The 117,068-nt window shown below is 43.1% G+C and overlaps 1 protein-coding gene across 3 annotated transcripts; it reads right to left on the minus strand.

Moving 5' to 3' along the window:
* Window positions 1-47,571: 47,571 nt before the first annotated feature.
* LARP4B (La ribonucleoprotein 4B) lies at window positions 47,572-104,686 on the minus strand. Of its 3 annotated transcripts, none has more exons than XM_084282178.1 (17): window positions 104,603-104,686; window positions 86,363-86,497; window positions 72,508-72,655; window positions 72,121-72,282; window positions 69,397-69,478; window positions 68,329-68,465; window positions 67,649-67,752; window positions 65,896-66,006; window positions 65,258-65,311; window positions 64,698-64,907; window positions 61,366-61,472; window positions 60,619-60,873; window positions 59,589-59,634; window positions 56,187-56,351; window positions 53,067-53,191; window positions 51,954-52,065; window positions 47,572-51,453 (listed from the first exon to the last, which is right to left on the minus strand). In XM_084282178.1, the coding sequence occupies exons 2-17, from the start codon at window positions 86,441-86,443 to the stop codon at window positions 51,169-51,171; spliced, it is 2,184 nt and encodes a 727-aa protein (XP_084138304.1). In that variant the 5' UTR covers window positions 86,444-86,497; window positions 104,603-104,686; the 3' UTR covers window positions 47,572-51,168. The 3 variants fall into 3 exon arrangements, with proteins under 3 accessions (XP_084138304.1, XP_084138303.1, XP_084138302.1); XM_084282177.1 differs by lacking the exon at window positions 104,603-104,686 and adding an exon at window positions 104,135-104,540; XM_084282176.1 differs by lacking the exons at window positions 86,363-86,497; window positions 104,603-104,686 and adding an exon at window positions 74,512-77,902 and having other exon boundaries at window positions 60,619-60,756.
* Window positions 104,687-117,068: the final 12,382 nt, after the last annotated feature.

A 117,068-nucleotide genomic window follows, 5' to 3' on the forward strand; every position in this document is an offset into this window, starting at 1 on the left:
ACAAGATGTCTCCAAGTCCTCCTGGAGTAAACAGCAGATTGCTCCTAAGCGGCTTGAGTCAAAACCTATCTAAACCACTTTTATTTCAAATTAAACTGCAGTTATATCAGTTAGGAACAGATCTAAAATAAGATGGAGTAAAAATACCCTTAATCCAAAATAAGAACAGTTGCAGCAGTTTAATTACATCAGTGGCTGTCTGTAATAGAGAAGACTTATCATCAAGCGCTCTTGAAATTATATTATTCAGATGAAATTCTGCCCAGGGGCAAGGATTGGAATCATTTCTTCATTTCCCCCAACCTTCTTTGCACAGGCAGTTTGTTAAATGACCTGAAGCTTTGTTACTTGTTGTGTTATTGGTAAGGAAATTCTCCTCCTACTGGAGTTAAAATTCTGTCCTCAGGTTTCTCAAAAAATGAAGTTTGTCTTGCAGGAAAGAATTTGATTCACAGATTTTACAAGGTTTCACCTCTCACAGCTGTGATGTGGATTCAGGTCAGATAAGGTATCTCAAGACTAACATTTTCTGGGATTCCATCTGAAAAATTTCACGATGTGATAATTTTACACCTATAAGGGAAAAAGATTGTATAGCTCTTTAGCCAGAATAGTCAGTCAACATCTTGCCCGAGTGTATTTGCAGGATGAAAATGCACAGGATATATTTGGCATATTCTTCATGAAATGCTTCTGTTTAGCAAAAAGCTGCATAAAGTCTCTCACTTTCTGAACACACTGGAGACAACTCGCAGGCATTTGGGGTCTCCCAGACCCCCACCTTCATTTTCCAATCACTTCTCGAGCCTGATGCCTTCCTCTTCACTGCCACTGGAAATCGCTGCTTCCCACACCCGCCTCATGCCCTGGGACCCCTGCCACCACGTTAGGGACTTGCTGCCTGCTGTGACTTTGCCTCTGATCAGACCTTGGGGCTTGACACCATGCCTTTGCCAGGGCACACCTTCGGACTTGGATTTTTTGTCCTGTTCCCTTAGCCTGAGTGAGGGATCAGCTCTAGTCTGGGCCATGGTGACTGCATGATCGGGAAATTTAGGCGGAGGGTTTTCAGATATAACGAGCTTCAACCTTATTGTTATTTTGTTATTAGAGACGTTATTAAAGACCAACCCATTGCAACCTGATTTTTCTTCATCTATTCCCCTTTGCAGGGTTTGCTGGCTCTTGTGTCACACAGCTGAAGGATCCAGCACCACATGAGGCCCAGAGCACAGCATCCAGGGCCCACAGCTGGCAGCCACCCTGGCCCACGCCAGCCCCTCCTGCTCCTTGCCGGCAGCCAACTTGGACAGGAAATTCTAGGCAAGGAGCAGAAGAGGGATGCAGGATTTTCTTGGATCCTCCTACAATATCTGGGAGGTCTGCCCTTCTTCTGGAGGTGGAGAAGACCCTAGGCCATAGCTGGCTTGGTGGGGCAGGGCTGGCAGCGAGCTGCTGGTCATTGGGAGCCCTGCCTGGAGCTGGGGCTCTCAGGCTGGGACGAGGCAGAGGCTGGAAAATGCTTCTGCTCCTCGGCACTGCCATTACCCACCTTCACGGATGATGCTGATGACAAGATCTTGTGGCATCTGCTGACACTTTCCTTATGACAGCTGAATGGCTTGCTACCTGCCTGGTTATCTGAGCTGTCACTTTCCAGCCCCGTGAAAGCACGGACTAAACTTTCATCCCTTCAGGCTAATTTCTGCATTTCTGTTATGCGGGAGTAAAAAGACTTGTCTGTGTTGTCTTGTTTTTAATTACCGCAGGACAAGAGAGCTTTTTATGTAGCTTGAAAGCATAAAATAGATGTTGCAAAACAAATCATTGTTATTGCATGTAATGGATACTCTCCAGTGAAATAGCTTTTTTTTTTTTTTTTTTTTTTTTTTTGGTACTTCACAGTTTATTCACTCAGGGACAGCTTTTATTTTTTTATTTTTATTGGAAACTACTTCAAAAATGGTATAATTCAGGGAAAGACATAGTATCTGGGACACAAATACCATGGACAAATTCATGGAAAGGCATACATTAGAGAAAATGGTCTGTGCATTGCAGATATGATTAATTATTACAAGGATATCCCATGAAGGGTAAATTACCAAGGTGAACAAAGTGACATTTAAAAACTCCTGAATTATTCTACTCTCAGTTCTATGATCAACTCAGAATTTCATATGCTTTCAGGATCACGTCTTGTTACATGGCTGTATCATGGAAATGATGTGGAGTTTCACCTTTCCTTCAAAAATCTAGATTATTATTGTTAATAGGAGTGAGATTCTACAATGGTTTTGTTAATACAGACTTAAATGATGCTAGTAAACAAAATGCTTAGTTCGCTGGCATGTCAATAAACCTTTCAAATAATCCATACAAAAAGCTAACTGTAACTAGCAGTGTATTAAGGGCCTGAGTTTTTCTCAGGGAGACAGAACAAATACTTCCTGTTTTCAATTGGACTTATATGTACTGTGGGAAGATGAACTAGATGACTACAGGGATTTTTGGTTTGCTTGGATTTATGTCCTTTCTTTCAATATAAGACAAAAATGCACAGTTTTTTTCCCCTGGTTGTTGTTCATATGGTAAATATATATCAGAATTGTTATATTTGGCTTTCCCTGCTGGAGGGCTTGAGAGGTGATGCAGAGACAATTTTTCATGTCTTTCCTACGTTTGTAAAGCAGTGGGAGCTTCAAGTCTTTAACAAACCCTCAGGTTTCCTCCTGAGTGTCCGGTCTCCACTGCAGGGGGATGCTGGGGGAGCCAGGACTCTCCGTAACCTTAGCATGCCCCCTAGCTGCTCTCGGTGTAATCTGGGCAGTCACTCGGGTCCCTTCCCTCTACCAGCTACCTATTTCCACGAAGTCTGTTGGACTCTAGTGTCTTCTGTTCTGTTCAGTCAACATTATGCAGGGGAAAAAAAAAAAAAAAAAAAAAAAAAAAAAAAAAAACAGTTTAAGTTTTTTTTTTTTTTTTTTTTCCATTTTTTTGTGAGTCACAGTTAAAAAGCTAAAAGGCAATATCCAATGCCAAAAAGGTTGACACATGAACAAGTGCTATTGGTTTGTGGAAAAATCATCACCTCATCAGTTTAAAATGTTCCCAAACTGCAGCCATCAAACAGGCTTTCTAAATACACTGAATATTCAAGCACATTTTAGTTAAATCACACTTTAAAAAGGCCACAGTGAAGAATATTTGATACAGCCCTTGTATCAGGTAGATGTGTGCATTAATCAAGACTTACATTGAGTTGAAATGCCTTCAGAAAGATAAAGCAAATGCAGGTCTTACAGCAGAACTATCCTTGAGATGTGCAACGAGATGGTTCCTGTCCTTAATGACTGGGAATGAAATCAGCCCCAGTGCAGCTCATACTGGGAGGCAGCACGGGAGGTGCAGGGTTGGGAAATGGAGGTGAGATACCTGCAGCATTGAGAGTGTGAGATGGAGCTCATCACAAAGCTAAGACAGAGATTAATATGTAGATTACCTTGGTACTTGTCCATGTCTCTTACAGAGGAGGTAGAATACTTAATTACTTAATATGGCTTTTGTCATACAAATTCAAGCCATGCCCAGGAGCGTGCACAAAGCCAGGGAAGAAGTCCTGCAACCTGAGCATGCTTTGGCAGCTGGGGATGCCAGCACTGCAGGGCATTTCCAAACCCCCTGGGGCATCCAGCTAGGAAGTTACACATCCCTCTTTGGAGAAAAACAATCATTAGATCATCCAGTGAAAAGGTGAAGACAGCTCATGAGGCACCCAGTACTGCATTTGTGAGCTAACAGCCCTGGTATCAGTGTACCCTGGCTGTGATTATCCTGTCAGATAAGGCTTATGTGGCATCAGCTAGCTCTTGTCTCTATTGTTCATGTGCCCTAATCACATAAGATGTGACTCATTCGGTGCAGACAGGGTAGGATTGCTTTTGGAAGATTGTCTACTCTCACTGATATGAAGATGCTGACTCAACATCTTAAGTAATTAGTACAAGAAAACAACCTTGAGCAGATTTAAAGTCAATAGATTCAAGCAGGCTATTTTCCAGAAGTGCTGAGCTTTTCTGGATCCCATTAAATCCCGAGAAAGATGCTGTATTCAGCACCACTAGAGACCAAAGCAACCCTTAGAGACCTTTGGGGATCGGTGTCTCAAGCACACAACTGAGCTACCAAGCAGCAGAGCCAGGCTCTCTGTTCTTTCACGGGGGTGTCTGTCCTAACCTTCCCGTGCTCTGATTCTGGTAGATATGTCTATGCTGTCTGTATGAAATCTGGATTCCAATTTATGTTCTCGATGCACAGAAATGACAACTTCTAAATGCATTCTGCTATGTGCCTAGCAGGGTACATAGCTTTGTGAACATCTGAAACACTTCTCCAGCTTGCTTTCAGCAAGCAAGCTATATTTGTGTCGGTACCATCTTGCATTAATCCTACCCACACAGCAGGAAGTTTCTGAGTATTATCAGTAAAACTGCACATAATTAACATGCAACGCCCACTGAAATCAGCACCGTGTCTCCTGGGCAGCGGGAAAACATCTCAACAACTATTATACTCCATCAGATTTCTTTCAAGCACTTCAAGCAATTAACTCTGAGGACACTGGAACTACACTCAGATGACAGGCATCTTTCCTTCTTACTCCTGGCTACATGGATTATTTTTATATGGGATTCTCAAAGATTAAAGCAATTCTTTCCAGAGTGCTGTGTCTCTCTGACATTCTGGGAGGTATACGAGAACCGTAAATCCTTGTTTTCCCCTGTTATCCTCAGTAGGGTCAATAATTAAGGAAAACAGGCATTCGAAGACAGTGACCTTTGTAATTGTAGTTTCAACCTAACACAGGTGGAAAAAATAAGGATCTGGCCAGAAAAAGGATGAAAAAAAAAAAAGAACTCAGGAAAAACTCTGGAAGCAGGCTTGTGAATTTGTTTCCATATAAGGCTGGGGAAGATATTGTAACGGAGCCATTTATTTACTTAATTTGGCTTCCAGCACTCACTTCCCTGAGGTCAAGGCTTGGTATATCCGTCTGCCCCTAGAACAATATGAGATGCTGAGCAAGTGGTGTGAGTGCTAACTGTTAGAGATCAAACCACACAACTTGTGCTTTAAACCCAGTCTAGAATTTATACGTAATGATGGAAGATTTATTAAAGTGTGTTAGAATTAAGGCTGAGGTGTCTTTATGGACTTAACCATAGTGTTGTTTGAGCTGCATCTCCAGCAGCATGCTCCAGTGGATGGCATGCCTTACCCATCAGTTACATTGACAATGTTTACCCATGAAGCAGGTCTGTCTGGACCAGCAGTGTAAGCACTTCCCTCAGCACCTGAATCCCAGTTTTGCTGTCTGACCACCAGATCTGGAAGTGCTCTCTCTGGTGGTGACTTTGTGCTCATGAGGGAGCCCTCAGTACTGATGTTCTCGCAGGCTGATAAGATCTGTCTGGTAGGGGTCAGTTCTGCATGCCATGAGGTCCCAGGCATGCTTAGCTCTTTCTCTTCTACTGGAATCTCACCCCTGTGAGAGGGTCAGCTCTATTCTCCTGGGCCAAGGTGACAGCAGAAGTGACCTCTGTATGCATACCTGAGAGATCCCCAGCAAGAGATAAATGACTGCTATATATAAATATTGCCAGTCTATAGTAAGACCCACTTTAGCTCCCTTTTCTCCTGTCTGATTATGAACACTCTTCCACAGTCTCTCTGTCTCCATCTCTATTGCTTTTCGCTTCTCCATCTCTGCCCACTTTTCAATTACCTCTTCTGGAAAGGGACTCACCGCTGCTTTCTATCAGCAGTGGAAAATTTCAAGGTGATATTTCAGAAGGGAGTAACTAAACTGAGTATACAACCCATTAATATCAATTATGGGTGTCAGATCAATACCAACAGCAGAGATGTTTTTTTAGGAGCTTGAATTAATGCTATTATGCTGCCCGGTCAACTATGGGCATTTTCAGAGACAATTCCCTATTCTCATTTGATTATAATACATCTTTTCTGAAAATTCCCATCATGGTGAGGACACGAGGGGAACTGATATTGATGTCATAAGGCCGTCGTTCTGATAGGTGATAGCACTGCTCTGACAGGAGCACCTTTGGGATGTGGAGTGTCCTCAGGACAGATCCACCTCTTCGTCTCCCTTCTGCCAGGGTCACCACATCCCTTCATGCCCAGCCTCCTCCTTGCCCAGCTCCAGGTTCTCCTCAGCAGTTTCTGTCGTGAAGCAGAGAGTGTCAAGCACCAGGGTGGAGGAAAGGAATATGAGAAGAGCATTTGGGCTTGAAAATATATACATTACAAAAATGGTTATATGAGAAATAATAACTAACGCTCCTTGCTTCCCTTTTTCTTTCCAGACTGTGTGTGGGCTGAGATGTCTGGGGACTTTGGCCTCACCAGTTCCCTTTCAGGGGTCAAAAGGCTTGGTGCTCCATCAGCCAGGTGCCCATAGGCAAATGTTAAACAGCCACATCGCTCCGGGTAGTTCTCTTGGGCTTCCTATTCTCAGACCTGCCAGAATTAAGAAAAGAAGGATTCTCGGGAGTCTTTTCCCAACAAAACAAGGAAAATATTATTGCTGCTTACACTGTACAGCGGTGAGTCTTCTTTGGGAATACTGCGAAGTGAGGCCAGTGCTGAGGAGACTCGCAGAGCTTGGTTTGTTTAGTCTGGCAAGAAGGCTGAGGGGGATATGATTACCATTAAATATGATGTGGGGTTAACATCAAGAAAGGAGGAGAGCTATTTTACACTAAAGAGTGATACTGGCACACAGTCAAATGGGTATAAACTGATCGTGAATACATTTGGCATTGGTTTTAGGAGAAGTAGCCTGCTCCCTTGGAGCAGTGAAGCCTTTAATCTGAATAGTGGGGGGGCAAAAAATATGTCTAGATTTTAGAAAGAGTACTACATATTTATGGGGGTATTTTATGCTGCAGTGCCGCCATGGCAGGGGAGTGAATTCAGTGACCTAGAAGGACCACTCAGTCCCATTTCCATGTCCCTCACAGTCTTTTTCAGAAAAGTGAATTGATAAAAACATTGACACTAAAATCACCCTTCAGAGACAATATTCTGAGTCTGCAGCCTACTGAGCTGAAAGGTGGGAGACGGGAAGGGAGTTCATCTTTCATACTGCCATTGATTTAGTATCTCGGCTCATAGCAGAGAATAGCACCAGTTTGCACTCAGCTCACACTTGAAATTTATTTTTTTTTCCTCTTCAAACACAGAGTCTAGAAATGATTTTGTTCAAAAATCAAAGCCCAGATTCTGCAGATGTTCAAGAATATTTGATGGGAATAGGGGAGGGACTCCTGATTCATCAGTGATTGAACCAAAGTGTATTTGAGTAGGATATTATTCGTTCATTATAAAAGATAATAGAAGCAGGAACACCAACAGTAGCTTTTCTCCTTCATTTCATAGTACTCAGAAAGCAATGATGTGTCCCATTCAGATCTTGGATTTGTCAAGTGGCAGTATCAGCTTTGCATAAAGTCTTTTTTTCTGAACCACTTTTGACGAGAATTGGATATATAATTTTAGAGAGCCAGTCTAAGAGATTATCGTGTATCACTCTTCATGCAATTTCTGGTTGGGAAATTGAGAAGATTGTTTTCCTGGCAGCCCAATTTTTCCTTTCCTCCTCCTATTTTTTTTTTTTTTTCCTAAACTGTTTCATGCTTTAAGAATCAATTTAGGATAATAGAGTCTTTTCCTTTTTATTTTCTCCTTTCATGCTACTTTAAGGGAATCTGTCATTCAGTATTAAAAGGAAAATATTCTAGCAAAACTTGAGATTTCAGCTCCTTGATAATTATATTCAATGTGCAGAAATGTCGAAGTCTTTCATGGGATCTTCCCTATCAATTTGCTCCTTTTAATGCAACATCCCATGAGTCAGGCCTTTACGTAGCCCTATTTACCAATAGCTGCAGAATCATTTATACAAAGAGGAATGCAGTAAGTGCTTTCATTTGTCATCAAAGTATTGAATTCCACATGTGGCTAGTGTGGGAGCCTACACAGATGAACTAAAGACACCTTTTGCAGTTGCACCATCACATACTAATTATTTCTTTTCCTATTTCCACATAGAAGGCTAGAAAAAATAATTTGTGTTGTGTTGTAATTCAAGGCAGATGATTATGAATTAGCTCACATGAGAAAGGCTGATTTTTCATTGAAGGAAAAGGGTATTGTTTGCCTCATCAGCTCATTTTTTGGAGACATTAATTATTAAACTTTGCCGGTCCTATTCATAAGAGGACATCTGAATCCTCCCTCATACAGTTGCAAATGATGAGTTAGAAAAAAACAGCTTTACTCCAGTTCAGCTCATATGGCTGAGCATTGGTAAGTGTGCTGGCTAATTAGATATAAATGGCAATCAATTGATTGAAGTTACAGCAAAACCACAAATTCTTGTTTAGACAAATCCTGGTCAGCCTTGTTTGCTTTGCACATCATGCAAATCCCCTCATCCCTGCAAAGGGATGTAAGACTCCTTGCATAGGTGAAATGCTTATAAAAGAGGTGAATATGAGGAAGAGGGCCTGTGGCTAACCTGCTTTGGTCACAGCACCAGCTCATGGGAACATGTATGTCTGCATCACAGCTGATAAAATATCATCCACAGGCCGTGTTTTTCCTCTCTGCGGGCAGCTGTCATGGGAATTTCTCCCTCCTCTCTCTGCCAATGCTCAGTGGAGGCTTGTTCTTGCCCGTGGCAGGGAAAGGCGCAAGGGTACAACCTCAGGGACCTGCACGCTGCTGGGGTGTTATGCACAGACCCACGCAAATGATGTTTCTTGCAGAGTAACAGCCATTTGTGAAAGATTATTTAAATTAGGAAATGAAGAACGATGCCATTGATGAATGTTGGCGAGATTTATGTTTAGATCCACTTCTGGGTGCCAACATCAGGGTAGTGGCAAAGACAGCACTGATACTTTCAGAGGAGGCAAGGCACAATACATGGGAAAAAGGAGGTAAAGCCAGAGACCATGGGCAGTTTGCAAGGAGCACGCAGAATTCACTCAGAGCACATTCACTGGATCGAAGAAAACTGACAAATTATGAAATTAGTGGGACGTTTCCACAGTTACAGAAAGGAATTTAATATCACCTATATCCTGGGCAAATGCTCCATTCAGTGCATTACTGGCTATAATGAGAACTGCCTCCTCTTTGAGGAAAAGAAAAACATATTTGCAATCTTTTTCTTTTTTCTTTTTTTTTTTCTGCTTTTTTTTTTTTTTTTCCAGTGCCTAGTCCTCACTTTTTCCTGGAGGGGACTTGGAACTAGAAAGCACAACAAGCTGAAGAACGTACAAAAAAACCTTAAATTACACCTTTATCTCACCTTAGTTCTCGTACCTCCTGCTGTAGGTACCTGGGTGTTACCCAGCTCCCACCTGCAGGTAACTAACAGTCTCTGGTCTGTTAGTTGGTACCAGCCAGGCACAGCTGCAATCAGCATGCTCACACCTCCTTTTTTTAGATATAGACCTCAGATACTATTGTGGTGAACGTAAGAAGACTAATGAGGAAATTTCCTATCTAATAATCCTTTTTTTTAGAGCAGAATATAAACTCCTTGCAGTACATAACACATAGGACCATTCTTGCAATGCAGATAATGAATCATGAAATTGCTGCACACCGTGTGAAGGAGCTCCTCAGCAAGTCATCAGGACAAGTCTATCAGCTACTCGATCTGATAGGAATATCTCATGATATCTAATGGCCCTTGGAACAAATATGTGCTCGTACTGTGCTCTATGCAGACAAAGTCCTCGCCATACAGATCATAGGTCCAGGTTTGGCTCCCTCTTAGAGGCAATAAGTTCTTTAATGGACTTTGCAGTGCCCCTGACAAGCAATTATGTCCAGGTCCATGACATTAAATGCACAGACATGGCAGCACACATCTTGGAGGCTGTCACAAACTGACACTAAATAAATTGTCCAGGACCCCGGGTTGGTACAGCAGTTGATTTCTTTGGAAATATCATGAAGTTTTTTTCGCTGCAGACTTGATTGGAACAGCAATGCAATTACTTCCTGTTAGGAGGATTAATTGACCCACGCTGTTACTCTGAGACAGTAAAACTTAAATGGGGACATAAAATCTGAGCATTAGTCAGTTATTTAGAGCCTAACCAAAGACTCTTTGTTTTTACCACATCCCATTCACTGTGTGACCCTGCTGCCAAAACGTAGCCGTACTTAAAATGACAACATGCGATTATGTGCTATGTATACAAACTGCATGGAAATAAAGTTGTTCAAGATTCCCAAAGATAGAAAAGATAGAAAGCAGCAGACGTAAGAGTTTAAATGCATTAAGGCTGAAGTCTGATCACTTTCTAGCTTAGTTGCTGGACCAAATTTATTTTGCATATAATAATAAATTGGTAGGGGACATACATGCTGGCACAATACTTAAATCTCATGGCTAGCAAAATGTGCCATGGAAAGAAGTACCATCTTTTCAATGACTGAAACAAACCTTTAAAGAGGTTTTAATTTAGTTTCTTGTGACCTTAAAGTCAAAACAAGAAGCTCAGAGCTACAAGCTGTACTCCTCTTGGAAATTTCTTGAGGTTGTAAACTAAGATCAATATTAAGCAGAGTGTTACCAACTTGTTTCTCAACACTATGGATCTGTACCCATCTCCTCTACTCCAAAAAAGTAGATTTCTGTAGTCATTGCATCACTGTGCACAATGTCAGCCTTTCTTAGTCACAGCTGTTTTCTTGCCTGGCTATGAAGAAGAGATATTTATACAAGGTGCTGGAGGAGGATAGACAGCTCTCCTTGGGTCACTGAACTCACTTCAGTTTCCTGCTCATATGGGTGGCATATCACATCTCTGAAACTTACCAAACACCACTTTAAATCCAGAGATACATATTTTTTATAATCTACAATGATGCTTCTTAGCTTCTTAAATCTCCAAAAACATCTTGAATAAGTTAGAACAATAAAGTTCTTTATAAGCAATGGCCAAAACCTTCCATACTCCTAAAAAAATGCCAACCAAGCTAGTGACTGTTTCCCAAAGATTCAGTTACCTCTGTGTAAGCAGGAGCAGCTTCTACAAGATGAAGGGGAAATGAGATTGATGCAGCTGGAATTAAAGACAGGTAGATAGATGGATAGATAGATGGTTATCTGAGAGATGGAAAAGCACATGAGAACAGCATGCTGGAAAAATAATTCCCATAGAAAAATCTCATTTAAATCAAGGACAGACTAATGTTTGCAGAAATGATAAGAAACACTACACTGGGAATTAGTCTTTCCTGAAATAAATAGGTTGCTTTCATGAGGCTGCAAGTTAGCCATAATTACTTTGCCCGTTTTTAACCTTATAGTTATTCTAAGCTTCCCCACTTTCAGAATGCCCTAAGAAAATATCATGTCCTTTCTTCAGACTAGAGTCAAGCAGCATAAATTGCACTCTGCATGGCACTTGAAAATGATAAGTGGCTATGGTTAGATCTATCTGGAAGCACAAATTTGGCCCAACAGCTCACCACATTCCTTTTTCCCAATGTCTGCAGCAGCAAGAGAGGATTATACCTTGGAGCTGAGCTCCTTGCCTGTGTTTCTACATGCCTCCAGCCTGTCTCAGGCAGAATCACCTGTAAACGTGACTTTCTGGAAGTCCTGGGAGAAAACAAGGAAAGGGTAAAACCAAAATTAGAGCTAAATCTGCCTACTAATAACACGATTTAGAGGTCAAGCTCTTTTATTCATTCAGTGGACATAGAAGGACTCTCACAGCATGAGGAAGTTTATTTGTATGAGTAAATGCTCATCTCTATGAGTAAAGCTCTCAAAACATCATGGGGCATTTTAATACGTAATGACTTAGTGACTTAGCAATGACACAGTGGGAAGAGCGAAGCCTCCTGAATCTCACAGTTGAAGCAGAGGTACCATGGCACACCCAGCAAGCATTCCTGTCAGTCAGGCAGAAATACAAACTTTAAAACTAGGAGATATTAAAACCAGGGAGAAAATAAAGCAGTAAACTCACCTGGGATAATGTGCAGTGAGAGCAGAGGTATAAGCTGTGGTGAAAAGAAACTCCTCTGGCATCGTGTACATGGGAAGTCCAGGGGAGCAGAGGGGACTCCACAACTTCTTGGAAGCCATTGGGTACTGATAAGGTTGGGTCTAATTTAGATAACACTGAAATGTCACCACATCCAGCCTCAAGGCAGGCCCAGGAGATGTACAAAGCAGCCAAGCTGTGCTTCAGAGGCTATTTGACGTAAGCAAACCCCAGAGGGCCCTGGGGTTATAAAATTAAAACAAGCACCTTCCGCTGGTGCTGGCCACCTTGGCCAGAAGAATGAGGTGGTCTTCCCCATACCTCAGGCAACCCCATAACCAGCAACCCAGGTGCTCCATTATAAATTCCCATATGCCTTAGCCCCACAGGTTGGATTTGGCCCCTGGATGAGGGCAGAATTGCCACTCAGTTGGTTTTGAAGGTGGAGCATGACCAGCCACAGGACCTGGGTGAGCACGAACACATGCTCTGGGTTTCCAGCCCGGGTCTGCACATTGCCCTGCAGTGGTCAGTGCAGGGCACTGTTGCAAAAGACATAAACACCACCTGGGTTAGTTGTGTTGGGTAGGGTTGTTTTTTTTTTTAACCTGTTGTAAGCAGCCCTGCAGCCCTGGAGAGGCTGTAGCATAACCCACACACCCTAATGCTGAGGAAAGAAAGCTGGTGAAGAAACAGTCCAGAAAGATGTATCACAAGCCTTTTTTTTTTTTTTTTTTTTTTTAACATATATGATTTCTTTTCAGCTTGTGACTTTGCTAAGTGTGTCAGGGTACCTGTAATATTTTAGCATCTGCTTCACTGAAAACTAACATTTTTTTTAATAGCACAGTTGTATCTTTTTTCTATTATTACAATGCACAGTGTCTCTCTATGCTGCAATCCTGTAGTTAGGCTTTCCCATTGAAGATAATTAACTGTGCATTAATTACACTACGAACTGGCTGGAATTTGTCATCAGTTTCCACACATTCCCAGCAATTTGCAGAATACTGGAATCATAGGATGGTCTGGGTTGGAAACCTTCTAATTCCAACCCCGTGCCATGGGCACGGACCCCTCCTACCAGCCCAGGCTGCCCCCAGCCCCATCCAGCCTGGCCTTGGGCACTGCCAGGGATGGGGCAGCCACAGCTCCTTCTCCTCAGGGCTGCTCTGTATCTGTGCTTGGGATTACCTCTGCCCAGCTGCAGGACCTTGCACTTGGCCTTGTTGAACCTCCTGAGGTTCACACAGGCCCACCTCTGAAGCCTGTCCAGATCCCTCTGGATGGCATCCCTGGACTGCATCACATTTTGTGACCAAACTGCCTAACTTTCACTTGGTTGTGAACAGGCAGTAACATAACACATACGGGGGACTTCAGCAGTGCCTCTGCTGTAGCTCTAGCGTGGAGACATATGCACATGTGTCCACAGAATCAAACAGATAGCTGAAAGCTACTTCTTCCTGAGGCCTGAGTCAGCCGACATGTCACTCAGGGCCTTACAGCTGTCCTGGCAGGAGCCATGTTGGCACGGGTCAGTCCTCCATCTTGTTCTGGTATGAGCACACGTTCGATCCTTACCTAAGGGTTGAGTCCCTGGCCCCTTTGGGATGAGTGGCAATGCAAAACCTGAATCAGATTGTCACCAGAAATGGCAGCTGTAAAGCTCTGTGCCTGGTCCCAGCACATTTACACCAGCCCTGTCACAGGGGAGAAGCCACAGCCAGCACCTCGCCCAGGGGAGGCACAGCAGCTCCAGGAGTGTTCAATAAATTAAAGGGCTGAGCCTCTTTTGCTGGCAAGCATCCCAGCTGCTTCAGCAACCTTGTGGTGAGCTCCATGAGACACCCCTACCACTGCAGAGATCATCATGGCACAAAACAAGATGGATTTTTGTTTTTTGTTTTTGAAAAGGAGGTCACCGAGCAGCTCCGTTTGCAAGGTGGTTGCGTGGGGGCTGTGAGTGATCTCAAGGCATCATGCCACATTTCACTTCCTTTCCTGGCTGCCTCACAAATCCCTCGCAGTAAATACAGGATTTTGTGGTGCACCAGGTGTCCCGAGGCATGCAGAAAACAAAAACACTGGTTGAACAGGGCTTTCCAAGCATCAGGAAGGCTTCATTCAGAGTTCAGGCTAAGGGGAAGATGATCTTGTACCTAAAGTATTCTGAAAGATTCAGGCAAGCCCTGGCTGCTTCGCAGGGAGCGGCAGGGATGCATTTGTAATCTTGTGGGAGGCAGTGCTGAAGGCCATATATGTAGATAAAGAGAGGCTCAAGAGAGAAGATTTTTTTTTTTGATTTATCCCTGCTGGCTCAGGCATACATCTTAACCCTTCTGGTGTAACCCTCGCCAGCACAGCGCTGTCTCTTTGCCCGAGCACCTCAGCCCTCCGATTCTTTCATCGGTTGTGCTTCCCTGCTGTTTACACAAATCGCAAAGCCAACGGCAGCACAGATCTGTGCAAACAAACAGAGGCTGCATAAACGCATCCTGGGATGAAACAAAATCCCCAAGGCTCACTGCTGTTTCCTGGAGAAAGCTGGAACAAAATGCAGGGCTGTGGTTCCTGGAGGACGTTCGCTTTGATGGCAGGGATGTTCCTGCTGCTCCGGGGGGTCGTTTTGGTGCTGCCCTGCCCTGGCTGCCAGCTGGGTGCAGGAGGGCTCTAGTTGCTGATGTGGTGCCTATTTGGGCACGGTTCACCAGATCCTGCCATGAAAGGAGAGGTCGGGGCTGGGCACACATCAGGAGGGAGCTCCTCAACCCAGTTGAGGAAAGCCTTTCTGCTGCCTCTGTGAGCTGGGAGCACAGGATGGGTACAAGTGACAGAAACAATAAGCTTCTTCTGTCCCCTCCAAATATTGCAGGTGGGGGAACAACACCTGTATCTGCAGAGGGGAAAGTTGGGCTTTGTTGGCCCTACTCTCTTTGTCCTTCCCTGGAGGCTGCAGGCACCACGCCTGTGACAGGGCTCCTGGGTTTGGAAACAAGCAAGAAAAGGGCCAAAGAGGACTTCATTTCTGCTGAAGCTTCTGGGTCTCTTCCACCATTAGGTCTCTTCCCAAGCAGCTCACAGCAGCTTCACAGCAGCTCCTGTCCCCAGAGAGGGCACCCAGCACACCACAAAAGCCAGTGTCTACAGGATTTTTGGCCCACCCAGACCTCACAACAGCTTTCCAGAACCCTTGTTTCATTGGTTGTGTCCATTCACGGACAGTGGGCTCCTGGTATGGACTGCAAGAAGCTGAAGCACCTTGTTTTTCACCAAGGTCAGCTTACACCTCTGCTTCTCTGTGTGAGCATGTGCAGAGGTGTAAAATTAATGCACTGTTACTTTTCCTGGAAAACGGTGCTAAGCATCACTTTCCAGAAATGCAGAAAGCCTTCTGCATCAGGAAGGGTCCCCAAAATCACAGGGGTGGAGTGGAGGAAGGGTTGGCCGGCAGAAAGAGCTTGTCCCAGTGCCATTATTTTTTAACTCATCTTTCAGTGAAGAAAATTAATGCAAATAAAATCCTGGACTGGCAATTAATCAGAGAATAGAAAATAAAGAAGGATGTTCCTATATTGCTCTAGTCATCCTTACACATGAATTCGGTCATTAGCTTTTTTTTCCTTCTAAATACAGGAAAAAGTAAAAGTGGCAGCCTGATGCTCCATAAAATATAGGTGTTATAAGCAAAAGCTGTGTATAAAAATAATCTTAATTTAAATAATATTTGCACAGAATCATTCCAACATGGGTCAGTTTCCTGTGCTCTATAGCTCTGTTCTGGGAAAATGGATTCAACTCCATCTCCACTACCACTTTTTTTCTGTGATATTGAACAGGTTCCCTAATTGTTCCATGCCTCAGTTTCCCATTCACAAACAATTGTACTTCCCTTCCAGCATTCTTTTTCTTTGTCTTATAAATTATGTTAAAAAAAAGCAACTCAGGGTGCAAAAATTTGTACTACAAAGTTAGGATATTAATGCTGCATTAAAATTGTCTTGATTCTGCCTCTTGAACTCTCTTTTTGGACTCTCCTTTAGGCATGAGTGGTTCAACAATTAAATTCTGTAACTTAATGCAGATAGGGAACAGAATTAAGGTTGCACACTAATCATGCCTTTCCTTCATCTCAAATGCTTGACTTTGAAGCCTAAATAGAATTCTCCCAATGTATCGCTAAATGTCGCTTTCTGTGTAATTTTAAATAAAGAAGTAAAAACTCAATTATTTTACATCTAACTATAATGTCCTTTTTTTTTTTTTTTTTTTTTCCCATGCATTCATTATGCCATATTACTTGAAAGAACATGCTGGCTACTGAGCACCACTACCACCTGTACTAACACCTAGCCACACCACCTAGTGCTTGTGCGTAGCTGTTGGGTATGGTATGGCTGGCAGGATGAGGGACACCAGGGGCCACGAGAAGTGGAGAGGACTGAAGAACCCCAGTCTTTCCATTTCCACAACACCCTATCTATCCAGAGCTGGTTGTCAGACCAGTAAGGGCCTCACGTAGCAGCTAAGGTCACTCCATCTGCCTTTAGTCTGCTCACTTGGAGGTGTCCTAGATGGAGAAGCATGTCCATCATGGTAGGTATGGAGCCAACCCCCCGTGACCCCAGCCCTGCTGCACAGATGAAGGCATGCAAAGGAGCAGTCATGATCAATCAGTTTGAAAGTCCACTAGTAAATTCTTCCAGGAGAAGCGTAAGAGGATAGAAGAGAAATTGTTGTTTTCAAAGTTCATGAGAAAATCTGGATTACTTTTTATGGAAAAAGAAAATACCCAGAAAAGTGGTGGAGTCACCATTCCTGGAGGTCTTTAAAATATGTTTAGATGTTGAACTAAGTTATATGGTATAGTGGAGGACTTGTTAGTGTTAGGTCAGAGGTTGGACTCGATGATCTTGAGGTCTCTTCCAACCTAGACAATTCTGTGATTCTGTGATTTCCATAGCTCCAGGGGTTCCTTCTGCAACATCTCAAAGGCCTGCTGCAAACACCAGCAATACCGAGCTTCTCAACAGCAGAAAGTATTAGATAATCAAAATGAATGGCACAACTGTGGACCTACACCAACCCATTTGGATGTCTCTCTAATCAATGCCCTGGATAGCACCAGACTGCTGTGGTTCATTGTGCTCTTGTGCCTTTATGTGTGTGTGTCACTGGCTGCCTGCATGCTGGCATGTGTCCCCTGTGCAGGTCTAATGCCTCTCTCCAGGGAGTGCTGGCAGCTCTTGATACAGGGGGGAGAAAATACTGATGAATCTGCATGATACAGGTCAGTGTAGGATTACATGGGTTGTTTTTGTGTGTGTGTGTGATTTGTTTTGTTTCTATTTGGTATTATACAATGGGGTAAGGAAACCCTTGTGCAGCAAATGTATACCCTGCCTGCGATGTTTGGATTGCCTGGCAACAGGCAGAGAGGACACAGAGGTATCAGGAAGTGAGATGAGCAAGAGGACTGAAAAACCTGCTGGTGACACCGCTGGTGGAAAGCACCACAGCCTGCCTGGCCTGCCCGTGAGATGGCAGGAGTCATGCAGTGACCAAACTCCTGGCAGTGAGGGCAACCGTGTTCCCTCTGCTGCATTTTGTAGAATCACAGAATCATTTAGGTTGCAAAAGGCCTTTGAGATCATTAAGCCCAACCATCAACCTGACCTACCGAGTCCCATCACTAAACCACGTGCCTTAGTGCCACATCCACACATCTTTTAAATACCTGCAGGGATGGGGACTCCACGACTCCACCACTTCCCTGGGCAGCCTGCTCCAGTGCTTGACCACCCTCTCCATGAAGAAATTCTTCCCAATGTCCAATCTCAACCTTTCCAGTGCACCTGAGACCATTTCCTCACATCCTATCCCTTGTCACCTGAGGAAAGAGACCAACATATAAGAAAGAGACCAACCTCACTGCAACCTCCTTTATAGGGCCAGTCCAGGAAAGGCAATGGTCTGAACAGGAACCCATAAGGAGGGTGCAGTGAGGATGGCTTCTGTTTATTCAGAATTAAAACGGAAGTGAAACTGTTTCTAAAGAGCTGATTACAGAGAGGAAAGCAAGTAAAGAAATAAACAGAATGAGCAGAATGGGCCATTTAGCCTCCTTCAGATCCCAGGTTCAGGAAATGCAAAACAACTGTTTTCCGTATTACACTAGTCAGATTCAACAAACCCAAGCAATGCAGGCAGTTTTTGAGGCACCAACGCTCCTAATTATTTTATTTTTTTTCAGAAGTTTTCTGAAGATGTCTGAAATTAAGGCATTTCAAGATAATTTTATTCCCTGAGGTAACTTCTAGGATGACACTTTCATGTAAGAATGTGGCCTTCCATGTTTCACTGAGCTAGTAAAATCCAAATTCCTGAGTCTATCAGCCCTCTAATGACAAATACCTCATGACTGTCCCTCAGATGTGTGTGTGGTCAGAGATGGAGAAACAGTGGCCAAGGCTTGGTGGTGGCCAGAGCTGGCTGCAGGTTGCCAGCAGGGCAGTAGCCAAAGCAGCCCCAAGGTTGGTGTGACTGATGCCTACAAGGGGTATAAGATGTTCTCCTTGTTGCTGTGTTCAGGCTAATGATAGAGGTTTAGTTGTGACTGTAAAAACAATACGTGTCAAACCCAAATCCCAAAAGGAGCATTTTTACACCAATATGCACCTGAGAGAGAAATAATAGAGTGCTTATTGGATTTCAGCTGGGGTAAGCATTGATCAGAATGACAAGTTAAGAAGACAACCCTCTTATCAGGGGTCTTCAGTCAAAATAATGGATGCCATACAAGAAGGGGAGAAGTGAGGATCTTGGCTCATTGTCTGCTTGCCCCTTCCCCTGGGGTTGCTCAGACAGGGCAGTGAGCAAGCAGGATCAGTCATTTGGGCAATCCCATTTCCCAGTTCTTCCAGTAGAGGCTCAGTATCACATCTTCCCTGCCTATCTAGGTGGGCTTCCTGTTTGGATCACTCATCATGCCGTGGGGACATTGGCCTTGTGGCTGTGTCACGGCGAGCTGCCAGCCACATGGCAGGGCAGAGCACGAAGCCTGCCATGCTTGAAACCACTACTAAGGAGTCCACGAATTAGACAGAAGTCTGTTGCAGCCGTAAACACAGCAAATTCTGTATCAGCAATGGACACGTCAGGTTGAGTGCAACCACCACCAGTGCAAAGCCTCTGGCCACATGGGCACATAGGGCTTGCACAGGAGGTGCCCTGGTCCCTGGCCATGGCAGAGCTGTACATTGTGGCAGCACTGCAAAAAACAGCCTGGGATTAACTGGGATTAACCACATGCCTACCAATGAGTTCCAGGTGAGTCATGCTTCCCTTGACTCATGTGCCACACCACAGATCCTGAACCCCACCAAGAAAAGCTCTGAAAGCTGGAGGAAAAGCCACAAGGTCAGAGCAAGCTTTGCTCCATGCCCCCTGAGTGAGGACACTACAAATTGTTGAAAAAAAGAAATGTTGGTGAAACTTTCTCTGTATTTCACCAGTGAGTTCACTAGGACCCAGATCGACTCCAGTTATTCCTTCCTCATGAAATCTAAGCACCCGTGGGTAAAAGCACTGCACCCAGGAATTTGTCCACCGTGGCCATAGCAAAGGATGTAGTGAACTCAGATATTGGATTATTTGCAAATTGCAGCGGTGAAGCTCATCTAACCTTTCAGCAGCTCTTTTAAGTGATATTATTATTAGCCCTTGTTCAGAGGATGGCAGGCAGGCAGCCAGTAAAGCACTTAGAGTTTACCATCATCCATCTGCTGCTCTATAGATTTGAAGACTGTAGAAATTTTCCTTTTTAGGACTTACTTTGAATATGATTAGTGGGCCACTTGCCATGCTGCTGTACAAGCGTGTCTGTGTGCTTTAGTCGAGGTATGTGACAGGTATTTTATCAATGAGGAGCCGATTGAACAGTTTCCATTCATCCCTCCACTTGTTTATTTGTGTAGTAAATCTGCCCCTGCTGTTCTCAAACACAAATCCGAATAACAAACATTTTGTGCTGCAGTGAGGGCAGTATGCACATACACAGAGCCTTCCAGCTGTAATGAAATTGAAGTTAAAATTAAAAGGACTTATTGTTAAATACCTGAATGGTGTTACTTTATTTTTATTTTTATTTTTATTTTTATTTTTATTTTTATTTTTATTTCTATTTCTATTTTTATTTCTATTTCTATATTTCTATATTTCTATATTTCTATTTTTTATTTATTTCCTGTAATTCTAATTACCAAAACTCTCAGTGGAGCAGTGCCTGGGGTCATGGGTAGGCACTAGTCAGGGATTACCATCATGGCACGGGGGGGTGCCAACGCAGAACAAGGAGCTAGCCCCCAGCTCCAAACCTACTCTATCTCAGGAGCCACTTGATGCCATTTTATCCTGATTCCTCAGAACATAGCAGGGCCAGCACCAAACAGGCAGGGCCCATCGCAGGGCTGGAGCACTAAATCCTGGCAGTGACAGGGAGCACTGAAGGAAGGCTCGGTCCTTCTGCTCAGGTGCTGGTGACTCAGAAAGGTGATTTATGACAGACCTCAGCCTCTGGAGAGGGTTCAGTAGGAAGTCAATTCTTCCTTGAATTCTCCCAGAGCTCCCCATTCAGTATTGAAAAAATCTGGACAAGATCAAAGGTGTAATCACCTTAAATGATGCTAACGTGCCCGTGCCAGGCAGGGCTGCAGCAGCTAGGCCCAGAGAGTGTGACAGATGAAGGCACCAGAGGAAGACCTGGCTGTGTGGTGAAGGAGCCAGGACACAGGCCCTCCAAGGCAGGGGATGCTGCCTGCTGTCGGCACATTTGAGACCTCATCTGTGCCTGCTGCACACCTCACCGGCAGCTGAATCTCTTCAGAAAGCCCAGCACCAGGGATGGAGGTGCCCAGGGAGGGCTGGTGGTGCAGGCCCAGTGCCCAGGAGTCCCGAACTGATTTGCTTTCACCTACAAGCCCCTGAAATCCTCCTGCACCTTATCTATGCAGCTCCCCAAAGACGTGTTTCCAGAAGCTGTTGTTTTTCATTTGCATTTTGATAAACTCAGGAAGGGCTCGGAGCACAATGTTCCCCTGTAGGCCCCTGGTGCTCCTAGCGATGGTTCTGAAATGCTCTCTGTGCCCGAAAGCCAGAGCTTCACCTTCCCAGGGACAACTGAACCCTGAGGAGGTGAGCATGGTAAATACGTCTCTTTCAAAGCAGCCCAGTTCTCCCATATCGGGCTCTGGTTGCTGCAGCACCTTTTGTGCTTCTTGCTTTCTAAACACACCTGCTCCTGTAAGGGCAGTGATCTAAACTACGAGGCAATTCCTGCTCCACACAGATACAGGTTTCTAACCTGGACTAGGATTTATCCCCCATGTCCTCTGTCAAAGAAACTAAGCAGATGATTTCCAGGAAACCCAAATCACCAGGCTGTAGCTAAGCCGTTTCTACCATGAAATGGATAAATGGGATGGGGGGAGAGGACAGTGCTGCTGCTTATTTCTGCCATGGACATGGGAACCATCTCACCATGTGCCCTGGTGGGAAGAGAAGGCAGGGACAGCAAGGTCGGTGTTTGCACATGGGACTCGGTCCCGGCACCCTTCTGCCTGCTTCTCCCAGGCTGGGACCTTGCCCAAACACATCGTGAGTGGGTGCCTGGTGACAAAACGCCCCACCGGCCTTTGAAGATCTGTTCTGTGTGCCTTTCACAGGCCAAGCGCCTTGCGCGGTGTTTCCTTGCGACCTCTTGTGAGGTTTGAGTTGGCACAGGGCACAGACAAGCAGGGAACGACGAGCTGACTTGTTGGTGCTGCTTTGGTACACACAGCCTGCGAGGAACACAGGAACTGAAAAAAAATAAAAATACTATGGCTTTGAAAGCATTGAAGCATGTGTTTAGCTCCTATGGACTTCAATGGCTGTAAGAACCTACTGAATAGGGCTTCTGATGAGAGTAAACACTTGGATTAAACTTGGACAGAGAAATAACAAGCTCTTTCAGGTTCAAAAACACATCTCGTGGCTCATTAAAAGCGCTTTTCCACGAGGCTCCTCTGAGCATCTGCAGTCTGCACCGTCCCTTTCTCCCACACAAACTCAACGAAGTCTGGCAGAAGAGTTTCCTTGACCATAAACATGTGCTCATCTGAGAAGGCTGCTCAGCCACTGAGGGCTGCTCCTGGCACCCAACCTCCCTCCCCCGTGGTCCCAGCGAACAGACCCTACCCCAGCTGCCAGTCTGAACGGCCTCCCACCTCCCAGTAGGACCCCAAAATCAGGCATCCTGTCACTGATCCACACAGGCCAGGCACTATTAGCACAGGTACATTGGGAATTTGTGAGTATTCAAAGCAGCACTCATATATGTTTTTTAAATTTGCATCCTTTGTGTTTAGAGAAGACATAAAGAAAAAGGATAAAAGCTTTCAGAAACACCAATGGTGGTAGGTTACTCACCTGAAATGCTCTAACAGAGGCAAGTCTTTTGTTTTCTGGCTTTTACTTTTTTATTTTAATTTTTATTTTTTAGAAAGTACTGAGCAATCCAGTTTTAACTCAGGTTTCTCTGAAGACTTCTCAAATCATCTGTCCATGCATACCACTCGGTTTTTAAGCATGAAGGAAGTGAAGCTCAGCAGCCTGTTCCTTCTCTATATAGAACTGGAAGAACATGAAGAATAGGGGGAAAAAATCTATTTTGCATAGAAAAATGGCAACTAGCAACTACGCTTAAGGAAATTGCAGAATATAACAAGAAATACACACCCTATTTACAAAGAAAAGCACTTCCACTGTACCTGCTAAGACAGCCAAATTGCTGCAGAGGCAATTAACAAAGACAAGGTTATTACAACGGCTGTAATTCTGCCTTTAATATTGTATAGATTTGGCATTATTAATGAGTAGTGACTGAAGGTCAACAGATGTGAACTCTGAAAACATGTGGGACTCAGACTACTTTAAGAAATCATTATTTCCAGACATTTTTATTTTCAAGAGGGCTTTGGGTGAGCCACGTCAGATACAGAAAGGGAGCACTGAACATATAAAGACTTTCTTTACTAAATAATTTAGTGCTCGTGAAAGGTGCCAGATGGAGAGCCTTGGGGACTCAAGTCTTCTTTTTATCTGCAAAACTGCAATGGAATGAAAACCAGCAAATTTACCAACCTCCTTCTCTGGGGCTGCCCGAGCGGTGACATGGAGCTGTTGCCCCAGGGGGACAGGATGGCTTCGCCACCTCGCCCCCGTGCAGCCCTGGCTGTTCCTGGTGCCACGCGTGATGAGGGCGATAGTGGTGTGGGTGGCAGGGGACACCCAGCTCTCCTCTGGCAGCAGGGCTGATGTTTGCTCGTCCTTCGTGTGCTCCGCCACCAGCTGGCTTATGAAATCGATGGTGGGTCACCATGGGGTTTGGGCCTGTTCAATAAGGTGGAGTGGCCTGCGATGAGCACAAAAAGAGATTGCCCACTGCCAGGGGCTGGGCTGAGTGATTTAGGAGGCTATTTTATTGTCTATCTCCTGGTTTTAACGATCCCGTAAGTAATGAACCATCCGAAGTCTTCTGAAACGCTTTAGATTTATAAGGCCCAGTCAGTGTGCATGGTGCTTTGCAAACAAATAAGCTGATAAAACTCTCTCCATATGGTCGAAGCCAAACCTATAATAAAAAGTGATACAATAAACAAGAGAAGGGCTAAGGAGAGCCATGGCTACCATATGCCAAGACACAAAGAGGTAAAAATACATGTTTTCCTTACACATTTCATTTTACACAGGACCAAGACAGAAGGCAAACTTCTTCAATTTGAGATGAATTCCTCAACATAAGGCTTTTGTGGCACAAATTTGAGCTGTGACTGTGTTATCTTTAGCAGTGGGACACTCAAAGGATACTACTGGTACAGTGACTAACTCAAGGGAGTTGATTCTCTGCCAGTTTACTCAGTTTGGCCTGTAAAGGCAAAAAATAAGGGCTTTTGTGTTGGTGGCACTCACACTTCAATACCGCCGCTTAATTCAGTGATTCAAGTCACCTCCTGAAATCTCAAAGGTGATCTGGGCCCACCTAAAAAGCCTTTGCTTTGTTCAGCCTGGAGTAGGATCACACCTCCCATGATACAACTGTCTGTACAATGAGGAGAAGCAAGGACATAAAGTAGAAGTGCTGACAAAGCTCTCATCGTAGCCTCTTAGTGCATGAAAGGATTAAGAGATAAGGAACCTCCATCCCACAGGAGGTGTGCCCATGACTGATATATGGAGTTATGCCCCAAGGACTTGAGATGACTCTTTCCTTCTCCAGCAGAAGAAACCTAACTGCAGAAACAAACTTCAGGTTCCCGAGAAGAGCCTGGTAGGAAACCAGGTCAGCTGTCCAACAAGGTCTGACTGCAGACCTGTCAGATGGAGATAAAAGAATTGCCAGTTGCTCCAAGCCCACAAAAGAGGAGGAGAGCTGTGTGTGCCAGCAGGCTCCGTGCCAGGCTACAAGCAATAAAAGGAGTTTCTGCAGTCCCAGGAGAGGGAATGTGTACAGGATCTGGCTCTGATGCTGTCCAGACCTTGTCTGTGCTCTTCCAGGAGGAGTGTCAGGACACCTGCAAAGGCGTTTTGCTCGACTGCAAATCCAGATCCCTCCTCTGGAGGCTAGTGTGTGTCGGGCTGGCTTTTAACACTGAATCAGTGCCAGAGCATGGGATGGATGTGACCAGCTCCGTCCTCAGAGAAAAGGCAGGGGAGAGGCAAGAGAACCAGATGTAAAGAAGTAGGAGGCAAGAGAGGCAGTTGGAGAGACGGAGCCATTTCCTAGGTGCCTGCATGCCTGATCTCATGGAAACACCAGCCAGCTCTGAGGAGGCAAACCCCAGAGGGGTCTTTTCTCACATCAGCTCTGAAACAATGATCCCAAAGAGAGCTAGGCAGCTGAATACATTGTTTTGTGGATCTGAGCCATTGTATCCTACAGAACCAAATTACAGTCTAAGGCCTGGGAATTAGAAAAACTCTCCCTGTCTTGGTAGCTCTCCACTTGTGTGCCGGTGTCTTGTGCTGGGAAGCTCCCCACTGGACACTGGTGCAGTCTCATAATTCCCCCATGCAGGGCTTGTCAGAGCCACTTCCCTCGACCTGCTGGCTGCATGCTCGGTAACAACCCTACATGCAGTTCCAGCTGGGCTCTGGGTTCCCTAACCCTGTCCCTACAGGCTGCAGCGGTGTTCCTGTATTCCTGCGGGGCAGCCTGTCCCTGTTCCTGCCTTCTTTGCATTCCCTTTCTACTTTAGAGCTCACTCTGGTTCAGTCTGACCCAGAAGCCCTTCCTTCCATACAACTGATGTAGTGTGGGGAGCACCAGGAGTAGCTCTCATTCATGACAGGGCAGGTGAGAAATAAAGCCCGATTTCATTTACAGGAGAATTATATTTATAGCTACAGTAATACCGAGTTTTCTGAGGAGTGCCTGGAGTCAGAAAGCCCCGGCATCCCTGAGAGATGAAGCTGTGCCAATCTGCACTGTGGCCTCAGAGATTCCCACCTCTGCCATATGATGGCTTGTCTTGACCAATCTTGCCAGCAGAACATCTCTACAAAGAACAAAAGAGAAAGTCCAAGCGAACCAGGATCACAAAGAGGTTTGGTGGTGTTGCATTTTTTATAAGAATGCTGCAGAAACGCCGGCTCTATTTGAGGAGTCTGGGAAGGTTTTCTCCTAGGGAGCTGGAAGGCATAAGAGCAAAAGCACCTCCAGTGCAGAAACAACCCAGTTCCAGCTCTCGCAGCCCAGCAGCACGGGCAGGCAATCTCCTGTCACAGCGAGAGGCACGCTGCAAGAGCATAGCTTTGATGGAATATCAGAATTTTCAGCACAAAGATTCCTAGCAAAATACAATGGGATGGGGTAAGTAATCTCCTATCATAGCAACATCTAAGATTTGAATTAACCTCCCTAGGCCTTAAATTGCATTGCTTCACATGGGGCTAGTGTGTCTCAGGTTAATTGCGTGGACCTCTGGTAATTGGCCCAAATATAGCACAAGGGGATTTTCATGCTAAGCCAACATCAATACTGTGCATCAAAGGCTGCCCTGAATTCTCCCCCCTCTGTTGCTCAGTCATCTTTGATCTAAAAAATGAAAGGAGTAAGGGATTTTGTTGTTATTTTTATTCCTTCTTCCCCACCTCAAGATTGAGGTTACTGAAAATACAGAGGAAAAGGTGGCAAAGCAGGAAAAAAAAAAAGAAAAAAAAAAGCTGTAAAGAGAAGCAGGGATGATGGGGCGAGGTAAACAGAAAGGGGTAGGCTTGGAAAAGAAAAAAGACTTGCTGATGGGAGATAGAGAAATGCTGTAGGCGTGGGATATGCCAGTGAACAGGGCGGTGAAGGAAAGCCCAGGCTTGGTGTTGTGAATGAGGAAGGGGGATCAGTCCATGAGTTTTGCAGGGTATAAGAATCAGGTCTGCCTCAGAAGTCACTAAGGCCTCAGCACACATGCAAAAAGGCTTTATACATTTGAGCCTCATCGGCAATCAGTTATTTGGGAAACAGATGTTACTGTGTGACCCCCATACCGCTCATATGAAAACCAAAGGGGGTCCATGCCCCTGTTGCTGGCTGCGGAGGAGGGAAGGAGCTGCCCCATCCACTTAGAGCTTGAGAAAGAAAAAATAAAGCTCTCATGGGCAAAAGAAGGGAACCCACTGAAGGACACCTGGTTAAATGGAGCTCTGAGTGTGCTGAGCCAAGGAGAGGGACATGTAGAGGGAAATGGGAAGCAGAAAGGAGAAAACACGTGGAATTCAGGGAATTTGGAGATCTGGGAATTGAGGGTTCAACATCTTTGTTCTGACATTGCATCAAGTCTCCCAGCAGACCTGAGTGCTTCCTTTTGGCAGCGCCACAGAATGAGCAACTTGCTCTTAGCGACACCAAGACCGAGGAGAGCTGAGCCCCAGGGTTATAAAAGTTTGGCTCCAGAGGAGGATGTTCACAAGCTTCCCATTCACACATGAGCGCCAGGCCCATTAATTACGGCAGGACAGATCCCCGGTGTGGAAACCTGGATGAACTCACAAAATGCACGAGGACGCTCAGACCTTAATCCTCCAGCCTGGCCTCGCTCCTAATTTACAGCCCCAGGCAATCTGCTCCCAAGCCGTCCTGCCTTATCCTGCGCTGTTATCAGCTCTCCTCCCTGCACTCGCTCATTCGCCTCCACCGAGGGCAGTTTGGGGGAACGAAGCCCAGCAAAGTGTTTTAGAGAACTGAAGGAGTCAGGAGTCAGATTCATGACCTTGCCAAGGGAAATGTTTCCCCAGGTTTGTTGTCAAGCTGATTTCTTAAAGGGGTTAAATATTAGCTCCCGATGAAATATTTGGGTTCATATCAGCTCCGAATGCATCTGGTTCTCAGTCTCTTCGTTTTCCAGCTTGACCATTAAAGTGGAAAACATGCTGTTTGCACAGCTCTGATTGAGAAACATTTGGATGCACAGCTAAAAACTGATATACATATATATATACACACATAAAAGAACAAAGAAAAGGAAGAAAAAAAAAGAAAAAAAAGAAAAAAAGAAAAAAAAATAAAAACAAACACAGAAACAAGCAATAACCAACCAGAGAGAGAAAGAGAGGGAAAGAGAGAGAATTAATTTCTGGAGCTGTTTGAGCTAGTTTGATAAAAATGTCTCCAGATTCTTTTTTCTGTATTCAAATAAGACCTTTTTTTTTTTTCTTTTTTTTCTTGTTTTTTCCTGTTCGGTAACCAAATCAAATACTGATCAAAAATACAACATTTCAAAAACCTGCCTATGTGAATCATGAGCAAAAAAAGACCGTGTGGTTTTGTTAAAAATTAAAGTTATAGAACAAAAGGACAAGATGGTGCTAGGAATGAAAATATATTTGTTCAGGCATCTGATGTGAGAGCGCATCAGGCAGCCTCACCAAGGTAAACAGATGAAATTTTGAAGCCCTCTTCTACACCCCTGCCAGAAAAGCCATGGATATGTTTGACATGCTAAAGATGTGCCTACCTTCCAATTGGAATCATTAGTAAAAAAAAAAATGGAATCATTAGAAAAAATGGGCTTAGCAAACATGGCTTTACCTCTGCACCTTTTGCTGATACGTTCCCATCAGCGTGCTCCTGCCTGACCCTCAAGCCCTGTCCTGCTGCATGCTCGGGCTCTCAGCAGTGTGCTGTCTGGAGCAGCACGCTCACGCAGAAACCACCAGCAATTCCCCTGCAAAGCCAGCTAATGGCCTTCCCTTCCCCTTCTTCCCATCACAGCCTCCTAAGGGCCAAATCCTCCCTCGGCTTACAATCCAGAAAGCCCCTTCCACAAGCTGATGTTACACTAATGCAACCAAAGGCTAAATTTGGCCCGCAGTTATTTGTATAGTTGGATATTAACTTAATGTAGGCCACTTTCTGAGCTCGGTTCCTCTGTGCTCCAACGTACATCAATTTACTGGAAATGAGAGTATCCTTCCCAGCCTCCTGTACCACAGACACACATTCTTGGATGGGGCAGAGCTGTCGTTTTGCCACTTACGGCTGTGGGGGCAGTAGGATGAGGTTGACCTGCACTCACATCCATTACTGCGCTGCAAATTTTGTTGGGGGTGCGGGGATGTTTTATGTGATGGGTTTCTTTTGTGTCATTTGGAAATCAGGCCTCTGTAATTTAAGGTTCCTTGTCCTCGTTGAACTGTTCCCTTCCTGGTGGAGCTGCTTTGCAAGCCTGTTGGGAACAGAGTGAAAACTCGGTGAGGTTCACGAGTCTGCTGCAGAGCTTTCTGGTAATGTATGACCAAAGTCCCCTTTATTCCCAGCTCATTGTTTCCCTCAGCATCTGCTCAGCTGATTAGTTTTAATGAGCGGTAGCTCCACCGGTGCATGAGGGAATTCACAGCTCAGTAGGTAAGGGAAAAGGAGGCTAGCAGTGGAAAGGGGCTGTGTGCAGGTGGCTGTCTCCAGGATATGTACCTCTACAGGCACATCAGGAACAGCCTAGGAGAAAACATCCTGCTTGTATGGGGCAGCTGGTGAGAAACTGCCCTGCGCTGAGTAGCATGTCTCACTGAGCAGCTCCTTGGGATCCAAAAACACAGACAGCAACTAAGGATACCCAGGGAAAAGTGAATTACGACTTGGCACTGCTGTGGCTCTAAGTACCTGCAAGCTGTGGCTGATGATTTCGCAAAAAATGCCATGATCGCCTCATACATGATCGCAGGAGGAAGTCGCCATCCTTGGGTTTTGACTTCTGCAATTTCCTGCTGCCTTGCACGTTCATCCTGTGTTTTCCACTGGGACCAGGCTCCCCCGTCCTGCTCAGCACACGAGCACACAGCAGAGCTGTTTGAGCCAGAGCTGCAGAAAGGCACAATGCTGCCATCCCATAACAGCACCCCATGGCCAGAGCGCTTCCCCTGCCTGAGAAGCCACCCAACGCACTCATGGTCAAGGCTGGTGGAGGAGTAAGCCCAGTTGTCACCACTTGCCATAGGCCCACTGCTGCCTGAAAAAAGGCCAAGAGAAAAGATCCAGGGTATGTATGGTCAGACCGCACTGCGTACAGCCCATATGGAGTCTATCTTTAGCCTTCAAAAAAATAAAAAAAAAAGAAACAGTGATGGTTGCTCAGAGATACAGATTTTCCTCCCCTTGCAGTCTTGCACAGAAGGAGCCCCCAGCAATGAGTTATTTCACGTGGGCCAACCAACTCCCAGCTGCCCCACCAGCACGGGTCTCTGAAACACGAAGGTGATGAAGACAGATTTCTTAGCATTTCTTAGCATTTTCTAGTGCCCTTTTTTGTCTGCCCAGTGCCCAGATGACTGTCCAGCATCTCCTCATTGGGGAGCACCACCACCAGGACTGCTGGCACGGCAGGTCCCCAGCTCCCCTTTTTCCCCAGCAAACACACACTGTCCATCCAGGTTGCATTTCTGTAGCTGCCTGGAGCACTCTGGTGTACAACAAGCCACGGTGATGCCTTTCCTGTGCTAGAGATGCTGCAGTGAGTTAGACCTAACCCTACAGCAGCGTGTTGGGCTGGACAAAACCCAGGTTAGTTGGGGCTAAGTTCATCCTGTGGTGTGGTCCCATGGAAACATTTACACTATACCACAAAGGGATTTGGGGAGCTACAGTTCCGTAGGAAATACAAATCAAAGCAGCCCATGCCATGCTCCTTCATGTTTCCACCTTATCAGAAGTCCCCTGAGCTGAAGATAAAGGAGTAGAGAGAATAAAGTCCTGTCCTAAAGAGCTTCCAGCGGAAGCAAAAAGATATGATGGAAATGTGCAGGTATTTTATTAACCAAACTATTCCATAGAGGAGTTTATGGCCAGCCACATGTTGGTTAATTCTGATAAGCAGTAAGAAGACCTGGTGGCTCCTGGGCTCCAGAAATGTTGGGAAGGATGTGTGTTTGCTCCCTCGAGTGAGCTCAGGACAGGGTTGCACTGCTAGTTGTTTCCCTGCAGTGTTGGCAAGTACTAAAAAAAAATCCTAATTTCCCTAAAGGCGTGTGTTATTTACTGAATAACCCCTTTTATTTACTGAACAAGTAGATTTCAGCCTAGGGGTTATTTGACCACCTGAAGATTCCCATATGAGCGTGTAGCAATGGTTAATCACTTCCTGAGGTTTTCTTGCAGAAAGACAGCCATCTTTGCTACGTCACTGCAGAAGTGTTGTGTGTCGATGCACAAAGAAGGCTCCAGGTGCAACAAACACCTCTCCCTTGCTGCTGTCCTTACATTTATCTCCCCTAGGGCCAGGCACTGCTGCTGAATTAACCCCAGGATGCAAATACCAGCACACTGACATGGAATCACGGAATTCCTAGGAATCCAGGAATCACAATGAGACATGTATGGGGTGGCTGGTTCAGCCCCAGTCTGCTCAGTATTTGGTGCTCCTGTGGGTTTGACAGGCTTTTTCTCCAGTCAGGAAAGACGGAAACAAATTTTTTGTTGGAAAATAGAGTGCTCTTATTAAAAAGCTACATATAACAGCTGTAGACAACAAACCCAGTCTCAGTTACTCCACAAAACATGTCCTGTCCAGTATGACATTTTACTTGCACTTTTGGTGTCCTTTTTACTGTCAGTGTATGAAAGATCTATTTTCCTCGATGGAAAATGGAGTAACATTTGTAATCTCAAAGTGTGCCAGACTGTGAAAACCATTTTCAGCACAGTTTTATCTGAATTTAAGTCATTCCATTTCTCTCCACTACACCCAGCTCAGCCGAGTGAGGGGGACTCCGCATAGATGAACCGAATGGTGAACACAAAGGAAGAATACTTTTAGGCTTTTTTTGCCAATTAGATAACTACTTATATTAAGTATGTTAATTACAGACATTGCAAAGATCAGAAGAAAAATGGAACAATCTCATTCAGTAGAGGTAAACCAGCAAGCTGCTGTTCTGCAGCCACCCGTCCCTGGCCCAGCTCCATGGGCTTCTTCCTCTCCTCGGCCCAGCACACAGCCGGCGCTGAAGCCTCTGCAGCTCTCCCCTGGTGGCACCTCCTTATCTGCAGAAGGCAACAAAGGTCCCCGCAGTGTCAGGGCTCCTGACCGAGCACGCGGTGCCGGCTCACATGCTCTTTTCTCCTTCCAACAAAGGCAGGTGGGGAGCTGGGAGATGGTGGCACGAGGCTTAATCCTCCGCGCCGCAGCCTGGGAGCTTCTTGGACAGTGTTTGCTTTGGCACAGACGAGCAGCATGTGATGAGGTGTCCGGCTGAGTGCACCACAAAATGCCCATATCAGCACTGATTTTAATGAGAGATCCCTCGAGCCTGTTACGAGCTGGTATTTCCTGACTCTTGACCTGGCTCTGCCACTGATGTGCCCCCTGCTTACCTCCCCCATGCCATGGGGCTGCAAACCACCCATCTCACCTGGCAGACAGTCTCACTGCGAGAGAGAAACCCCATTTTCCATCACACAGGGCTGTTTTCTGCTCTGCGAAGCCACAGATGCCCTCTTTACGCTCAGAGCAAACAGGGGTGCTGCATCGGCACTGAAGATGAGCACGCAGAGTTGCTTTGTATTGTTCTACATCTGAAATGCAACATTTACCTATTAAACTTTAATAGTGCTAAAGAGGCTGGGACATGAAGCCCTTGAAACACGTTCGTAATGGGTGGAGGGAGAAGCCTTTCAAGCCAGATTTATTTCTGCACCCTCAGATAGCGGCTGAGAAGAGCCAGGTCTCGGCTGGGAGCCTCTGAGCTCCTTTCTTCTGCCCTCTAGTGCCAGATAGAAACATTGAATGAAAGAGAAGGAGACCGCAATTACCTCCTCACAAGGCACTAAATGAAAAGAAGGGGAGGCAAAAAACATTATTTGTGCCTGCATTCTTCTATACCAGTTAAAGGGAAAAATGCCAGGAAAAAAATATATATGTGTAACTGCAGCAAGGCCACTATCAGGCAGGGGCTGTGGTGCAATTTGGGTATCAGCTGGGCCAGCCCTTTGGGAGAAAAGGGCCGAGGGCACCCAGGAAGGTTGGATTCAGGCGTGCCTGGGAGGTGAGATGGCAGTGGTGGGGCTGGCATTGGCAGGGGCACAGGAGGTGAGGGCTGAGCACCAGCTGAGCCAGAGCACGGCTGCAAACTGTGCTGGGGACAGGACAGGATCTGCAGAGATCCCGTGGTTGAACTGGACCCAAACTTGATGAAAACGATTGAGATTCCCAAGCAAAGCAGGTACTTATACCTCTTTATACCATGGGATGGGACAGGTGTGTGCCTGTGCCACATCCTGAAGATGTGCCTGGTCCAGTCTCACTGCTTTGTGCAGATTAAAACCATCACAAACTTTGGTGCCAAAATATTTACGCTTGGGAAGTGCCTGCTGTTTAACACATCGAACCTCATTTAATTCACACTTTTTCCTTAATCTCTGCTTCTGAACACCACCTCGTCAGTCTGAGTCAGATCTGTTACTCTGGCTGCTGTCTTCCAAAAATGTGGTGGAAAAGGTCACTGCTCTGGGGAGGGCTGCTCTCGTCACCAGGTTTTGCTTTTTGTGTTCAGACAAGATATTATTTTTTGCTCATAAAAGGTGTAAGGAAAAAGCCACACAGTTATAATTACAGCAGCTACTGTAAAAAAAAAGAAAAAAAAAAAAAAAAAAAAAGGAGAGAGAGAGAGAGAGAGAGACCTCTCATACAAGTTCTGCTGCCAAAAGTGGAGGAGAGCTCCAGGATGTCCCAGGTGCAAATGTCAACAGGAAAAGCTGCAGAAGGGAGACTGGCTTAGTCTGAACAACACAGTTCAACCGACACAGCCCAAGGACCAGGCTGAAAACTTGTTAAATGTGTGCATGAGACTGGAAACCCATTGCCCTGAAGTGACCAATACTAAAAACGCCTGATGAGAATGGAGGTGGCTGAGCAGGGCTGTCCATCAAATGGGCAAGTGGCTCTCAAGGGGCAGGAGCATGCCCTGAGCTGTGAAGCAGGGCCTTGCTGGCCTTGGCTCCCTGCAGCCTGCTGTTTGGGAGATCTAACATCCCTGCTATGCATAAAGCTTGTACTGGGTTTACATGGTGAGGTTTTGGTAGCAAGGAGCTGCAGGGGTGTCCTCTGTGAGAAGAATCCAGCAGCTGCCTCATGTTAGATAAGGGACAGCTTCAGGCTCCAAAGGGACCTGCTGCTGGCCAGAGCTGAGCCACTGAGTGATACTTGTTGGGCCTCTGGGAGAGCAGAGTTAAGGGGAAAAAAAAAAATGCTGCACAATGGCAGCTGGGAGAGAGGATTGAGAAGCAGCCCTGCAGCCCCCAAGGTGAGTGCAACAGGAGGGCAGGAGGTGCTCCAGGTACACAGCACAAGTTCCCCTGTGGCCTGTGGAGAGGCCCCTGGTGGAGCAGGCTGTCCCCCTGCAGCCCATGGGTCCCACATGGAGCACATCTCCACGTTGCAGCAACCCCATGGGTGTAGGAGCCCCTGGTGGAGCAGGTGGATGTGGCCTGGAGGAGGCTGCAGCCCATGGAGAGCTCCCGCAGGAGCAGGCCCCAGGCCGGAGCTGCAGCCCGTGGAGAGGAGCCCACACAGGAGCAGGGGGTCTGGGGGGAGCTGCCACCTGTGGGGGACCCGTGCTGGAGCAGTTTGCTCCTGGGGGATGGACTCCGTGGGATGGAGCCGTGTGGGAGCAGTTCTTGAAGAGCTGCTGCCTGTGGGCAGCCCCCGCAGGCTCAGTTCAGGAAGGACGGCATCCATGGGAGGGACCCCTGCTTTCTTCTCCTGCTGCTTTGCCTTTCAGCTCTCTGGTGAGGTGAACCCATGCCCCATCCCAGAAGGAGATAGATGTGAGACCCCAGTGCTGTGGGATGCGGTGGTTGTCCCACCAGCCCAGGCTCTGCCCACCACCACTGGCTTCCCTAGAGGGAACAACATCCCAAAAGTGCTGTGCCCTCAGCCACTTCCCATCCTCGCCCTTTTCCTCTGCACACCTCTAATAGTCACAGAGGAAGCAATTAGGAGTGACCAGAACAAAGCTTTCCCTCCTCTCTTCTTCACTTGACAAAACAAAAGCTTGAAGCTACATCCTCCCTTTGAAAAGCCAAGTGAATTGTGATTACATTTTGCATAACTGCTCAATTTCAATTTCAAAATGCTTATTCCTGGTTTTGATCTATTTCTCCTGTGTATCCTCATCAGGATGTTTTGAAGCCTTGGTGTGAATTCGCTGGTGTGTTACTGTGGGACTATCCAGGACAAAGTCTCTCAACTCCCAGACCCGCAAGGCAATGAGCTGCTCAGCCTCACATGGTGCCAAGTTCAGATTTAAATTCCTGCTTCTCTCAGATCATTTGTTCCTTCAATTAATGCATCACACCCACCAACAAGCAGGACACATGCTGTACCAGGCAGCAGGGGAACTCTCCAGTGGTCACTGCCCATGGCCCTGCTAAAACAGGGTCCCCAGTCCTGTCCCACGCTACTGACCTTGCTGTGGGTGTGTGATGTGCACACCGTAGCAAGTGTTCAGTAACTTCAGATGGGTCATGAAGCCAGCAGAGAGCACAACTTGTCAGACGTGTAGGCTTGCTGTGGATTTAAATTGAAAGATGGCAGGTTTAGATTAGGTATCAGGAATAAAATCCTTATGTTGAGGGTGGTGAGGCACTGGCACAGGCTGCCCAGAGAAGCTGTGGATGCCCCATCCCTGGAGGTGTTCGAGGCCAGGCTGGATGGGGCTTTGAGCAACCTGGTCTGAGGGAGGTGTCTCTGCCCATGGCAAGGGCGTTAGACCAGATGGTCTTCAAAGGTGCCCTCCAACCCAACCATCCTCTGGTGCTGTGGTTTGGCACTGTGATATCCCCCTGGGATCAGCAGTGGTATGCAGCTGAGGGGTGCAGCAGAGGACACAGCAGCACAGCTCCAGGGAAGATGCCAGGAGCTGACTATGATGTTGCTCCCGGAGAAAAGACAACAGGACTAAAGTCCCATCTGCTTTAGTCAGAGGTCTGCAGATGCTTTTCCTCCAACTCTAAGACTGAGGTTTTGGAAGGATGCTCTGTTTCTGTCCTTTTTCTTCTACTCCCTACTGCTCTCAGTATATCATACAATCTGATGTACGCTCTGTGGGAGGAAACTATGAAATAAGGAAACTTCCTATGGCAGCTGCTTCTGCAGACTGGTACAGAAGGACATTTCAGTCAAGTGATGCCTTCAAATACTGGCCCCACAACCATGCTGTAAGCCTAGGAAGTGATCATTGCTTCCTTTTCCAGCTGGTTGTGAGAAGCCACAACCTTCTCTCAATTTCACTGCAAGATGCCAAGGGCTGAACTCACCTAAAGACATGGCACAGGAACCTTCCAGATGCAGTTTGGGTGACTCACAGATGCTTTCATCAGAAACAGTGACAGTCACAGGAGCCTAATGGGGGATGCTGAGAGGTAAGGCAGCGTCTACACAGATAATTAAAGAGAGGTTCCTTTATCCTGCATCTACCACTCATATAGCCAAAGGTAACGTGCTCCTTTATTGCACGTTAGCTGAGTTGAGGCATCCATCTCACCTGGCACTGGTCACTAAGGGGAGCGCCCAGGGTCTTCAAAGGGAAAGAAACACCACCAGAAACAGCCTGCCAAAAATACAGATTTTTTTTTTTTTGAGTGCCAGCAGGTCAGGATGCCAGCAGGAACTGGGGAGGGATGACGGAGCAGGACCATACAACCACACATTGTCTATGTGAGAGGGACCTCTGGAGACCATCCTGTCCAACCCTTGGCTTAAGCAGAGGCACCTATAGCAGTTTGCTCAGGGCTATGTCCTGTTGGGTTTTGGGTATCTTCAAGGATGGAGACTCCACAGCCTCTCTGGGCAACCTGCTCCAGTGCTTGACCATCATCCCCATAAATAAAGGTTTTAATTAAAAAAAAAAAAAAAGATACGTTTAAGTGGAATTTCCTGTGTTTCAGTTTGTGCCTATTGCCCCTTGTCTGCTTTCTGGACCACCTGAGAAGAGCCTGGCTCCGTCTTCTTTCTAACTCCAGCAGGTACTCAGACACACAACTAAGATCTCCCTTGACTTTCTCATATTCAGGCCCAGCTCAGGATAGGGGGAAAGCTGGAAAACTGCAGAAACACAAGGAAAGCAAGGGAGATGATGGCATGTGTGTTTTTCTTACAGTGACATTATCCTCCTGGGTTTTGTTTTCTGTTTTGTCCTCTTTAACTTCTCGTGTTTGTGTTTGCAGAAGCCAGAGTGCCTCTATTGATTTCAGCAAGTTATTTGGCTCCCCGCTCCCTGAGCGTGCAATTTCTCGGGGAAGAATAAAGGCGTTGGAACTTCAAAGCGAAATTACAAATGAATAAATGTGTAGAATGACAATTCCTTAAAATAAATTACTTTTCAGCTAATTGGTACAGCCGAAGCGGCTGACCCTGACCTCCCTGTCCCCAGCCAGGGGTGCGCATCCAGCTTGGCAGTCCTGGGCAGACAAACCAGCAGAGCCGTGCATCCAGCCCTGGCACCCGCACCCGGCATGGATTTGCTGCCCTGTGCCAGATGTGTTGCAAAACACCTTGTGGCTCACTGCCACCGCTGCCTGTTTGGGGTCTGGCCAAATCCCTGCCAGCTTGGCACCCCGAGGAGCCGCTCGGTGTGGGTGCCCTAATCCCTGAAACTCCCAGTGACAGCCCCACGACTCCCCCGTGCTCCCCGCCGTGCAGAAACATCCGATTCCCCGCAGCTCGGTCCCTGGTGACTCAGATGCTTCAGAGGCAGCATCAGCTGCTGCAGAGCAGCTCTGACAGACACGCCACGGAGAGAAACAGCCGAGAAGAGCTGAGCCACAGCCAGCGGCTCCCAACGTGAGACAGCATTTATTTTTAGAGCAACGTAGCACGGAGGAGATGGCATGAGCCACGTCCCCCTCGTCACTCTGACGGCATCACCCACCGCCCCCGCGCCCCACTAAGTGGGTTATCGCAGCCCATCAGGCTTCCAGGGAGAGGGGGAGAAAGGAGAAAGGTCATTTCTCCCCTCACGCCAATAAACAGCAGAATACTTTTAGTGCTGTGGTATTTATTAATGGACTCTGGTTTAAAGTGCTGATGGGGCCTTATGCAAGACATCACCTCCCCTGCTGCTGGGAGCCCTGGATCTGGCTGTAAGTCATCGTCCTCCCAAGTCTATGACAAACCCCAGTGCTGCAGCACTTATGGTTTTCCTCTGTCTCAGCTGATAAAAAGCCTTTCTGCATCCTTGTTTTAACCCTGACCTGTTGGTATTCTTTTCTCTCTGCTAGACATCGCTAAAATCCCCGTGATCCCAGCCACCGTCCCTCTTCTCAGCTGCTTTCTCTGTCATTTCAATTTTCCCACCTGACGTAACAAAATTCACACTTGTCTGCGATGTTTACGTGTCCTTTGTGCCACGGTGTTTAAAAGGACTCCTGAGTGATGGTTTTATCCTCAGCTAACATACGGACACGGTACCAGCTCCCCGCCGCCCACGTCAGCAAGGGATCAGCAACGTGCCCAGCGTGGCAGGGACCGGCCCAGTCCTTCACACCTCAGGTCACACTTTTCCTTTCCTCTTTTATTTTTTTCTTCAATTAGAGCCAATTTTACCCCTCTGCAGCCCTCACTCCCACCTCGGTCACCATCCTGCACGTCCTTCCAGCACAGAGCTCCTTGCTGGGGTGTTGCAGCCTGTTCTGCTGCACTTTTCCTGCACATTTTCCTTCCTCCAACTCGAGTTTTGAAATTTCTGGCACCAGCAAGGCGCTCGCTGAAGTAGCACATCTCGGCTCTTCATCTGCCTAGCCATCTGCTTGAGAGAGCGCGGGGCAGGGGGTGTTTCTGCAGAGATTTGTAGACTGAAGGCCAGAAGGAACCAGCAGGATCTAGATCAGCTGCATAATAAATACCACAGCCGACCAGGCAGCAGTTCCCACAGCGAGTCCTTCATCACTCATTGCATTAGCCCTAACCAGTGAAGTTTCTGGCTTTTATTTATTATTTTTTTTTTCCAGTGGCACTTATTAAAAGTGTACTGTGAAAATACATACAGAGAGAGAACAGCGAAGGTTTGGAAATCTTAATGACCAGCTTTGGGAAGCCTGTAAAACCTTGGGATTCATTACTGAGGTACAAGTGCACACAGACACAGAATTCCAAGCTTGCAGAGTTTAATTATAAGATTATTTTATCTAATATGACATTGAAAGTCCTAAACATTTCATTCCCACTGGTAATGGTGACCACCTTCTCAGGGAGGTGGCCAGGAGCTGGAGCTCTGCTGAAGCCCAGCCCTTGCACAAACCCAAGCTGGTGTACCGGGAACTCCTTCGTACGCCTGCCCAAATGCTGTTGTGGGAAGCCCAAACAATTCCTGTTCCTAGAAGAATGCCACCTTGTGATCCAATTCCCGTGCCTAGATGAATTGGAATCCACTGGATTGGATCACTGTGTGATCCAGCCCCAGGTTAACAAGCCCAGAGTGTCCATGGCTAAGGCGGCCCCAAACTGCTCTTAGCTATATGTGCTTAAGCACAGAGCCAGGCCTACCCCAGCCACCAAAATGCCATCATTTCACCTCACCTAACCTGGAAACACGATCACCATCCCTCAGCCTTAGGAGACTGATGAACCCCCCAGACCTTAACCCAGATGGAAACCTGCTGTGCTTTCTTCCCAGGCAGGTGGCACGCTACAACACAGGGACGTTTGCCCAGTCCTAGCTCTCCTGGGTGTCCTGTGTTTAAGTCCTGCCCTCCAGTATCACCACCTTGACACAGGGAAGACCAGCATCCCCTCACCCTGCAGACACAGTCATAGATTTACTTTGTGCCAGCAATAGCTCAGCCTGGGAGCTCCTACGAGGAGCTCAGATCTTGCTGAGGAGGGGGAGTGAGAGGGCAGCTTGGTGGGCACGTGGCAGCCAGACAAGGCCAACCCACCACATCTCCCTTGGAGTAAAGGGCGCGAGACCTGACATTAAAAACACAGCATCACAGAGTGGTTGAGGTTGGAAGGGACCTCTGGAGATCATCTGGTCCAACCGCCCCTGCCGAGCAGGGTCACCCAGCACACGTTACACAGGATCACATCCGTCAGGGTTTGAACATCTCCAGAGAAGGAGACTCCACAACCTCTCTGGGCAACCTGTGCCAGTGCTTTGTCACCCTTATAGTAAAGAAATATTTTCTCAACACAGTTCATGCAAGCACTAATTTTCTTTGTATTTGTGCAGTCTTTTGTAAAAAATGATTCTTTCTTCTTAAAATATGGTTAAAGCCTTCACAACAGACTTGGTCTCCTCCCCAATAGGCGGTGTGGAACATGGTGTTCATTAAGATATCTGCGCATGAGAACATACTGCAGGTTTCTCTCTAAAGTGCCTTTAAATGACTTTTTGCATTGTGAACTACAAATGGCTTTGGCATCTCTCTGAGTGGAAGCTGACATCTTGTGGATAGTTCACTTCAGGCCTCCTGTGGAGAAGTACATTGAGAAGCAACGCTGGGAGCGGGTGGGAGCTGGCGGGGTTGCCAGGCTGCCACAAGATTTATGTCCAAGAAAATTTGTGTAATTGGAAATCTCTTAAATATTGCAACATATAAAAGAAGAATCCTAGGAATATTTTTCTACTGATTTCTCGCTCAGGAAAGAACAGAGTGCTCATGGTCAGAATCGACAGTGACAGTTTAATTTTTAATCAGTATGCTCCAAAGAGCAGGAAAATTTGCTAGCTCTGGCCAGTCCAATTTATTTTATTTATTTATTTTTTTTTAAATGGATGGTCTTCAAAGTGGAGTGGTTGAGAGACGGTTAATTTAGCAACACTGGTGGCTATTTCTTTTGAGAGACACTCCTAAAAGAGTAATGCTTTCTCTTCAGATCTCCGGGCTTAGAGTTGCCACCAGGGAAGAGGCAAGGTGCAGTAATTGACCCCATGCGCGCTCTTTGTCTCTGTCAGCGAGGAGCTCACCCCAGTTAGCTCAGCCCTCCTTCGAGCAGTCCCAGACCACTGCTGAGAGCAAGAAGCAGCCGAGGCGTCCAGATGATTTCTTTTTGAACAGCACCTGAGCCACATCCAAATGACTAAGTTCAGATAAATTGAGTCATCAGATGCCCACTTAAGACAAATTAGTTTAGAATGGCTACGCTGCATTTGTCAATGGCTTAATGCACTGGAAGTGTATTTATAAGACAGGGCTAATTTTCTAGTCCTTGAAGAACACTTCAAGAAAGCAACTTCATCTAGCAAAGTATTCTCAGATGCAGTCAAAAAGGCATTAGTAGCATTAGTTTACTATGATACATCCTTGGCTAAAAGTCACTCCTAAGGCTGAAGAGATACGGTCTTTGGTTTCTACAACACATCCTGCTGCAATAAGTGCCAAAACACTGAAGACATCATAAATCATGTTGCACAAGCTCTGTTTCTTCTCTTCTACTGGATTAAATAGCAGTTGAAATGCAAACCATCAGTATTTCCATGTTATTTTTTATAAACCAGATTTTAAAGTTCCAGCAGGGAATGACACTCTTTCCTCCATGTCAGAGAAGCATCTCCCTGCAGCCAGCTCTGGCTGGGATGGACATTCACCAAAATGCACCCCCTTCTGCCAAGGGCAGGGCCAGCAGGTCAGCACGAGCAGCCAGCCCATCCGACCACCCTCTGCTGCTGGCCACGCTCGCTGCCAGCACACAGGGGTGTACAGTGCCTCAAAGCCCTTGTAGGGAAAAAAGAAAAAAAAAGAAAAGAAAAAAAAAAAGCTAATTCTTCAGGACTTTCTTCAGCTTTTCACTGTTTGTCCTTCACTAGATTGCTTGGGAAGGTAGATTCCATCACAAAATCAACATCCTAAATATCCTGTTTGGTGTGGATGGAGCAAGAACAAGGCAATAGACCAGTCATTTCCTGAAGTTTCTTCTAAACTTGTTTTTTTCCTATGACACTGAGATGGCAATCCTTGCTTTCAGACGTTTAAGCCACCGGGCACAAGAAAATCAATAAGCCCTCATCAGCTGTGCAGAGAGGTGATCAGGGCTGTAAGCAGTCACCATGCCTCACTCGTGACACTGTCAACCATTACGTGATCTCTCGAAAGGAGTGGGCCTAAAGCCTTTAAATCTGAAGTTATGCAAAGACAAAGGACATCTGGAATTACTGTCCGCATGGAAAAGGGCTTTGCAAGGCAAGTAGACTGCAACAACAGTACTGGCTCCAGGTTTGGGCCCAAAGTGAGAGAAAAACCTCTACAAATGAGCCAGTTCAGAAGAGGTCAACGAGGAGGTTGGGGCTGGAGCCCTTGCTTTGTGTGGAGATTGGTGGGCCTGATACAGCAGTGCTGAGGGAGGATGAGAGGGAACAGGCACAAGGAATTTTTTCCTAAACTCTTTCCCCACAAGGGCAATCAAATACTGGAGCAGGTTGCCCAAAAGAGTTTGTGCAGTCTCTGTCCTTAGATAGTTTTCAAGAGCCAACTGCTTAAAACCATGAGAAACCTCATCCAATCCTGCCTTGAACAAGATGTTGGACCAAAGACCTCACAAGATCCCTTGAGACCTGAGTTATTCTATGATTCTACAGCTTTTACTTAATCTGAATCTGGGAAAAGCTTTCATAGCAAATCCAAAAGCACATTATGATTTGCAGCCACTTCCAAACAAAGGCTGTCAATTAACCATCATTCAGGCCAACAAAAGGTTTGCCACGCATTTTAATATTAATAAAGCATATCAGCTGCTTTTGTGGATGCAATTGAATTCATGGATGAAGGTGTCCAGGCACAGGTGTCTATACAAGCTGTGTATCAGAGTCTTTGTGTTTTGGTGGAGCCTGAAGAGCTTCTCAGGCTGTTTAGGATGCAGGATCAAACTTCAGCCGATCAAGACGCAGATGAACGGCTCTCCAGACGCATTGCCTATTGATCCAACCTCCACGGCCTAAGTAGACAATTAAATTTATGTACATCTGCAAGCTGAGTCGCGACCATTGCCTAGTAGTTTATAACTTAATTTCTGCATATTATATGCATATTCCTTGCTCTTTTATGCTGTATTAGCAGACAGCAGCCTCACACAATCTCCCATTTAACTGCTTACAAGGCAAATCTAGTGTCATTTGCTTGGGAGTTTTTCCCATGCTGAGCTGAGGCCAACTTGGCAGCTGTGCGTAAGGGATGGAAGGCCACTAATGAGCAGAGGAAACCAACAGAACTATTCATACTGCTCTGAGCAATGTTGAAGCCACACGTGTCCACAGAGCACGCGACTTGCCTTGCTAAGCCTGCCCTTCCTTTCCTGGTGCAAAACTCATGATTTTCCCTGCACTCTGCTTTGTTTCTCTTTACTAGTTGATACCTCGAATTTATTTTTGAACCATCGTTTTGGCTATAGTAGTTGTCACTGGACATAGCTCCATGAAATAAAGTTTGCAGGCACCAGCCAGGTTCGGGTCTGACCTTCCCATCCTCACATCGAACCTTTGGCCACTCCAGCCCTCAGCGCCTGGCTTTCCTGTGTACAACACTGCTACCCAGGAGCATGAGGGCAGCAAAAAGGATCACAGTGCACATCACTGCCATGGAGCAAGGTCCTGACACACTATGAGAAAGGCAGAAGCCCAGGTGCTGTGGCAATGGTGATGGGCAAGCAGCAGAAGGGACCTGCAAGCTGCCTGCATCTTCTCCCAGTGCAAAGGGACACTATTACTGTTAGTTATTTTTAATATAAACTACTTTTACAGTTTCTCACACTATCAATCTATCCAATCTCCTTCGAGTGGAGTTCTTACAGATATAGAATAAAGTCAGAAAAAATTGAGATATCCCTGGCAATGCTGCCAAGCAGCGGAAGGTGGCTTCACACCAGTAGGTCGCTCAGCACAGCACAGCCATGATCTTGCTCCTCCTCCTCAGAAGGGCAGGGGGAGAAAACATGATGAAAAGAGCTCACGGGTTAGGTAAGGACAGGGAGATTGCACACCTGTTATTGTCACAGGCAAAACAGACTCAGAATAAGGGAGAGTAACATAATTTATTGCCTATCACTAGCAGGCCAGAGTAGTGAGAATTAAAAGCAAAATACATCTATCCCCAACCCCTCACCCCCACCCTCTTCACCCTGCTCCCCCTGAGCAGTGCAGGCGACTGGGGGCTGCAGTCAGTCCCTGACACTTCGTCCCTGCTGCTCCCTCACGGCCCCTCTCTGCCCCTGCTCCATGTGGGGTCCCTCCCATGGGATGCCGTCCTGCCTGAACTGAGCCTGCGGGGGCTGCCCACAGGCAGCAGCTTTTCAAGAACTGCTCCCACACGGCTCCGTCCCACGGGGTCCATCCCCCAGGAGCAAACTGCTCCAGCACAGGTCCCCCATGGGCAGCAGCTCCCCCCAGATCCCCTGCTCCTGTGTGGGCTCCTCTCCATGGGCCGCAGCCTCCTCCAGGCCACATCCACCTGCTCCACCAGGGGCTCCTCCACGGGCTGCAGCGTGGAGATCTGCTCCATGTGGGACCCATGGGCTGCAGAGGGACAGCCTGCTCCACCGGGGGGCCTCTCCACAGGCCTCAGGGGAACTTGTGCTGCGTGCCTGGAGCACCTCCTGCCCTCCTGCTGCACTCACCAGGGGGCTGCAGGGCTGCTTCTCACTCTTCCAGCTGCAGTTTTTTTTTTTTCCCCTTTCGTAAATCTGCTCTCACAGAGCTGCAAACAGCATCACCTGTGGCTCAACCCTGGCCAGTGGCAGGTCCCTTTGGAGCCTGCTGGAGCTGCCTCTGATCTGACATGGGGCAGCTGCTGGGCTCTGCTCAGAGAGGCCATCCCTGCAGTCCCCCTACTACCTTCCCAGGCTGGAGCCAATTTTGGTAGCAGTATCTCTTTTTCCATGTCAGAACTAAAAACCAGTCTCAGAGAGCACCTTGCTTGTTTGATTTTTCAGTGTACATCCAACCTGGCACCCAGCTGCCACACATCCCGTCCAGTGCTGCTACCTTCAGATTTTCTAGGTGGGGATGGAGGCGTGCATGCAGGATGGCAGCAGAGCTTCCTCGGCACTGTTGTGCTTAGGTCTACACAACAAGAGCTAATTCAAACAAAAAGTAAAATACAAGAGCTTATTTAAAACAAGATTTGCTACCAAGGAGGAAGTTGAATGCCAGTCCAAGCAGTCAGATCCCTTGAGCAAATTGGTCACTTCAGTGCTTGCTCGACAGGTCTCTTCAGTACTTCTCCCTTGCCATAGCTTCAAGGAAGGAAGCTGCTCTCAGCACCACCACGAGCCACGTGAGACAAGTTGTAGCTGGCGTTTGCCAATATGTAGGCAGTAAGGGTTCTGGCAGAAATGAAAAACTTAAATACCAGACAGGTACCATAAAACCAGTAACAGGTATAAATATTCAAGGACAGAGCATACTTTTTTGTATTTATTATATACATTAGCCTGGGAATTCAGAGCCTAAGAACGGAAATATATCAAGATAATCCTCCTCTGAGTGGATTTGCTTTAACATGTGAGGGGGGGAAAATCCAGCTAATTTATATGTTTCAAGATGCTGAGCCTACCACATTTTTGAATATAGGTGGATTTAGGAGCTTTGATCAACAGTTGTCACCTTCCAGAAGCGAGGCAGCTCTGAAGAATGACAACACTGAACCTCTAGAAAGGAAGAGAATATGCTAAGAGGGTGGGAAGTGGCTGGTGGGGGCTGCGGGCCCCTGCAGGGCACTGAGCCTGCTCTGCACACGAGCTGCATGCCCACATTTTAAGGAAGTCAGAGGCAAAAAGCAAGAGCAGTTTCCCATGCGTGTTGCAAACTACACACCTGCAGTTACTGGAAATGCTCCCAGCCTTGGGAATGAGACGAGAAGGTAGGCCAGGCCTGGGGAACCCAATGCACCATTGTGCCCGGGCTGACATCTCACTACGTGTAGCTCCGGTGTAGGAAGAGATTTGGGAGACGTTTTATTAGGTACCAGTAATTCCACCTTGGCAGGTGGATTTCAGAGGTCTTTCCAGCTTCAGGGTATTTTACAGTGTTATATTCAGCCATTCATCCCTCCTTCCTCAGAGCACCCTTAGCCGGGGTAGATTTACTGCTCTGCCTGCCAGCAGCTAGCGGGACGTAAAGCCATCAAACCGCAGAATGGTTTCCACGCTGTACGTGCCTAACGCAAGCACACAAAACAATTTGCTCTTCAAACTGATGCGAATTTAGGAGAGATTAGGGGGGTGATTTTGTCTGAGCCCCTCTTGCCCCAGCACACACCCCCCGCTGTTCTGTGAAAAATTAATTACTCCAGGCTGTTGTGGCAAGACAACAGGGATTTGTGGTAAGACTGCCATCATGAAACAGACTTCATATTTGGCATAGTTACGGTGTATATATAAGAATAGCCATTAAGGCTAAGGCAAGAACTGGACCTTTTTGTCTGTCTTCTCCCCATTATGACAACAAGGCTCAAGAATGACTGAGCTGCTTCACCAAATTGAGCCACATCCACCTAAGGTAAGGTGACACAACACCCACAAGCAAGGCTGTGTTTATGCCAGAGCCTTTTGCCCTGTGCTTGTCATAAGCTAATTGTACAAATTTCCAGTTTGGACTGCCATAACACCTCACCTTTCTCATCAGGGTGCCGACCGCCAACCCCTGCCCCTTCCTCCATTCTGCTGACTGTACGGCAACCTGACACATTCTGGGAAAGTTTTCTCTGGTAGTTTTCAGACAGGCAGTGTGCTGATGACATGAAGGCAATCAACAAGAGGAGGATGCTGCTAAGCACGGGTAAGCCAGCCTTTCGACAGCAGTGGCGTTTCTTGTGCTTATTTAGCATAATAGTTTGCTATTAGCATTCCACCCAGAATCGGTTTGACCAACTTATGTCGATCACTGAATTATGTGGAAGATGTGTAGCCATGTTTTAAGTTTCATGAGGCAACAACTCAGCTACCATGACCGGCTGGCATCAGGGCTCTACCCCACTGTACAGCTCCCTCCAAACACAGAGATCAGCAGGTAACATTACTTCCACCAGCTAACTTTTAGTTGAAATCACTTCCCTGACTCAAAGCATTACACCCATAAAGCCAGGCCATAAAAGCAGGTAGACCAAGAGGTTTCCAGGATTTTGAGAAGTAAAAGCACATTAGAAAGTGTAGAGAAAACATTTTATGACATTTTAAAGAAGCCCCAGGATCAAAATACAAGAGGTTTCTGTGACAGTAAATACCGTCTGGATACTCAATTGCATTTAATCTTCCCCAGTTGCTATTTCTCCTCATGCCCTGTAGGAAAATAAACTGTTTCTTCAGCATGAACATGGGGGCAGCTGTCATGTGTCACTTCATACTGGGGGAAACTCGCATGAATGCGACACTGCCCAGTTCTGTTGTGAGTAAATCAATCCCTGATTTCCCCCAAGCAGGGAGGGCCCTGAGGAACTACATCAATACTGTGGCCACAACGCTGATGAGTTTGTGCATTTCTACACGTTAGGTAATAGGGGACTAAGTTCCCCTATTGTGGCATTAAAATTGGTCATCTTCAACGTGGTCCACACGAGGACCAAACCTAGCGTTTAGCTGACACACCAAGGTTTGCTGTCATTCATAAGCCCACAGTGCCCAATGTGCCAGGGATCATGTACGTTGACAGACTCTGAGGAAAGCATTAATAAAGACAAGAACCCCTTGTAATCAAAGCTTCATGTTAGCTCCCACCCCTTTATTCCCACCCTCAAGTAATCACAGTTAACTAAGAGAGATATTGCTGCCTCCACCAGTGATATTATTTGCTCCTGCTGCTACATAGCCCTAGGTGATGGTTACAGCAGCTGTGCTGAACAGGAAAGAAAGAAATTTTTTTTCCCAAAATTAGAAATAAAGAATTTCCAAAAATGGGAGCAAAAGACAAAAGGTAATAAAATACTGCTGAAGAAAGGTTTAATTAAAAAAATCAGGAATTCAACAGTGCCTAAATCTTTATTTTTCATAACCTACATATTTTTTTTTTTTCAAATTAGACAGTTTTACATTTTATGACACAAAAGGAAACTTAAATTACTGATAGTTTACATGTAAGCTTGATTCCAGTCTTAATGGAAGAAGAACAAAAACAAAAACCCTCAAGAAGGCTTCCGTATTACACTTCTATTTCATGAATTGGCAGCTGTTAGGTCTCCTTAGAAATCTTCGATTGTCTGCTGCTATTAGTGTAATAGGTTACAAAGCACATAAAAATCCCTAACTGTAGCTAGCTGAAGGAGATACAGAGATAGGTATGCACCATTACAGTCAGCTGTTGCTTGAGATACACTGCACCACGCTCAAACAAGGGCCTTTCTGTGCCAACTGCTGAAGTCTTTAAGAGGATAAAGCAGCAACCGAAGAAAATTGCCACCGTTCATATGTTTCCACGTGGCAAGTGACAAATGTCGTGGTGGGGGACTGATCTGAAACAAGATTACACAAAGTTTAAAAAGCAACTTTTTTTTTTTTTTTAAATTCCTGGAAGAAGAGTCTCAGATCCCGTTTTAGCTTGTTTGCAAAATGAAGAGCATCACCACACAATCCCACAAGGTAGAATGCCAATTTTAATTACTGTATCCCTGAACCTTTAACTCAGCTACTGCTTTGGGGAGGTTTTTCATTTTAAAAGCCACATTTTATTATCTCCATGTATCGTAGCAACAGTCTGCATGCAACTTCACAACTCTACTCCGAAAGCTCCATTTTGTCATCGAGTGGAAAAAAAATCTCCAAGTAAAATGCAGTAAGGATAAGTTGTACATTACACAGCTATTTGGCGTGTCACCTTTTTTTTTTTTTTCTTTTAAAAAAAGCTATAAAAACCACATCAGAGGAAGATTTAAACTTTCGATGCAACAGACTGTTGCTGGGTAAGCAGTAATTACAGTGTATTGACCTAGCACAAATGGCAGCAGAATACATCAGAACAGCACAACACATCCTGCTGGTCTCAATATATTACCTTATGTACCAGTTGAGCATTATGACTAGCTGTACACAGTCGCCGTAAGTAACCACTTGTGATTGTTTGCAGCTGGTAAGCCTTTCACTTTCAGCAGACAAACAAAATGAACCATACAGCCGGCCTAAACCATACACAAATCTAGCTACCACTTTCACTGCCACCGGGGAAAGGATAAGCATGTTAAAATCCAATGACAGAACTGGCTGAGCAGTTTTGGTGATGTTGTCAGAGTCCTATCTCCTCCCACAGCATTCACAAAGTGCGCTTTTTAAACGAGAAAAATCAGCGGATTCCAGCATGCCCTATTTTAACCAATTCTGCAGCATACAACAGGCTGGATTTAGGTCAACTAGTTACCGATTGATGCTTTTAATAGGAAATTTATCAGGAGTTAACTTCTACAGTTACTTTACAGTTCTATGAATCATACTTAGGAAAGCACTGATACTCTCGAAAGCAGACAAATAAGCTTCAGTGTATATTTTCTTAGCAGTCTAAAGATTTTTCCAATTAAATTTGATTTTATTAACGACTTAAAATTACAGTTTGACTGCTAAAATTCAATATTTACATTGCAGAAAACTTTGGAATTGGTTAAATCACTTGTTTTTAGAGGGATTTAGGAAAACATTTGAGGGCTTTCAAATAAGACTTTTCGTTCCGTTTCCCTTTTGCAGTGAAGAGGCAGAGTCAGTTCAGCACACCAGAATAAAATAAGAAAAAGAAAAAACAACAAATTAAAGTAATATTCAAACCACAACATTTAGTTTATCTACATCCAGCTCAACAGCAACATTTATAATATCAATAATTTTTATCAGATTTTTTTCTTTAGGGTACCTTTTTATATGTTCTGATTATTTACAACTGTACAAGCAAAGCACACACTTCCAAGTGCACATATTTAATACAGTATTGACTATTTGCATTTACAGATTTTTCAACAATCTGAAAAAGATCAACTGTTTAAGATCTTTAAGGTATATTACAAAAACTGCTGCTAGTTCCTGTACTACAGTATGTTTACCCAGTAAGACCAGTGACAATAGATACATACTGTAACTGAGTAATTCTGTATTCCACTCTTGCTAACCCTCAATGGGGTCAGACCTCATTAACTCTAAGCTGTCTTGTACAAAAGTTAAGGCAAAGTCATTTTCAAGTTTAAATAAAATTCAAGTCTTTAAATATTGGATGGAAATAATTCTTTAAAAAAATCAGTTGTTTAAATAAACATTTTTGTGGAATAAACTGTACTGTCATAGTCAGCAGGAATGAGTTTAGTCTGAACTTCCTGCAGTTTAAACACTTAAAGAAAAGCTTTAGGCATTTTAAAACAAAAATAATTTATATTCAACTTTATTAGAAACTTGCTAATTTAGTGCATCCTTGTCCTTCAGAAAGCGCATCACTTCTAAAGTAAGTGTGAGAAACCTCATCCCAGAGGTAAATATCAGGGATCTCTTCCTCCACCACACAAAACAAACACCATTATCTCACGGCTCGAAAAATTTAAATCCATATGCCAATGCTTGTAGTTACAGGAAGACGTCAACACAAGGCTGACTAAGATATGAACTCTTTCAAAGAGCACTTGGGGTAGAGTTTAAAAAAAAAAAAGTCTACACAGAGCACAGGGGTAACCAGAACATACAGCGCTGACTCAGTTAACTCCCTTACAAGCACAGGGAAGCTAAGGTTATCACAAGAAGGCTACAGTGCTTTCTCCTGATAACATCCACTAATAAGCTTCACCACCATAGAAGCTCACAGACTTAATTCTTTCTATTCACAATGTGCTTTGTATTTGCAAATTATAATATCAGTTTTATTCTGGAGTGAGAAGATGGTTACTTGCTTGCAGTAAGTCAAAAAAGGAAACATTTTAGAAAGACTGCTATGGTGCTCCGTAGGATTCATTCTCTGTGTGCAAAACATCAAAAAAAAAGATTCGATTTTTAAAAACGCTAGAAACAACTACTCATTTAACCTAAAAGTGCAAGTTCATTTGCTGACATTTAGTACAGCAGCCCAATAAAAAAAATCTTCAAGGTCACATACTAACTCGTAAAATATATCTACTTCCTTGCACTCTACACACTAGCTGCCGTTATCAGTCTTTTGGACACTTTAGATATGTACTTGCAGACCAGTTTATTAAAAATATTGCAGCAGCACATTTCTGCTTAACAGTTTAGAAAAAAACTCACTATACAGAGCTTGCACTCACACAGCCACAGAGAGGCTTAATAAAAAGTTGATTCTTTTTCTAAGACAAATATTTTACATCTTGAAAAAAATAATCACACTAAGCTTCACCTCCAATTAAGCACCAACCTAAAGGTAAGGTTTAGAACAACTATCCAGAAATATCCAGAAAAAATAGAATGTTTGTTCAAGAGGGGAAAAAGTATTTCACAGAAAAATAACTTGCAGGCATTGTTATATGCCTAGTATCACTGCAAGCTCCTAACCAGCAACTCATTCTCAGGTATCTTAGTGGGAACATGGGTTTAATTTGTGGGAAGCAGACCTCTTTTTGAATCCCTCCCAGTTGTTAGTTTCATCACTGAGGAGATTTAGGAGGGGTGTTCTGTTCTTTATTTAAGCGTTTGCCAACAACAGCTGGAGGGGACGATCTGCGTCCTGACTGTCTCCTCTGGTCTTTGGGTTGTCCAGGATGTGACTTCGCAGGAGGAGGTTCTCTGTTTTTCTCTATTGTTTCTGTGGGCTTTTTTTCTTCTTTCCCACATGCTACAGTGTTTGGCTTCTGTTCTTTCTGGGGTTGCAATGTAGGAGGATCCTTAGTTGTTCTCTGGCAAATTTCTGCATAACTAGGTTTTCGCAGTTCCTGGGAAATCAACAGCAAACAGGACAGAAGAGTTAAAGCATCCTGAGCAAAAATCATTTACTTTAATGAACAAAAAAGGTAAAACCTTTTGTGACAAGCAACTGCCGTGCTTAAACATGCGTGTAAGAGTTTCAATATGAAGGTTACAGAAGTGGTACAGAAAACAAGGTGCAAGACAAGGGAAAATGCTATTCCAGAACAATGGGATACTGTGACAGAGAAAATACTTCGAATTCAGGTAAACACTAAAACAGCTGAAACAGCACGAACACTCCAGTTTAGGTATTAACATACAGATTAATACTTCTACCTCAAGGCAACTACCAAGTAAGACGACAATTCAGGTAGCGCTATCATTCAGTGGAAGTTATCTTGAGTATTTTTGAACTGTTAATTGCACATCACATGATCAAGCAGCATTGGAGAGCAACAGAAGCAATATTCTGTTAAATACACCAAAATGAATCATTAGGAAAAAGTGAAGTAGTGAGGGTACTTACCGTGGCAGCCCCGTTGACTTGTACCGATTTACATGCAGTACTGAGTGTGGAAGAAGAAAGCCTTTCTGCACTCTGTGTCTCTCTCTGCTGTTTATCCACAACCTTGGAGTCCCTGTAAAGTATCCAGCAGGAAAAAAGTCTCACAAGAACTGAAACATCAGGATAAGTGATTGATCTAGTAATGGCTCTGAAACTGTCTGAGTATGACTGTGAAGTTATAGCGTGCCAGGCAAATTGTAGCTATGACTAGCATTGCATTTAAAAAACACTATCAAACAAATGTTAGTGTGGAATTTGACATGACCTAGTATTTGTGACATTCTGATAGCTTTTGGTAGTCAGTTATGTTACTCCTTTTTCTCCTATGAAGACAAACTGAGGGAGTTGAGGTTGTTCAGGGAGACTTTACAGCAGCCTTCCAGTACCTAAAGGGGCATTCAGGAAAGCTGGGGAGGGACTCATTATTGGGGGGTGTAGTGACAAGGACAGGGGATAATGGCTTTAAACTAAAAGGAGGGGAGATTAAAATTAGATATTGGGAAGAAATTCTTCACTCCAAGGGTGGTGAGGCGCTGGCACAGGCTGCCCAGAGGAGCTATGGATGCCCCATCCCTGGAGGTGCTCAAGCCAGCCCAGGCTGGATGGAGTTCTGGGTAACCTGGTCTAGCAGGAGGAGTCCCTGCCCTTGACAGGGTTGGAATTAGGCGATCTTTAAGGTTGCTTCCAACCCAAACTGTTCTATGATTCTTTATTGTATGGACAATGATACTGCCCGCAGGATCATGGATTTACTCCCTATGCTTCAAAGCTATCTAAATACAAGACAGTGAAGTAAGTACTCAGTAATTTTTTAATACTTGCTAAGACTAAAATACAACACTAAACATAAATACAACACTAAATGTTTGTCTGTTGAATGACTGTCTGGATCACTATTATAATACTATTATATGATGTTCAGAAATTAAGTTTCATTGCCTTTGCTACAAGTACAAAAAATTACTTTAATCAATATTTTAAAAGCTATTTACAGTGTTCCATCTTGCATTCTGATCACAGCAAATGCAAACATGACAGAGTAGAATAATTACAGATGCGTAATTAAGTTCTTACTCAGAAGACTGGGTTGGCGAAGGAGACCTTTCAAACGTCCTGGGCAATGTAGAAGAGACTGGCAACAATGGCTCCCGAGGAATTCCAGATGGAATAGTGTTTGTACTTGCATCCACATTAACGTTCTGAAGGAGAAAAAAGGCACAGAAGGGCAATCATAGTATCCAATTAACGTGGTTTGCCTGAAAATTAATGCAATCAGGAAACAGTTTATATGTCGATTTCAAATTGTGAATTAGCTACAGGAAGCTACAGAATTAGCTACCTATATTGGAAGGGTTCAATACATGGATTGGAACTAAAGTTTTTTCCCTTTACAATTACTTAGGAACACTGACAAATCACACCAAGGCTCTTTTGCAAGGGAGTCTGAAGCTTTTTTCCCTGGGGGATACATCTGGATGACAAAATCACTTCTTTTGACCTTGGAATTTTGCATCCGGTGGTGACAAAGGCAGCTTGGAGTCTCCTTCCATACCCATAGTTAGCTTATTAAGACAAAAGTCTCCCAGAGTTACACACTAAAAATCAGCTTCTGCAAAGCTCTAGCTTCTAACTCAGCACCATCCTGATAGCTGCTGCTAAAAGCAAAACAACTCTAAAAAAAAAAATAAAAAAAAAGAAGTTTTTGCGAACTAGGATATGACCATCAATTCAAAGTCCCTTTTCTATGCTTAGTGTGATTTGCTACGAGAAGAGGCTTTTTCTGCAGCCCTGACAAGATTATTCTGTTATCAAGTGAGATTGTGTTTCTAGATACAGGCCAGATAGATTCAAGATGCATACATGAATTTAAGTTGTCACAAAGTAAGAAGTAAAACAAGACTTTAATTTAAAAAATGTATTTCTAATAACTTAACCATTTCACGTGCTTTAAAAAGTGTTTTTTCATACTGCTTCTGACCTGACTGATTCTAGAACCAGAACTGGAAAGAAGGGAGAGCAATGGCGGAACCCCAGCACAGAAGGAACAAAATAGCCATCCTTCTACCCCTAAGGCCAGCAGTCAAAGGTCATAAAACACAAGACTCCTGTGGTCACTACTAAAAAAGAAAATGGTATTTGATGACACGTAAATCAGGCAGCATAGGTTACTACACTGGATTTAAGCCTGGTTTTATTTGAAATAAAAGTAGAACCATATGAGGCGGATGTTTAAAAATGAAGGAACAGCTTCTACAATCATACTCACTGTAACAGTACGTGCCTAGTCTTGAATTTGGAAGTTGCTGAGCATTCTGGCCCAAGTCCATTGAAATTTGTAGGTACATGGTTTATTGACAATAACTTCAAGTGAAGCAGACATACAAGTGCTGTTGCTAGGCCAAAACTCTCAGCCTCTCATCTGACAGAGGTGCAGCTTCCCAGTTAGAAAATATGGGATGATTAGCTCCTGCCATTCCCCAGAGCTACATCTAAAGAGCAGCTAGATATGATGGCTCCGTAACAATTGCTGGAAATCATAAAACCTAAGTCCACTTAGCTTCTTTACACAGGTCTTGCCAATCTGTCAAACAGGAGTAGCACTGCCTAAATCTAATTCAGCGCTACGTAGCTATGTCATGCAACAAAAAATTGCTGAGATTAAGATGAAAAATAGCCTGTATGAACTGGCAAGATTCCAGTGTTAACCTTGCTAGTAGAACACAATTGCTCTTTGAAGCCAGTTACTGCTATCTTATTATTCACGCCAACATAGAAATAGTGCAATTCCTCTTTTGCACACAATGGTACAGACATTAACTCATGGAACCCAGAAAAATAAAAATAGGAAATCAAAGGAAACTTAAATGTGTCAGTGCATTGTACCTGCACAGTATCACTTCAGTGACTCTACAGGGGAGAAGTGCAGATTCATTAGGTTAAGTACAGTGCAAAGCAAGTACTGGATTTGTAACAGGAGGAGCAACACGTTTTAAATTGTAGCAGTGCTGGTGACTGCTGAAATTATATTTAGAACATGAAATATAATAGCTAAAACCACTCTAGAAATAATATAGGTAAAATACAAGTACACAGATTGCCAAGAACAGATCACAATCTAGATTACTGGCACACATTAAATTGAAGACTACTCTTATCATGGCACTATTCTGCATGTTCCTTCTAAACACAGCCGTGGAATGCAGCTGTCTCTTGTCTCATGTGCAGGAGACAAAATAAATACCATGTCTGTATAATTTCTCTTGGATGGAGACCGCCCTGCTACTTCTTTCCTTAACCAGCCTATGTCCTAACAACCTCTGATACCTGGACAACAAGAAAACACACATGCAACAGTTCAGGTTTTAAAGGAAAAATCAGAAGATCTCGGTGTTCATTTGGTTGCTTTACACTGCTATGTCCAGCAGTTAGCTTCTTCATTTAGAAGTCAGCCCCTGGATATAGAGGTGCAAAGCTACCAAAACACAGATTAACATTACAGCTAAGAAAAATTTTAAATTATAAACTTCCATAGCCTGGACTGTTCAGTAGTGTACAGGGCATATCACTCTTAATAGAGAACATACTGTCACTCACAGTTCTAAGACAGTTCTAAGGATGAAATCTACGAACAGCTACTGAACATCAATTCTCACCTGCATCTCCACTGTATCTAGAGAGCAAACTTTGGTTGACAAATCATAGTTACAATCTTTGTGCAATATGACACGACAACTCTTGGAACCAGCTGGTTTTGATAGCAGTTCTTGCTCCAGCTGTGATGCTTTGTGTATTAAGATTACATAGGCAGCTTCTTTATATCTCAGCACTTAAAAGTTTGTCACTTGAAAGTGTTTTATACACAGTTCAGAAGTCTTGACTTTCAAATAGGAGGAAAATTAATCATTTTTCACATGGGTCCATCAAAAACGCTGAGGCAATCAAGAACGGTAAAGAGCACATTTTCTAATCTCTGATAATCTACTTGTGCAGGTGCACGTATTCCACACTGTTTCAAAGAGAATACCCAACAAATTCCAAAATATAAATGCAGAAGGCAGTCACAGAACATTTGACAGCTGTTTTTTTAAAAGCATTTCTCACGACCCATGTCTTTTCTACATAAGACACCAAATCTGAAAGCAAGAGATATGCAATTCTTTGTTTTCCCAATGAAAACAAACACTGACTACTCACTCTTTCTTTTGACGTTCCTATTACCACACTGGACAGTCTGTTTTCAAAAAGGTCTTCGGTCTTTAAATTGCCAGCAGCCCCGGGTAATGGAGGAAAGCTAGATAAACCCAATTCAAAGCTAGGAGACGGAGGTTTTGGGGGTGGTGGAGACTGTGTTTGGCCTCTCTGGAACAGAAATAACATGCTGAGGTTACCACACTGGATGACAGAAAGGAAAATCATTAATCTAAATGTTTTACATTTGATTTACATGTGCAAAGCCCTGCAGACCTCCCTCCACCTCACTTCCCAAGAAAATCACAGTACCCAGGAATTCATTTTCCATTGGTGCCTTTAAAATATTTAATTTAATTTAAATGGGATGGCATAAATATCTTTAAAAACATCACATGCATAAACTGTAATGCTACTGGTATAGTTAAGTCTTCTCCCTGACCCTTCTTTCAGGATGTACAATACACTGACATGAAAAAGACCATTTCAGATATCATGATACAGTGAGAATTCAGAAATAAAGCCCCTTTATGTGTTGATGTTAACATTCTATGTGAAAGGCAAGAGATAACAAGAATCTTATATCATTCAAGTTTGGATATATTAAAAATTGGCAAGACAGCATGCCTTGCATTTAATGTAGATGATGGCAATTTTCATCAAATTTACTAAGTGACCATATGAGTACACATTTAAAATGCAAATAATCAAAGCGATTTTTGAAACATGAATTTTTCTAATTAAACCTAAGAAAAACAAAGTTCCAGGCAAAAACATTATTGGGTTTAAATCCATATAACCTACAGCAGTTCAAGAATTAAATGAGTCTTTCAGGCAAAGATCACTCATGGAAACTGCTTGTAAGAATTTGTAAAACTGAATTTGTAAAACTTCTATTTCTGTCAAAAAACTAAAATTCATTTTGTTATATACTGGAACTTAAGTTACCCATTAACTTTGTCTACATCATGTAAACAAAGATGTAGCAGATGTTACTGTTTCATGACTGTGCTAACGTGATCTCTGCTTCAAAATAGTAAGTACAAAATTGTCTTTGAGACGATCCCTATTTTTGACAAGGGAAACAGTTCCTAGTATATCGCTGAATGTGAGAATAATGCTTATAGACAGAACAGGGAAAATGTTGCATTACTTACTGTTTTATTCCCTTTTTCACGAAGAACAATAGACATACAAAACTACCCTTGAGATCCTTTCACAAACTACTTTTTATGCCAAAAGAAGGGTCTATCAGTTGGTAAATAGGGAAAGAACAGACACAGAAGCAAGAACAACTGCAACCCTCAGGTTTGCTACTAAATCAGCATTATGCCCCTCCAAAGACAGAATTCAAGAGTGTTACAGCAATGAATGCTGTAAGCCTCCCAAATATATAAAAATAGAAGCTAGGTGACCCAACAAAGGGTCACAGAAAGAAACTACACTTTATCCAGCTCAAACTGTAAGAGGGACAACCTTTTCCTTTTTAAGCCAGTATTTCAAATCAGAGAACTTTGTTTTCTTAAACAGGACTAACATCCTGTAATAGATACTGCTTTAGATATTCCTAAAAAGTAGATCCCCCCTAAAATATGTAAGAGAGAGTTAACGTGGATATATTAACATTTTGAATCAGAGGGACTGGGAAAGACTTAAACATAACTTAAGCTGCCAACTGCATAAAATTTCTTAAGTCAACTTCATACAAGTTCAGTAATTGGCTTATGTCCCTGGGTAGCCTCAGATACAAACTGATCAATTTCAGGTTTCGTGTGCTTTCTTGAGCAAGGATGCATTCTTCCTGTAAGTGCTCCTTCTAAAAATTAAAAGAAGTCATCTCTTCTTTCAAATACAGCTGGCTGTGCTGATGTCCTACATACAATATACAACCACTGCACATGAAATAGGATCCTGGATTCTGAAGGTGTCAAACGTCAATCTTTCACTTCAGGATATGTTACCTAACAGTGTACTGAGGGCATGCAGCTGCTCCCACCTTTGTTGAAGGTGCAGTATGGGACAGCAGAGACTAAAGATTCATGGGCCAAGAGACTGGAAGGAACCTGACTACACAGGCTGCAGTTAAAGCCTGCTGCTGAGAAAAGGGAACTGGTAGACCTGACTTCCAAAGAAGTCAGTTTTACATTTAAAGTTAAAACAACCTTTAAAGTCAGCCGAATCTGAAGAGCCTCTTTGTTCAGTAAGAGTGCCCCAGGTAATCCTCGCTCTTGCCACTCATTTATACATCATGCCTAACCTGTACCACTTCCTTGTTCTTTCAAAGAAAAGAAAAAAAATCATTGATGGAAAAAACATCAAGCAGCTCTTAAAGAGCAGAAGAAACAAGTACTGAGAACCCTACATGTAATCTGATCTCACTGAGTTTTGAGAAGTTTGACAAGAACCAAAAGGAACCACTTGCCCTGTTATACTTCCTAAAGCCTTGACATTCTTTTTTATCCGTGTCCCATTAAACTACTCAACAGCAGGAGGCACCAATATGCAAATGCAATTATTTCAGACTTCTGAGAAAGCGTTATGGCTCAAGCAGTGCCATTTCTCTGCAACTCTAACATGAATCATGAAATAATCCAGTGAGATTTCATGAACTTGCAATGTGAAGCAGAAATAAATTGCAGAGAAGTGCCTGGTTTTAGCTAACCAAACCCTAGTACTATTAAAACATAGCTAGTGGGTAGAAGAAAGAAGTTAAGTCCAGTCTTTTCAAGTATTTATTTAGGTCTCCACCTTGAATTTAAGTTCACAAAAATCACAGTATTTCAAGTGTTAGCATATCCACCCTTATCAAGTGGTCCTGAACACCTTAGTGCCTCTTGCATAAGCAGAATCTCTCATACCCTCCCTATAAATGAAGAATGACGATATGGTTCCTGAAAAAACAGCTTTGTCCTTCTTCCAAGGAGAACTAGAACTGTTGTGTTTGTTTTGTTTCTGAACTCTCCTCAGAGTTGGAAGTAGAAAGGGAGAAACAGGGAGATGTATTAAAGAAATAACTGATCACTTCATAGCTAACATTCTAGCTATACATTATGTGACACATGGATCTGTAAACTACTCAATGTCTACATGAATGATAATCAAATCTCAAGCTAGGCTAAAGTTGGCCCTCCGTGAATGCAAACAGTCAATCACACTGACAAAATAAAAGTAAGGTAGAAGTCATTTGCCATGATAAAAGAGTAATTTTAACTTTTTGCTGACTTTTGAATTAATGGACAATGTTCTCTGATACCCAAACGCAGTAAACTCAAGTGAATTTAATCAGCTATCTTCAGTCAAACAAGTTCTTCTGCAATAGCTCATCTCACCTGCTATTACACATAATATCCATACTATTGCCTAGCTACCCCACTTTAATTATAATTGAATGCGATCAGGAAAACTCACCGTAAACTTGTCCTCCCTTTTCTTTCGGTAGCCATACGAGTTTTTCCTAAGGGAAAGAAAACAGTTATCAGAACCTCACCTTTACATGAACAGAGAAATTAAATTGAATCACTGTTTCATTCATCTTTAGTTCTTAATAACCTGTCTAGAATGTTTTAGGGAAAGGTTAGCAAACTCATTAAAATAAAGGCACAGACTTTATACAAGTCAGCATAACACACTATTTGCAAGTAATTCCTGAGTTAAAAGTGCATCTCGGTGCCAAATATGTATAATGCTTAGACAAAACCTTTGAATAGCCAGGGGAATATTTTTTTTTAAACACACAAGTTTAATGTAGGATCATCTACAAAAGATGCAAGTTATCTTCTGATTCAGTAAGTGACTCAAAATGGTTTACTTGAAAACAAAAGCACAACCATCATTAAAGAAAGGACTTTTATAAAGCACTTATTAGAACTGCCCCGTGTTTCAAAAATTCTAAGATTAACCTGCTAAATTCTCAAATTAAAATTGGTTCCATCAGTTTTCAGTTCCTCAGCTCCCCCTCAAACTGCACAACAATAGGTTTTCTTAGTTGCATGTAATCCTTCTTCCTCCCTCCATATCCCTCCATACAAAGCCATCATCTTGAACGTTGTAAACATCTAATACGGGTAAAATTCTGGTCTTTCAGGTGCACGATCTACACTGTGACAATGGAATGGCACAACTGCTTCATTAAAGCCAAACATGCAAAAACCTTTCCTACAACACCTAAAGAAAGCATAGAGGATTAGATCTATGTAAGTTGTTCATCAGGTGCCTTTAATGGCTTTCATTTGGTAGGAAAGTATGCAATTCCACTTCACTTTTTTTTTTTCCCCTCTATTTAGAGCTTCAGAGGAAGTACTTTGCAAGATTTTAGGTTTGAAGAGAGAGTCTCAGATTAAAATAGTAATGAGAACAGCACTGATAGCATTCCTCTTTTACTAAAAGCAGCAGCACCAATAGTGTGTACTTCAGCAGATATCTACAGAAGCACACTCACCTTCCTCTACCTAATCCAGGAGACGAGTCCACACTGGTCTGTTCCATTCGTCCAGTTCCTACTTCCCTCTTGGTGTAACTCGTAGTAGCATTCTGCATCCGTGTCCTGTTTTGTCCCGGCTGCCGCGTCTGTGGACTCCTGACGCCATTGATTAAACGATCAGCAGAAAAGTTGAATATTGTAGGACTGTCTAGAAGCCCAGGTCCCCTTTCTGCACTGGGTATTGTATGTCGTATATGGGACTTGCTAGGATTCCTACAAATTCAAAAGTCATTTCAACATACATACTATGAGGCCTAAGCCTATACACAGAATTCAGAAGAAGCAAAGTCTTTGGTCCTCTGTTGAGTGTTTCATTTACAGGAATTTTAAATATTCATTTCAACAGGCCATGTGAACCCTTCCATTTTATTTTCAACTCTGGCTTAACTAAAAACTACTTGAAACTGAAACTGCTAGATCAATAATCCTGCTGGTCACTTGCCATCATTCAGAATATTTTATCTGAACGTATTAAATCATGGAACAGACAAGTTCTCAGCTTTCAGACACTCCATTTGCAATTAGAAGCAGCATGTTCACTAACAATAGCAACGCCATCTGGCCTTTGGTGTCACTTAACCTTGTACCAAGTTCAGTTTCACAAATATTTTCAAGTTAGGTGGTGTTTCTAGGATGAGTAGATTAAAACCCCACATACTGGGTAATAAAGCAGTGTGTATATTGCTAAAAGAAAGTTGAACTTGCCTGTTCCTGGGAGGATACTGTCTGAGTGTAGTCAGTGGAGAAGCAGCAGGCTTGAAGGTTGGAGATGTGAACCCATTGATAAATCCAGTATTTGGAAATGGTGTTACCTAAAAAACAAACAAACAAACAAACATACATATATATCATGCTCATGAGTATAAACAAACTTTGTACGATTTTCTCTAAGCCTTTTATTTTATATCCTTCTACACAGGTCAGTGTTTAAGAGAATGTCTCAAACAGCAATAGAGTGTTTGCCCAGTGCCTTGTAACCACCTTACAAAATGCTGTGGTGTTTGTGTTTTTTTGAGAACACAGCCACTATATACATATACTCAAGCTATGACTTGTTAGAAGTATTGAGAAATATTGAGCCAAAATTCTCAACTGTAAGCAACACTCCTCTTATTTCAGACCACACTGTGAAGCATCTCTAACCCTGAAGCCATATATTGTTAGTCTCTAATGTACACAACATGTAAATATTTCTTATTTATATGCAAATCACTCAAAATAAACCTTCTCCATTAGTTCCTCATTCTAGTTAGTTATCTTCCACATGACACCTATATAAAGCCAAGAGAGCTAGTAGATGTTAAATAGACCTGATTCTTTTTGCATCTTACTAACTTAAACTACATGTAACTTACTGTATCATTCCCAAAAGAAAATGCATTAGCAAACGATTTTATGGGGGTGGGCGCATATCAACATCTGATATTAACAAGATACCTCAATTTGAAGCACATTCATATTAGCTTCCCCAACCTCCATAATGTACTTTTATAAAAAAAAAAAAAAAAAAAGTATGAATGAGTTTTATTTAGGAAGTATCATTAGTGATAGCAAAAGCTTGCTTATCGCCTTCTCTCCCTGGAAATAACTAAAATGCAGAAGAGTAAGACTATTTTCAATTAATGTTTACGTCATACTCAGGAATAAACTTCAATATAGCACTCTTTCTGTACATAATTAAATGATGAAAAAGACTGCATCTTCCAAAACAGCTGGGATTAACAGTTTCCTATACATGCTTGTCTAAAAAACCCTGTCTTTGTTCTTGTGAAACTTAGAGCAAATCACTAATCAATGAAAACACCAAAGCTGTTGTCCCAAACTACTGTTTGCCTAACCTAGTGCACATTAGCAAATGCTACCTCTGACTCCCAAACCAGACTCTTAAGTTTAATGAAAGAACAAAGTTTCATCAAAACACTGCTTTGAAGTGCTTTGTGCTTTGATATTTATATCTTGAACACTGTAAATTCAACCAAAGCTAGTAAACAGCTACTGAACCTGAATAATGAAAAAGCACTGAATGCAGAAAAGGAAAATCCATTTAATTCATTGCTTAAATGGACACTAACAATTTTCACCTCTTCTTCCTTTAGACGGATGATCCTTTTAGAGAAAAAAAACATATTTCCATTTTCCAATGGCAAAAGCATTAATTTGCTTTCTCCACAGAATTAATTTGATTCCTCAGAAGTACACCTATTTTTACAAATTGTACAGGATAAATCTTTTTTAAATACTATTATTTACTTGAAGAAGTAGTAGGTAATTTTAAAATTTGGAGGCCATGCTGCGAAACTCTAGTTTCAGAATTGAAGCTTTAAGCCTACACTATTATGTGTATTTCATCACAAGCTAGAGATGAGAAAGTACAGTTAGCATTTATGCTGAAGCAGAAGAGGAGAGAAACTTCTGGCATATGTGCACGCCATCTCTACACGCAAACTGCCATCTTGTCTCATGAAAATTATTGCAGTATCATTGTTCCTCTTGGTCCCTATTCTCCTCACTAATAATTTCTATTCAAATATAGCTTTTTCTATTGTGTGAAACCACCACGAAGGTTCAATAAACATCATATTACATTCATGTACACAAAGTGGAGCCAAATGCTGTAAAGATGTGCAGCCAGCCAATGGCAAGATGCCTCAACACAGTGGGAGGCAATGCTCTGCCAGTTAATTCTCTTATTTTTTACTAAGAAAGGTAGAAGAACTTCAATGCTGACAAACTTTTAAAGTCTTCCCCCAAAAGCCAGGACTAGTAAGCTTTCAGGAGTACGAAGTTCCACAATAACTTCAGGCAGATACAGACTATGTTGTGCTTGAACCTGCAGCCAATTAATCTCCATGTACATCGGTGCTACCAAATGACTCCACTATTCCACAGCAAGACTTGTGCAATAGCTGGCTTTCATTTTTCTAGAGTAAGAACCACATTCGTTTTAGCTGCCGCTTAATAACATGTCTGCCTCTTAGAATAACATCGTTCACTATGCTCGTTACCTTGTCTCCTCCACGTTCTTCATCCCCCTTAAAAAGCCTTCCCCTGCAAGGGCTCTGGCTGCCTTCCCTATGTGTGAAGTGTTTAGCACACCAACTTTTTAATTAGCTTGCTGTTTGGTACACAGGAAGTTTGCTCAAGTTTGTTCAAGGACACTTTCATCCTCTGCCAAAAAATCTAAAAAGCTTCTGATTTTGAAGCATTACTACCCTAGTTTTTTAGCTGCAAGCAAAGAGGCATTTATAGAGGGGACAAAGCAGCTCCAGAGGACAACATTAGTCCCTGACTCATTAACAGAAAACTATATTCATATTAATTTCCATAAGATGACAATGGAAGACTAAAATGAGCCAAGAATGTTATAATGGAGGAAAAGATGGAACACTCACTGCAGGATGGATGTCCCAAGGGAGTATAAAAGGACTTACAGCTACCACTCTAGCTCTAAGGCTTACCCTTTTTTAAAGGATTTGAAAAATACGCATTTTAAGTTTTTTTTTTTTAATTAACACAATTTATTTTTTATTGCCAAAAAGATGCACAGAAAATATTTTACCCTGTTTGGCATATTCTTAAGGGAATTTAGCAGGTTAAGCTAGAACTTCCCTGCTGGAAGACCAAGACGCAAAACCATCCTCATTTATGTGATGTGATAACATTCAAGTTATTCCGTACAAATTTTTTTCTGCTATTCACGTACATATTCTGAAGCTCTAGTTTCTACAGAGGGTTTTTGACCATTGCTGAAGGAAGTCTTTACTTGGCCATTTCCAAGAGAAAACTTTGCTAATCTCTGGAAAAAACTACTGCCTCAAAACCTGAAAGGTTAAGAAGAGGATCTTGCTCCAGTTTAAGAACAGATGCTATTCTCAATCTCGTACACCATGGAGAATTTTCAAGAACTGTTTTTCAAGAAGAATCAGCATCTTAAAACCACCCTTTTTAGGATACGTATGCTTCCCGTACCTCAAAGACTCCATACCAAAAATACCAACTTTGAGCAGAATTAACCGCTTTTTAAGTGAGAGACTTACCAAAGCAGGGTCAAGGTAGCTGTGTGTGGTTGACCAGGTCTGTGGGGCAATTAAGCTGTACAACGGAAACTGCTGTTGGGGGCTGTATACTGGAGGTAAGTAAAAGGATGTTGTGTAACGCTGCTGCGTGTAGAGGTTCATATCCAGAGGTCTATATCCATTCTTTGGCAAAAATGTGTTTATAGCTATTGCCTTTGCTTTTATCCTTGCCTGCAAAGGAGATTAGATTATTTAATACAGCAGCCTTTCAAATGTAATCAGGATGGTTCAAACTAGCAGATCTCAAACTGTACACTTGTCAGTCATTGCTCTCTCCTTCAAGGCAGGCAGGAACTGCTGAATGCTTCCCTGCTGGCCTGATGCTGGGTTGGACATACTGCTGCCAGAAAGGAGGAAAAGGAGAAGTATAACAGCATCTGCTACATTTCAAAACCAATCTCCAGGTCAAATGGCTGCTGAGATTGGACCACCTTTATATATATCAAAAAACACAAGTGGGCCCCCACAATAAAAGAACATATGCGCGCACACATGAAAATAAAACTTAAAGCTCTACTTACCTTAATGGGTTTTCCTTGGAAAGTTTTCACTTCTTCTCTAAGGTATCTGTAAGCCTTTAAAAAGTCATTGTAAAATTTGTCAAATATAGTTTAAACAAAGGCAAGTTAAGTTTTGACAGGCTAAGCCTAACAATAATTCTTGAAGTGTCCGTTAATGTTGGACTAAAGAAAGCCCTCATATTTAATCTGCATCTGGCGAGATTTAAGTTATCACTGCAGAAGTGCTTCAGTAGCATTAAAACAAGATGTTAAGTCTTACAAATGAAGTGTTTCAATGCGTCATTTAAAATATCAATGCTCTTAGTACATAGTATTATAGCTTTGGCCAGGAAGCCAGGATATGCAAACAAGATAAAACTTAAAGGATTATGTTTAATAGTACTGATAACTGAGTGTTAGCTAATGGGAAGCATTACTGATTTTTAAAGGATTTTTTCTTCATAAGTTCTTATACATTTGTAATACAGCTTATAACACCTCCTCCAGGAGGGCCCATGGCAGGGGGGTTGGAGTTTGATGATCTTTAAGGTCCTTTCCAAACTCAACCATTCTATGATTCTGTAACCCAGGCAATATTCCCCAATTTCATCCTTGTTTCCTGTTATAATTTCAAATGCTTCTAAAAAAATAAGTGTTACCTGCTGTGCATCGGCTTCTGATTCAAACGTGATGAACCAGTTGTCATTATAGGCAAACTCACAGTTGATAAATTTAGGCAAATTATCTCCTTTGAAAAGTGCTTCAACCTCCTAAGGAAAGCAGTAGGAAAAGGAAGAGAAAAGTGTGGGAGAGAAGTGTACAAACAAGAAAACATCATTTTGAAACAGGATTCTAGAACTCCTGATAAGAAAAATCAAAAGCACTTTTCAGCTTACAGAACAGGAACTAAGAACTTCAGAACACCTACTCTAAGTGTTACCTCTCCAGGCTCCCTGGTAGTTTGAAGAAATATGGGGAAGCACTGTCTAGGCCATATCAAAAGCAGCTCCTGCTTGCTCCCTTGAGCTAGGGGAGATAAGCTATTTAGGCCATAGAGAGACAAGTAAATTTGGCATCAAGTGCAGAATTCTCCTGCAAAGCTGTTGCATCTTATCACTCCTGAATAAAACCACTTCTTCCGTCCTTTTGTGAGGCACCAGTGTCCACAAGAGATGAGGAAGCTGATCCAGAACAATGTCTGCATTTCCCTTGCCCCCAGATCCATGGAGCCACACAGACTTGTCCATACTGCATGGGATAGGAGATCCCTGACCTTTTGGCAGAAATTTGGAGATACACTTTAACTCAAGTGGCTACTGATTAATATATTTGAGAGCAGGGTTTATGTTACCTGAAAAACAATGAACTGATTTTTATAGAAAAGACACACCATAGGCTTTTATTATTTTGCATACTATTCAATTTTGTCACTGAATGGAGTCAACCAGCATCAAAAAGCAATGCAACTTGGGAGGCCTTACAGTGTGTCAGAACACTGCTGCTTAAAAAAGCCTGACCACGCTCAGCCAGAAAATGTATCCCGTTAAGCCTGGCTGGTTAAGTCTAGATTTTCCAGTCTCACAAGTTTAAACACAATGTATAAAACACTTCACTTCAGACTTCTCTGAACTTTGTTTTTGTTCTTAAGCATTTAAGAGAGACCACCCAGTGCTAATATATCCAACCTGACAAACTGATGACAGTAAGACAATATATTATATTAAAAGCCAGGCAGTCTTTGAAAGGCTACATTTCATTTAGAAAGTTAAAAGCAGCTGATATTTTTAAGCAGTGTACATAACACATCTAACTTCTTCCCTCTGATTCCTTTGAGCATTTTTTGTGCTCCAGTCTCTCTAGGTCAATTATTTCTTCAGTGTAAGTTTTTAATCTAGCAGTCCTACTTATACATTCAAAGAATTAAGCTCACCACTCTTATACCCAATTCCACAAGCTAGCAAGATCCTTAGTGACTTGCTGACACCTCTACCTTCAGCATTGTGGGAATGTTTGCAAAGCTTTACGAACTTTATCCTGAAAAGGTGCAGCAATGTCATTTTCCATTCCAAGATTTATCTTCTCTGATCTGTGTTTGCTATTTATCCAAATAGCTAAGAGCCAAGTGTGTATGGATATGCCAGAGTCCACGAAAATTATGGGATCTCTACTAAACACATTATCATCAGTTATTCAGCCCTCTTTAGAGCTACAGATTTTACTGCAGTCTGAGTGATATGCTTCTATCAAACATTCATTATCCATACAAAAACTATGAACTGAGGCTTACAAATGCAGACAGTAATAAGAAACATAGTAAGAAATATGATGCTCTTATTAAAACCTGGAAAAAAAAAAAAATCTAACTTCCAAATATGAAGTAAGAAACATTCTTCTTACTGAACAGTTACTTACTTCAATGGGGGTAGATTCAGGTACTTCACGTAAAATCACAATACAGCGATTCTGATTTGGCCTAACCTTTTCTCCCTTCTCATCCACTTGGACTAAAGGCAACGCTAAGAGAGGAAAGAAAAATGTATTTTAGCTGTCAGCAATCATAATAGCTTTGCACACCAGAAGATGCTTTGGACACATTTTTACAACAAAATTGCGTATGTAAAACTTTAAATATTTCAAAATATTAAGAAATAGTAAAGACTGCTGATAACTTTCAACGTGTGAAACTGAACAGACACGTTCCTTGAACTCTCCACTCTTTTCCTACACTTCCAGACTAGGAAATCACATTTCATTAGTTATCCCTTTTAAGTTGCACATTGAGTATTGCTCTTTCTTAATTCTTACTTCAGGGGTAGTGTCCAGTGGCCTTTTCCGAGAACCTAAATTCACATTACTCTCATTTACATAGATCATTTATCAATACCTCAAATGCAAAGTAGCTTTTACAGGGCTACTGTTCCAAAAGCATCATGATCTAAACCGGAAGATGCCTGCTCTTCAAGCTTTACAGTAAAAAGGATGACATTTTATTGTAATACTTGACAAGCAAAATGAAAAGTTATTCAAAATCCCACTTAATAGTCCTACAGCAGTAATCGAAATGCATTCAAGCATTCATCTATTTTACTTACATCTCAGCACTTCAACAATCAAATCCATATCAGTACTGAGTTTCTTGACATGATCAAGGTTTGCTACTGTCATTATTGGCACATACTGATCACTGTCCATCTGTGATATAAGGTACATGTCACTGGCAAGATTTTCTCTGTTGGGAGAGGAAAAAATGAGGATACATCATTGACATAGCTTTTTATGATCTTTAATAAACTTGAGACAAAAATTCATTATCACTGAGTAGAAGACACATTCCTGCAGTAAGCTGTATTTTCAGTGTTTTCAGTTTCGAAGCCCATTCACTTACCATGTTCAGCTGTTTCACCTCCCAGAAACCATGAAAATGACTTTTTTTTCCCTTCATGCAACAATATTGGCATCTTCCTGTTAAGGCAGCATATTACCCCCACAAATATGTGATACTGGTAAGCATTTATTACTTCAAATGACCACTGATTGCAACAGGCAATGCAGGAACATATGGATTAGGAATTTTTCTAGGTTACTAAAACAGGTGTTTAGTGTTTTTTTGTTTGTTTGTTTGTTTTAAATCTGTACGCACTGAGAACAAACGGCTTTGATAAGCTTGCATCAGTCTATACTGGAATGTGTACATTTCAAAGCCCTTAATTGTTTTAAAACTGATCATTAAAAGATAAAGGAATCTACAGATGTACGTACAAAAATCCAGGTCAGTTTCAAACCAAATTTTAAAAGATTAGTTTACTCAAAGCTTATCAGATAGGTTAAACTATCCAGTTTTAATTTGCAAAAGAAACCCAGTAACAACAAGAGCCATTACACATCAGGTATATTTTACCAACTCTTACTTCAAAGCAATATATATGCTAGCTTAAGTTTTACCCTCAGAAGTTTCATGTGAACTTTAGGAGGTACATCAGTATGATACTCTATCATACTGAAAGGACCATCAATATGTTTTTTGTGCTATCTTCCCCAAATTCTCATCCTTCCCTATCAGTTTTAAGTGGTACTTGTGAAACATGGTAACATACATGCCAAACTTGGTATGAGATCTTGTAGCAAATTGGTGAATTACCAACATTTAGGTATATACATACCTAGATAAGCAGAACTCCAGTGTTTTTTTCAGTAATTCTCGTAGATCTTCCTGCCCCTCTGGCTGCAACTGTTCGTTTCCACCTAGAATTTAAAAAAAGATTAAATTTAGTTCTGCTATACTAAATAATAGATATTTTAATCAAGTCATCATATCTGTCACTGGCTATCTGGTAAACAATTTTCAAGTTCAGTTAACATTTGAGTATTATAGCTCGCTACCCAATAAAACTGCAAAGGGAACACTTAATTTAAGACAAAAGAAACACATGTTCATAGAGATTTGAAACAGCTTTAGAAGAGCAGCTACAAACACATCACAGCAAGTACTGCATCTCATATATGTGTCTTCCAGCCTTAGGAAACTAGCCAATTTCTAGCTGACTAAACCCAAGAACACAGCAAGAAAGCAATGCAAGAGGCATATCCATTGTTTCTTCTGTTCTTGCTCTAAATTCTTGATATACTAATTCAGAACAGGTTTTAAAAGTGTAGTTATGAAATATCAACAGATGTGATCAATTAACAACAGAAATGTAATCATTAACTACCTTTCTGCAATGGAAAAGTTTTTTTCTTATATCCAGAGGCTTCCAAATTATTGCATGGAAAACAATTTTTTGTTCATTTTAGTTTGGATCCAGTATGCTACAGTCAGTCAAGTGAAAGCTACAAGTGTCAGTGGGAGAACTGTTTAAAGATCAGAACTTTTATAGATTTCTAAAAGCCACACTGAAGTGTTCAGTAACATGTCACACTATCAGGAATAGTGCGGCCAGCAGGACCAGGGAGGTGATGTAGCCTGTACTCAGCTCTGGTGAGGCCACACCTCGAGTGCTGTGTTCAGCTCTGGGCCCCTCACTACAGGAAGGACATCGAGGCCCTGGAGCCTGTCCAGAGAAGGGCTACAAAGCTGATGAAGGGCCTGGAGCACAAGTCCTGTGAGGAGCGGCTGAGGGAGCTGGGGGTGTTTGAGCTGGGGAAGAAGCAGCTCAGGGGAGACCTTATTGCTCTCTACAGCTACCTGAAAGGAAGGTGTGGGGAGCTGGGGGTTGGCCTCTTCTCACAGATAACCAGTGATAGGACCAGAGGGAATGGCCTAAAGTTCCACCAGGGGGATTCAGGTTGGAAACAAGGAGACATTTCTTCTCAGAAAGAGCAGTCAGGCATTGGGACAGGTTGCCCAGGGACGATAAGTTGGACGTGGTGCTGAGGGACATGGTTTAGTGCATGACATTGGCAGTAAGGTGATGGTTGGACTGGATAATCTTGGAGGTCTTTTCCAACCTTAATGATTCTGTGATTCTAAATGTAAGTTAGCTAAAGCTATTGCACACAAACTATTACCCTCTCTGCCCTTCCCTTCTTCAGTAACTTCCATCCTTTTCTTCATCTCTCCTTAACCTTTCTTCTTCCTAATACAACTTTTTATTTCCTGCCAGTATTGTCCTTCACATGTTCTATTTCAAGGTAGATAATGCCAACATCTGAAAAATATGTATGTTGCCAGCATTCCCTTGCCCCCATCTCCTTTTTCTTGCTTGGACAAAACCTAGCAAACATTCAATAAGACCAAAACTATATGAATTTTTAAATACAGTAATGAAGAACAGACAATAGTTGGAACCACCTATATGACTATTTATCAAATAGAATAGATGCAACCTGCTGCTCAGCTGCTTTATAACACTATTCAACTCTTGTAAGAAATTAACTACTGGACAAGTAACGCATATGCAGATTAAATTCTAACATAAGCTGAGGAAAACCATTCCCTTCTAGACTGCTAGGCACCATCAGTGTAATTTCTACTTGCCAGTTATTATTTAATATTCCACAATAGCACCTTTAAGTAGAAGTGTCAAAAGAACTTTGTTTTCAGCACAAGTAAGAATGATGCCAACAACTGTGTCTAATTTCAGGTGTCTTTATTCCAAGTATTATGGATGCTATTCTGGTCATTTAAAATACATGTTATCATCAGCTAGCCACAACAAATAAGGGGCAGACCTCTCAGGAATCTCAAAACAGAAGCACCCACAGCACATTCTCCTTCTTCATCCCTTATCTCAGTTGAACTAGTAATCCTACACAAATCTAGCAGACCTTCTGTCCATTTCAGTGAAATATAAACATGGCTTAATCTCTACACTAGTTTCCAGAAGTTTCTTAAAACATGCCATCTGGTATAGACTACAATTGCTAACGGCTGTACTGAAAAAAACATGAAAGTCAAAGAAATTACATTAAGTTGTTGCTTATTTTAGCATTTTAAGTACAAGGCTCATCTTTAAACACACTGAATTTATCACATTAATACTCGTGAAAGACAAACAGTATGTGAATTTCATCTCAGTGCCTGACCCAACTAGAAGCACACAGCATAGACAGGTGGATATCTAAATACAAGCGTCAGCACTACAGACTTGCATTCAAAATAAAAATTCAGAAGACAATATTCAGTTACATACAGAACCAGTTTTAACTTTTGGATGCATCTCATGAGGCCTATTCTCTTAACAGGAAGACTGTTTTCCAAACACGCCTGAGACCAAAAAAAGCAGAGTTTTTCTTTTCCACTAGGATGCGTTTACAGAATGCATATACTGAACAAATATATATATATATATATGTGTGTGTGTGTGTGTGTATCTTTTAATGGATGTTCATTGTTCAACTCTTTTTTCTTTTAAATCAAGCCCAAACAAATATCAGCTTTCTGTTACCTGTCTGAGCGGTTTCATGCATAGACTCATACTCAGAATGATCGAGAGCCAAAGGGTTCATATCTGTCTGGTCTGACACCGAAACAGCTGGCGACGGCTCCTGCAGTTCTGTCAGCACTGCATTCTGATGCTTTTTGTCGCTGTCTCCATTGGCATCCAGTCCTGCAGTGGAGATCACAGGAGTAACATATTCAAAAATCTTCCTGCCAAGCACAGTAACATCATAGCTGAAACTAAATCTCAAGGGTCAGAGTTGCTTACATACTTGCATTCATTTTTTAAATACAAAATAAGAGTTGAAGAAGTTCTGCACTGATTTTTAACTTTTGCTTGAGCAACAGCCCAGAGACTATGCTATTTATACCTTCTTGACTATGTTATTCATACCTTCTTTACAGGAATCTGGAGGCTGGTCTGGTATTTCTTCCCACGTTTTGCTCACACTACCATCAGTGGCACCACTTGCTTCCAAATGTAACATATGATTTCCCCACACCTTTGCATTAGGATTTAACTCAGAAACCTTGGCTGATTCCTACAAAAGAAATTTTTATTTCGATTATGCACTTTGTGGATACACAACATACATCTGTGTGCATGCATATACATTTCAAAGAATAGTACCCAGTGTACATCTTAAGATGGTAGTGCCAGTTGTTTTCACACCTGAACATATTGACTGAATTGACAATCCAATAGTGATTTTAGATACAAAAACATCTGAATTGTGTAGAATTCATTTTCCTGATTAAGAAACACCAGAAAATACTAGCCAAGCAGCACAAAATACAACAGACATTTGCTTTTGACAGACTGATGCAACCTGAACTTACCCTAGACTTTAGGCAAGTCTTTAATACATATACGCATGTTAACAATAATAACAATTTTATTTCATCTGCTTCTGTGAAAGAACAAAATAATAAAATACAAAACCATGCTTGGTTTTCCTTTGGACTCACATTAGTACATAACAAATAGTTTTAGGGAAGCATTATAGAAAACTGTGTATGAGATGTTAACTACCTTTACTTCCAGAGAAGAAACATCATTAACAAAAAGTTAGGGTAGTTTTTTTCCCTAGGCAAGATAAAAAGGAACAAATTACCAGTTCCAGTTAAACCATCACGATCTACCTCCTTTAACCTGGACTGGAAATTGTTACATTTAATGGTAATATATAGAGATTTATAATTGTTATATGAAGAGTTATATTTGCATTTCAGAGACTGCTCTCTGCAGTGCCAATGTCTACAATATTTTTTGTAATAGTTTTATTTTGCTACTGTTCAAGCAAAACTCAATATTTTATTCTATGTCCATATCTCTGGTATGTGTTAACATGATTAACACGTTGTGAAAGAGTATTACTGATGATATCACACACTACTTAAACTGATTAAAGTTTGTTTTGCAAATTAAGGGATACTAGGAATATCACATAGTTCAAGACAAACACTTCAGACCTCCACAGAGCTTTGATAATTCTCAACATTTGCACGCAGGTAAGTTATTATTGTGCATGGAAAACAAACCCAGATGGTAGGAAAATCTAAGGAAACTCAACTTAAAACACATGCATTGAACAGAGAAAGACCTGTTAAAAAGTAGAAATGATGTTGGACATGGCTACTTTAGTAGTAAGGATTCAAAGTGGACAGTGAGTTCTACCACCTTCCATTTTTTAATGCAAAAAGCTCCCCTAACAGATAAACTCAGCTGCTAGTGTGATCCACTGCTGGCACTGCAATTGCTGGGCAAGGTCAGGGCAGCTGCCGTAACATGGTCGGTGCAGAGAGAACACCACTAAGCACTGGCTCTGCTCAGAGGCAGAGGAAGAAGAGCAGCAGCCACAGGTCATGATTTTTGCTTTCTTACCCCAACTAGCCAAGATGCAGTCTAGCTCATTCCCCATGCTTCTCCTGCAGCCATTTGTTTCTACAGCAATCCAGAAGAAGATCTCCAGAAGCAAGCAAAAGGTTTCCTAACCGCTATCAAGCAACAACTTTAAGATTTCAGGAAACCCACAAACATTTCTTCCTATGCGAAGGTAAAGAGCACTACTAACAGCCTCCCACATACTGCACTGTTAATCTCAAGTTCATCAAAAATTGAGAATTCACAATCAAGATACTTTACCCAAGGTTTAAGCTTTCAGACAAGGTAAACAATAAAAAAGGAAAGGAAATGTCAATATTTAGTAACATTCTGTACTATTCTGTACATTGTTTAACGTTACGTTTTGCAAAGCAAAGAGATGGGTCAGTTTCAGGACAAAAGAAGCTCATATGAAACTTAACTATTAGAAGAAACCAAGGTTTGACTTCATTTATTTCAATTACAGCTTCAGCCTCAAGCTTTAACATCAAATCACTTTTGCAGGATACTTACAAACTCATCTTCATCTTGCCATCCCCAAATACCAAAGTTTTCTGGTGCTAGCAGTTGATAAGGGTATCTTCCCATGGCATATGATGCACCTGTTAAATCTGCAGTTTTGCTCTGGAAGTTTTTGCTACCTTTATGTCGCCTGCCATTCTTTACAGTTCTGTCAGGAGTTTTATTATTCCATAAAAATCCCATCAGATACTGACCATTATCTGCAGCAACACAGTCAGGAAACAGCTGATGTGCCAAATCGGTACTGCCACCCTGCAGACTTATGTAGTGTGACCATATTTCAGCTTGGGGATTTTGTCTGTCCAGGGTATAGGAGGAACACTCTTGGTTGCTCAATACATCTTCCGTCAGATCTAATACGCACCTCTCACTGCCTCCCTGAACTCCTCTGGCAGCAGCAGAGGCGCTGTGTATTTCGTAGGAAGGAGTAGCTGCGTATTTGTCTACCTGCTCTGGGTCAACAAAAACTCCAAGCTCTCCGTTTGAGAAAACCTCGTGCTCTGACTGTTCACAGCTTGTGGTCAAGTCATTCGTTGGAGTGTTTAATACGTAACTGGTATTTTTCAGTTCAGTAGGCTTGGCTTCTAGCTGCTTTAAATTCCCAGCGGTAAAAGCTTCTGCTGTGCCAGCTGACAGACTAGCAACAGTGAGGTTTTCCTCCGTTGAGTGGATGCTGACACACTGTTTTGCTTCATTCTGAAGATTACGTTCATTTACATCACACACACTTTTTTCATGAGTTTCTGACTGTACTTCAGTAACAGGCCCAGAAGAAACTTGGGCGTTCCTGAATTCTGGCTCTGGGCTGGCACGGTTACATAACTGAGCCTCTTCCATCGGTTTCTGATGCACATGAGAATGTGAATTTTGACACAATGAAGGTAAGCAATCAAGGTCTTTATGAAACAGATTAGTATCTTCAGAAGTTTTAGAGTCATTTATTAATTTTACACTCTTGTACATAGAACCATCCAAAACTGCAGGTACAGTGAAACTAGAGCAAGTGTTCTGATCACAAGTCAAGTCTTTATAGAAATTTAAGGTGTTGCTGTCATGACTAATAACGTTAGCATCAGAATTCTGTTTTACGTTTTCTGTCTTGTTATTAATAGTTTCATTTGGACGAACTTCACATTTTGTCTGTTTCACAGATTCGATTCTATCCCCAGCTACTGTGGCCAAGTCAGCCCCTGCATTCCCCTGGTCTTCCACTGCACGGAAGGAGCATGCAGCCTGTTTGTTTTGTCTACAGCTCGAGTCCACTTTATTCATATCCTCATGTTCCACAGACACAGAAGAGACACTGCTTTTGTTACCTGAATTTGAACAGTTGCATACTTCACCTTTATTCCCTAGCGACTGTTGTGAAACCTGGAATTCCAGGCTCTTTTCCTTTTGGAATATTTCGTCTGTGCTTGTGTTATGAAGTTCATGAGATGCCAAAGTGCCGCTTTCCCATGATCGAGTTCTGCTCAATCTACGAGCTTCCTCAAGCACATCATCTTTTAGCTCAGTGCTACTCAGACAGACATCTTCCTGCATGATCCTTTGGCATACGATTTCAGTTGATGTCTTGGTTTCAGTACAACCCTTAGTTTGAGTTTGAGTATCAGAATTTTCTTCCAAGGTTTCATGCGTATCAGTCATATTCAAAGTCTCACAGCTATGCAGAACTGTACCTGTGCATTTTGCTTTATCTTTCAAAAATTCTTCCAAAGTGCTGTGATGTTCGCTTGAGTCAGGAGCAAGCTTTTGGCTATTGCAACACTTTCTTTGAAATGTTCCCTTTTCCACAGACGAGTTTTCTTCACTTGCTGGCTTTAGGCAGCATTTTTCAACAAAGTTTTCTACATGTGGACTCACCAAAAAAGAATCATTGCCTGTTTCATGCAACTGTAATGATAATTTGAAGTTATCCCTCACATTCTCTACTACTTGCTTAGTATTTACTTCCTCTGCAACATTTGAGGGATGCGTACTTACGATCTCAGAATCATCATTTTCCTCAATTTCCCCTGAATTGCATACTCCAGTGTTTAACAATACACTAGAAGTACCACCACCATTTTTCATGTTTTCTGAATTAGGGCTGCTTTGGTCCTCTTCAGCAGGATCCACAGTTTTTACGGAATCACAAGTTCCATTAAGTGATTCATTCCAACTGACAGCATTATCTGTGTCATATTCCTCCTCTTTTTGATTCTCAGCACCAACTTCATCGTATACTTTTGCTCTTAAGCCAACTGTTCCCATACTGTCAGTGTTTAACGTATCCATCTGACACCTGTCAGCCAGTAAGTTATTGTAAGAAGACTGCGTGTCCATGCTACAATATTCCTTTGTTTCATTTTCCTGCATATTTGACCTGTCCTCTTTTTCACACACAATCAATTCTTTCTGTGAATTAAACTTAGCTTCCACTTGTGCTGATTGCTGCGCTGGAAATTCCTTCCCAGTGTCTAGAGGCTGTGCCATGCTGCACATTCCTTCGTCAGTAACAGCTGAGTTATCTACGTCTGCTGCAATCTCTTCATGCACAGTAGCTGGCACATCTTCGTCCCCTCGCAAATCTTCAGCATCTACAACACAAAGGCTGTAAAACTCCCTATCTTTTGAATGCTGTCTGTTGTCTACATCAAGATAGGAAAAGGTTGGAGACGCCTGCCTATGTGAACTTGAAATTTTTTGTGAGCTGTCACTCCCGTCATCTTCAACATTTACTATTGTTTTGTGCCGTCTTGAATGGTTGCATGTAACTGCACAATCATCCAGAAGATCTCTATTTAAGGAGATTTCCTCCTGTAGGGCTTTGTCTATGACGGCCGGCACACATGAAGTAGAAATATGATATAGTGAACACTGCTCTTCTGCAGCTACATTTTCATTATTACTATTACTTTCTATGTTGTTCATGTGCTGGCCACTGCTATTATATTTTTTAGGTGCTCTTTTTTTAATAACCCCGTCTTTCTTTTCTTCACTTTTCTGCAGATTTCTGTACCCACCAGAGACCTTCAAGAGGTGACTAAAGGAACTAAAGAAGCTTAAAGGTCTGTCATATGATCTCCTAGAGCTCTCACAGTGACTGTTCTCCACGCTTTTGTATGACTGATACTTTGATTTTCTATCCCAGAGCCCAGATTTAGAATTTGACGCTGCGCAATCACCGGTACAAATGCACTCAGTGCCGGCTATCCCAGCCGCCCCGTTAACCGTCCTTCCCACTGTACGCGGATCCTTGCTGTCTACAGTTCCTAAAATTGAAGATAAAGTTTTACTTATCCTTGAGTCTGGTGCTTCCTCTTCCACAGATTTTTGTAACAAGCCAGTTTTCTCCTCATTTGTGCTGTTACTCAACTCCTTACTGAAGCAGCAGCCCATGTTCAATTAGTGTCAAAGGAGCCTTCTCATTGCAAATCACCTTCCCCTATACACTAAGCTAGCTTTCTACTGCTACTGAGGAGACAAGCCAACACCCAGCTGCCAAAAATAGCACTTTAAAACCATGCAGGGGTTCATATGTCAGTGCCACTCAAAGTCCAAATCCCAGTTGCTGAGCAATGTTTTAGTGTTTCATCATATGCGCTGCAATATTCAAGCCAAATAATTTTCCTAATGAGATTACAGTCTGTTTACAAGTATTACCAAGTCTTACGAACTTCCATTGTTTAATTTCCTGAAGGTTCCTTCATCCAAATCATTAAAATATTTAAATGACATCTTTCACAATGTCAGCGTGCCAAAAAAGCTGCCTGTCTGCGAGCTTAACCTGATTCCCACTTTCTATACTAGGAAAAATGCAGTCTGGCTTCACACGTTTAAACCTGATTTGAAGGCTAAATTGGTGGAAGCTATTAGATCAAACAAGTTTTGTGCCATTTTCTCCTTCTCTTCCCTCCCCCTAGAGCTGAATCTACACCGAGATGACTTCTTTAGGAAAAACAGGCTAAAGATAGATAAGACCTCATGTATTCCATTGAACAGTCATTGTACGTTATCAGAAGCTAGTTCTGTTCCAGGAGTTTTTTTTATTGTTATCTGTGTGAAGAAAAAAAATCCCTCAGTGAATTACAGCACTGGAAGAGGCCTCACAATCATCTAGCCATCTTGTGGAACTGCAGCAGGATTAATTATACTTAATCTCCCCCCCAGAATTGTGTATTCTGCTACAAAAAACCTCTAAAGAATTTAAGAGGTAGTTTGACTAAATGCTGCTTCTTCCAGAAGTCTGTCACCAGTAAGTTTTGTTTATTGCATGTGAACTGACTTCCTTCTATCCTCCTGAGAGCACAGACCATCTTTATGAATGCTTTTAAATGTTGGAGGACTTCTGCTACTCTAAGTCCCTTCATATGTTAAAAAAAAAAAAAAAAAAAAAAAAAAAAAAAAAAGGTGATTCTCCTTCAAAAATAAAAGCCCAATAAAATGCCCAAACTTTTCTGTTCTAAACAGTGTTGTTCATATTTGTCCTTACATTACCTTACGTTATTTAGATCTCTTCTCAAGTCCATCAGTATCATCTCAAATTTGGAGCCCCTCCTTCAGAGGTCTTGCAGACTCTACCGCCACTCTACCCATCACTTAAAATATACCAAAAACACTGATGAAGGCAGGACAAGACAGACCCTTGAAGTACCTACTTCAAATGTTCTTTCAGCTGGACACTGATCTGAATGCTATTTTTAACTGGTTATGCACCTTACGGCAAGTTTGATCAAGATGTATTTGAACCAGACTTCCAATTTAGCCTGGTAGTTTGCCTTCATTGTATTCATACAGCAGCATAAAAGGGTACTACTGCTAATTGGAACAGTTAACTTTCAGATAACTGGAACTACATCTATTTAATTTTTACTGTAAACTATACTTGCAGGGTAATTGTTGCTTAACACATCTAGATCCATGCTTTAGTTTTCCATTTTATTTAAATATGATTGGCATTGTAACTTACTACACAGCTGCTTTCATGGCAAGTCAAGTAGCCCACATAATAAGGCTTCAGACATGATTCAGTCTTATTTAAGTGATCTTTACAGTCCCTATCACTACTATATTGGAATTTTACGATATTTTGTAAACTAGTAAATTTTGTAGAGTTACAGTATTGCAAAATTCCAGAACTTCAGGATTTTTTTTTGTAAACAAGAGAAGCCCAAAGTCACTTCTTCCTTTCAACCTTCCTTACTTCCTTTTCTCCAACAGAAAAACCTACTACTGTTAAGATAGTAGTACATGTAGATGTTGCTTAATCGTAATTAAATTAAGCATTAGCTCTTCTTTTACTCATTCATGTCTAGCTAGTAAACAAAGTTCACATCTGTTTAATGAACCAAAAGGAAGCAAACTTTCTTTGTTCCATATTGAAGAGTGTGGGGAAAAAAAAATGATGCTGCACTGAGCCACAGGAAGAAGTAGGCTGAATTAAAATCAGGTATAAAGCAGGAAAAAAAAAAAAAAGGTCTTGCTATCCCAAACTGTTTTGACAACAATTTGCAAGTACAAGGTACCACTGTGCAAGTGCAGAAGCACTCTTGAAATTCAAATGTTTCACTTCAGACAGCCTCCACTGCAGTCACCATGAAGTATCCCTGTAGCAACAGTAGAGTTTACAAATTTAGCAGCATAAACCAGACTAGAGGTCAATCATCCCATAAACCTGACAGGTAATGCTTAAGGGATAACGCCCTCCCCAGAGGTGAGAATCTGAAACCATTCACCTCTTTTCCTAATACAGCAAGAAATGCTATTGTTCTCTTCTCTGAAGCTTTCACGAGATATTCAAACATTTATTTCAAGCAGCTTCTTACCCCACTTCTCCTACATTCTGTACACAAAAAAGCATAAAACTATAATGAAGCTGCCAGCATAGCTTTTTCTCCCCAGACAAGCGTTCTGCTTGCAGGACAAAGGAATCAAAGGAAATGATGTTTCAGATTGTGAAGCACAGGTTACTATATATTTAAATGCCCCATACATTCAAGTGCCTTTGGCAGACTCAGATTAGTACCTAGAAAAGAACCATACTGGCTAACTTTCAGGGGAAAACTCCTACTCACCGCTAATCCTCCGACCATTAAAAAGATTACTGAATTGGCTAGGAAATAAATACATTCCCACTCAGCAAGTCCACTTTGAAATCACAGAGTAACATGAGGAAGGCTACCCTGCTCCCCGGGGTTATCTAACACACGATGCCTCCCAAGCACCTGCAGCTATACTGCTCTTAAGGATAGGAAGTCTGATGCATCATTGCTGCCATCTGCTGCATTTTTTTTTTAATTCTCCCCTGGGACAAAGTTATTCAAGTTGCATCCAGCTCGATTCAGACTTAAAGCTATGCCAAGGCACTCCCCTCTTTAGCATTCCCTGGAACGAAGTGCGGGGAAAGGGGGAGGGAGTTGTTTGTAAGAGGTTTTGTTGTTGTTTTGTTTGAAGAACTGCCATGGGCAAACAATTCAGCTGCTTTTAATGTCTGCATAAAGCCTCATCAGTACTTCCAAAGTTTCTAACTTCTCAGAAAACTCTTCTGCCAGGTAAAGAAGTGGCATGATTTTCCCCTCCGTGATACAGCCATTACTAAGCACAAGCTTTCTGGAGAGGAACTGAGAGACTCTAAAAGACAGACCTGGGCAAAGTCCACTTCTCTTGTGCCTTAACAAGCAATTCTGCTATCAGCTAATGGAGAGAAAATGGCAGAAGCAGTTCAGGCAAGCAGAAGTTTCTTCTGGTTTTCCCATACTCTTATGTGCAGAGGTGCATTCGGTACACGTTCCTTTGGATTTTATCTAAGCACCTATAGCAAACACAAAGTCACATTTCTCAATGCTGTTCGTTAACTTCTGAGACTCAATAAGTCTTAAAAGTCTTCTGACTAAGCTAACACCTGCACCTGCCTTGAAAAGCACTACCAAAGCTAACAGAATTTGTGATTTAACGCTTCAGAGCCTGATTCAGTGGAGTGAGGCATTTACATTTGCCTTTTTTTCCTTTTTCTTGCAATTTTGGTTCTCATGTATTTCTCATATACTCAATGTTTCCCTTCCCCATGTCATAGAACTGCTCTGAAGCAGCACTTTCACAGCCTGATTTTTTTTAAATTAGTATTTAAGTCATATATCCTGCATACATCTACATAGGACACCAGAAGTCAACATGCTCATTAACAGGGGTATACCTCCAACCTACTGTCATTTCTACATGTCTCTATTAACGCTCTCAAGGAATAAGGGTTTAAATCTATATATAGACTATATTTTGAAGCTGATGTCTACAAGGCTATCTGCAAAGTAACAATAGCACAAGTTAAAACAGTCCTTACAACCTTATGACATTTAACTTCATTTATCCTTTTCCTACAGTAAAGTCATGCAACTGTAATCGGTCCTTAAACAACTGTTACCCTACACTTGGAGGCAATTACCTGATGTCATGCCCACCACCAGCTACAGGAAAAGGGCAGAGCAGCATCATGACAGACATCGTAATGACACTACTGCAGGCTGCAGGAAGACAGCTGATCAGACTGCTTAGCTTCCCCCCAGTACATCAGGGTTAAGTGGACTGTTTAAATATGCACATTTTACACATCAAAGCAATTTAAAAATAGCACTAGAAGTCACCTAAATGTGCACAGCTATTAAATACTTTTATTATATTCTAAATGTATAACTGTGTGAGAGAAAAAAAAGAACACCGAGCAATATCGATGCTTCAAGATGTGATACTGCACATATTCAGTTTAAGGTCTGATCCTCCCATCTCTTGTTTAAAGCTATTCATGACCTCTTGAATTATTAAATATCACCTACATGTTATACAAACCGTTACTTAACTCTTAATTGGCACATACTGTAGTGCTGTATGTTGTCAGATGGTCTCGGAATTATATGCTATACTGAATTTTTGCTCAGGGCCTTGTCTTAAATCTGATTTCCTCAGTCCCCTGTAAGTTCCAACAGGCTTATTTTTGAATGGGTTGCAAAAGAATTTTTGAACATAACTTAGTAGCCTGTAAGCCCAAGACATCCTTTCATATTAACTGCTGCGAAAAACTTCTTACCAAGCTACAGTCAAGTCCCATCTAAGTTTTCAAACTTGCTATTTTTCTTGGGCTTAGAAACAATGCTTTGATTGAATTTGTATTTACAGTAATTATGAACACTGGCAAAAGCCAGCAAACCACACCAGTTTGACTTTCCACTAATAGAAACCCCTGACAGCACCTGATAATTATTGAGTTAGAGACAGCATGGGTGATGTGCACATCACAATCGGACAGCAAGGTTTAGAAGACCCTCCTCTCTTAATCTCTTCCACTGGAACAAACATTTGCAGAAGCAGTTGCTGTTTTATGTCAAGAATTCCTTGTAAAGCTTAATTTCAATGTCCAGATTAGGTCTCTGATTCAGCTGATCAATGAAAGAAAATCCTTTGGTCCTTGGAAAGTGCTCTGGAGGCCACATTCAAATGACAGCACGTCAGAAGAGTTCAGGGTCAACACACTAGGTAAGACTTTAAAACTAAAGGTTAGGTAAGTCCTGTCTGGTAGAGAGAGGTCATACAAGCTACCTCCATCACCAGATTTGGATCTCTAGTAGCAAAGGGTTAATGAGCAAAAGTTAACTAAGGAGTGAGTGAAAAGAGAGAGGAACACAGACTTCCCTGGGTCCAGTTTGACAAGGGCTTTCCCAAACAGAATAATTATCAGGATACAAAAAAAAAGAAGAGAAACTCCAGAGAAACTGTTGTTTGAAATGAAACACCTAGCGTACTCTGATAAATATTTAAAGATAGAAGACTGCCTCCCTCACCATCATGTTAAGACTCCGAAAATTGTTAGTAAGCAAATGACCTCTGTCTCACTAACATAAGCAACCTGGCAAGTGACTTCTGGAGGGTTCTGTCATGAGTCACAGCACCAAAACTTGAGGCTGAAATCAGTCACTACTGACTATCTGCTCAACATTACTAACAGCAGAACACGTGTTAAGTTTAGATCCTGCCAAAGAAAGCAGACCCAATGTAGTGATAATTAGGAGAATTTAATATTTAAAGATACAATAACAAATACATTATATATTCACTCTGGGGAGGTATTTTTCCAGAATCTAAAGAGCTGCATGAAAATTCCCAATAGAAATTCTGCAGCTTTCCTCCTGAAGTGCCAGAGAAACACTCAGACTAAGTATCACCTGATCCTTGTAGAACAGCATAGCCAAATTAGTTAGTGAATGTAATTCAGCAAGTTTCTTTTAAAGGTATTAAAAAGGACTCCTAGAAATCTTGCCAGATACCATGGCAGTATGGCTTCACATCAAATACACACTGGAGGGTGGATCACCAAAGATATATATCAGCTCTGTGGAAAGGGATCTGGGGAGTTTTGGTCGATGGTGAGAACAGTATGAGCCAGCAGTGTGCCCTGGAAGCCAACAAGGCCAGCTGTACCCTAGGTGCATCAGGCACAGCATGGCCAGCTGGTCGAGGGAAGGGACTGTCCTACTCTGCTTTGAGCTGGTGTGGCCTCACCTCGAGCACTGTGTGCAGTTCTGGGCACCTCAACATTAAATGTTAAACTGTTAAGAGTCCAAATGAGGGCTACAAAGATGGTGAAGGGTCTGGAGGGAAAAATATATGGAGTGGCTGAGGTCCCTTGGTTTGTTCAGCCCCAAGCAGAGAAGGCCGAGGGGAGGCCTCATGGCGGCCTGCAGCTCCCTCACGAGGGGAGCGGAGGGGCAGGCGCTGAGCTCTGCTCTCTGGGGACAGCGACAGGACCCGAGGGGACGGCATGGAGCTGGGACAGGGGAGGGTCAGGCTGGGGGTTAGGGAAAGGGTCTGCACCCAGAGGTGGTCAGGCACTGGGACAAGCTCCCCAGGTCACGGCACTGAGCTGCTGGAGTTCAAGAAGCATTCAGACAATGCTCTCAGACATGATCTGATTTTTGGGTGGTCCTGCGTGGAGCCAGGCGTTGGACTTGATGATCCTTGTGAGCCCCTTTCAACCTTGGACATTCTGTGATTCTATGATTAAACTATACCTCTATGCAGGCTAAGACAAAGCCTTGCCCTCTGATCTCAAAATAAACAAACGAGGAACAGCAGGCAGCTTCACTGAACTTGTAGCATGCACTTGCTAAATGTAATAGAATCACAATGTCAGAAGTTTTTCTCCTTTTTACCTACCACACCCTTGGAGAGATAAGACTGTCTTCGGAAGTTTTACTCGAACTATAACATTGTTATAGCTTGCAAATGACAATTTGAAAAACTTGGAAATGAAGTTCTGAAACAGTGGCAAAACACACTCATGCATGTATACCGTTATGAAAGAGACCTCCTTTAAAAACATGCCAGCGTGTATCAACAAGAATTCTGATATAACAAAACCTTGTGATATTGTGCATATAGGAGAATAGCACAATTTAAAAAAAAAAAATTGAAAACCACAGAACCCATCTTTTGGGAATAAACTATTCAGAAAAGGAAAAGCTTTCCTCTCAAAATAATAAGTTATTTGAAATGCATTATAGCTCTACAGATAGATTCCGGGATATCCATAAGAATATTAAAATAATGGATTTGTCTTCTGCTAAGAAACTGAGCAGTTTTCCTGAAACTGCAAGAAGCGGTTAGTCTTTCTCCAAGTATGAAAGAACAGAAATTGAGATTTAGATCCAAGTTTACGTGTAGCTTTATAAACTTTTAAGAATACCAAATTACACGAACTGCCACCAAACCACCTGTAATACTAATGCACTTGTTAAAAGCGCACTGAAAGTTACAAGTTTGTGGCAGATAGCCTCTTACTCAAGCTTACACATTGAAGCACGTGACAAAATAACTTTCAGAACTTCAAGGGCTTCTTGGAATTAAGAACCTGAATAACCAAAAAAAGTTCAATTTTTTTTTTTTTTTTGGCACAAAAATGGGCTCAACTTACTCCTCTACTGTCAAATAGAAGAAATTTACATCTGACAAAGGTAAGACAGTACAGAAGAGATCCCAGAATAACCAATATTTTTTTTGCAGGGGGTAAGGGGGTACAGCATACAGAACACCAGCTCCATTAGTTAAGCAAAACACAAGTCTGAAGTATATTAGAAAACATTTCTTAGTACTTGCTGCAAAGTCAGTTTAAGCAGCAAGCATCCACTAATGCACAGTGCAGATTAAGTGCCTAGCAGAATATGCAGTGAAACCAAACCCTTCAAGATGTTCCAAGAGAAAACATTCCTCCCAATACACAATTAACTATCAAAGATGAAAACATAACATTAAAAGTAAAGCTTATACACAAATCAATCTGCTTGAAAACATCTGTAACATTTACTGCAACATATATTCACAGTGCTATACACTGTATTACCTGCCAAAAAGCATCCCATAAAGCAGCTTACTGGATGCTGCACAGCAACACCAAAGCACATGCCATTTGGCAGAACTCCTATTATAGGAGGCAATTTCCTATTTTTAAGGGTTTATATTTTTTTCAGTTGTAGATACAGGACAAGTGCATTTGGTACAAGTTAGTTAATCTGTGAGCCAGAACCCAAGTCAAGACTGGCAGTACAATTCCTGTATACGCTACAAAGCCCTGTACCTTACAGAGTGAAACATGAGTTCATTTATATTCTCCGTAGGGTTGATTAAAATTTAAGGCTCTTACCAGGTACGGAGACATAGCCACCTTCAATAACTCTGTTCTAGGATTTTATGCTGCAATATTACCATAGCCTACTGTCTTCTTTTAATCAAAATTATATCTCAGACTGTTTTAAGAAATACTACAAAACCTGCTTCATGCAACACTTACGTGATGGGAATGCGTAATTACAATACTTACTAGATGAGAACCGTCTTTAACTTCTTGTACTTGCTGCACCTGCGGTTCAGCCACAACTTTAGTGTCCTGATCAGAAGTCATGAGCTGTCTGCTTTTTGGCTGCTCAGAGAGAACTTTACTGGTCACCTTTGGAAGCTGTGGAAAGACAAAGACAAAAGAATCTCTAAGCAGTGGTTGAAATTGCTGCGATTTCGTAGCCATTCCTGACGTGCCGTGCTGATTCAGACCAAAAGCCCAAAGAACTTCCCCACGACGCACTCATTACGGGTTCAGGGAAAATGTTAGGGCAGCAGGCATGGGTACAGCAACCCCGTAAACGCGCTCAGCTTCCAGGAGCTGCCAGCCCTGGAAGTGCAGATGAATAGCACACACAACACTTGCCATCGCACCGGGCAGGGAAATTCCGTAGGGAAGTTTCATTTCATTCTCACCTTCATTATTCAGAGTGGTTTTCAAACTATGACTTTTTTACGCCACTTGGTAGGCTTACTCATTAAGAAGCATTCTAGTCACAAACCAACCTTTGTCTTCTCCAGCTACTCTGACAGTCACTTAATCTTCGCCAACTGCAAGAAGCGTGTTACAACACTTCTGCTCTATTAGTGACGCTCAACAAGTTGTTCTGCTCCATCATCCTAAAATGTTATTTTATTTGATTAGACAAGTGGAAAACTGAGGAGAGCTGAATGTCTGAGTGGCTTAGCTTTGAAATTCGAGACTATGACTTAATATTGTTATTTTAAACAACACCTGGTCGATAAGGAAAGAAAAGGTTCATTTAAAATCGAGTTTCAAAAAGTAAATACTGGGAAGTAAAGCAGGGTAACTTTTTTTTTTTGTTTCTCTAAGGACTACAAACAACTTCTAATATGCTTTTTGGTTTACATATGCACCCAGAAATTACAATTTTGCAGCACAGGGAAGATAACAGTATGATTCCACTCCTTAGCTGCTTTTGTGGTATCTTCACACCTAAAGATCGGAGTTAAAAGAGTATCCCTCTCAATCTATGCCTTTGTGGCCTTCTGTGGAATCCCTTTTTTCCATTATATTCTGAAAGGATTAAGTCTTTCATACAATTTGATATGTTCCAAAATTTTCAAGTGTGATCATAATATTAATTTACGTAAGGGACAAACTGATCCACGTGTCTGTACAACAGTCATTCAGAAGAAAAGTTGTCTTGCCAAAGCTGTTGAAGAAAAACTGACATCCTGGACAGGAGTAAATATTGAGTAAATATTCAGCTTAGATGAACACTTGAACGTAGTTTCATGCTATTGGTGTAAAGTCAGCATAAAAAAAGCAAATGTTTTCAACAGGAACACATGCACTGTGTCACTGTTAAAACACCCAGAAGTTGCTTTTTTTTGAATGCTCTTGGACTAAAAGCTATTCAAGTACAGGAGAAATGAGTTTGACACGAAAAGCAAACAGAGGAAATAAACTCTACTGTCCCACACAGACTAACATACACAGAGCCTACATATGAGAAAGCCTGGAATTAATTTGGGATGCTTGTCTTTTATGAAATAAACAAAAGTCATCCTCAGGATGAAAACCATTCTTCAAAAGCTGGTAAGTAGCACGATTCTACATCGTCCAAACCCCGCATGGGAAGCTGTATGCACAGTAACCCTGCAGGTGTCCAAGCTTCTTGCTGGAAGCTCCTGTTAGCTTTCAGAGGCTAAAACTATTTTCTTTATAATTTTGGATTTATTTTTTTTAAACATAAGAACAACACAAAACTTATGCATTTCAAGCATGCACATTAGTCCTCAGCCACAAGCTAAGCCCTACAGAAGCACTGCTGTGTTTCAGTCAGTAATGACATTATCTCCCCTGCACGGCGATTCCCAAATCAATTCCCAAATCCCTGCATGTCACCTGCTGATCTCACAGCTCCTCATTTCCCTCCTAGGCTTAGCACGTCCCCAGTCACACCGCAACCTCTTCCACCCTCCAGTATGTCGCGTAAGCGCCAGCACTTTGTAAATCCGTGGATTGTGGAAGGAAAACAGCCAGGAACATGTGATTCTAACAAACAAGAGTAAAGTTCCACTACACATATGCTCTTTAAAGCATTTGCTGACTGGCCATCGAGCACAAAATATTCAGCTAAATCATTAATTTAGGCTGAGGGTAGACTAGTTGTCAGCCAGCTTGATAGATAACAGATGCCTGCAACGTTCACATTACTGGTGGCTTGCCCAAGCAATCTGAAGTTGGGAGAAGAACAGTACATCACTGTTGCTTTTCAGAAGCCCTTCAGATGAGATTACACAAGACCCTTATCGCAGACTAGGCCTAGATTGAAGCTCCAGGTAACTTTGTTTGGATTGCTCAGACTAATAATTATTCTCATTAGCACACATATTTGTTGTGATAGACATCACAACAAATCCACTGACCTCATGAGAAGTTTTATCAATAAAAGCATGGGCTTTGCATTGTTGTTAAGTCACATTTCCATCATTAAGGATCAAAACATTTCTCAAACCAAATAAAACATTATTATAACCTGTTTTAAGAGGACGTTCAACCCACCGTTTAAGTCCTATGCTTTTAACAATGCCCAGCTACTGCCTTTCTACAAATGCATAAACCACACTGAAAGATCCTGCAGTCTTCTTCCTTGAGTAGCTCACACTGCTTGAAGTCTGCGGGATGGCAAGTGCTCTGCTGCAAAATCCCATCCGTTCTGCTGTGCTTCAATACAACTTCACGTGCTGGGAAGTTACATGCATGAACTTCTCCACCACAGTTTCCACTCACCAGGCTCTTAAAGCATAAAGGCTGCATGACAGCAGCTGCCACGACTGTCATGTCAGGGAACACAGTGCTTGTGGAAAAAAGCAGCGTTATTTCACAGAGAAGGAAAAAAATAGGAATTAAAAGAAAAAACCATCACCAGATGTTAAAGTCTACTGGCAGGATGCTTTCAGCACGCTATTCATTAATACTGATATTGTTATAAATACCTTTGCACACAAACTTATTTGCAGAACCAGGCAGTATTTGACAGTGCCAGCAACTCCAGATAAGCATTTATAGCTTAGAAGAGTTTACTCCCTCTTGTAGTTTAATGGTCGAATTCACAAGTTTGACGTGGCATTTGAACACAGCAATCAAGTTTTTAATTCCATTAAGCAGCTGACTTGCCCACCACTTTAACAGATACACTGGCTCACTGAATGCTAAACCATATCTTTGCGTAAATACACACTGCCACAGCAAGTAGGAGACGAGAAAAACGCAGGTCAGCAGAGCACTTTGGGACAGAGAGAGCATTCCCTATGGCACTACACCGAGCTGTCAGAGGTATTTTTTAACTCAAATTATTTAAAAACACAAGAAAAGTCTTCATAGGCATGCAATCTTTTAAACAATATTCTCAGTCTATAGGAAGCAGATTCACAAAAATTCATGTCTTCCACAAGTTATGTCTTGCCATGCAGCCTACAGAATGGCTGGATTTATGATTTGATTTGGAAGTACCCCATTACGATTTCATTCTTCCATATCATTTCAATTCTGTAAATATGTACACTACATCATTACTTTTCCTTCTGCCTTGCCTTTTGATCACCACAGTGCGTCAAGCTGAACAACGTCAGGTGTATTATGTGAAGAGCAAACGAACTCGAGACATGCAAATACTCATTTTCAGAATTGCCTAACCCAAGAGAAGCTGAATGGCTTTTACCTCAGCTTCTCCACAGCAGTTTGGACTTGGTTTGTAAGCAGGCAGGACACTTAACCCCAAAAGATTAAAATACAGGTGAAAACCTATTTCTTTAAAAACAACTACAAAATTCCCAGAACATTCAGCCATGAAGTCCTGATTGCTCCCCAAACTGTAACACTACCTGGTCTGCTAGGCTGGTGATTGCAACAGGAAGAGGAGCCGTGCATTAATGCGGCTGTTTTCTCATTAGAGCGAAGACACAACGAGCGCAGTAACTCTTTACGGGTACATGTACAGAACCTGTCCCTGTTGGCACCTGGTAGCAGCGCCTGATCTGAGGAGCTACAAGAATATTTTCAGCAGGGACTGAGCCACACCGACAGCAGGCACTGCAGCCTCTGCTGAACTGCTCTCCCTCCGAAACACCACAAGCACCTTCACCCAGTTTTCCAAAAAGCTGTCGATGTGATTCTCTACAGAGCTGCATGCCCCTTGTTGTAAGAAGTGTTGTTCCAGAAGATCCCACAGCGTCCACGGGACACCTACAGAGGCAGTGCTCACAACCACGCCATCGCAGCTGTCTGGGTGCCAGGCCAACCGCAGCTGGGGCTGCGCTCATACCAGCCACACGTGCGTGGCAGAGGAGTGCCAACAGCAGGCTAACCTTTACACCGCCTATTAGCTTGGGCTGAGGCATCTTACAGAGCTGGCAGAGTTAATGTTCAACCGTCTGAAGGTATTTATACACAAACACACCACATCCACATCCACCACAACCTTGCCAACATCTCCCAAGACATCTACCGAGTGGTTCCACAGCCACTGCTGCGCCCCCTCAAATCCCCCAAAACCTCCCCGGAGTGCAGCTCCCGATCCCCCCACACCTCTGCTTCCATTAGCTGTCTCTAATTTCTCTAATTCACATTCAAAGCACGCTGTTACGGAGGCTGTTTTGCTGCCTAGAGTTACAAAGGTATGAGTAGCAGCATGCATTCCCTCAATCAGGCCAGTCAGATAGATCTGTTATTTAAAAACATGCAAAACCCACAACAATGCTCTAGGGCTGAGATCTTGCCTGCCAACTTTCAGCCCAGTGTAATCAGCCCTTAAAAAGAGATTTACAAATGCAAGTGCTGACAACTAACTTTCACACTGCAAACAGCAACACCATAAAACAAAAAAGCTCGCTAGAATAAAAGATCTTTTCACTGCTCTTCCAGCAGGCAAAAAAAAAAAAAAAAACAAAAACAGATTTGAGCCCGGCTGCGCGCACAACTCTTCCTCACAAACATTTTCAAAACTTTAAACACAGATGAAGATAAACTTTTCACACGGCTAATAATGCAGAAATATACTTCCAGGAACATGAGAAAGCATTAAATGTTTTCAAAACAGAGGTGCAGTTCTCAACTTACGCCTCACAACAACCTGCCAGTTGCCGGCCAAAGCCCTCCTTCCAGTCACCCAGCATACTTCCTCACCGCCTTTCACGCCCTCCTGAGAGCATCCATGAGGATCAGAAGTAATCACAGCTACTCCACCTTTGGAAAGAGCTCCAGCACCTGCCAAACACATCACATCGCTGATTTCCTGCAGCAAGAAACACCTGAAACATGCTGACCACTGGGTTAGCTACAGAGCAGTATCACCTCCTTGACTGGCTTGAATGCAGAAAGCAGGTATTTAACTGAATGGAAAAACAGTATTAACCTCCAAAATCATGTTCCTAATTTGCCATGACACTGTCTTATATTCCGATGAGCTAGGAGGGTCTGAACAGCACTTAGTTTTAGAAGATTACTTAAGACTTCAGAGTTGATAGGAGAAACAACACACGCCTCTTCCAAAGGTATGTCCCCAGTTTAATACATCACCTCCTGTTTGTTTACTTTTGTTTTCTTGCTCGTCTCATGAATGTTTTGAATACCCAAGCAATATGTGGTCAGTTCTTGACATATTGCATTCTCACTCCAGGTAAAGCTGTTTATAGAGCACCACGAAAACCTGGTGAATCCAACTCCCTGGCTGCAGGTTTCCCTCCGTCTCAGTGTTGAAAAGCATTACAAACTGGAGCCTGCCACTTTTAATCAGAGGGCTGCTTTAAAAGACTTCCGAAGAAAGATTCCAGCTGTTAATGCCAGAGCAGCACCATCATCCCCCTGCATGGGACCAGCGTTACCGTTTTGAAGATAAATAACCCCAGAAAGCTCCGTCGTTGCGAGGGTCCTCACAGAGAGTCCATGACACAGCTCCTACGTAGATGTCAGGTTCCCATCTTTCCTTTCAAAACGGGAAATCAATCTCCGAGCAGCAGATGGGAGAAGCAATGCATCATTCAAAGGGCAGTGTTATTTAAAAGGAGATACACTATGAGGTGGTTACGTTACCACAGTGGACATTAAAAAGCCCAGCAACACAAAAAGGCCCATTTGTCAGCCGCAATCTGTGCAATCACCATCACGTCTACAGAAGTTGTAAACTCCGTGTTACCCAACAGCAATTAAAAAGCTGACACGACATAAATATTTAGTCACAGCGTGTGTCCGCAGAAGTTAAATATTGAATACACCACTGCTTTAAAAATCAGCACACAGCTCCCGATTTGTTTAACTGCTAATTAACTCCCCAGTAGGGGGAAAAGTTGAAAGTTTCACCTAGTTTGACCACATGCCCAGACGTTATCAGCGCCTGCCAGCTGAAGGCTTCCAAACATGCGCGCAGCCAGGGCAAGTGCCAGCACGACTACCGGGAGGTGAGGTTTCACAAAACCTCAGAAGTACCAGCGGATTTTCTTCATTTTTCCTTCCTGACAAGAAAATTGCCCGTGCCCGAGCACTCCCCGGGAAGCACCCAGAACAACGCAGGAATTGGGGTTTTGACGAGGAACACGTACACACGCACAGCAGGTGAGCCCACACCTGGTACTCACTTGGCAGATGCGAGGCCTTTTAAAACCCATGTGGCACCACGTCTGAACCAGACACTGCACCAGAAGGACATTTTAATGCTGTACTCCTTTTAAAAACATTCTGCAACAGCAAATGCTTGCTCTGAGGGTTTCGAGCTGCTGCCTCCACTTCCCAAGTTTTTGTTGTTTCTGTTCTTTAAGCAGCTGATAGTTTCCAAAACTATTCCGCAGTTTCAGTAGCGATCTCTTCAGGTGTAGCTGCTCCTCTAAGAACGGTCCAAATTTCATGAGCACGAGTTAACTTTGCCGTGCGAAGGGAACACCGAGTCTCCTGATTTCAAGACCTACCAGACATTTCTGTGCTGGGCTTCCTGAGTAATTTGCAATCTCATCCCGTGCTAAGCTTCCTGATCCCGACTCACACACAGACATGGGCAATGGCGCTGCGCATAGAACTGATTACTCTGCAGGTCTAGAAATTCAGATCATTAACAGTAATTAGCTGTCCGAGAGATACCGAGCAATAAGTTACTGAACAAAGGTGACAGATTACCAAAGAAACCTGATGCTAGTGAGTAAGTGCTCTGTGCAGAGGTACACGGGAAGGTCTGGCAGTCGCCAGCAAGAGAAATAGGGGGAAGGGCAGAAATTTAGAGCCTTTTGTACCCACTCAATCCCAGACAGTAAAAAGAAAGCGTGACAGCCCACGGGAGGTGAGGGGATGACCCTGACCAGCCAACAGTCCCAGTTCTCATTTTCAAGTCCAGCCTTCCAAGTGCTGGATTTCAAATACACACACTTAAAAGGAAATCCCTTTACTCTACCGAACGGGATCACCGTTTCTGCTGTCCTCTTGCACACCAAGAAAGGTTTACATGCAGGTACTATCCCATACACACCTGAACATCACTCCAAGAAGAGTAACAGACCCGTGGAACACGTCCTCCTCGTAACACAACACACCACGCACTTCATGGTATGTAAGCTAAGAGGTCCTGCTGTTTAAGGACACTAGGAACACCCACCGGATCCGGAATAACCTACTGGGAAGAAGCTTTCGTGCCTGATAAGAACACCACGTGCCCCGAAGACAAGTGACATTGTGTCAGGAGCAGTTTCAGTTTGCTTACAGCTTGTTCTCAATTTTCAGATCTGAAGCAGCACTTTCCTGCCTGCAGACTGAAGCACATAACATTATAAACCCCAAAGTATTAATTAACCGGAGTTGCTGCATGCAGCACATCCATCACGAAGCCACAAGCTTGTTTTCTTCACCTTAAGTGGACTAACAGCACACACCCTGCAGGTTATCCATACAGACGCATATTTTATTTCCATTATCATGACTGCATGTCAGATAGGGTATTTTTTTTTTTTTTTTATCAGATGACGATTTCAAAAACATTCCAGACCTAATTAAAATAAACTCTTCACTCTCCTATTGTGCGTTATTTCAGCAACCCTCAAACGGCAGAGTTCAATTTGTCAGTAGCTCAGCCACGCCGTGACAATTTTGCAGAGACAGGTGGAATGCCACCTCGGCATGAAGCAGCTACATCACAGCGCTCCTCAAAGCCATCCTCTGGAGTAACCAGATAGAAAAGTACCAGCTGATGGTTTCAGCTGGAGAATCCCCAGTGCTACGCTCATGACCAAGGCCTACCAAAAGCAGAAGACATCTCACACTCAAGGAGAGAGAAGTCTTATTTCTTTCTCAGGAAAGAGATAAACGAAGTGCTTGAGTGTCAGATTGGTGAAGTACCTGAAAGTACTTCATTTCCCATTCAAACACTCCCTCACTCGCCCCCAGTTCGGTTCACAACTGTCTGACCTCTACCCTGACTCCCAGCCCCGGTCTCCCTTCTGATTTATCCAGGACAGCGATCAGCAGCGAGAGCAGAGATGGAACAGATTTGAGAGAGCTCCTTCCCACCAGGAGCTGACCAGAGACCTGCCCAGGGACTGCCTGCACACACGCACTGCTACTTCTGGCACCACCAGCAGAGCAGACAGAGCACTGCTGCTCCCAATGAAGTTAACAGGCCAGGCCCATCTCTCTCTGCTGCTGTTACTCATCTATAAAGCAGCACCTCTGCTTCCAAGCCATAGGATGGAGACCACACACTTTAAAGGAGCCTAACCACAGAGGGAGGCTAACTTGGCGAACAGTCCTTTAAGACAGCCCACCTGTATCACGGCCAAAACTAACAAATAAAAACCATTTCTGCTCAACATGGATATAAAACTATATAAAGCTATAAAACGTGGTGGAAGCTCCCTCCTTCCACGAGATTTTTTGAGTATCTGGACATGCAGACAAGAGAAGCCCACCGATGAGGCTTTCATCAAAGCCCAGGCAGCACACGCTGTACTCACACACTACTCATTGATTTCTCGTGATGCTCCCATCCATCTGCATTCACCTGTTACACCACGAGGCATCAGCCAGTGTCTGCGCGGTGCCCGGAGTGCTGGGATTCACATCTGCAAATACTTATTTGCAAAAAATGAAGCTATACAAATAAAATGCATTGGTACTTTTAATAACAGAAATACTTCCAACTGCTAAAATTGTTTACCTACTACAGAAATACTGCAGATGCTTTGGTGGGATCTTATACAGGCTAAATGCATCCTTCTCTAAAAGCTAAAGCTTCTCAACAACTTCAGATACGTTGACACCTACCAACCCCAGGCTTTTTGTGTTGTACCACTGTTCACTGATGCAGAAATTATTTTTTTGTTTAATGCAAACGTTAGGAAAGCATCACAAAAATACATTTCCGAAGTTTAGCACCATCAAACGCGAAACCTCATCTAATTCCTCATCAACTTCTATCATCCACTTTGCTCATCCGCACTGAGGTCACATGAACTGACAGTTGCTCAACGCCTCTGTGCACACAGAAAGCAGAAGACCACGACAACTGACTGGCAACCGGGAGCTAAGCTGGGAAGAAAATTACAGCTTGACCTGGAGTAGATGGGGCAGGAGCTGCTATCCGCTAGTGGCTAGGGATTTCATAAAATACTGTTATTTTAATTTCTGGACTAGTTCTAAATAGGCGTTTGCAGAACGCCGAATACTAACTTAAACTCCCATTTACTTAGCAGAGAAACTTTACAAGAACTTGCACTCACCTTTAGCCCAAGTTACTCCTTCCCACAGGCAACACCCTGGTGAGGAGCTCAGTGTGACTATCCAAAAAAGCCACGTGAAAGGCTTCTCAGGTATTTTCCCTGTAACCTACAGTTCTTCACTTTGACACACCTTATTTGCAGCAGGTGAGTTTACTGGGGCACTTGGGATCCTAAGTCTGTCTTGTTCGATCGTATCTTCTCATGCACAGCTGAAAAATTACTATGCAAAGATACTATCATGCATAATAATGTATTTTCCTTGCTCATCTTCCCTCCAAACATAGCTGCCTTGCTCTCATTTAATTGAGGGTTATTTTTTCTTTTAAGCTATCTGCTGAAGGGAAGTGGGAGAGATTAATCTTCCTATTCCACAACTGAAGGAAGCAGCAACGAGCTATGCTAAGAGCTCACGTGCAGCAGGGAAGTTTACAGAAACGGTCGCACTTTTGTCATGAGAGGCAATTTTCAGTTTAGCATCGAGGCCGATTCCCAATGTGGACTGGAAAATGTACGATTCTGAACCTTGCTGGCTCCCACCCTCCCCAGCACCTCGGCAGGGCAGCCTCACCATAAACGGACCCGCGGTTTTATAAATTGTTTATTTCACAAAACAACTGCAGCGCCTGTAGTACCTTGCTAGCAGCTGCACGCGTTTAAAGCTCGGATGCAGCAGCTACTTGGCCTTTCTGAATTCTTCAAAGCAGCTAAACCTTCAGGAGATGACACATGACAGAGGACCAACTGCTTCAGCACTTACTTAGAGGAAACAAGCTAGGCGCTGTGCATGAAGAGAGGCAGTTTAGCAATGCTGGGAACAACGAACTTCCTTGTTTCAACTACAGGATGTTCCTCCTCCTGATTTACCAACACGATCCTTTAGTTTTCCGCATACTTCTCTGTGCTGCTAACCAGAAAGTCGCCAACAGACACATACAACGCTAAAAATCTGTCGGTGACTCCAGGCAGCGCAGTTCCCCAAGGTAAAGGAAATGACTGTTCCTTACAGATCTGCTGATTTCTAGAAAAGCCCAGAAATTTGCAGAGGAAGATGCAGCTTGTCGTGATGAAAGTGCAAAAACATCACTCGAAGCACTGAGGTTAATATTTAGGGTAGTCCCAAGGGTGAGGTTACAAGTCTGACGTTCTTTTACACATCTTAAAAGGCTTATCATCCTCGAATAGCCATATTGCTTTTATTTGGATTTCATGTTTCAAGTCTGCAATCAGCGCTGTGCTTAAGGAAGTGGAGGTCAAACACTGCATTAAGAGCTTCTAGGGCACTTAAAGAACAATTCAAAACACAAAAAAAGAATAAGGCAGCAAATAAGCTTTGAAGCTGTGCTTAAGTTCTTTATCATCACATTCTTGAAACGCACAATGAACGCCTAATTTAGGGAAAGAGAAATCTTAAAGCAAGGAGCTTGGATTCAAATGCAAGCAGATCTAGGGCTCCCAAAGAGATCTGGTGTGCCGATGGGACAGCTGCTGCGGTGCTCTCACAGTACAGCTTTGGTCAGAAAGTCTTGGAAAAGTTAAACAGAAAAGGGTCTATACCTGCTTAGAAGTCCAGGCGGGAGGCGTATGTGGAACCAAATAAAACATCGACAATTACAGCACTAGAAGGTGCAATACAAGTTTTCTTCCAACAGGAACGTATACAACAATCCTTGAGGATGCAAGGGTTATTTTAATAAACAGCTGTTCTGCAAAACATACAACCCAGGACGAGCTTCCCTCTGGCTTTGGGGTTTGTTTGTTTTCAGGTGACTTGAAAGGCATTCATTTACCTAAAATATGTTAGTTTAAGTTTTGAGACATGCTCAGGAGCAAACCTAAAGCAAAATGAAGCTACCTGCTGAAGAAGCGTCATTTAACTTTAAGGCTTTGTAATACAAAGAGGAAGCTGATGTTTTTGCCAATTATTTCATTAACCTCTTTGCCAGAAATAGAATTTAACCCAAATAATCCAGTCATTTTAGCATTACTTCCTCTTTTGAAAGAAGCTACCATCCTCCATTACAAGCCTCACTGAAATCAGAAGCAACTTTTGCTTACTTTTAAAACACTGCATGAAAGCCTATCACCTGCTGGGTTCAAAGTTAGAGCACCCCACCTTTTCAGAGTATCACTGTAATCAAAACTACTGGTAATTCAGGTTTTGACTCACTGTTAAAGGATGGACTGTTCCAGCACTGGAGCTTGGGTTTAAGGACAGTAACAGTTTCACGCGAATCAAAATACCCGAGGCACAGACCCTCCTAAAAATTCCACTGATATCTTGAATTCAAGCAGTTAAAATACAAGGCATTAATTAAGAAAATTATAACCGTAACAAAGTGCATTGTAAACTAAATTGCAACAGGTTGGTAAAGAGAATCCCTGCTAAGTCTTACAAACGGGTATTAAGTAAAAAATCGGACAAGCTTTAGGCAGGAAGAGGAATACAGACCTAAGATCTTGGAGGCGCTCCAACAGAGGCAGTGCTATTTTGCCCAAATTGTTTGCCTTGCTGCTTTAAACAGCAACATGTTGATCATTTTCTGTCCCTATCTAGCAGGTGGCAACAACACCGAATGGGAATGAAACTCGGAGCTCAGATGGCGAATTCTGCACGTACAGGCAGCTCTTTCCTAAGCTCTGATCCTCAGTGCCCGAAGTAGCTGTGCCCTGATGCTCCACGCAGTTTTGCTCTGTTTTTTCCAACTCCCGGAACACGAGTCAGAAGGCAGCTGAACACATCAAAAGATTTGAGCAGAAACCTCCAGAGTCAGGGTATGAAAAAGCAAGCTGCTTTGGACATTGGCCTGTTGATTCACCAGTTCCTTGTTTGAACAACAGTCAGCGTAAGGCTCTGTTGTGGGGCAACCTGGGACAGCATCACAACCTGTAAAAGTATGCTTGTGCATACCAGCACTGACAGCAAACAAACCCGTAGAGCTGGCACCAGGCTGCACTGTAAGCTGCTCAAGCATTTCACCAAGTTTCCGACAGGTGAGTTTTATCAAACGGTTAATATTTTTTTCCTCAACACAATTGCTATTTGGGTAACATTTTGTTTCTCGAGACTCCCTGTCAGATCCCTGACACCCTGTGACAATAAAATACTTGGAAATAGAGGCAGGATGTCAAGTCTGCAGAGAAATACCAAGAAACACTTCCAGGGAATACCAGCAGGCTACAATTCTGTCAAGCAAGCCTGTAACCCCCTCACTGGGGGTGGAATCTATCTTATGAATACTGTCGATAAAGCATCAATACTTCCCCATCACTGCTGATTTAAGGAGGCTAGCGGGGAGGAACCAGTATGAAAGTGAAGGAGAATTAATCTAAGCAAAGAGAAAATACGTGATACTCATGCAAGAAAACATGGGAAATCTCAGAGTTTAGAGATCCAGTACTTAAACTGACTTGCAACCAGCCCAGCACAGCCTGAAGAGCCAGCCTCAGATAAAATAACTACGTTCTGCAGCTCTGCTCCAAACATGACATTCCTGAAGTTCTGTGTGAACTGCTGACAGCAGCTGCAGGTGTCTCTCTGAAGTTGTTACGCTGCTGTCTGGGTGCAGTTTTAGCAGTGGTAGAGACTTTTAGGAAGATGTCCCTAAGAGACAACAAAATTCTGGGTCCCATTCATTATAGGCCACCACGCCAGACGGACGCATCGATGTCAGCGTGCACCAGAACTGAACCTCGTGCACAGCTCCTGCGACCTGAAGCACACGTGTACCAAATGGGAGATGCCTGTGAGCACATAGAGGCAATCCAGAACAAACCTCCGCTGTAGGATACAGTCTCGGGGCCACCAGCTCCTTACATGCCAACAGCCTGATGCGAGCACCAAGAGCTGCTGGAAGCGCAGAGGCGGCAATCCATTGAGCTTATGAACGAGTGATTCCTTTGGTATTACATCACTCAGCTACCCATTAAGGAGCTGGACTGACAGGATCCAGAATATGCATAGCCCAGCCCTCCACGGTAAATGAGTGGTAGAAAAGATTAAGGCTCAAAGAAATCGGTGATTCATCAGGGCGTCAAAACAGCGTTTCCCCAATTCCCTGCAATGTTCTAGGCTAAGTAGCTGGCCACATATTAGCAACCCCGTCAGACTTCCAATTTTGGAGTTAATTGCTGTTCCTGAAACACATAGCCAGACACAAAATACCTGCAGCAGCAGCACGCATCACACAACGCTGTCACGGCTATCCTAATCGCCAAATTACCCCGCGTTACAGTCACGCCTAATGGAAGTGCTCCAAAGCAGCCCGCTCCCGGCAGCGCTGCCCCGCAGCACCGCCTTCCTGGGCCAGGGGAAGCCGCTCTCCCCGGGACGGGACACGCAACAGCAACCTGTAGGGAGCACAGAAACGTGGGAGAGCGATGAAAACAGGCAAAGCATTCTTGGCTCCATCACAAAACTTTGGACATATCAGCTGTGAAGCAGCTATCTGAATCTGCTTCTCTCTCACGCTGCTCTGTGGAACTGGGCTACACTTAAATGAATGGGTGCTACAGAAACCAACGGCTAGGCTCCGTGTCCAACAACTTCCTCGAACTCAATATTTTAAAGATAATTTTCATTTGCTGTGAGCCAGTCAGACAAAACCAGTATATTCTTAAAAAAAAACAAACAGATTGCTGTAACAGAAATGGGTCTGCTTCAACTATCCAGCTTGTACAGCATCCAATGACTTAGTGACCAGCTGAAATATCACGGAGTTTTATATTCAGATTTATATTTATTTATATTCATAAAGTGCTTCAGAAGCTATGTTTTCACATTTGACATACGACATACTGGCTTGCCTTAAATTTAACACATATAAGAAAGGCAGTCAGAAGCTAAAGCGTTGAAGTTCTGCTTTACAGCATTTTCCATGGGTATTTTTTGATGCAATATGTTATTTGTTTTACTTTTTTTTAGGATATCGCATAAAACAAGAATTATTCCAAAACGTATGTTTTACATCATCTTCCCCTCCCTAATCTGCTGACCTTATAAGAATCTAACCAACCAGCTAGTTCTCATTTTGTCTGAGCTGCAGTGATTAAATGAGATATATCTCATAAAAAGTTAGATTCAGCGTGCGTATGATTTGCTTAGGGAACAGCATTGCTCAGATGCCTTTCCTGGGCCTTTTACTACATGAGTAGCTTTTACTCATCTTCTACGCATCTCTCCACATGCTATTGCCTCTTACCAAACTGCCAGGGGAGGGGTTAATTTTCTTCCTTCCAACGTCCTATGTTGTAACATCCTTCCTCTCCCCCTGGTACCTGCGTGCCCATTCTGAATGCAAACTACGAGAGTTGTAAGACCCAAGTCAGTGTAACATCACCGATCCCACACAAGCATAAACACGGAGTTATTTCTAAGAGTTACACAAACTTGTCTAAAAATGTTGTATTGCTAGTAAATGCTTAAAGGAACAAAATGCTTGGCAGACCGCATTTTGGACAGAACGAGTATCTTCCACCATAAAGCAGCCCCTCTCACATGAATGTGTCCACCAAAAAAATCGCACTTCCAAAGCCTGAAACCACGTTTCTTTGCCTTCTTCACCTGGTCTCCTCTGCCTTTTTCTCTGTGCCAGGGACAGCCTTCTTGACACTGCATTCATTAGCTACCTCCACAGCCACCTCTGCGCCTGCTTTCACAGAAGATCTCCAAGACAAGAAGGCTCCTCTTCAAGGTCGGTAAGGCTGGGGCCCTTGAACACACCTACCCTTCCAACACAGACACAAAAAAACATCAATCAAGTGCTCTAGGTGCTCATTTGGATAGCTTAGCCATTACCTTACAAGACTGTGAGGGGCCAGAAAGCCACCTGGTTAAAAGAAATAAGCTAATGAAAGACATTTACTCCCTATTACTCTGCTCTTTATAACTTCTTTCTTACTGCCTTTCAGCTGTCACTTTAGATTTGCCACGCACCATGGTTAAGAGTATGCCCTTTCTGTGCCTAGCATGTGCATTCGGGTAGGTAACACACTAAATATTTAAGGAAGTTTGCATTACCCTGCCAGTGAAGCTCACAACCAACTTAAAGCCAAAGCCACCGCCAGATCCGGGACTTAGCATGAAATGCAGCAAGAGATCTCCAGGGCACATGTAGATTACGCGGAGGCAAGCTGCATTTCTTTTGCATTTCAATGAAATAGCCAGGTAGTTCATTTCACTTGAAGTTCAACATCAAAGGAGGAGATTGCCCATATGGTTTACCCCATGTCTGAAAAAAAACACCCAAAAATCATAACCCTGAAGCCCCCACGATTGCCTTCAGTTAGAGATCCTCCATCTTGCCCTGTACTGAACCAGATTTACATTCCAGCCCCAGGTCTGAACGTATAGAAATCACCTGTAAGTCAGCCGTACCTTTCTGTGGGTGTATTGGCATCAGAGCAAGCCAAAAAGCACCCAAGGTACAACACACGCTCACACTGACCCCTCATTCCTTTAGGGCATCCGCGTGTAAACACTTAACAAAAACAAAGAATTACACGGGAAAAAACTCAGCCTAATCCCAAACATTATGTGCAATTAAGGACCCAATTATATATGAGGAAAACATGCAATCACTTGTCTAGGAACATTCAAGAGGTCAAATGTTTCCTACCAACTCATTTATCCAAACCTGGTATTTCACTGTCAACAAGGAATATTACTTTTTTTTTTTTTTTGCCTGAATAGAACATCAATTAAACACAGCAGTAATTTGGGCTTCTTACACAAACAGCACATCCATGTAAACGGCAACATAAGGAAAATAAAACTACTTGGAGACGTTATGGATAACATACCTGCCATTTCCTACACCTGCCTTATCAGGACATAGCGCTGTCATCTTCCCCCTCGCCACAACACACAATATCTAATAGAAAATATCAATATCCTCCTAATTGCTGGGGTGAATAAGCTGATTAGTTGCCTATCTCAAGAATTAACTTGAAGAACTGCTTACAGCTCAGCAGGAAACAAGTGAAAGTTCAACTGATAAAAAGTTGCCAGATGAGAATCAAAAGCCTGGAGTTGTGAAATCCCAGCAAGTTGAGAGAAAAAGCACAAAAACACGCTCTGACCTTTTTAAAAATGATCCGGTCCCTTAAACTCTGATCTGATTTACATAAAAATTAAGCCACAGGAAAGATTAGAGCTTTTCGATCGCGATCCTGAGGCAACCCTTCAGGAAGCTCCCTATTGCTATTTTGTTGAGGGTTCAGAGGGTGGCCAACAAAACTAGGCCAGAGACGAGGCACAGCGCTGCCAGCCAGAATTCCCAGGGTTTTACCCCAACCGTGACTCAAGTTTAAACAGTGGTTTTGAAACCAACTCTCCCTGCGTGGCCACGGGCAAAGCGTTAACCACTTCGCCTCAATTCCCTCACCTACAGAACATAAATAATTATACTTATCTGTCGCAGAGGAACCTTGGACAACATTGCTTGGCAAGCCCGCATCTGCTTAAGCTGCGGACAGAGCTATGTAGTAATTCCCAGCATCTGCACAAACTGAAACCGAGAGTGAAAACAACTCGGCTGAGGCAGCCGGCGACACCGTCCTCGGAGGGGGGGGGGTCAAAACGCCGTTTGGGCACCGGCTGCTGCTGCCAGCGCTGCTCTGCGCCCTGCACCCCTCGTGCAAAGCCCGTGGGGCCGGCGGGGTGCCCACTGCCGAAGCGCTCCGGGCGTGCTCCTGGAGGTGCAGTCACGGCTCCGTGTCCCGGAGGTTCGCAGCCGCCCCCCCCACCCCCCAACCCAACGGCTCCCCCGTTCCCGTTCCCCTTCTCCCCCCCCCCTCCCCGAGGGACCGCAGGGAGCGAAGCCGGGGCGGCGCCTGGCCCTACCCCGGCGGCAGCACGGCCCGGAGCCGGCCTCCTTCCTCCTCCTCTCCTCCTCCTCCTCCTCCCGCTCCCCCGGGAGCCGCCTCGGGTGGGAAGATGGCGGCTTCCCCAGCAGGCGGGGGGGGGGGGGGGTTGGGGGGGTGCCGACGGCCCCGCCGCTCCCCGCAGCGGCCTCCCGGGGAGGAGCCGGGCGCTCACCTGTCACAGCCGCCGCCGCCCTGCGGCCGGGCCTGGCCGGGGAACGACGAGAAGAGCAGCAGCGGCCGGGGAAAGGGAAGAAGGGAAGGGAAAGGGGAGAGGAAAGGGGAGAGGGGGGGGGGGAGGGAAGCAGCCGGCCGGCCGCCGCCGCTGGGGCCCTGTGTCGCTGAGCGGGGGCCGGGCCGGGGCCTGTCCGTGCGTGGCTGCCGCTGCGCCGCCGCCGCCGCCGCCGGGAGGAGGAGGAGGAGGAGGAGAAGCGGAGCGCGGGGCGGGGCCGGCAGCGGGCGGCGGCAGGCGGGGGGCGCGGAGGAGGAGGAGGAAGAGGAGGGGGAGGAAGGAGAGGAAGGAGCGGAGGAGGAGGAGGAGGAGGAGGAGGAGGAGGAGGAGGAGGAGGAGGAGGAGGAGGAGGAGGAAGGACGCGGCGGCGGCGGCGGGGCCCGCGACGTCTGGGAGCCGAGCCTCACGCACCCGCTCGCATGAGAGACCCGCTTCCGGCTCCCGGCGGAAGTCCCGCCTTCCGCCGGCGGAAGGGATTGGGCGGCGGCGGCGGCGGTGCTGGCGGTGCTGGCGGCGGCGGGCGCGCGGGGCCGGCGGCGGCGCGGCCGGATTGGCGGAGGGGGAGCTGCCCCCGCCCCCGCCCCCGCCCCGCCCCGCCCCGCCGCGCGCGCCATGGAGGTTTGGCGCCGCGCGGCCGCCGTAGCCGCGGGCGGCGTTGCTAGGGGCCGAGGGGGGGCTGCGGCCCGGCCTCGCCTCACGGGGCAGCGGGCGGGCCCTGAGGGATCCTGGCGCAAAGCTGGGGGGATCGCGGAGTAAATGTGAATAAAGTTGTCTGACTGAGCCCAGCTGCGATTGTTTATTGTCACCGTGTGCCCTCCCAGAGCCAGAAAGGCATAAAGTTTAGGGAAACACCAGTATCGCCTGCTCCAACCGCCCCCCTACCGCCAGTGTCACCACCAAGCCGTGTCCCCAAGCACCGCGTCCAGCCCCTCCTTGAACACCCCCAGGGACGGGGACTCCACCACCTCCCTGGGCAGCCTGTCCCAGTGCCTGACTGCTCTTTCTGAGAGGAGATGTCCCCAAATTTCCAACCTATCCCTGTCCTATGTCCCTAGTCCATTTCCCCCTAATCCTATCACCAGTAACCTGTGAGGAGAGGCCGACCCCCAGCTCCCCACACCTTCCTCTCAGGCAGTTGCAATGAGGTCTCCCCTGCGCCTCCTCAAACACAAACACACTCCTTCATACACCTTTGGTTGCGTACAGCTGAGGCAAATCCCAGGAGCACACTTCTTTGCCCAAAAAACAAACCTTCCCAAACAGTTCTGGCTATTCAGTGCAGATCAGAAGTTGTTTTTAACTCCAGTTACCTAGGGAAATGGAAAATGAGGTGTATTCTCCATCAGCACTTCAAAAAACTTGTGGAAAGAAGCATGCCCCGTAACTGTTCCTAACCCTCCGCTTCCTATCCACCTCAAGTGACACGCTTAGAGCCCCTCACATCCATCCAGTGACACCTCTCTGTACCATGCACTGCTGCCTGTATTTTTATCTCATGAATGTATCTAGATAAGGCCTCCTGGATCCTGTTCTTAATCCTTACTGATAAGAGTTATGTTCCTGCCTTCGAGGTATCTGACAGAAGGTCCTGTAGAAACAATGCTACAATTAACCTAGAACACGTCTTCTTGTGACCCACAAGTACCCTTTGGAACTGTTTTTGAGACTGCTGTGTTCTGCCACATCACTATCAAGCAGAGGCAATAAAGTGCATCACAGCGCTGGAGAGGAGGTCAGGTCTTATCAGAGGGGAGGTTTTGCTATTCGTCCCAAGGAAACGTGTCTGAGAATTCATTCCTGGGCAAACCAATATTTCTGCTAGCTTAGATGTTGTTTTCCTTAGTAAGTTGTTTTCCATAATTCTGGTGATGGAGAAAACCTGAGTAAAGGTTTGATATGGTTTAGTGGAGGACATGTTAGTGTTATGTCAGAGGTTGGACTCGATGGTCTTGAGGTCTCTTCCAACCTAGACAATTCTGTGATTCTGTGAAAGGCAGATGGCTAGCATAGAGACAGTTTGAGAAAAGGAATAAAACTTAATTTTTAGCATAGGTGTTTAGAAGGAAAAATGCCACAAGCAGTGCAGGAACTATGACTGATCCATTAGCTGGTCACCATGCAACTCTTCTCTAAAGAATTAATTACTTAAAAGTCTAAAACAATTGCTATTCATAATTCTTTTTCATAGTATAAAGGAGCTCAATCTAATTATTTTTCTTTAAAGCTAGTCTATTGCTCAGCAGGTTACAGTTCTCATCCAGAAAAGAAAAAAAAAAAAAAAAAAGATTTAATAATAAACTCTCAGATATGATGAATCCCATTATATCCTTTCTCTAGAGGGGCCTTAAAATTCCTGATACTTACCCCTTTAGACATACAGACTTTTTGTCTCTCCCAAGCCTTATCCTCATGCAATACTTGGGCAGGAAAGCAAACACAGGAGACCAGCAAGGAGACTGCACTGCATCACTCCTGCTAACTCAAAGTTTATGATTTCAGAGCTCATCTCTCCTTCTGTAACTGAAGTGATGGCTGACAGAAGGGGGAAAGAGAGAGACACAGCGACTGATTCCTGTAAAGCACCAACACTAAGAGGCATGTAGGTAGGCAGACTTCACTGTAGGTAGGAGTTTCTTTAATGCTTTGTAATGGATAAAGTTTGTACTGTTTGTTTGGGATTTTCTTCCCAAAGTAACTGAACTGTGTTATTAAAGAAGAAAAATACTCTTGAGACTAATATTTTTTTTAAGGTCAATATTATAAAAATGTCAGATATTGACAGACAGGCCAATATATAGGTATTTGTTAATGTTAAGTTTTATTGTAGTTCACTAACAGCCAAACTAATGCACTTTTTCCATAAAATAACATGAGCTTTCTACTTGCCTGGGTCAGTTCTAATACTCTTCTCAGTGTGGGGGATGTAGAGCTTAATGACTAAATGCTTCTATTTTTAATGGCATACAGCTGAGATCAAAGAGATTTGACATATTTTCTTTTGTATGCTAGTAGCTGAGGAATGTGTGCACAGGTATGAGTAAAATATTACAAATAACGCTGGATGCTGTGCAGTTATAGAAACTACGCCGGTTCCAACTCAACAGCCTGGGGGAAGAATGCATCTCTAAAAGAACAATGTGGACATTATTAGGACACTATTAGCCCACAAAAGTAAAACAACATTAGACAAAGTAGTTCTTTCTTTCTTGATCCGTGGTCAAACAGATATAGAAAGGACTATGTGAGTTACTTATCGATATGTTAGTTATATATTGTCAAAATTATACTTTGTAAGACTTTTTAAATCAAGATTCCTAGTTCAGTGAAAAAGCATCAGGTATTTGGTATATTTTGGAAGATAATGCCTAATGAAGCAAAAAATACATCATTCCTGGAAACTAAGCATGGAATTGAGCAGTCAGAAACTTGAACCCTTTAAAATCAAAAAATTTACTGCAATGCTTGTGCTTTACAGTCCATAATTTTCGAGTGAGTGTAATACAAAGGATAATACTTCCTTCCTCACAAGAGCAGTGAGGATTAATTCATTAAAGTTTGTGAAGCACTCTGGTGGCGTGATAAAAAAAACTTCCACTGAAACAGGACAAGATTTCTGCTCTTTATGGTTGTTCCTGGTTTAGGCTACATTTTTTTTCTTCTTCTTCTTTTCTTCCTTTTTACTCCTTTGCAATACAGGCTAGCAGTTGCATTCTCGAAGTGTTTTATCCGGCAATTCAGTGGAATAAGGCTGTATGAATCACCTGTACTTAAGAACTGCTGACCCGGAACACTTGCCTAAACTCACAAACCACTCAGTGCTTTGCAGTTTGTGAGACTTCATAAGGCAAGTAATAATCCTTTACAGTTCCTGATGCTGTTGTGCGAGAAGAGAGAGGTCTTTTCAAACATAAGATACAAAATGATTGCATGCAATGGGCTATCCCTGTCATAAAACTGCAACTTAAATAAAATCCAGTAATCATTCTACATTGCATTGGTTTGCTGAGTAGTATATTAAGTATACATTATTTCTATGTCAGTGTCTTTCATAGCTCACAAGTGAATAGTTGACTGTCTGTGTAAAAGCCAGTCTCTATTCCAAGTAAACTACCATCTAAACAGTCAATGCAGACGAAGATGAGGAGAAGCTAGATGCTGATTAGAAAGAGAGAGGAAAGTAAGACAGATTAATTGACCTGCCCGAAGATTATTTAAGATATCTACATTTGAGTCACAGCTCTACATAGAATCCTGTAGTTTAGTGAAAGATTCAGTCTTCCTTTACAGCTAAATGAAGATTCGTTGTCAAGTAAACTGTTAAAAGTCCATTACTGCTCACATAGATCTATCATCTCTATTACTTACACATCTCTAACTGTAGGAATTATCCAGTTTCAGATCAGAGATGTTCCAATATAATTTTTATTTGCTTTTTTAATGACATATCCTTTATTTTTGATTAAGTGCTGATGCACAAATATGGAGTATTGGATCCGTTTCTTTTCTAATTGGAGAATAATTTACAGCAAAGTGGCTAGGCTATCATGAAACAATTTCTTCATTATATTTAGTGCCAAAATTCAATTTGACTGCAATGATATTCCAATGCAGAGATAGCAGCACTGAGCTATGCAATTGACTCATGGGATTGACAACATGAACATGTGCACTTTCTGACTTGCTTGGATCAGCTGCTCTGTTTGGTAACAAACCTTGTGAAGTGCTGCTGTAGAACTAGTTCAAACAAACCCTTACTTAACAGATTTTTCCCTCTAGCCTTGTCCCTTTAGCAGGTTATTTATATTTCTTTAACACGTGGAGACAACTTTAAAATAAGGTTGTGGTGTAGGGACCAGCTATTGTTAAACATTGATTTTCATTAATGCAATGTAAAAAAGCCTAAGCTGTAATAATAAATATTAAAACCGTTGTTAACAGCAGCTGATTACAAACTTTCAAGAGATGGTTTAGCAGTAATAATTACCATTAATTGGGCATAATCACAAGTCTGAAAATTACCATCCTATTTCATGGGGTTTACGCTATCACCAAACAAACCGGGCCTTACTCTACATATAGCAGGTCTGCAGCAGAGCCAGGACTTGAAACCAGGTCTCTCATGTTCCAGGTTTGAGCAGTTGCTACTGGCTTCCATTTAGTCATTGTTCATCTGGGAGAATGTTTGGTTCTTTAGCTGCTGAGCCCATTTTTAAAACCTAATTAAACTTTAATAAGGAATCATATAATTTACATAGATTTTGTGGTTGAGTAAGAATTTTCTGAAGGGATCTGAAAATCAACTCCGATTTTCTTAGCAATATGCACGTTGGCAATTTTCTTCCTTTGTACTTTGTTTTGTTATTCTACCACTATTGTCTCTGAGCATTTCACATCATTCTTTAAATATCATTGCAGCCACTGTGTGAAGTGTGTCAGTATGTTTATCCTCAATCAACAGGTGGCAAGCTAAAGCATGAAGATGTTTGAGCTCAGTCTTGTAACTGATCCTGTGCAAAAGCTGTGTCTCCTCTGAGAAGTGATTATAATTTTGTATTTCTGTCTTCTTCAGCCTTATGCTGAGACTCAATGATGACCACATATATGTACATCTTTATTTCACAAGCTTCCTATTTCAAACATTAGGGTCTTGAATCATATTTCCTGATACTATTTTCATAAATAACAGAAAAAATATTTACTGTTTTTCTGTTTTTGCTTTTTGATGCAATTTTAATTCTTCCCTTCTCACTTACGTTGGAGAACTGTGAAGAAAATTGCATGAAAAAAAAATCAGTCCACTGGTTTAATGTTTTGCAAAGCTATGGATATCATACAAGACGTATTCTGTAATAGTGAGCTGGGATAAAATGTTGGAACTTGATAACGTAAATTTGAAGACTTGAGAAATAAGCACATAGAAGCAGATTTGTGACACCATTGTTTCCAGTTATTCAGGAAAAATGTACTCCTTAACCGAAATTAATATTTTGTTTGGCCATTAGTAAATTTATTATCAGATAGACTTCTTAGTATGCCCCATGCAACACAGCAGACAATTTGAATATGTAGGAATAGAGCAAACTTAGAACTCAGAAAGTGTTTCTTTTCTGAAGTTTATTCAGACCAAATAAAATGCTAATTACAAAAAGAAAATGTGGAAACTGCTGCAGACTGTTATTTCATAAGTGTGTTAGATACAGGACAGGTTATCTGTAAAGTGGGAAAGCTTCAGGTTTATAATAAAGAGCACTTGTTGGAGTCTGTAGTAAATGCACCAGAAATTCAGGTGCAATTTAGTGTTTCAAATGCCATAAAACAGTGAGTATCACTAGAGTTTAAAAATACTTTGATATACCGTGGGCTAGTTGTAGGCTCTGAGAAACGCTTTGATGTCAACGTGCTGGGCAGTGCTTTTTATCCAGAGATCCTAAGGTCACAGTGAGTTGCAGTAATCTCTTTCACACTACTGCTTTTCAGGGTCATTGCAGCTCAGGCTACCAAGGAGTGTACCCAAAACACCCTTTCAGCGCTAGCGATTCCCAGCTGCTGTCATAGTCCTTTGCAACCACCGGCTGCTGATGTGATTGGGAATGGGCTGCCCAGCCCACAGCAACAACAGTGGGACTGCAAAACTGGGTCGAGGCAGCTGTGCTACAATTTTCTTCAGAGGCACCCAAACTGCTCCATCTGAATAAGGAGACCGTGTATCCTTCTTCAAAGTACTGGGCGTACAATGCCTGGCACTTCATTTCAGCATCCCCTAAGCTGACAGTTCCTGGCTTTGCTGTTCTTTTCACAGCTTCAAGAACTGATTCACCCTGCTGCTTATAATTAAATATATCCAGCAAAAGGGGTTGTTTTGAGAGTTTTACACCATATAGCTTGATTATGAGGTTATATCTTTCTTAATTATATTAAAAATAAGTTTGCTAGAAGAGGTGATTAGGGACAATAGCACCAAAAGTGGCAGGAAAGCCCCAGTTGTATTCATCAGTCAGGACAGGAGGATTTTTTGGTTTTTCTTTCCACATATCCTTTTGAATTATAGGCTTACTGCTCCTGAAGCTGCAGAGCTCAAGGTGATCATTAGATAAGTCAAAAGTGTCATTCTTCACACGCTGAAATGTCTAAAAGCTAATTCCACTGTAGATCACCTGTACTCTGCTATATAAATAAAAACAGTGTCAGCTTATGAGTCACAAACATGAATCACATGAAAGCGGGGTCTGTAATCAAGGGGAGTCTGTTACATCCAGTCCTGAAAATCTACAGATCATTCCTGAATAGATTTAATTAATGATTATTTTTTTTTTTTCCGTGAATTGCACTTTCAGTTGTTCATGTATTACAGGATATATTCATTTATTTATTTTTGTCCAGCAAAGCCCAGTAGCCTCTGCCTGCTCTCTGATAAACCAAGCCCAAGTTCCCTGCCATTCTAAGGAGAGAAGCGATAGAGCAGAGCTGGTTATTTCTTGGCTCTGATTACAAAAGCATCCCTGACTTTGTCACCTGTTGCAGAGGGGCAGAACCACCATCAGTGGCTTCACCTTCACATGTTGCACTTGGCTAGCATTGCTTGTAGATACTTGTAAATTGCCATACATCAGAGTTGCCTAGGTTTTGTCTATGTTAAAGAAATCTCCACTGCCCTGTCTTCAGGTATTTTATGCCCCTAATTTACAGTTACACTATAACACGTACACTCTGGCTGTTTTTCTGGCGTGTCTCTCGTGTTCTGCAAAAGCAGGCACGTCCTCAGAGAAAGAAACGATGCTTTCACAACAGAAGACCCTTAGCTGTTAATAATCTGTAAAGTCATGTCTGACTGTTCTTTACACCTCTTCCACCTCAGCCGGAGAGCACAGCTACTCTCCTGAGGCTGGCAGAAGAATCACTTCATGCACTGAATGCTAGAAATTGTCAAGATGAGCTGCTCGATACAGCCTTGTGACCCCTTTTCGCTGAGCCCTGTTCCATGACATGGGGATTTGCTTCTGGTTTTCAGGCACCAGGAAGATTCCAGTTAATTTCAAGAGGGAGGGAGGGTTCCTACACCCTTTAGTTTCTAACACTCAGAAAGAGATGCAGCAAAACCTTGTTTGAGAAGCTACAATGCTTTCATCTCAGTTTAAGCTTCAGATAGCAGTCTTGGCATTTCCATCATGTTTCTAACCAGAGGGCCTTGATCCTCAGGACACTTTTCAGAGGAAGCGTTTTCCTGTACAAATTGCTATAGCTCATAAAAAATTCTGACTGAACTGTTCCCTCAGCTACAACAGAGCCTTCTGCTCATGCTGCTGCTTGCTTCAAAACTCTCTAAGAGGGGCCTTGCTAATGCATTTGTCTCTAAGGAGGAGAGAGGTCAGAGTTTGTTCCTCCTCTCTTCCTAGTGCTTCCCTGACTCAGCTGTGATGTTGGCACCAACACACCCTCTGTCCTCTTCCAAACCGGGGTGGTGACACTTAATGGCAGCTGTTTTACTTAAAAACTTGCTTTTTTTCTTCCAGTCTGTAAGTTTCCCCATTCCCAGGATCTCACTTTTTTTTTTTTTTTTTTTTTTTTTTTTTTTTTTTTTTCCCATTTACAGATGGGTCTTTCCTTTAATCCAGGCATTCTCCATGCTAAGTGTCTGCCACACTTTATCACAGTACCCAGCTCCAGGCATGTTAAAGGGAATGCTCCCTGTTTGATTGGTATTTGCAGCTCCTCTCTGGTTAATGGAAACACCCAAGCTGAGAAATGCAGTTTGCAAGTCATCCATAGTGCAGGGCCCTGCACTTGTGATGGGTTAACACTGGGGCTAAAGCTGTGCTGATCCCCAGACTGCCCTAAAAATTGTTGCTGCCCGTGAAACAGGGATGTCTGATCTGCTTATAAAAGAATGAGTTTCTGTGTCACCATGGTTTTCAGCCCAGTGCATCAAGATAAACCTAAACTGAAGTAAAATAAATCAGAAGAGAGGGACTGATGCAAGCGCATCTGTCTCAGTGTACCAGGCTGGAAGGAATTTGGCCATCAGAGAGTGGCTCACATGTGCCAGACTGTGGGGCTGGAGCTACCTGAGAAAGGAAACCCCAGCAGATGGTGGCTGCTGCAGACGTCTCCTTGTAAGCTACTGACACAGCTGTTACACACCTAAACTGTGCGCTTAGTTCTGTGTGGAAACCACAGTGCACCGCAAGGCATGTGTAAAAATGGTACAGTTTACGCAGAGGTTTTGTGCAATCTTAATTCTACCTTCTGCTTCAGCAAAAGGAAGGAGATAGAAATCTGATTTAAAAGCAAAAGCAAAACTAGTTTATACTATAGGATGCATGAGTAGCAAGCCCCAGCTGGCCATTTCCTAAGCTAAATCCCACATGGAAATCTCCGTGCGCCAGGGAAATAAGGTAGCTTTTCCTCACACAGTGGCACTCAGCCATGATTGTTGTTTTGGAAATGGTCAACTAGCACTGACTTTGGATGCAAACTTACTATTATTCGTCCTTTTGCTATTGCTATAGAGAAATAATAAAATCAACATGAGAACTACCCAGTAGTGAAAAACAACAACATGTTTACACTGTCTTTTTATTGTCTCTCCTCAGTATGCTCTTTCAGTCCTGAGTTAGGTCTGTGGGGCTGGGCTCTATCAGATTCTGTGCAAATATCCTGACTTAACAACAGGCTCTGTGGCAAAAGGCAATGCCTCATTGTGAAAGAGGTGAGTCCAGGTGAGACAGAAATGATTTAAGACTTGCACATCTAAGAGGCACTTTCTTCACAACCAGCTCCCTGTTCAGTGCTTCATTCTAACCCTCTGTGCCTCTCCTGTGTTTGGACAAAGAGGGGAGCTCTGCTAGTACAGCTATGAAATTGGAATAGGATGTGAACCGTGCAAATACATGTCGTGTACACTTAAACCCTGATTTTCAACACACAGTGGTTTTGTAAAAAGTTTGGTACTGCCTTGAACTGTGATATCATCTTCTGCATTTCCAGCACCTCTTTTCTGACATGTCGGCACAGTAGCAGCACATTTTTAAGTCTGCTGTGGATAGTATTTGTAGCCATATGTTTCAGATTTTTCACCAAATTGAGTAATATGTGAGGGGTATCCCACAGAGAGAACACGAGCTGTCTTTTTAAATTAACTGTGAAAGTGATCCTGTCTGTAGGGAGGCAGAGTGCCTGGCAGACAGAGGGGAGCTGGAATTCAGTGCTGTGCAGCGGGTGGGACAGTGGTGGCCGATGGCCCAGGGTGGCACAACGGGACTGGTGGTCCCAGGAAATCCAGGGGAGGTCTTGCTGAGAGGCCAGCAGGAGGCTGGGTCACAGGCAGGCAAATAAACCAAAGGAGCTGAGGGAAAATGGATGAACGTGACCCGCCTTGCTTCAGAGACCACATGGAGAGAAAGGCCTTGTATGATCCTGCTGATAATCCAGGCCTGTGCTTGTGAGAGACAGAGGTGGACCAGTGATCTGTAAGTAGATGGGAGCTACAAACACACAAAAAATCTTAAATAGGATTAAATGGCAACCTACAAATATTATTTAAAGTGCAATTTTTCTACAGAGAAATATAAATCACATTAAATCAGCGGGAAGGGAGAAAGGATAAATGAAAAGAAGGATGCAGGTGGTTTTGTGGGTTTTGTCATTTTTTAATTGAAAAGCATGTAATTAAAAAAAATAAAGAGCAGGGGAAAATATTTTGACTGACTTAGTGACTAGTACTGTTACCTCTTTTGCCCATCAGCTTGCTCTCTTCTTTTAAACTCTTGGCATCTCGTTTTTTTTTTTAATTAAATTGGAAGCTCTTCAGGGCAGAAGCTATATTCAGATATGGAGCAGTAAACACCCTGCAGCAATAAATACTTAGCCTGATTGGCACCACTGAGCAATATAAACACTATGTAAATAATGAGAAAGCCTGAGAGGTGCTGAATCCTGGATAAACACTGTTTCTTTCCAGCAGCTTATGTTATGGTGAAATTAATTCTAACAGTATACAAAACCATGTTGGTACATGGACTAAATGCAGCCTGGGTATTCCTTGGAGCTATGGAAACTCAAGAGCTGAAAGACCCCAATGAGGTCCTCTGGGAGTGAAAATGCTCTGGGGAGAAGCTGATTTGGAACTTGGAGCCAAAATTTCCCACCCTTTGGGAAGGAAAAAAGTGTCCTCTTCTTAATGTGACATTCAGGATGGCATTTAGCTCATGGATTCAATGTCTGTGTGTGAGATACAGCCTAGCCCCCATTACTTAGTGAAACCTGGAGAGCCGTCCAGCTGACTAGTGTTCAGTTGCCCACGTATATTTCTCTAATGCAATTTGTGATGCCCACGTATTTTTTGTGGTGCCACAACAGACGATAGCTTCTGACTGCTGCTTTCAGAAGGGGAAAGGTCATGTTTAATGTTTGGCAATTCCCCATAAACATCTTGGGTACCACAGGCAAAGCTGGCACTAGATATCTAAATTTAGCCGACTGTGTGTGTCCTGAGAGGTCTATGTTAGGGTGAGGTGGGCAGAGCTCTGGATTCCACTGACTGCAGTGAAAGCTTGGACATCCAACTCACATGTAGATACCTGCCAGGTGTCCTCACCTGCAAGGTGAATCCTATTGTCCTTTAAGATGTGTCCTAAGACTTATCTTAGTGTCCTTCAAGATAATACTTTAAAATAATTAATGCTAATAGTGTAAAAGTTCTTCATCATCCTCTTTATTAAATCAGGAGTCAGTCCATTTGAGTAGGCTTCAGGTCTTTTCTAAGTGTGCCCCTTCTAAACAGAGGAATGAAGCTCGCTCATGCTGTGTAGAGACACCTGAGCTGGCTCTGGACCAGGAGCAGTCTGCTCATGGTAGTCTGATACCAGCTAGACTAACCAGCGTGGAGAACCACGGACCTCGCATTGTGCAGAGGGCTGTGCAGAGAAGACGTTCTCAGATGTTACAGAAAATGCATGATACATCTCCAGATCTTTTCTTTTTAACTTTCCTTCTCCTTAGTTTTCCTTTTTCCTTAGAAAGTGTTTCCTTCTGAATATGAACTTACTGCAGCAAGAAGTAACTTTTGTTTATGTATTTATCTGACACAAACACAAGGAGCACCTACTCGCTGAGAAGAATACAGTGGCAAAAAATAAATAAATTAAAAATATGGGTAGAAAGCAAAGGTGCACACAAGCACACTGAGACAAGGCTGAGGCCTTCTGAGTTTTGATTCAATACTTCAAATATAAAAATACCCATATTAATTTCCATGCATTCTCTTTATATACTAAAAAAACGGCATATGGGTAGTGCCCAAAGGTTGCTGTTTGTCCTAGATGTAGGCAAATAGAGAAAAGAAACAGTCCTTGACGACGAGGAGTTACAGCATAAGGTCAAACAAAGGAAATGAGGAGGGCATTTAACCTCCCAGGTATGCTGCCCACTTGTAGCAGCAGGACAGACGGACTAATTGCCTCTGCATTCCCAGATGTTCTCAAAGTGAGCAGAAACTGAACACCACTAAGAGTTTTTATCTGAAAGTCAGTACCAGTATGTTTTTTCACCTCCTATAAACAAAGAAAAAGAAGGGTTTGTTCTGCTTCACTGGAGCAAAAAAAATAACACAATAGACTTCCATTCAGGCACACAAATAGCAACTGTCCTGTGACTTCTCTATTTAAATGGGTATCCATGGTGAGATGTGCATCGCTTTCGTTAGATGGCTGCGGAACTGTGCTGTGGTTTACACTGCAGACAGGAAGGAAAAGAGGGCTGAAAAATTCCCCTTACAATGACTGACTGAAAGAATGAATGAATAAATGCAGTAAGATATCAAGTCTGTGTTGCATCACACTGAAAAAAAATGATGCCTGTGTTGTCCATCTCCGCGTTACTA

Source organism: Netta rufina, assembly GCF_964035555.1.
Source record: "Netta rufina genome assembly, chromosome: 2".
Taxonomy (NCBI): Eukaryota; Metazoa; Chordata; class Aves; order Anseriformes; family Anatidae; genus Netta; species Netta rufina.

What these genes read in the sequence shown, in the direction of transcription:
- LARP4B (XM_084282176.1), bottom strand. Translation starts at nt 77,901, where the DNA reads ATGGGCTGCTGCTTCAGTAAGGAGTTGAGTAACAGCACAAATGAGGAG. An exon ending in GATTGTTGAAGTGCTGAGAT is followed by an intron (nt 67,753 to 68,328) that starts GTAAGTAAAATA and finishes TTCCTCTCTTAG; the next exon opens with CGTTGCCTTTAGTCCAAGTG. An exon ending in AAAGGGAGGACAAGTTTACG is followed by an intron (nt 56,352 to 59,588) that starts GTGAGTTTTCCT and finishes TTTCTGTTCCAG; the next exon opens with AGAGGCCAAACACAGTCTCC.